Source organism: Polypterus senegalus, chromosome 4, assembly GCF_016835505.1.
Source record: "Polypterus senegalus isolate Bchr_013 chromosome 4, ASM1683550v1, whole genome shotgun sequence".
Taxonomy (NCBI): Eukaryota; Metazoa; Chordata; class Cladistia; order Polypteriformes; family Polypteridae; genus Polypterus; species Polypterus senegalus.
In genome coordinates this window covers 80,652,711-80,778,475 of record NC_053157.1, presented here as the reverse complement: position 1 = coordinate 80,778,475, position 125,765 = coordinate 80,652,711, and the positions used below count along the sequence as shown (strand labels likewise).

Here is a 125,765-nt window from a genome sequence, read left to right as displayed (position 1 = left end):
AATCCAAAATTATCTAAGAAATAAGATAAGTGAATATTTATATTCACTTATATTTAGAGTGGTACAGTCCCAAACAATGTGACCAAGCAAGGCCAGGCTTTGTTGACAATGCTCAAAATAAGGCTCCTGTCCCAGGTAGATTTTAGATCATTTTAATCTTAAAAGATTAAGATCTACAATGTACAATTTCAAGCTGAATTAACACCATGCTGCGCACATATAGAAGAAGTGGAAATGTTATGAATAATTACATTCCTTTTCTTCTCCTACCCTCATACCCATGTTAAATTCCAATCATCTGAGCATAAATTTGCATCCTATCCATGCCTACTTTCTTTATTAACTGTTCTTCACCAAATCCTTCATCCTGTTCCTGATTGATCAATGTTTTGAGGACAGTGAAAATGATGTACTTTGATAATTCAGTTTAAAAAATGAAAAGGTCAAAGTAAGTCTATAAAGTCTGTATGAAACTTCAAAACTTCTAAACTTTATTTAATGTTAAACCTTTTTAATAACTGTTGAGACAAGACATAACGCTGGTTTTCTGCCCTTTATGGAATGACAATTGCAAGAAAATAAAAGTGGATGCAAAGAAAGATGGCTGAATTAAACAAAATCGACATGGGGAGAATGGGGAAAAATAACACTTGTCAGTACTGAGGTAAACTACTTCTTCCCATTCATTGTGGCCCACAGAGGCTACATGTTTTATTTGTGACAAATCACTTAACCAACAGTTTAGTTTGGAGTCTTGGATACTATTATTATTCTGAAAACTTGTGTATCTGTGAATTTATTATTAGCAAATGGTGATTAGCTACAAAACTGTTGTCTCACGTCAAAATGTTTTCCTGCATGTGGGTGCATTTTCTCTTTAGTTAGAGTTTTGGAACAATTTTGAAGAGCACAGGTCATTCAACCCAACAATCACATCAGTTTTATAAATCTGTATTCTTAAAAATGACATGAAGTTGAATGTTGCAGGTCCCCCAAAACTACTACTATCCACTACAATATTTGTTAACTTATTCCACGTGGCTGTGATTCTCTGCATTTAGAAACACTGTCCGATGTTCTAGTGTAAAATCTGCCCTTAAAAATTTGCATCAATATCCATTTGATTTTACTGAAGAATTTATTTGAAAGTAACAGATGGGATTCACCATACTAATTGGCTTCATAATTTTAAACACTTTGATCTTATCTCTTCTGTTTGCTTTAACTTGAAAGGTTCAACTCCTTTAATCTTTGGGCATAGCTCGTACCACTAAGCCTGAGAATCGGCTTTAGTTGCTCTTCTCTGGCTCTACAATGTTATTCTTGTGAGATATGGAGATCAAATACCTGCTTGCAGTATAACCTCACTTGATTCATGCAAAGTGAAAAAGTCCACTTAATTCTGAGGTCCTCCTCCTACAGGGAACTTTCAAGTTTCAGATGTCTCATTGCGTATTCAAATCTGACATCTTTACTTCCTACATGTAATTTACATTTATTTGCACTGAATTTTATCTGTCCAAGTGAGAATCTGTAATTTGACGAGTTTTTGTTATTCTGCCAGTCCACTTGAAAATTTTAAGCTTGTTATTTATATTCTTATTAAGATCATTTATTGTAAAGAGCAGAAGACCAAGCACTGAGTCCTGGGAGACATCACTTTTAGAGGTCTTAAATCTTCCCAGCAACATTCCAGATTCTGTTGTAGATCTATGAAAATGTTCACTGCCTATAACGCTATTTTATGAATTCCCTAATATCCACATTGAAAGCCAACAATTTTCCCTTTTTGTTTTAGATTCATTTTAACCAATTGTGTAATATCAATGATATACAGTCGGGCTAAGAATATTAACCAGTCATTAGCAAACTGCTTTCTGTGGATTGCCCTGAATAAGAGGGGAGCATGAGTTAAAGTCACCATTCAAGATGGCCCAGGAAGGCACAAGTGCAGCAGAAAAAAGTGTTGACAATAAATGGGGATGGGCTTGGGGAAAATGGGAGTGAAAGATTAACACCTTGGCAATGGAAATGCATCGTTTGTTTCTGCAATGTGTGCTGTAAGAAGCTACAGTACAGCACCAACAAAATAAATGAACAATAAAGCTTCATCATGACTTGGATCAGATGCACAAGACAGCTGTTTGATTTCTGTAATTAACATTAATAGTGCCGCCAAAGCGATGTCAGAACATGTATGCAAGCAAAAATTATGCATCAGGCAAGACCCATCAATCACAATAACTCTTGCAGACTTTTGATTTATTTAAAAAAAAAAAAAAAAAGATATGCAATTCAAAATATGCTTTCGTCTGAGTAAATGGCAGCAGCCTCATCTACCCAGAAATGAGAAAAAGCCTTGAAAAAGAGAGACGTGTAGATCAGCTGCAGGATTTTACTATTGATTTGATTATTTTCAACTTGTCAGCAGTCTATTTCTGTTATCTATTTTTGCTGCTGCCCTTTTACTTCTTTCTTCTCAACTATGAATATAAACAAGCAGCACTTTGAACTTTGTTTGTAAATTTACTTAACCTTAAATTGTTGCTGCTTTTACTTCATTTCAGTTATTGCTTATTATTCATTTACTAATTAAGTATTCATTTGTCATTGGTTTACAGTATATTGGTACAGATGATTTGGACAACTTTTTTATGATGTTTTATTAGTGTTGTTTATCTAACCCATAGTGTAAAGTTTTAGGCTCGTGATTTTTTTTAGTTTTTTAGTCCCTGCTTTTAACATTTACGCACAATTCAAAACAAGTTTCCCTTATCATAATCATTTGCATCAGGTATTTAAAATACATTTTGTGGCCCCCTACACCTCATGCCTTGAAGTCTTAGTTCTTTTAATTTCACCACTAACATTTTGTGTAAGACTTTATCAAAAAGCAAAATCCAGATAGTAATATCATAGACACTCGTTTCCTCATCAAATTTCAGCATGTCAATGAAGCACAGTCTCCTCCCGCTGAAGCCAAGCTGCCTGCTCATGAATACTCCAGTTTTTGCCGTGAGATGCTTGATCTTTTCCTTAATTTCTTCTAGTAATTTACCTGTGATGCATGTTAAGCTTACTGGCCTGTGGTCATTACCTTTACTGTTAGCTGATTCCTACAAATGAAGCTGAAGGTATCCATGATCCAAGTGCAGTGGAGAAATTACAAGATACCATTTATTTATTTTTTGCATTGTAGTCATCAAGGTTGTCGTCTTAATTAACAAAGTGGGCATCCTACTTGCAAAACAATTGCAACCTACGTCTCACAGCACAACCAATGTCTAAATGTGTCAGGAAAGGAGTCCTGTGATTTTTTTTTTTCTTTTTTTTTTTTCTCAATTAGAGAACTTTATTTAAATAATGAGAGGTAGACAGATGTACAATTAACACAGGGAAACAATTCCAGATATGGCCTAAACAACTTTATTCAAGATTTTTATTGGCTGCTTGTTTTAGAATTTTTTTTTCTAATTTTGCTCATTATTAATACTCATTAACCTTCGTAAGCATTGAATGGTAAATGTTTTCTGGTCCCAGTGAGTTATTTCGTTTCCACCTTTTTAATCCCAGAAGAACTTTTCTTTCTACAATTTCCAAATCACTAGGAATCTCCCTGATAGTAACTGTAACTGCAGTTAAGTTAAATTCTTCACATACAAAAACTTATGAAAATGCAAATTTAGAGCATTCACTTCACTCTCTGTTACTTAGTTCTAATCCTCAGAACAATGATACAGTGGACCCTTGACTTACGAACTCAATTCGTTCGTGAGGGCTGGTTGTAACTCAAGTTGGTTGTAACTCAAGACTATTTTTCCCATAAGAAATAATGGAAATACCCATAATGCGCTCCAAACCTCCCACAGCAACACTTACTTAACCTTTTCATAATTGTATAATGTGCATAATTTACCAAAACACCAATAATTTTTCTAATGTACTAACCAAAAAGTCATAAAAAGTGCCTAGCCTACCAGAAACAACAATTTCATACTGTACTCACCATTTAATTTGACATCTTTGGGCTGCAGGAAGGGAGGAGGAGGAGAATGAAACGGAAGGTGGTTATTGTTTAGAAGGAGCCTCCTTATGCAAATCTTTTCTTTGTAAAATTGTCGAGATGGTGGATTTTGATATGCTGTACATATTAGCGAGATCGGTCACGAACGCCACTCTCATATTTTTGCACTATTTCCTTCTTCGTTTTGATTCTGATCGCTGTTTCTCAAGTTAATAATGACAGTAGTCGAGCACTCAGTTCAAAGCTGGCCGTGTTGTGAACTGCTGTAATAATACACTCCAAAGCAAGCCGGTGCTGACTCAGCCTGATGACATCATCATGTGCCACACCAGCCCGCTAGCTAACATCACTTAACAATTGCGTTCTTTACCTTCGTTACCTTCTCTTGCTTCGTTAGCAATTATGCTTCTTGCTTGCTTGCTTGCCATGGTCTTAGTGAATTATACATATATAGATAAATCACTGCACTGACCGAAATTACGTCCACAAACACATGTATCTGGGCTCTGACTGACGCTTATGAATGCTCTCGGCTGTTTGTTTACAATCGCACAAGCGGATACACGTGACCACATTCGGGTCGTAATGCAAGATGTTGGTTGTAAATCAAGTTGTTCGCATGTCAGGCCGGTCGTATGTCAAGGGTCTACTGTATCTAGTTAAAACTAGACATTAAGCCCGTTACAATAACGGGCGCTAGAACAGTAGTGCATAAACATTAGTAGGAACAGTCTACTGTATATTAAATGGCAAGGGACCTTGTGTGTGGCTGTAATATGTGTCACTGTATTGTGTGCCTTTAATTTTCTCTCTCAGTAATACTGGTTTGTATTTCCGTAAAATGCCTCTAATTTTCTCTGACAGTAATACAGTGGAACCCCGGTTCACGACCATAATTCGTTCCAAAACTCTGGTTGTAACCTGATTTGGTCGTGAACCAAAGTAATTTCCCCCATAGGATTGTATGTAAATACAATTAATCCGTTCCAGACCGTATGAACTGTATGTAAATATATATTTTAAGTTTAAAGCACAAATATAGTTAATTATACCATAGAATGCACAGCGTAATAGTAATTGTGTGTGTGTGTGTCTGTCGCGCGCCTCTGTGTCTGTCTGTCTCTCACGCGCCTGTGTGTGTGTGTGTCTCTCTCTCTCTCTCTCTGCACACACAGGGAATGCACAGGAAGAGACTGAACACGTGCCGTGTGGTCCTGCGCATGCGCACTTCACCAGATGACACACACACACACGGACACCTGGACGCACACAGGGGTTTTATTAAAGACGATAATAAAACACTATAGACAGATAGTGTAATAAGTAGATTGAACTAATATGATGATGATGACGTTCTTTATTAATCCCAGAGACGAAATCATCTTTTCCCATGACCGTTGTGGGTTGGAGCGCATTAGAGCAATTTTGAGGTTAAGGGCTTTCCTCAAGAGCCCAACAGAACAGGATCTGTTTTGGCAGTAATGGGATTTCATCCAGCAACCCCTTTATGAAGTCCTTCCCACTTTTTGCTGTTCATCTCGTTCAGCATTGCAGGATAGATCAAAGTCCCCTGTAGTTGCTAGTCAGCAGTCTAACATTTCACTGGATGAGATCGTCCCGGGACCTTTGATTTACTGATGCCTTTTCATTTAAATGTGTATTTTTGGTGGGTACTGACAGGTTTAAACTGCCTACTGAGCTGCACTTGTCTGTCTTGCTATATTTATCTTCCAACAATGGTATGCACACCAGCCCAACTTCAGGCCGAAGCAGCTTTTCACTTCTGCAGAAAAACCCATTTTAATCCCCCTTGAGCACTGTGTAGCACACATGCAAGACCCCAGACTTGCAGCCGAAGTCCCCATCCTGTATCCCATCTGAACCAGTGGCAAGTAGGGAGACAAAGATGGTTGCTCAGTGTCCAAACTACAAACTTTTTATTAACATGCAAATAAGTAATTTTAAAATAATAAATAATCCTCTTTAGATAAAAGCATAAGAACAGTTGCAGGGAGAGTCACTACCAGGAGGTTTAAGTTTAGAAGTCAGTACAACAAAAAGAGTTCTCTTCTTTCTTCCATCTTATGCTGTTTCAGCACTTCCATCATTCGGGCCCCCTTGGGGAAAATGGGCAAAGACCCCAGCAACATTCACAGACCTACTTCTGTCACAGCTTTGCCTCTAAAGCTCATCTCTTCCCAGTCTTACCCTCTTGCTCCAGCCATGTCCTTGATCTTTATCTGCTCTACCAGAATCAATCAACAGGCCTGGATCCCCTGTGACCACAGCTCCTTCGCTCCAAGACACCAACTCCATCCCTTGCACTCTACAGTTCGTCCTCCCTATGCTTACTGCCCCACCTGATCCTCCCATCATCTGGCCCAAGACATGAGGCATCAAAGTATGCTGCGACCTTGTAACAAAAACAGGACAAAAGGGGTATTAAGTTACTAGTTCTGAGCGAATCTTTCTGTTCTTATGCTCTGTCCATCTATCCATCCATTTTCTCTGACTGCTTTATTTCGTGGAAGAGGGCGAACCATCTTTTAACTCTTTCAAGGCGGATGTCGACATATGTAGGAGTGCATTCACACTGCTCCCGGGCCGCTACACGAACGCATTCAGCACTACGAAACCGATCAGCTGATGCTGGTACATCACTTGCATCAAAGTCATAGTCCGATTCAAGAATAATAAGCAAAATGTTGTCCACAGAGTATTTTGCTTTGCCCATTTGCTTCACTCTCTTCACGAATATTCAGCCCTCAAAGAGTTCGTATGGGCTCACTCACACAGACCCAGCTGAATCAGGGCCCATCTTTGTGAAGTGGGAGCAAAGCAGTGGGGCGTATGGACAACACCCAAACTCCACATCAAGCGACACAGATCCCTGGAGCCATGGGGTGGCCGCTCTAAAACTCCTGCTTTAATTCTAATAATGTATGACTTGACTGTGTAGCATTTGAATTAATTAATAGCAAAAGTTTTGTTTTCTCCCCAAGAAGCCATATCAAGTTTAACAGCAAGCACATTGCTTGAATGGTTTGCTCTTTTACATCTTCATATTTGCCCTTTAAATAGAAGTGTGTGAGGTGACATTTGTCTATTGTGAGCCTTTGTTATCACATGGGAGTAAACTGCTTTTAAATTTAGAAGTGCTGGCTGATGTTTGCATCTCTCAAGTAGCAGTCATTACCTGCTATTTTTATGTTTCTATGATGCCTTCCATTTATCTACTACCAGTCATGACAATTAGAAGATCCATTATACAGTACAATTTAGTAATTGTCATTTTTTTTCTGATAAAGTAAGAAAATGTTATCTCCCTTGACATGTTATGCTAATTTGGATTATTTTCTTAATGTTCAGTTGTCTTTGGTGTAGTAGGAGCTTTGGGGGATTTCATGTTCAAACCCCCTCTAAATTAAACAGCATCAAGTGATACATCACGGGCGGATTTTAATTCATGGACGTTCCTACTTCCTGCTCTGAAATTAATTCCTGGCTACACCCCTGGCAGTTGCTAACTTTGGAGATACAGTAGACCTGCGGAGAATGTAACGGACGCACAGGACTCCAAATTGTCAGTAGTTGTTGTAGATTATCATTAAATGGATAAATTTGCCATTTTTTCCCTGCTCCAAATCTGTGATATAGGTGAAATAGGCGGTCACCTAAAGCTGCAAAGTTTTTGATTGGTTGGCATTTTGTTAGCTATATTAAACACAGATGGTGGCATCAGGAGGTGGTGGCTTTAGGTGATCTTCTCCCCCATCCTTCCCTGCCTTTGATAGACTGGCATGAATCTTCAAGGGGAATCCCGTTCTTCGATTCAATATCTGTTTGCTAGTTGAGTGACACTCCAAAGAGGTCCAACCATCGGCTCATGGATCTGTAATAATACAGTATGTACTGAAATAGCTTTCAAGACTCCATGGTTTGGGCGCAAGTTTTACTTTTGCCTAGAGCAGCAAGCGAAGCTACAGCAGGCTCTGTGTTTGTTACCAAACAGAATTTAAAGATCTCTGACAGCATAAGGAAAAATATTCTCTGGTCTGATAAGAGAAAAGTTGAACTCTTTGGGAAGAACTCCAAGCACTATATCTGGTGAAGCCAGGTAACTGTCCATCACCTGTCAAATACCATCCATATGGTAAAGCATGATGGTGATAGTGACAGGGAAACTGGTTAGAATTGAGGGAAGGTTGAATGCAGCCAAATACAGAGAGGTCCTTAAAGAACACCTTCAGAGTGCAGGAAACCACAGACTAAGGTGCTGGTTCAGCTTTTAGCATGACGATGATCTAAAGCATACAGTCAAGACAATGCTGGAGTTGCTTCAGGATGAGTCTCTGACTCGCCTTCAGTGCCCCAGCCAAAGTCCAGACATAACCTCCATAGAATATCTGTGGAGAGATATGAAGATGGCGGTTTACAGACAGTTCCCATCCAATCTAACAGAGCTTGAGGCGACCTCCCAGGAAGATTGGGATAAGCTGCTCAAATTGAGGTGTAAAATCATTGTAATCAAGAATACTCAAGGCTGTAACTGCTACCAAAGGGGCTTCTACGAAGTACTGAATTAAGAATCTGAGTACTTATAAGAACAAGAGATTTCAGTTTTTGATTTTAACAAATTTACAAACCTTTCTGAAAATATGTCTTTGCTCTGTCATTATGGGTTAGTGTGCATAGATTGAAGGGAAAAAATGCCAACTTTATCCATTTACACTGTTAAATTAAATCTACAACACAATAAATTGTGGGGAAAGTGAAGAGGCCTGAATACTTTGAAGATGTAGATCATCAAAAATCCTCTGGGTGTCATATCAAAAGGACGAGGAGCAAAACCACATGGCAGCAGTAGTGCCCAGAATGGGAGAGAAGTTTTGTGGTTTATTCGCATGGATGCAAAGAACTTCTGTTTCAATGGTTCCCATTTTGCTTGTTGTCTGTTTCAGGTAAGCTTGTAAGCCTCATTCTCAACTGTGGAATTTTCCATTTTAACTGTACATTTATGCAGCTTTTCCATAAAAGAAGCCCACAAGGGTAGCAGCAACACAGCAATTGAGTTTTGAGAGTTTCGGGGAGAGTAGTGATCTTCACCTTCAAGTCATAGTCTGGCAAAGAAAGTTGCAGGTAATTACGAAACAAGCAGATGGAGGGTTGAGTGCGGTCAGGTTGTGATTCACAATTTTTTTCAGGATATTTTCTTTTACTTTCACCATACTTCAGTACTGTGTCCATTTTAAAAAAATCAGCCTTTGGTTTTAAATGGGAAAAAAAATAATCTTGATATCACTATAGCACGTTTTGAGCATTTCAAGAACGATGTGTGCCTATGGACAATATTTTGTGGGCACATTGTATGTCAAAAACAAACCAACTCTTATGAAATTCTGCAAACAACTCATCAGTTGGATTTGTTTCAATTCTAAATATTCAGCTTTGAGCTTTAACAGTTTTTAAAGGTCGGCAAACAGTCAACGGGAAATTCTAAAAGTGTGGTATTTTAAAGAATGACTTTGGTAAATTTTGAGTTAAAAATTTATATTTCAAAATTTCCAAATGCAGTAGTCGCAGCCACAGAATAAACCGTTGATTGGATTGTATGCCTTAAATTACCAGATTGTCTGGTTAGGTATGGCTCGTCTTTATTTGTGGTTTAAATAAAATTCCCTCGTTTAAGTTTTGACCTCAGTATCTAGACTTTATAAGCTGGGGTGCTAACCCATAGACCAGAGTTGTGGGTGCTACCCAAGTGTGCTGTGGAAATAATAGGGTAGTGCACTTGGGTCTGAACCTGAGAGAGACAAAGCTCCACTGATAGTCGAGATCTGTCTGAAGAGGACAAGCCTACCTAGAGAAACTGGCATAAAAGCAGCTCCGTGATCACTAATTCATCAACCTGGGCGTTTGGTCACCAGCAAGACTCACAGAGCTGGTGGACAATTAGCATGCTAGTTGCAAATGAGACAGAGAAGGGTTTACAAAGGGGTGATGCAGCTGAGAGAAACCACCACAGTGCTCTCTAAGTGTCGTGTCTACGAATGTTGATCTCAGAGCTGCTTTATTACCAGCTTCTCTGCTAAAAAAGAGCATGTGTATGAAATCTAATGTGTTTTAGGTTAGTAAAATAGTGGTGTGCCTTAGGATGTTTCTGGATACAAAAAGTGTGCCACTGGGAGACACTGCCATAAACCACCACTGCATCACAGAAAATTTAGGCTTCTACCCTTTGCCTAATTTTAACATCTTAAATGTAACAAACCACGAGTGAAACAATTCATATAAAATTAACATAGTTAAAGGTCAATTGATTGACTGCTTGATTATTCAAATTTAGGCCAAAACAATATTGCAGATTATTAGTTATGTAAAAATAAAAATTATTATTACTAGCTACATTAGCAATTGAATAAATTAAAAAATATTTGATATCTCTTGCTTTGCGTACCCTCAGCATTCTTCCTTCATTCGGTACCTCGTGTGTCTCAGCATTTCTCTCTCAATCGCGTTCTCAAAGCCAGCTTCTCAGACTCTGTCATCCAAGGCATGTTTGCTTGCCTCCTGTCCGCTTTTTTTGATTATCACAAATGGGACAATTAAAAGAATTTAACGAGCATTTGCACGTTTTTCTGCTTTTGCTTTTCAATTCTTTTTTTTTTTTTCTTTCAGCCTTGGTTATGTAAAAGTGATTGCTTGCTAATAATATGTTGTAGTGTGGTGCTGGAGATCAAGAGCCTGATGCTTGAGATGTCTTGTCCAAACCTCAGAATATACCAGAACCGTATATCTAAGGTTGCTCTGAAGTGTACAGCCAGCCTAAAACAACCTGGAGGAGAAACTGTGAATAATGTGCTGAAGGAGATGGACTGAACACAGAGCTCAAGACAGCACCAGATGGAGGCAAATCGTCAGAGCCCTATGCACTTTTCTGCACAAAGAGGATTAATAAGAATCCTTTCTTCTTCTTCTTTTGGCTTTTACCATTAGGGGTCGTCACAGCGGATCATCTTCTTCCATATCTTTCTGTCCACTGCATCTTGTTCTGTTACACCCATCACCTGCATGTCCTCTCTCACCACAATCCATAAACTTTTGCTTAGGCCTTCCTCTTTTCCTCTTCCCTGGCAGCTCTATCCTTAGCATCCTTCTCCCAATATACTCAGCATCTCTCCTCTGCACATGTCCAAACCAATGTAATCTCGCCTCTCTGACTTTGTCTCCCAACCGTCCAACTTGAGCTGACCCTCTACTGTACTCATTTCTAATCCTATCCATCCTTGTCACGCCCAGTGCAAATTTTAGCACCTTCAACTCAGCCACCTCCAGCTCTGTCTCCTGCTTTCTGGTCAGTGCCACCGTCTCCAACCCATATAACATAGCTGGTCTCACTACCGTACTGTAGACCTTCCCTTTCACTCTTGCTGATACCCATTTGTCACAAATTACTCCTGACACTCTTCTCAATCCATTCCACCCGCCTGCACTCTCTTTCTCACCTCTTTTCCACAATCTCCATTACTCTGTACTGTTGTTCCCAAGTATTTAATTTCATCCACCTTCACCAACTCTACTCCCTGCATCCTCACCATTCCACTGACCTTCCTCTCATTTACACACATGTATTCTGTCTTGTTCCTACTGACCTTCATTCCACTCCTCTCTAGAGCAGATCTCCACCTCTCCAGGGTCTCCTCAACCTGCTCCCTACTATCGCTACAGATCACAATGTCATCAGCAAACATCATAGTCCACTGGGACTCCTGTCTAATCTCGTCTGTCAACCTGTCCATCACCATTGCAATTAAGAAAGAGCTCAGAGCTGATCCCTGATGTAATTCCACCTCCAACTTGAATGCATCCATCACTCCTACCGCAGACCTCGCCACTCTCACACTTCCCTCGTGCATATCCTGTACAACTCTTACATACTTCTCTGCCACTCTCGACTTCCTCATACAATACCACAGCTCCTCTCGAGGCACTCTGTCATATGCTTTATCCATGTCCACAAAGACGCAATGCAACTCCTTCTGGCCTTCTCTAAACTTCTCCATCAACATCCTCAGAGCAAACACTGCATCTGTGGTGCTCTTTCTTGGCATGAAACAATACTGCTGTTCACTAATCATCACCTTACTTCTTAACCTAGCTTCCACTACTCTTTCCCATAATTCATGCTGTGGCTCATCAATTGTATCCTCCTGTAGTTACTGCAGTCCTGTACATCCCCATTATTCTTAAATGTCGGCACCAGTACGCCGCTTCTCCACTCCTCAGGCATCCTCTCACTTTCCAAGATTCCATTCAGCAATCTTGTTAAAAACTCCACTGCCATCTCTCCTAAACACCTCCATGCTTCCACAGGTATGTCATCTGGACCAGCGGCCTTTCCATGTTTCATCCACTTCAAAGCTGTCCTTACTTCCTCCTTGGTAATCTGTTGCACTTCCCGATTTACTATCTCCACATCATCCAACCTCTTCTCTCTCTCTTGTTCTCTTCATTCATCAGCCTCTCAAAGTGCTCGACACAACTGCTAATGATAACATACACATGCGATTGCTTTGCTAATTGATTCTATTTGAACACGACAATTAAGAATCACTACTTCTAAGAATAAGCCTAAAACTCCATCCTGGGTATGACGTTAATCTGCACCTAGCCCTGCATGTAGGCCTTCTGGGGGTTGGTGGCAGAACTGGCACTCCAGCCACCATAAAAAACCTCACGCTGTTTCATTCCATCTTAGCTAGTGTTGTGCTGAGGTATCACCCATTGCATGGCTGCACTCAGGTCCTAATCTGGGATCCTGAGTTGGGTTGTCATGTGGTGGAGGCGGCAATGCGCTGTATCAGCGGGTGTTCTTAAACTCTCTCTGTCTCTCGCTCTCTCTTCACTCAAGAAAAAAATGCCATGTTTACTCAATATATTTTCTTTATTTTAACGTAATGAAATTAACTAAACCACTATGAGTTTAATGACTTTATGTCAAGTTTTTCTACCTGAATAATTTAAGTAAATACCATTTAAAATGTGTTTATGTATATTTGCATTATTTTAACATACTATATTAATTAAAACAAAGGTAGATGATTTAGTTAACATTAAAAGAAATGCTCAAAAAATGAACTATGGGAGATGTTCACTTTATGCATTTAATTTAAGTTTTTTTCCAGTTTCATTATGACTTAAATTTGCTAGTTAACACTGACACAATTTTTTGTTGAAACAAAACAATCAAATTATTTTCTTTCAAAAAGGACATAATTAGACTCTGGGACTTTTTAGTTTATGTTAATCTTGCTCAAAAAAAGCACTTTCTTTAATCCTCAAAACATGCTATTCTTATTTTTTCTACACAATTATCTTAATATAAGTTTATGTACATGACTAGCTCATATTTGCATACAGTTTGAAATTTTGCATAACAATTTTGCATAATTTTGCTCCTTTTGTTGACAGCACATTCCAAGGGGCCCTCACACCTTTGTAGAGTTGAAAAGAAAGTTTAAACACTTTTAGTAAACTGTTTTTTTGGAATTGTTTTAAGTTTGATGTGGTAGTGGAAGACAATTTATGATATATATACATTTTTGCAACATGTCGACTGCCCAGCATGAGAAAAACAGCTTACTCTTTGCAATACAACATTGTAATTCATGCTAAGATGGCAGGACAAGTGCAATCAACCACATTAGAACTTGAGATGTGTGAGCGACTGCACACCTAATGAATGAAACAGCATTGATATAATTTGAGAATAAATTACACGCCACGTATGTAGATAGCTTCAGTTTAATGTTAATTAACTCATCTATGTATGGTTTAATTAATTTCCTTGTTTTAATAACGTAAATCCATTTAATAAACATGACAAGTACATGATATATTTAAGTAGGATTTATTTAATTTAGGTGGAAAAACCTAACATAAAAAATTAATGAAGTCCAAGGATTTATTTTTGGAGATATAATTACAAGAGATGAATATGTTAGATCTACATATTTGTTTTAAATTAGGACAATTTAATTTAATTGAATAGAAATTGATCTCATAACTCTATTAAGTACATCCAATAAGTTATTTTTTTCTGTGTATATACATCACATATCTTCTTCTTCTTTCAGCTGCTCCTGTTAGGGGTTGCCACAGCGGACCATCTCTCCACATATTGATTTGGCAAAATTTTACACAAGATGGATGCTCTTCCTGACGTAACTGTACCCATGTATCCGGGCTTGGGGCTGACACAAAGAAAAACATTGGTTTGTCCATCCTCTGTGGCTGGATTGTATATACATGACATATAATTAATATTTAAATTATATTGATACTGTTTCATTTATCAACCACATAAGGTAAACAAATTCTATTTTGTTTGATATTTCTGTGCTATCATAACATTAATTGCATTGTTGTATTAGAAACAAAGAAAAAGATGCTATTCTGATATATGGTGGGCGACAAAACCCACGACATTTGGGAAAAAAGTACATTTGCTAAAAGTCATTAACTTTCTTTACAGCTCTACAAAGGTGTGTGGATCCTTTGGAACGTGTCGTCAACAAAAGGGGCCGATCTTTATGCAAAATATCAAACTTTGCACAAATATCATTCAGGTAAAACTTGATTACTTTAAGTTAAATGAATTTAATTCAATAGTTTATAAGGAAAATCTATTCTCTGTATATAAAATCCTAAGCCCAAAAGTGCAATGATTTTATGTGATGTTTTTATGTCATGTTTTTTGTCACAAATCTGGCTTATTTTAAAACCTACATATATATGTTTGGTATCATTCTTTTCAGAATTTATCATACTTTAATGTGATGTTATTAGATTTTCAGATTCTTTTTCTGTTTTTAAATTATAAACTAAAAAATATCTTGAGATTTAACCACGCCTGACCTGACAAAGAGTGGGACAGCTGCTGTACAGGCTTTTAAATGTTTGAACCGCCGCACAAGATGCAGATCACGATCACGAGGAGGAAGAGATCGAGCAAAGAGGAGGTAAAAAAAAAAAACCCTGTTTTTTTTCCCCCATTGTATCACTGTTTAAGAGGGGGTTTCAGAGGAGCAACCGCATCTCCTTGGGGTGCGTTCAGCCCCCCTCTTCACAACACGAGCAGCAGAGACACAAAGTGGCTGGCGTGTAGCACAGGCCAGGGAGGTTGGCGAGCAAAGCGAGAAGGGGGGAACCCCCTAATAAGAATATCATGTCTTGAGGATTTATAAAGTGTTATTTATGAGTAATATTAAGTTAAAGTGAGTTATAAGAACAGTCGGTGAGACGGATTATGCTTATGTTGAAAGAAAATACTATTATTGCTTGATTTCAACACAAATTAATTGTGTTAATGTGACATTGAACAAATTTAAGTCATTGCAACTAGAAACTTTTAAGTAATGCAAACATCGTTTTATGTTAAAGTAAATGCATAAAAGTGAAAATCCCTGTTAGTTCATTTTTTAGTCAGAGAGACATTTCAAGATGTCTTTTCATACAGTAGATTCTGGTAGACAGGAGTCCCTTCACATTTCCTTCTTTTTTGTACACATTACCGCTTACCAATAAGAGGAATAAGATTGTTAGTGGAAAACTGCATAGATTGCTGAAGTATTTTAACACACTCTCTCCATCTGAAAAATTAAATCATACTTTTTACAATTCCTACAAAAGGCAAATAGGCTGTGTTAATCATTTCTGTAATGACGCAGCAAATCCCTCTATGCTAAATTACAAAAAGCGTGTGAATTGAAATTAAGGTGTGTTTAGAGCAGAGACCTGCACAGGACTGGTTTTTCTCTTGTGCCTGGGATTTTGATTTGAACCCTTCACAAACCTGTCCTGGGTTGGGCATCCAGATAAAATGGGTTCAGAAACTGAAAAGGCAATTGTTTGATTGCTTTTCTTTTTCTTGGATATTGCAAAGATGACCCAAGTTCTGGACGGCTTCAACACTGACAACAGAAGAAGATGCTGGCACTCTGGAGCAAATCGCAACGCAGTAAGGCTAAGACGCTGGCGGACACGGTCAGCACCCTCTAGCTCTCATCACAGCCACGTATGTCGGTGTCCACTGGGACACTCGGAGTCTGACTCCCTCTTCCTACCACCATTCTTCTGTGTCTGCAGGATGACCCTGAGAGTACTCAGCTGGTCCTGATCCCTATGATCAACACAAGTGCCTTCTCACTTCCTTGCGGGGCATCCCAACCACCTCACCTTCTCGTCTCCACATTGGCTCAATCCAGTTTCTTCTCATCATTCTTGATCATCCTTTCCCAACCTAACTCAGATCTTTATGTTCTCTGTGAATGTAAATACTTTCCTTAGTGATCCATGGAGCATTTCTGAGGGATGGCTTTGCTGATCTTTTTTACATGTGAACAAACAGAATAATCAAAGCCCCCATTAAATACTCCTTGGCTGTATCTACACGCACACTCTTTTCAAAACCTTGCACTGCGACAGAAAGTAAGAGAGGTGAGTCACATTTTTTCCTCTCTATTTGTCACTATTTGTTGGGAATCGGAAATGGTGTGGTGCTGAGGTGTCACCTGCTACCTGACAGCAGTTTAAGGCGTCCTATTCCGGGTAGGCAGGTGGAACGTCTTGTCTCTTTGGCATGATGATCATCTTCCTCTGCTGCCGGAAGAGCTTTGTAAGCTCTGTATTTCAGTGGCAGCACTCTCTGAGATGCGCCGACCAGGGACCAGCCAGATCTATGTAGGTGGGTATACCTTTTATTGGTCTGATGGCTGTTATGCTCAGTGAGTAGTTGTGCTGTGGCAGATCAGCTCCTCCAAATGGTCTCCAATGTCACTTCATTCAACAAGTGTATTGTGATGCCTTGTCTGTTGTCTCAGTGTAGACTCTGAACGTGATGATGTCTCAGTGAGGGAGACATTTTATTCACAACTTCACTCTGTGGTTGATGGGTTCGCTCACTGGTACTGACAGGGCTGGCTATGAGGATAGTATCTGTCCCCATGGGTCTGGTGACGGAGGTGAAAGTGGCTCCACGTTCCTTGACTTTGCAAAAGGTCAGGGGCTATGGATCACTGGATCCTGGTTCCAGTGCCCTGAGCCACATCATTAGTCTTGGTACTTAAATACTGGTGGTGGAATGAAGGTGATCAATCACATCTTTGTGGGCAGACGCTTAAGGCTCTTACAAAACTGCACGTTCTACTGAAGGGCCCAATTCGTGAATTCTGACCAGAGACTTGTTCTTGCTACTCTGAAGATCCAGCTTAGGTCCAGTAGGCTACCACCTACTAGGAAAATGAGGCTAAACCTAGACTCCAAGATCAGGCAGTTTATAATGTGTCTGCATGCAGTTTGTGTGAGGAATTTACAGACTTGGGTGCAACTACTAATCCTAGGAGACCTACCGTGACAAGACCCTGATGATTGCTGAGGGTTGTGTTGGTGTTACCGGTGTTCCCAGAAGGAGGTGTTTCATTTCATAGGGCACCCTGGATATCATCGAGAAGAGTCGCAGCACACGGCTTGATGGCAACTCTGGTCTGTACCATGAACTGCAAGGGCTCTGTGGGCATATAAGGAGGTGTTTGTTAGGGAATTTAGTGAGCAAGTGATACACCATCTGTGGTCTAGTGACCCACATTCTGCTAACAGAGGAACTGAAGAATTATGCACATCCAGATCTGTTCAGACGACACTGCAGTTGTGACACTCTGGGCTGGCTACTTTGAGCAGCTGTTTAAAGCTGATCTTCCAGTTAGGAAAATTGGATAAATCTCTGGGTCCTCAGTTCTTGAGGTTGATTCTCCAATTAGCTGTGAACCACCCAGTCTCACTGAGATTACACAGGCGGTGAGCCAGCTGAGGGTAGGACTGCTGTGGTATCTAGTGTGAAGTTCTTCAGGCTGGTAGTAAGGCTGTCTGCCTGCATTTGCAAGCAATCTTTGCCTCCATTTGGGTGATGGGTGTCATCCCAACTGGCTGGAAAAAGGAACTTGTCATCCCAATCTGAAAAGGGAAGGGTGATCACCTGGATTGTGGCAATGAACAGGCAATGAAAGTGTAGGTGGACAACCAAACAACAAGCAATAAGAAAAGGAAGGCGAATGTTACTACTTTCATGTGAGATCAAGGATAAGAAAGATGGAAATGACACGTTTCCTTTGGTGCCCTCAGAACGAAGTAATGAGTGTGAAAGGAAGAGTACAAACTAAGTGGGTGCTGAGTAAGGTCCTTGCTAGGGTCATCCTCAATAGGATCCATGATAACTTGCTCATCTACCAGCAAACGAAGCAGTCAGGTTTTATGCCTAAGAGGTCTACCATCGGCTGCATCCTGGCACTGAGGGTTCTCATGGAGCACAAATGTGAATATCGGCCAAGTTTCTTTGCAGCCTTTGTCAATTTTCATAAAGCTTTCAACTCGGTTGATCAAGCTGCTCTGTGGGACATCCTGAGACATCCTGGTCTGTATTCTGGTACTGTGAGTGTTGTGCAGAGTGAAGGCAGAATGTTCCGGAACTAACTTTTTAAACTTTTTTTTAACTCTAAAAATGTTCCACAGCTCCTGTGAATGTTTGTTGCATGTTGAGGGTAATGCCATGCACTGGCTAGATGATTCTTCAAGTAAATGACTTTCTTTTACACTTCACATGTTTTAACTGTTCCATGTCTCCAGTCAGTCTCCAAATATTTCATGGAGGGTGATTTCACTTTGTCTGTAATGTAAAGGTCAAATATCTCCTGTCAGCTCCTAAGCAAGCAGCTCCAGCCCGAGGTGGTTTTCTGATAATCCTGCCCAACTTCAAGCAGGTGATAACTTGATGTTAGTAAGAAAACATCCACAAAGGCTTTATTGAATAAGCAGATTTAATATAATGAATACACAGTCCAGTCTGTCATATTTAAAAGATAGAAAACATAATTTTTTGGAAGGTAAAAACAGAAGAAATGTTAACACCATGGCAGACCTTTAAATGTGCACATTCCTAAGAAGATATCCTTCACAAAATAAACAGCAGCAATAGGACGGGGAGGACTGCACACTATAGTCTGTAAGCAAACCGATATACGCCAGTGGCTATCATGAAGACTTGCTTCTTTTTAGCCTGCTGAGGTCTTTAAAGCTTACAGGAAGAGAACAAATAAGAGATCCCACATACAGATGTGTGGCGGCAGTGCAGAGCACCAGTCCATGTTTTGGAACCCCTCTTCATAGCTGTAATGCACATATTGAAGACTTCAGTATGCTTCAGCTTATATATGATTTGTTTTGTTACCACATTGATTAAGTGAAAATATTAAATGGGAAAAAATGTAAAAAAAAAAAAAAAAATTCTAAAGCATTCAAATTTAAATCCAAAGGTTCCCAAACATGTTTACAACATAGCACCATGTATTCTTTCTAAGTGGAATATTTTGCCGTAACGCTTCACTCATGAGCGTAAATTCATACCTTCTTTTTCTCTGTTTTGCCCCAACTGGTCAAATACTACTAATAAAAAACAGTTAAGTATGGAAAAAAAACTTATATAGAGTACATCTACTTTTTCTCAAAATCAAAATGTTCCTGGAAGACCTTTAATTAAACGATTGTGTCTCTTTGTATCAGAAATCCGCAGATGAAGAGTTTTAGAAAGCTGTTCAAATGAGTAGTGATCAAGCCTACAGTATGTCATCAAAATTATTAGAATACGTACATCATTTAGTACAATGTAATCACTTAAAATGAATCTGATCAAATTTAAAATGTTTCAATTTTCTACTATATGCTCAAAAAAATAATGAAATTAGATGATGATCTCTGGCCACAAAATCAACTCATCGTCAGATTTTGTGGCACTCAAAATCCGGTCGTAGCCTTTATAGCTGATCCCTGTATTGTGTCGCAACAAATTTAATCTATTCACACTCTCTTGGACAGGAGTTTGACATTTTTTCCAAATAACTGTGCATAATTAGCATTTTAGGAGCATTTAGTCAATGAGATTTTTACATTTCCATTATTCCACGATTAACATGCCGTTGACCAAAGACAGACAGACATTAAAATGTAAGACGGTATCCATGTTAAAGTACATTTCTTTTACATAACTTCAAGAAGCTCTGCTTCAGAGTTTTGCAAAATTGAGACTTACATTTACTGAATTTACATGAGGCCGTTATTTTTCGCGTTTAATAATACGAGTCAATGTGAACGGCCACCGACGTCTCTCCTCTTTGGTTTTTGGCTGTGCAGATGTAGTTCCCAAAGTCAATAGTTTCAGCATCTTCAAGGAAGATCACACTTTCAGAAATTCGAGTTGTGTGTCCAATTCCCCGATTAATCAGTCTCCAGCCTTCATTAATAGTTACTGGTCTTTGACCCTGTGTTAGACCATAAAAACAAAAAGACAAACGAAATTATAAAATGTATTTTAAAAATAATTATAATAAATGAGCTTTCTCAGTACCTTGTTAATTACACTAGTCAGATAATGATAAATATGTGACTGAGCCAGGGTGTCAATACAATGCAGAGGTTAGGATTGTTGGTGTTGCACGGTTGGGCCCTTAGATCCCTTCTTTATTTCACTTTTTCACCTTGCTCAAAGGTCTGCTCTATCATTGGTAAAATGTCCTCGATTGTGGAAGTTTTGTTTATATCCTTTTTGAAAAGTTGTCAAATATCTTGGGTGATGTAGTTCACTCTGTAGCTTGGTCCATATTCCCATAACCATTTTGTATGAAGAAGTGCTTATGTTAATGTGGAAAAAAATTGAGACCACTCCACTCTTCTTGATGAATTTCTATATTTTTTTTTGCTGCCCAAACTCAGCTACTCTAAATGCACTATACAGATGATACTCTCTTTCAATTTACCTACAGGATAGGAGATTGCTCGCCCCAGGCTGGAGTGAATTGTCATCAACTTTCCTCAGGCAATTTAACATTCATTTCCTTGTGTTCTTTTCTACCTGATCAGGATCACAGGTAGATGTCAACAATCACACCAGCAAAGCAGGAACAAATCCCGGGGCAAACACAGTAGGGTATAATTACAAATCTCAAAGGCAGAACCAAAAATGACATAGTTCAACCGTTGTTTTCTGGTTTCCATGTCATTATGGATAAACAGAACTGCTAATATGCAAATACAAATCTTAATACAGAACAGGGTATAATCTATATCTGTTATACAGTTTGTAGTAGAGTGATGTTATCAATCCCACACTAAGAAACCATAGAATATTCCCAGACTATAGGAACATTAATTTAACTCAATATGTTTAATAAATATTGACATCAGCCCATCCATTCTTCCATCCATCCATCCTGCTATATCCTAACACAGGGTCACAGGGGTCTTCTGGATCCAATCCCAGCCAGCACAGAGAACAAGGCGGGAACAAACCCCAGACAGGGCGCCAGCCCACCACAGATTCTGCAACCTGTTTAATCCAATTAAGTTTTGTGCGACACAAAATCCACATGGACAGCGGCCAGTGATGTTTTCTTTTCAGTACTCTGATTTTCCTCCCACCATCCCAAAAATGTATACATTAAGGCCAATTGTTCTCCTTAAAGCGGTCCTGTGCGAGTGTGTAACAGTTGTTATGGATATATTGCACCTTTCCCTAGACCAGTTAATGAAGGAATGGCTGAATGTGCAAGGCCAGCCAATGGTTCATGGGGAAGGGCGCACCTGACTCAGAAGGCCAAACAAACTGTAAGGGGAGGAGCCGACCATACTGTATGTAAATCTGTGGCGAGAAAAAGGTGATGGAGTAGAAGAGAGCGCCAGAGCTAAAGAAGAAGCAGACGATTCTAAAACGAAAAAAGGGAAAGCTTCTCAAATCCCCCAACCCGGATTATTTATTTCTTTTTCCCTCTTTCTTTGCTGACACTCTGAGATGGCAGCACATGTTACAATCGTGCCGGCTTGGGGAGCGGTACAAGTGTGTTACACGACATCCTCTCCTCCCTGGACTAAAGAGACACATATGTGAGAATGCTGTTCACAGATTACAGATCAGCATTTAATACTACAGTATAATTCCCTCTAAGCTTAACAGCAAGCTCAGAGCTATGTGGCTGAACAACGTTCTGTGCAGCCAGATCCTGAACTTCCTGTTGGAGATAAGACTGGGTGGCAGTGGTCTTCTCCTATACTCATCCTCAATATGGAAGCCCCCCATGGATGTGTACTAAGTCTTCTCTTAAACTCCCTCTATACCCATCAACATCTAACATCATTTTGAAATTTGTTGATGAGACAACAGGGTTGGCTTTCATTTCCAGTTGCGATGAGACTAAATACAGAGAAGAATTCAGATCCCTGATGCACTGGTGCTGGGAAAACTGCCTCATCACTCATTGTGACCAAGACCAAAGTGATCCCTCTACCACCATCAATGCCATTACTGTGGAGAGGGAGACATTTTAAATTTCTTGGTGTACATATCATTAAAGATCTCACATGGACTGTTCACCTCAAAAAAGTGATGAAGAAGGTGCAACAATACCCTTTTTTATGGCAGGCATCAGTCCACACACCCTCAGATCATGTTACACCTGCACTATTGAAAGCATCCCAGCTGGTTCTGTCATTGCCTGGTATGGAAACTGCACTGCCCTTCAATTGTAAAGCCTTGCAGAGAGTAGTGTGTTGATCATTGATGACATCCCTAACCTACAAGACATACAGTGTATTTTATGAGTAGGTGGTATCTAACAAAAGCCATGAAACTGAGCAGTGACCCTAATCATCCAAATCATAAACCGTTCACGTTATTACCTTCGGATGGATAATACTGTACTATCAGGTCCTAGACTAGCAGGCTCCAAAATAACTTCTTCCATCAACCTGTTAAGATGCTGAACTGTGCATTGTGTCAGGCACTAACCCTTACCAGCACCCCCCGCCTCTCCCACATTCATGTTGCTGTTCCTTCATCCCTACATTCATTTGCACCACCATTATTTTGTGTTGTTCGTATGCATTGTATAGTGTACACATTGTCGTTTTGTTTAATAGTTTTCTTCTGTAATGAGTTTATTTTGTACAATGTATGAGTGTTGTGAAGTTCAAATAAAGGGAAAGAAAAGCTGGGGGGGCCTTCTGGGACTCCCCATTTACTGCAAGTGTCCAAAAAAACAGAACAAAAATTAACATGCGGTGGTGCAACAGAAATCGGGCATAACAATTCCCTTCTTAGCCACTATGGCATCTCAGCCACTCTGCCTGGAGTGGGTCTGGGTTTAGAGCTACATCATACGGGACTGTGTTCCTCAGACTGAGACGCCATCTCTATATATATCATCCTGACCGGCGGAGGCAGTGTTTAGCTGACGATGAGCATGAAATGGATGCCCTCAGCTACTCAGGCCTACAGAGGACAAAAGAGACAGTATTGTTAGGGATGGCACACCCTCTTGCTATTATGAGGCATTGCATACCTTGTCAGCGCCTGGAAGTTGATCCTTCACCACCCACACATGACACTTTTGAATTGGTATTTGAATGTTTTTTATTATGGGTGTACTCTAATGCTGCTCTACTTCTGTGGAACTAGCATGCAAGTGTTTCACTCACCTATTCATTTGTGTTAAGTGATGTGACAATACATTGACTTGTCTTCACCTGATGATAGACTTCAGCCATCAGCAGACCACAACTGGATTAACTTGGTTTAAGGATGTGTTATAAAAATATACTTAAAGTAGTTTGAAAATTTTTTGATTTCCATAAAGGAGGCTGGAGAAAAACAAGCGTGTCAGTCCTGTTTGCTGGGAGGTGGTGTGGTTGTGACATATGCCAGCTCACAGAAAGAAACTGGTTACTCTAGTTCTGTGAAAAGGATTGGACTTTGCAATGTGCAGCAATTTCAGAGGGAAAAATGAAACGGCGTGAAAAATGTCTTTTATAAGAGGTGTAATCATGTCACGGTCCCTTCAGTCGAAAACAATAGAGGCTTCTGGGACTAGAGGTATGTTCCTCTAGCTCTCTCTCATTTTACAGGGTTTATAGAAAGGGTTTAGCAAATTGGCAAGAAGTCTAAGGACCACCATTTAGGTGGTTGATTGTTAGTACTTCTGCTTATTATGTGTGTTAACCTTTGAAAGCCTGCGTGTGTGTAGCAGTTCTCTGTTCCCTGCCATATACCAGAACATAATATACTTTCGGTATTGCCTTTACCAGGTCACGTCTGTTTTCATATTGTATGTGAATATGTGTGTTGTTCTAAAAACCAAACACGTTACTCAAATAAGGCATTCCAGTATCATCTTGTTCTTTAAGGTTCAATGCTTCTGCTTCTTTTCTTTTTTATGCACTGCATATATGGAAGAGCCACTTTATCAGGTACATCAGCCTTTGCCAGATGAGGTCACTGACCGCTCTGTGATGATGTTGTATTCAATCAATTCATTTCACTGTTGTTTGTTACTGTATAGCGCCCTTTACTGGGTACAGGATGAGAGCACTTGCACAATTCCCCAGCTATAAAGCAAGAACAATTCAACAATACATAATTTCCATGCATGGAAACACAAATTTGAATGAAGGCACAGTGAAATGGAGCAAATTCTGAATTGATTAACTTAAACTCTTGATAATACAAGTCCATTAACATCATAACTGAGATATGTTGCATGCTGATTAGTGAATGCAAGTAAGAATTTCACTCTACTCTGTACACATAACAGTTGTGACCCTATAAACATACTGTACACACCCAGTCGACAATGGAAAAGAGGAAATCAAAAACTCCCATCAGTCAAACACTAGGGATTTGAACAGATAATGTCCCAATTCTGGTGGCCTAGACCAACTGAATTAAAAGTGAGAGGACGTTGTAGTCGACTATCATTCCCACCCAGTAATAACATTTCTGTTTGTTCTGTATTCAAATATATTTAGTTACTGTCAACCCTTTCCTTTAAAATGTCGACATATTTAATTAAGGATACACTAACTAGGAGAAATGTCATTTGTTCTGAGGGAAGGGTAATGCTGAGTATTATCTATTTACATGTGAAAGAAGATACTGTACTTTTTATGTAGATCAGGTAGAAACAGCATATAAAGCGAAAATCGCCATGATCAAGCCCTGAGGGAGCACCATCAGCCATGTTTCATTTTGCATAGATTTGTGTGAAATTGCTCCTAAAGTTAATTTTACATGTGATTATACAATTGTAAAACACACTCGCTCAAATACGTTTTCTTGTTTGCTTGGAAAGGAAAGTGAGAAACACTACTCTCCATGGGAAACTGGTGGTGCTGCCCCAGTCAGGCCGGGCTTCTTTTACGGGGTTTCAAGCACTCCCATCTCATTCTTGCCACTGGTTCCATTTCGCACCATTCATTTGGGATCAGTGGTAGCACCTCTCACTTTCCAGAACTACATTAGCTGATCCAAGTCAGATTCAAGCCAGGATAATTCCAGGGACTCACTGGTTGGTTGCACACCCAGGCTGATGGATCTTGGCAGAGAAGAAGCACTCTCAAAATCCTTGCAGGTACAGTATGGGCTCTCTATCTGCACCCTCCTTTCCACGTTTTGCACCTAAACAAACTTGCCATGCTTTTGGCATCTGGAAAGTATTCACAGTGCATCACTTTTTCCACATTTTGTTATGTGACAGCCTTACTTCAGATTTTTGCAAATTTATTAAAAATAAAAAAACGGAGAAAGCACGTGTACATAAGTATTCTCAGCCTTTGCCATGAAGCTTAAAATTGAGCTCAGGTGCATTCTGTTTCCCCTGATCATCCTTAAGATGTTTCTGCAGCTTAATTGGAGTCCACCTGTGGTAAATTCAGTTGATTGGACAGGATTTGGAAAGGCACACACCTGTCTATATAAGGTCCCACAGTTGACAGTTCATGTCAGAGCACAAACCAAGCATGAAGTCAAAGGAATTGTCTGTAGACCTCCGAGACAGGATTGTCTCGAGGCACAAATCTGGGGAAGGTAACAGAAAAATTTCTGCTGCTTTGAAGGTCCCAATGAGCACAGTGGCCTCCATCATCCGTAAGTGTATTAGAAGTTCGAATCCACCAGGACTCTTCCTAGAGCTAGCCGGCCATCTAAACTGAGTGATTGGAGGAGAAAGGCCTTAGTCAGGGAGATGACCAAGAACCCAATGGTCACTCTGTCAGAGCTCCAGAGGTCCTCTGTGGAGAGAGGAGAACCTTCCAGAAGGACAACCATCTCTGTGGCAATCCACCAATCAGGCCTGTATGGTAGAGTGGCCAGACGGAAGCCACTCCTTAGTAAAAGGCACATGGCAGCCCGCCTGGAGATTGCCAAAAGGCACCTGAAGGACTCTCAGACCATGAGAAACAAAATTCTCTGGTCTGATGAGACAAAGATTGAACTCTTTGGTGTGAATGCCAGGCGTCACGTTTGGAGGAAACCAGGCACCGCTCATCACCAGGCCAATACCATCCCTACAGTGAAGCATGGTGGTGGCAGCATGATGCTGTGGGGATGTTTTTCAGCGGCAGGAACTGGGAGACTAGTCAGGATAAAGGGAAAGATGACTGCAGCAATGTATAGAGACATCCTGGATGAACACCTGCTCCAGAGCGCTCTGGACCTCAGACCGGGTGACGGTTCATCTTTCAGCAGGACAACGACCCTAAGCACACAGCCAAGATATCAAAGGAGTGGCTTTAGGACAACTCTGTGAATGTCCTTGAGTGGCCCAGCCAGAGTCCAGACTTGAATCCGATTGAACATCTCTGGAGAGATCTTAAAATGGCTGTGCACCAACGCTTCCCATCCAACCTGATGGAGCTTGAGAGGTGCTGCAAAGAGGAATGGGCGAAACTGGCCAAGGATAGGTGTGCCAAGCTTGTGGCATCATATTCAAAAAGACTTGAGGCTGTAATTGCTGCCAAAGGTGCATCGACAAAGTATTGAACAAAGGCTGTGAATACTTATGTACATGTGACTTCTCAGTTTTTTTATTTTTAATAAATTTGCAAAAACCTCAAGTAAACTTTTTCCACATTGTCATTATGGGGTGTTGTGTGTAGAATTATGAGGAAAAACTTTAAATTAATCCATTTTGGAATAAGGCTGTAATATAACAAAATGTGCAAAAAGTGATGCACTGTGAATACTTTCCGGATGCACTTGTATGTTGAACTTACTAGTTGTCAGTCAATCATCGTCCAACCCGCTATATCCTAGCACAGGGTCATGGGGGTCTGCTGTAGCCAATCCCAGCCAACACAGGGCACAAGGCAGGAACAAATCCCGGGCAGGGTGCCAGCCCACCGCAGTTCATTAGTTGTGACAAACCATTTATTTCAGTAGTGTTTTTTGCAAATCGAGGCTCTAACTTTCACTCCCATTTCAGTTCCTTCATTACTAAATACCATGTTTAACTTCAGAATGGAAAGACGGAGTGCAGTCCTCATATTTCTTTAGATAGTGAAATCAGTTTGAGAAATATGAACTAAACCATACAAGAACAGTGCCTGAGAAGCTGCTGTAATTTTCATGCCTGTTATCTGTAGTTAGGGCAACTTATAACACAACAGCAGGCTCCTATCTATCACATACTTTATGCACAATCTCTTGAAAGTGTGGTTAGAGAGGTTTGTAGGGTTGTGCGTTTTTTTTTTTTATTTCAATAAATAATTCCGAGTGTGCAGGCCCCAGATGGGTACGAGTGCCACTCTGAGGTTCATTGAGGTGTTTGGCTGTTCACACACTCACATGTAGATGTGAGCAGGTCAGTCAAGTGCTTCATTTATGCCTCAGAGTTGGTGACTGTGGCACCTGCACACAGCCACAGTATAAAAGGGAGCCTGGGCAAGAGACAGGGAGAGATCAGCTTTGGGGTTGTTCAAGCCAGCGTGATGGAGTTGGGGCAGAGCAGCTGGTAGCCCCACAGATAAGAGAGCAATGCCACTCCTGGGGTGGATCATCCCCTGCTGAATAATGATGGAGGATATGGGTATGATGGAAGTGTCTCTTTCTGGGATTCTGTAGACACAAGGATTGCATAGTAGAAAATGGAAGGCCAGCTCTGTGTGCTCCAGCAGACGCCAATGGAGGCAGTTGGCATTTCTGGCTGGCTGCAAGACCTGAAAGGGTGAGCTGTGGAGACTAAATGAGAAAGACACACTTGAGATACAGTATAAACATAAAGAAAAGACCTGATGACTAAATGGTTTTATTCTAGTTTTGTCTCTGTTTTCAAAGTTTATTTATTTATTTATTGAGGGAGTACTGCATTGTTTGAACACTATACTTGTTGAAAATAAAAAGTACTGCACTCTATATCTACCTTTTGCCTGTGTGTGTGTTATCATTTGCCCGGCTTACCCTCGGTTACGTTATCGACTGATCCTGGTCCAAGCTACCAAGAAGTGAAGGGCCAACCCAGACTGTCACAGACAGAATGAGTACAACTAAAGATTTAAGTGGTGTAACCATGGAATAGTACAGTGTGTCAGATGCTAGCATAATTATTTAAGAAGTTGAGCAACAGCACTTGATGATTTTCAAAACCATAGGAGTATTGATAATGAACCCTTAACATTACACAAAATACAATCAACATTGATTTGATAAAAGGGGAAATGGAGGCTTAGATGAACCTTTAAAACTAATGGTAACAAGCCAACTAACTTCTGTATACAGCAGTGTTGCTGAGTACACAAGATGCTGTAACTCATCATAGATGGAATATTGTAGCCAATGATGCAACCAAGTTACTACTCAACGTTCAAAAATTACAAAGATACTAGATAGTAAACAGTTGGAAAAACATGACACCTGGTATCCTGCTGATTCACACAGGTTAGAGAGCCATAAAATGGAGCAAATTCTAGAAGTTCATGGATCGACCCCACTAGGTGTCCACAATTCAATGCTTTGGCAAGGGTAAGCAGAGCAAATTTGAATGGCTCCAGAAACCCAATGCTGTCACTGATCAGGTACCTCATTTCTTGAAAGAAATATATTTCTCAGCAAAACTACTTCAACGTCAGGATAATGTTTGGCTCCACAGGTCCAAAAAATTCTTGGAATAATTTCTGAAGCATAGCAGTGACCACTTCTGAGGTCTCATTCCAGTTCAGTGTTTGCCTGCAGAATAGCATGGATTTGCTAATGAATGGACCGAACAATATTTTGCCTGGGAATGCATGAAGACTCCAATGTGTTTTCCGATGTTAATGCATATTTTATGGCTATCTACTCCAAATTATTTAATTCTACTGAAGGTAGGTGTTCTTTGTAAACTAATCATAAAATGTATAAATGATGTCAAATTACATGATGCTATTGTAACTGAGCTTCCACACTGAGCTTAGATGTTGGTCGTTAAGAGAATTCTGAGTTTATTACCAGTTAGTTCACCCATACAGACTCAGTCACATGCACCCCTGGGGACAAGGGGACAAAATACTGTCAGTTTATTGCCTCATACAGATCCACATTGTTTTGAAAAACTCATCAGAAACTTCAACAGATGTTGTTGGACAGTTATCTTATCAAAAGATCTTGACCATACATTGTTCTCCTCTCTTGCTAAATGAATCTCAGCCTGAAGGGATCTATTTTTTTACATCCAATATCCATTCATCCATCCATTATTCAACCCACTATATCCTAACTACAGGGTTACGTGGGTCTGCTGGAGCCAATCCCAGCCAACACAGGGCGCAAGGCAGGGTGCCAGCCCACTGCAGTACATCTAAGATGTCACACTGAAAGGTTTTCTAATGTTGTATCTGTCCTGGTGTCTATATAAGCAAAGAGAACTCCAGTTTCTGTATTACATCTTACCTGAAGAAGGGGCTTGAGTTGCCTCAAAACCTTGCATATCGTAAACCTTCTAGTTAGCCAAAATAAGGTGTCATTTTCCTTAACTTCTCACTAAACACATTGAAGAAAAGTACATTGCAGGTAGCCTTGTCACGCTATAATGAGTTTTTCCAGGACAATTTTGAAGGGAACACCAAAAACTAACTTTCTACCCTTTTCCTCCACAGCTATGATGACTGCACTATGAAAGAATTCCGGTTCGCCCACTTCTCTCACCCCGAGAGCAGTCAGCCCAAAAGAAACCTCACATCCATGTCAAATATGTTCTGGTATGAACTCATGTTTCTTTTTTTTCTTTATGCCTAATGGCATTAAACAAACTTTTTTCACCTTGAATCCTGAAATATTCTCACATTTCTTTGCAATTTTGTTAAAACTGTATTTGAGATTAATTAAAAATAATAGTGACTTTGTGCAGTTAATGGTATGTAAACCTGCAGAAGGAAGATTATTTCAGTGGTACAAACAAATACAACCTCTCAGGAAAAGCCCAAAATGACATTCTGTCCCAGTGCATGCTTTGTATATGTATATTTTTTGTGATGCTGCATGCAAATCATGAAATGAGTTCATTCCATCTGTTTTCATATGAATGGATGGATGAGCATAAATATGAATAATGCCATTTGTTCTTGAAAGGAAATGCCAATCATTTTTCGTTTATTTCTCATTAATGCTGTGGTAGGAGGTATTTGATTGGAGTAGTTTTCAACAATTCATTAAACACGAAACACCGCATGGCAAATTGATAACAGAGCAAAGCCTCTCTATTTGCATTCTCTGCTGAATTTGCATGTAGCAGTCAGACTCCCATCCACCGTGCTTCTATATGCCCAAAGAAAAAAAAAAACTAACAAAAAACAGCCATGCTATTCTCCCAAAGGCTATTAATTCGAATATCTGTAAATGACTGTTTTGTAACTGATCCTCTGTTTAAAGTTAAACAGATACGGCACCACATGGTACAGTAATCATCAGCACAAGCCTGGGGGAGTTTGCTTTCCATTTACAGAATGAGCAAAAAAGTTAGAAGACCTGCAAGAAGCCCTCTGGTCAGTAATTGTTTAATACAAAAGGCAAAAATGGACAGCAATCAAATTATGATGGATTCCAGACCATCTCTGCAAATAAACCACAGTTAAAGCACTCATGTGATTCATTACTTAATGCCATTTGCGAATTTACTCCCTCTGATGGGTACCATTAGGATAATGACATAATTACCTTACCGTGCATTCATCAGTTACTGTTTCTACACTGTCTGCTGAAGTTTTGACCTTATTTTAAACAACATATAATGTAAAAGTAGTGTCTGCCAAGATGACCACATAAAGAAGATAATGCATGTCAACATGAAATATGCAAAGGGAAAATAACTCATCTCTAAATACAACAATTGGAAGCTAATGGAGCCTTTCGCCTAGTCTGTAAAAGATTCACCATCCACCTCCATGTATATGGAATGAATAGAATAGAATGCCTTTTTATTGGCACTATACACATGTACATGTCCAGTGCAGACATATATGTAGAACACAACAAATACATAAACAAATGGTCCAAAAAGTTGCAGAAAATATACATATGGAAAGAATAAATAACTATTGGATTATTGCACATTATTTAAATACTGCTCAATAATGATGATCATGGGCAGTGAGTAGTGGATATTGGACCCTAAGAGTAATGATATTGTACAGTACACAGATATTGCACAGTTATTATCAATACCATTTAGATATTGGATATTGCACAGATGATGGACAGAAGGAAGTCCAGGTGTTGGGGGGTTAGACTGTGTAGTCCGTGCATGTGTGAGTTTAGAATGGTAATGGCTTTTGGGGAAAAAAAAAAAAACTGTTCTTGAGTCTGTTTGTCCTTGTTGTGATGCAACTGTAGTGCCTCCCTGAGGGCAACAGGTCAGACAGATCAGAGCCAGGGTGGGAGCTGTCCTTGAAGATGTTTTTTGCTCTGCTGAGGCAGCGGGTCCATCAGGGAGGGGAGAGGGCAGCCGATGATCTTCTGTGCTGCTTTTACTGCTCTCTGAAGCCTCTCCCTGTCTGCCATGGTGCAGCTGCCGTACCATATTGTGATACAGTACATCAGCAGGCTCTCGATGGACAAGCGGTAGAAGGTCAGTAGCAAGTTGGAATCCAGGTTGTGCTTTCTGAGGACCCTCAGGAAGTGTAACCGCTGCTGAGCCTTCTTGATGACTGCTGTAATGTTGTCTGTCCAGGAGATGTCAGCGGAGATAAGGACACCAAGAAACCAGAAGGTATGGACCTTCTTCACACACTCGCCGTAGATGTAAAGGGGGGCTAAGTCAGTGCTGTGCCTCCTGAAATTGACAATGATCTCTTTGGTTTTCTTGGTGTTCAGAACCAGATGTAACCAGTTTGGAAATCTGTCTCAACTCTTAATAAACCAGTTTGGGTATCTGTCTCAACTCTTAATGCAAATGAACATCATAATAACATAACAGCCTGAAACCCGCCATTTAATTCAGAGTCAGGGCAGCTTGCAATCCCAGCAGCAGTGGTGTAAGACAGGAAACAATCCTGAGGTCTCATTTATAAACTTTGTGTGTATTCTGAAAAAAAAACCTGGAAAATGTGTATGGCAAAAAGAAATCAGATGTATAAAACCATGTATCTATGCAACTTACCATTTATGAATCACCTTGTAAATATGGATACGGGTACATGCGTTGAACACCGCCTTGAAACATCCGTATATGGAGCATGCTAATCAACCTCATACATATGCAATCACAATGCTGTAGAACTTCATTGGCCGCTAGAGCAGTCTCTCTCCTGATGCACTGTGACCCCGCCCCCTACATTGAAGAGAGAGTTGTTATGCTCCACAACTAAGGGTGCAAGATCACGTGCAGGATTACAGCGCCTTTCCTCCACATTTTATGGCTTCCACATAGGCGTTTAGTGCCAGTCTGAGCACTTAACCGCTATTACCTGACATATGTGATGACATGATAGTACATCAGCCAGTTACCAACGAACAAGCCAACCACTGCACAGAGTACTATCACATCTGTGAAAGTTACTTTGCCTCAAAATAAATAAATCACGGGCTGACCCAGGCCACAGAGGCACAATATTTCCCAGCCTCATATTGGCTTCACAGATGACTTGTGCATTAATGAAATGTAACTGCTTACGTTTAACAAAAGTAGCGTCATTTTTGCAAGGTTTGCTTATTGCAATATGAGTGCTGTGGATTGCTCCGATTACATTAGGAGAACCAGACGTTCTGCAAGTTGCTTTTTTATGTTAGCAAAAAAAAAAAAATGTTGTTTTATGTATGTGCACCAACATCATACAAAAACTGGATGTAGTGGCCCACCAGTTGGCTAATGACTTCCAACACAGTAAGCATGACAGAGCAAAGCATAGCTGAGATATTCTTGACCTGTCAATCAATTCACTGGGAAATAAACAAAAACGTTCTTCAATGTGTGGCGAACGGCCGGGGGTCAATGCTGATCCGGGACACCCCTTTGTTATATGTTCAGGTTGAGCAGCCATGGACTGTGCAATACCTCCCCCTGGATGCTAGATGGCCGTCCCCCTGGGTTGGAGCAGTTCCTCGGTTTCCCACAAGGCTCCATGGAAATTGGAGTTGGGTGCAGCCCTGTTGGGTCCCACAGGCGCCATCAAGGGGTGCTGCAGCTGGGACTCCTGAGCCCATATGGGCAGCGTATTTGCCACACCTGGAAATGCAGCCAGAACTCGGCAGTCAACCACCTGGCGCACTTCCAGGTGGACTATAAAAGGGGCCAGCAACCACCACTCAATGGCCAGAGTCGGGAGGAGGAGGACAAAGCTTGGAGGCGGAGTGGTGGTGCCAGAAAAGAGCGCTTGTACTTATGGGACTGTGTTGTGCCTGTGGGTATCTCGGGGAAGACGTGCCCCACAGGTGAAGAAAAATAAAACTTCTTTGTTTTTGTATGTGCCTCCGGTGTAAGTCTGTGTCGGGTCAGGTGCTTATATAGCGCCTTTTACAAGTGCAAATGCACAGCACTGCCTCTGGAACGAAAATAAAATATATACGTCATATTCATGACTTTTGAGCTGTTTGTCATGTCAGCACACATGATAATAAAGGCCTGGTGAAATGAATTAATGCGCTTGCAAGTCATCATTTTGGCTGCATTTTCCTACTCGATCAAGGGTGTCGTTACTTCCCAGTTGTCCCAGAATGTTTTGCGTAAGCATTGGTCGGAGTTGCAGTAAATATTTGCACGTTCTCCCTTCAAGTGTTATTTTGTATAAAGCCCAACATTTGCATGAGAAGTTTTGAATGCACATTTCAAGTCTCTTTCTGTGCATACGCAAGCTTTATAAATGAGGCCACTGGACAGGGTGCCAGTCTGTCACGGAGCATTCACTCGCTCACAGCCGCACTTGAGCAAATTCAACCTGACCTAAGGATTCCTGAGGAAAACCCATACAAAGACAAACTCCACATAAAACACAACAGCATGGGAATCAAACCTAAGATGCTGGGTCTGTGAGGCTGGCAGCACTACCCACTATGCCACCCTATTAACACCACAAGGCTAAAAAGTAAAAAATGCTGCAAAAAAAGAATGCACAGAAAGCACTTGCACAGATTAAGAAAATACTTTAAAAGTGTTTAGCAATTAAAGGTAAAAAAAAATACATTAGGAGCTGTCGAGTCATAAGTTCCACATGAATGCACTGCTAACTCATTTCTACAAGTCAGTCAATTCAGAGAAAACAGAACTAACAAAATTGTCCGAGTTGTGGCACGATGCTGATTTTTCATCCTATTCAATTTTTAAAAAATAAAGCAAATAACCCGGTCAGGCAGAAATGGTATTTTTTTTTTGCTTGAATTACAATTAGAGCAAAGTGATAATACTGTAGCCACATCTCTGTTACAGGTTCGGAAGGAAGACACAGCTGGAAAAAGAAGTGACTGGAGAACAGTTTACTCTTAACAGTGTAACATGAAAACACGAATGTAAAACAACAACGAATGAAACTGAACAGGAACGATTTACAATCACTGATAAACCTCTTATTGTTATGACCCTGAGAGACAAATTAAAATCAAAGTTCAGCTTCCTACACAGAACCCTCCACATCCTCAGCACTCGTAACTCATCCTTTTCCGCCACACCTACCACACCTTCCCATCATCCCCCAAACCGTCCAGAAACCCCGCCTCCTTTTCCAGCTCCTCTGTTCATGGTACCACCCCTTTTCTTCCTTCTAGTATCAATCATTTCTCTGTGCCGCTCTCCACGCTTCCCACTAGACTGAAGGGTCATTCAGCTGCCAGGATGCTACAATATGTTCATTTTGCACTTTATTTCCATGAAAACTTTGGTTTATCTTTATTATTTTTTTCTTTTGCAGACCAGGTAACAAATGAACGGTTAATAAGCTATGACACCACTAGGGGGCGTGCCAGCCAGCCAACCCGACACAGACAGACACAAGAGGCACACTTGGAAAAACCCACGCTCTTTATTTTGCCCTTGCACAGCACACAGTGCACCAATCAGCAATACAGGCTCAGTCCTTTTCTTTTCCTTTCTTTATTTCTTCTCTCTTCTGCCGCCTCCACTCCTCCTTTTGAAAGGTCTGTTCTCGACCTCCCGACTCTGGATACCAGAAATGACTGAGGTGACCCTTTCATAGTTCACCCAGATGTGTTCCATGATGATCTTTCTGCAGTACTTCCTGGTGCGGCAGAAGTGCTGCAGTCCAGGGCTCTGGGATCGTCCAGGCGCCCTGGCGGAGGCCATGGTCCCCACCAGGGTTGAGCTTCCAAGCTCCAGTCCTGAGGCCCGATGCAAACCAGGGGCTGCCCTCTCCTGTCCCGGGGAGGTATTGCCTCTCTCCCGGTCGGTTGATCTTCCCAGCGTATCTCTGAATAATCTGACCAGAAACCCACGTGAACACTCTGAAGTGGAAAGGCGAAACATCACAAGCAAGAGTTCTGAATAGTCCGATAGCGTGTGAATGCAGCATTAGTATTGCCATGATGGCTGCGAAACTATGTGATCAGGCAAGCGTCATAAAACTATCAAAGAATGATCATTTTGCAGACAAATTCTGTAATTGTGGAATGCAAAACTGACTAAATATTTTAACTTTTTGGGGGTAGAAAACAAGGAACACCACTCCTTAAAGTCTCGCTTACATTTCTGTTATACCTGTGTTCTTTTCTGCAGCTGTGTAAGGCATGTAAAATGTCACACATTACTAATGTCAATACTTTTATGCCTCTCGTTCACTTTACCGTGTGTAATGAGCTTTTAAGAATATAACATGCTGAATATTTTCTACACAAAGACACGCTAAAACGTATCATTATGTACAGGGTAGCCCACATTTATGTATATGATCGAAACGGTGTTATTGTCAGGAAACCGCCAATGTTATTATCAAGTAACATAATGAAACATGAACATTAAGAACCTTACATTTTTTCATGCTCTGTTCTCCATGGCGTGGTCCACCAATGCTTCATCGATACACGCCTGAAGAAGAAGAGCAAGTTGTCACAGGCAGCTTGGCACCTCTGTACTGGTATCCTCTGAAATTCTTTAGTGATAGCTGCACACATTGTGGATGCGATGTTGATATAGCTTGTCTTTTAGGTATTCCCACAGGAAAAAGCCTGGCGGGGTCAAATCGGCCATTCCACAGGCCCACGTCGGTCAATCCAGTGTTGTGGGAATGTTTTGCTCAACCACTGTCGCACTGGTATGGCATAGTGTGGCGGTGCCAAATTTTGCTGCCACCACAGATCATCAATGTCCGATCATCGTTACTCCCATTCTCAGGCTAGATAGTGATGCCATTTTTAATACATTTTGCACAGGAGTTAAACTACATTATTCTACAACCTGTGAAACATCATATACATAAATATGGGCCACCCTATACATTACTGTGCTTTCTTGAACGGAAAATCTCACTAGATGGGGAGCCACCGCATACTTTTCTGCTCACGCTTGTATCTCTTCAAAACAGTCTTCTGCAAGGACCAGGAGAGAATAAGACCTCACAACACGCCGTTCTAGGGCAAAATGTAAAACCAAGGCAATTTTGAGCACCTACCTCACCAACTCCCACTAAAATCACCAGCTTTTCCACTTAAGACCCGAACCCTTCTTACATGCCTCCATTGTTTCGCTTTATATCTGTTAATGTAGCTACACACATCTGTCAGGCTCATCTAGAAGAAACAACATAGGCTTAACACCAACAAAATGATTGATATGGGTCAGTGCAATGCTTGTCAGATGAGAGACAAAGTAAGGTGTGTGGGACAGATCTAGACAGACTGGAGCTTGGGTCTTGAGATGTTCTGGGATACTTCACCAGCAGAGAAGCTAGAGCTGGTACAAGAGGTGGTTGAAAAATACATTTATGAAGCTCATCTCACTTCTGTGCTGTACAATGGTCCTGGAATGAGACTTCTCAGCTGGATGGGTGGCCTCTGTCACATGAGGGCCCCGTGAGAATTGTGTACTGTGCATTTGGAGTTTACACCGTTAAACAAAAGTGTCATCTTGATACAATTTTGTGACAGAGAGGGAAATGCTGACTTCTGTTTACATTTATGGCCTGTTCCAGCTATTCCGCCTTTTTAGAGAAGATAGGCGAGGTGTATGAAAACATATCAGCTACTGTGGCATACTGACTGATAGTCCTAGAAGAGTGCGTTTGGAAAGAAGGGGTTTAAATATGTGTGAGAGATTATTACTGCATTTTTTGATGTTAGGTATCCATATCCATTGTCTTCAACAGACACTATTCTTTTCCTAAATATACCTGCTACTCAATAACCTTGAACCCCAGGTCTAAAACCACTGAATTATCCTTTCTGGTGTAAAGGGAAGTGCTAAGCTGTCGACTGATCATCAAATTTTGGTGAGCAACTAAGAAATCAGATGAGAAAGATTTAAGTAAGGGCATCCTGGGAAAATGCGAGCAAGCTTGGCACTGCCTCCAGAAGAGCATCACTTCCATCTAGTCGAGTTTAATGATGTGAGATGTTCCTTCCGGCATTAGTTCCCATCTGTTTCCTGGGGCCTTTCACTAGGCACTGTTGACTGTAGTCCTCTTCATGGCTAAATCTCAAGAAGCTATAAGATGTTGATCGCCCAGCCATTTTTTAAATATAATGCAAACATCTCAATGAGTAAGACATGTCACAGCATTACACTTTTGGGAATGTGATCAAAGTCTACCTGTGTTATGGACCAAAACAAAAACTTCCTGTTCCTTGCAATAAAAGCAAATCACACTGGTAACAGACATTATAATTGTAGGCAATTACAAGAGGTGTGCAAGATGGAGCAACCACAGGCCTGCAGACAGACAGCTGCAACACTTTCATGTTGGCTTAATGTCTAAAGTTCAGGCCTGAATGTTAGTCACTTGGGCATCAATTAGGAGTCTGTCTTTGAATTTAACAGTTATATTTAAAAGTTAATAATATCTGTGCTGCTAGCAAACGAGTGTGAAATTCAGACCATCGAAGAAAATCCTATTTTGCGATTCAAAAATAGTTCAAGAAGGTCTATTGAAACGTAAAAGAAAAAAGAAACGCAGAAGCAGTTTTAGCAGCATTAGGCAGTGCTTCTAATAAATCCTTCTCTAATCTGACCTGTAATCTTTCCAAGTATGTTTTATGAAAGCAGGTCGACCCTCGTGATGAAGCAATGAGATCTGAGGTAATGCATTCCAGACGGCACCTGAGTTTAAAATGAACATTGGCTCTAGACGGCATATTTTTATAAAAAGGTGTTCTCTCCCTACACTGTCAGTAATTGTTATTTAATTGCTTACAAGCCCACATCACACTTTAAATTCATCGTTCTCATCTATGTGTGGCTTTTCAGTTCTTATGTATTTGTCTCAGACTGTAGTGACCACCGTCTTCTGGCGATTTCAGTTCCACCTCATTGTACTTCGGAGCAAGTGTTTCATCTGCTCTGTTTTTTCATGTTAAGGCAACACACACCCTCGCAGATTAAGTGAAAGCCCAGCTGTTCATTTTTAGTTAGTTTAGTTCTTATGAAGCACTCTTTAGGGAAGACAGACTCCAAGCACTTACACAGATTTAGAAATATGAACAGCAAGAAAATGTTTTATTAGACCGTGCTGTTTAAACGCCATGAGTCCTTTAGGTTTATTTATAAAGCTTGGCTGAAATGTATTGTATATATACTCGCATTTAAGTTCTCCCGCAGATAAGTCGAGGGCTTGATTTCACTGTATAATTTCCCGTGTTTTATAATGTCGGTCATATAAGTCGAATGCAGAACATTCACGCTATTGGTGCAATAGATTATGATATGCTAACGCCCACCTGAGAGAGTAACCACGGAGCACACTGCCTTTATTTTCTATGTATTGTGCCAACGTGACCACATGGTAATACCCAAACTATTCCGAAGCGATGTGTGCACTGTTTTGTGTTTTTTTGTATGACACACCCTCATCCCTTATCTACGATGGAGCGTTCGATCAGAAAAAAATATGAAGCTGGTTATAAATTAAAAGTCATTGAAGTGGCGAAAAAAAGAAATTGGTAACTGTGCTGCTGCAACAAAAATCGGTGTGTCTGAGAAACTGGTGTGTGATTGTAGTAAGCAAGAAGATAAAAAAAGTAAATAAATAAATAACGCCCTGCGGTGGGTTGGTGCCCTGCCCAGGGTTTGTTTCCTGCTTTGTGCCCTGTGTTGGCAGGGATTGGCTCCAGCAGACCCCTGTGACCCTGTAGTTCGGATATACAGTAGCAGGTTGGATGGATGGATGGATAAATAAATAAGTGTCGTATTTTTGGACGGGCGTATATACGGTAATCAAAATCATGTTAACAAACGGTATGCTTTGAGATATTCAATCCAGTGGACAACAGATAGGAGGAAAATGAAAGCTGCAGGAACAGTGTGTCTGCATTGTTTTATTCCTGAATCCCAAAGATATGTATGTTTATGGACTGTCACGTTACTTGACTTTTCCACTGATTTCCGGTTTCAGACTTCATTTTGTGGACGCTAGCGGTCGCTGTTGCCCCGTTGAACCCACCAGACAGATGTCCCAGACACACGTCTAAAAGCACAAGAAGAATCGTATTCTTATTTCTTCAGTAATAGTGCACAAAGCACCGCACTCTCCACCATTCCCAATTAATCAATAAGCAATACAATAACAATAATTATACACAATCATCCACTCCAGCTCGATCTGCTGTGGTTTCCCACAGTCCTTTTAAAGTCTCTGACCCGGAAATATTTCTTCTCTGGGTTCACACCACATCTTCCTTCATCAAGTGTCCTGGAAGTACTGTGGGCTTCTGTCCTCGTGACGCCAAAGTACTTCCGGGTTGGCGTAACTGTAATAGTCCCCGTGTTCTTGGTGAGCTCCCCCTGGCGGCGCCCACGGCACCCAACAGGTCTAAAGAGACGGACTCCATGTTCCATGCTGCCCTGCGGGAATCCGAGGAACCATTTCCATCCAGGGGAGTTGCCGTCTAGCATTCCGGGGCATGTAGTGCCCTGAAAAGGCTGCTTTCTTCTGCAGAGGGACGTCCTGACTGGACTGAAACGCCGGCTGTCCATCACAATTTACATAATCTTATTGAGTTGGAGGCAGTCACGGCATGCTGCCATGACCAACCTTCATGTAGTCTGACATCGACATCAAGTCAAGCAGTCTGTGATTCGCCGTACAAAATTAAACAGGGTAGATTTGGTTTTAAGTTGCAGGGGACAGCTCTGTGTATGCAAGAAGGAAGAACCAATGAGTGCTCAGTCAGAAGTACAATGTGTACAGTGCAGCCACGAAGAATAAGGACTGTGGGTGTCTTGGACCTCGAATACGGATGTCCATCTGAAATGTCGTGTTTTATGTACCATGTAAAATGAGAAAATACCTTATTGTATCTGAAAGGCCTTTCTATGGCACTGTCTCTGTCAGGCAGAACATTATTAGCTATCAGAAAAAAAGATAAGCCCACGATACTTTGGAAGGGTGAAACTGCACTGGAAAGTTGTCACATTATTTGTCATGTACTGCTCTTTCTAGAACTGTAATCTGACGTGCTTAGGTAATAAGATCAACAACTGCAGTTGTAAAGTTTGACATCCCCTCTGGCTGGAAGTCACGTAATGAGCCACTGACATTACATTAATTAGCAATAACCAATCCAATATTGGTCCTGGAACTCTTAAGTTATGAGGCCACAGCACTAACTCCGGGACTACCTTGACAGGATGTTAAGAAGTGACAGGATGACATAAAGGTGCAGCTTGGTTATTATTTAAACAAACAAGCAGGGTGAATTTAATGGCCTCCTTTTACTAATTTACAAAACATTATGCTCTCGTTTTTGGCAGATTAATTTTATAATCACCATCACTAAAAAAGCTACCACCAAAATAATTTCCCCAGTTACTGAAATGAACTGAAATAAGAGACAGAAAGGTCTGCTCACTTGTCCAGGGTAAGTCCAAGTGAAGTTCACGTCTACTTCTGGTTCACCGAGGATGGTACAGGTGACGTTGATGTTATCACCACCCCTCACCAAGGTGGATGAAGCTTCAATTGTTACAGATGGAGGACCACTTGGAACTGAAGAAAAAAAAAAAGAAAAAATCTTCAGTTAAATTCATTTCTCAAGGACAATTTGCCACTGATGATGATGGCTGCAACAACATGAATGCATTGTTTGATGTCCAGCAGGCACAGTGTGAACAATATTTATGTAGACGGAATTGTTTAAAGGTTTTACAAAGTACATTTACAGATGTTCAAGTTATGGTAAGCAGTTGTGTGTTTTTCTCTGAGAAAACTAAATATTTCATTGATGTCTTGTGCAATAATGAGTATTGTGTGCTCTTTTTCCTCAGCAATTCTTACCTGTACGGTGGGGAACAACACATTTTGAATGGATGCTGTATTTTATGATGATTGGGGTAGCATTTACAAATCAGAAGGAGCACAGATAGGGATGAAGATTCAAAGAACAAAACAAAAATTGTGGAAATATGTTCTGTAATAAAGTTAAGTGTCACAAGACAGACCATCATGCTTTGCCTCCTGTTATGATCTGGGAATTTTGGCACATGCAGAGTCTATGTTTGCACATATTTTGTGATTTTTATTAATTTTTTGTGCCACAATTTTGAGTTTTGCTTTTGTTTTACGGATGTCACCTTATTGGTCACAGTTGTCTGGGCTGCTTGCTACCATGTGACGAGTATTTGTCATCGCTATGATGCCACAAGCCATTTTCTGTTTAAGATGGTGGTAGCCATCAGTAGTGTCCAAATTTCTGGATTGATCTTAAAAAAACCTTTGTATATTAGTGATTATAAAATCTATTTAGGTAGTTAGGACATTTCATATGTTTTTTTTTTTTTTGTCACTGTTTTTCTCACATCTCTAGCTTTTTGAACCCTGCTTTGCTTTCTGGTTTATGATCATTCTCATCTCGCACTCCTATAACATTTTAGGCTGCCATTTATTACTGGGCAGAACATCAGCATGATGCTGGTCTACACTGTTGAGTTCCAATACAATTTCTAATTTCAAGAAAGCTTCCACCTTGTCTTCTCAACATTATATGCTTACAGAAATGTCATTCCCTTAATGGTCTCTCTTAATTGTCACTTGTGCCATTAGGAAAGCTTTTTGAAACATACAGACTGCTGGATGGCCAGCCGGGCTCCATTACATGAAACCTAACAACCACCATCTACAGCACTGATGTGGAATGAAGCCTAACAAGACACTATAATTGTCATCGGCTTAATGCCATGTCATGGTCAGGAATGTCATATGGCTAGTGGTGCACAGGGATCAGTGAAATGAAATACTTCACAATTAAATCTGCAAAACAAACTGTATTTCATTAGGCCATTGACATAAAAAGAAATGTGCATCCTGTCTGCCTGGGAACATTAAATCTGCATGCCTCTACCTCTCAGTTAGTATTTAAAAAAAGTTCTCCCCTTAAAAAAATATATATATATATATATATATATATATATATATATATATATATATATATATATATATATATATATATACAGTATACAGTATATACACAGAGGAACCTCAGTTTGCGAGTAACTTGGTTTATGAGTGTTTTGCAAGACGAGCTAAATTTTTTAATACATTTTGACTTGATAAACAAGCGATGTCTTGCAATACGAGTAGTATGGATACACTTTGCTGAGCGTCATGTGATCACAACTGAGCTGATGGTTCTTCTCTCTAGCGCTCGTCTCTCTCTCTCTCTCTCTCTCTCCTCCCTCCGCCCCCCTATCTCTCTCGCGCGTATCTCTCTCTCTCGCCTTATCTCTCTCGCTCACGCGCGCGCGCGTCTCTCTCTCTCTCTCTCTCTCCCCTTATCTCTCTCGCTCACGCGCGTCTGCGTCTTTCTCTCTCTCTTTCTCTCTCTCTCTCTCTCTCTCTTTATCTCGCTCGCTCGCGCATGTCTCTCTCTTCTCTTGAGGGCAATCGTCTCCTATTCTCCGTCTGAGTCTGCGTGCCTCACTCATATAGTTAACAGCCATACGAGCGTATACTGTTTACTACAGCATTGTGACTGTGTGTGTGTGTGCGCGCGCAGGTGTGTGCTGTGAAGTGTGAGTCCCCGTCTTGCGCCCCAAAACATAAAGCAGAGTCTCAGTACTTTAACAACCCCAGCTTTATTCAGCTTAAAACAGCAACAGCGAGTTTATTTATTGTAGCTGGATCTTTATAATGTTCCTTGTATCACCCATCGACGGCAGGCGCTTATAGCATGTCTGCAATCTTTTTGGATACGCTTATACGGCAAACTGCTACAGTGCTGGGAGACTGCGATTGCTTTGGGACACTCTTCCACGTGTCATTCCGTTGGGTGGAATCCCACAAGAGTTTAGAAACTCACACCAGCCATGATTCTTTTTAAAGGTAAAGTGCAGGTTAATTTGTTTTATGTATTTTTACTTTATATTTTGTATTAATCATTTTTATATGAATAGTTTTGGGTTGTGAAACAAATCATCTGAGTTTCCATTATTTCTTATAGGGAAATTCACTTTAATATACGAGTGCTTTGGACTGCGAGCACGTTTCCGGAACGAATTATGCTCGCAAACCGAGGTTCCACTGTATATATCATTGGACTCATTTCCTGTCATATGCAGGCCTATTGTTGATGTGTTCTGATAGTACGATCCTCAACTTTGCCAAGTATGCAATCCTAAAGATGCATCAGAGACAGAAAAGAATGTTGAAATTGCACAGCACTTGAAGAGTGTGTATCCTCAACCTCTTGTGCAGGAATCAAGACTCCGGATGGGGTGGTTGCTAGGTAGGAACCCCTGCCTGGGGTTTGTTCCCTGCCTTGCTCTCTGTGTTGGCTGGGATTGGCTCCAGCAGACCCCCGTGACCCTGTAGTTAGGATATAGTGGGTTGGATAATGGATGGATGGGAATTAGTAATATCATGCACCCTATGCATGCTGGGATAGACTTCAGCCTCCACTTGGCCCTGCTCGTGCTACATGGTCTTAGGAAATTGTATGGTGTGTTGTAATTTACAATTTCAATGGTGTATTTTGAATTTAAATTGATTACATCCATCCAGCCTTGAATTTTCCTAACCTGCTTATCTAGGGCAGAGTTTTGAGGCATCTGGAGCCTAACCCAGCAGTCATCATGTGCAAGGAAGGAACAACACCTGGATAGGCAGCCAATCCATCACAGGGTGAACACACACACACACACACACACACACACACACACACACACACACACATACACTAAATTCATTACATTCAGCTCTCCATTAAGACAAACTTGTAATTTGGGAACATGGAACCATGAAAACACTGTGCTGCTGCCTTCTTAAGAGGACAGCTCATTATGTGGTGATGTCTGCCAAGCTATTTATACCTGTGGAGTCAGACCCCTGCCCAGACAACCATAGGCAGCCATCTTCAGTCCAACAGTCAAGCCAATCATGACATAATGAGAAACAAAGTGTTCTTCCAAACACTCTTCTAAATAGGTGGTTCAGTTAAGGAGTACACAAACCTAGATGCAGTATTTTGCCATTGTGTTCTCAGAAGAACTGAATAACTTCTTTATTAAATGTAAGTAAGTGATGAAAATCAAACCAAGGAACTTTTCAGGTCTTTCCACACCTAAGGCAAGTCAACAATTACTATCTGGTATTCCGTCGTTTGAAGTAAACAATTCACTCTGATGATAAACACATGTTGATTAGAATTCAAGACACCAAAAATAAGTATAGTTAAAGTTGAACAGCTCAGCTGTGACTCCTCCAGATGTGAACCGAGTTTTCGCAACTTGCTCTGGGAGGTAAATTCAGGCCGTCTCTTTGCCGTGTCAGATAAATAACGATTTGTCTTCCTAGTTGACTGAAGCTGTTTGCTGTTCCTTCCCATTGTAATGAAAGAGAATGTCAGTGATTGGCAGCATTCGCCCTGCTCGGTTATCTCGTTTCGTGATATGGTTTAAAAGAGGCATATTTTGAGGTGTTATCACAGCCTTATCTATGCTCCTTGTGACATCCACAGAGAGTAAGGTAGTCACTCCTCATTGATCAGCTTTCAAACATTATGTATGACAGATATTTTCATTATTATGGACTTTTTTTGCTGTGATTTTTATTATCATGTATAAACTATATTATACTCTGTGATTGACTGGCACCCTTTCTAGGTGTTGCTCCTGTCTGCCCTGTGACCCTGCCCTGAATAAGTGACTTATGAAAATGGATGGATAGGACATTGGTTTGTAGCATGAGCTGATAGCCACCACATGACAGACCACCACACCTCAGCACCACACTCGAACATTGTGAGGTTTTTTACAGTGGCCAGAGTGCCAATCCTGCCACCATCCCCCAAGTTTTCCCTTCAGGTCTGGACGCACGTTGACATCATCCATCCATCCATTATCCGACCCGCTATATTCTAACTACAGTGTCACTGGGGTCTGCTGGAGCCAGTCTGAGCCAACACAGGGCGCAAGGCAGGAATCAATCCCAGGCAGGGCGCCAACCCACCGCAGGACACACACATGGGACAATTTAGAATTGGCAATGCACCTAAACTGCATGTCTTTGGACTGTTTGTGGAAACCCACGCAGACACGGGGAGAACATGCAAACTCCACACAGGGAATACCTGGGAAGTGAACGCAGGTCTCCTAACTGCGAGGCAGCAGCGTTACCACTGTGCCGCCCCATGTTGACATCATACCCAGGACAAAGCAATTGCAAGTTAAGGGCTTTGCTCAGGGCCCCAACAGAGTAGAGTCATGTCTGGAGTTTACAGGATTCAAAAGGTTGGCGGTGCAGATCCCAGTGGCGTAGCGTAGTGGGGGTGGCAGGGGCGGCCCGCCCTGGACGGCACTTTTAGGGGGCAGCAAAAAATTACTGTACACAGTAATCCCTCGTTTATCGCGGAGATAGGTTCCAAGGCCGGCCGCAATAACTGAATTTCCGCGAAGTAGGGACACCATATTTATTTAATAATTTAACGTGTATTTGGACGTTTTTAAACCCTCCCTGTACTGTTTACAACCCACCCTTTACTCTTAATAACAGGGACAACTGTTAAGCAATATGAAATCGGTAGATAAGTTTACAGTTACTGTATAGCGAAGTACACGTACCTATATATGACGTGATGATGGTGATAAATATGCTGTGCAGTAAAAATGATGACGATGAAGGTGATGATGACTTTTACTGCGCAGCCGATGACTGTATTTTACGTCTCTTCAGATGGCGGTGCTATTTCCTGGGGCACCTCTTCCACGGTTTCCGAAGGTGTATCCGTAGTAGTAGTAGGAACTGGCTTTTTTTTGTGAGGCTGCAAAAACATTGTGATCGGCAGCTGCTGCCGCTGCTTCTTTTTCCGGTCGAAGAGCAGCTTGTAGGCGGTCATGACGTCGTCGACCTTGTTGCAAAATTGGACCGATCGAACCATATCATCATCCCATTCCTGTGTAGATCCTTAGCCAGTGTGCAGCCACAGCCGCGAACGTTCTCCCTTCCTTCAACATATCCAGAAGTTTCACCTTCTCAGCGATCATCATCATTCTTCGTTGGCGTTTAGGCTCAGCACCAGCCTTGGAAGAAAGGAGGACGTTTGGGAGCCATTGCAGGGGGTGAAAATTGAAGCGAAGTTCAACACAAAGAAACCACAAAAAATCACACACAGTACAGTGTAAAGTAAACCGCTCGGCGAGAAAACTTGAAGTGAAATGGCCACGACAGAGAGACAAGGGGAGGTGCTGTGGCATCAGTCAAAGCACCAATCACGGGCCCGATTAGAAAGCGGGAAGCTGTGATTTGTCGTCTCCCTCCCATGTACCAATCACAGCCCGTGTTACAATGCACTTAGTCACCGAACTTGTTTTGTTGTTCTTAGACTAGGAAATACTACTACTATATTTAAAAACCCGCGAAGTCGTGAATCCGCGAAAAGTGAACCGCGAAGTAGCGAGGGATTGCTGTATTTTAGTCTTTTAAATTGAAATGCCAAAAATAAGGGGGCGGCAAAATTTTCCTCCACCCCGGGCGGCTGACACCCACGCTACGCCACTGGCAAATCCCTAAGCTCAAGGCCACCACTAGCACATTACACTGGGTTACTTGATTGGCTGGTAAGAAGGACAATGGAAGGAGATTATTTTTAAAGAAAATTTGTAAATAATCACATGCATGCTCGTCTTTACATTTTTTTAAATACGGTTTGTATTTCTGAGGCTGTTGTATTTTGAGTGTGAGATTGTTGCAGATTTTTATTGCTGTTCATTTTTTGTTTTATAAAATAACTAAATGGCCCCCACAGCTCCACCTGCGAAGCAGTGAAAAAGGACACACTTTAAAAATCAATGAACAAACAGGTATCGCTAGCTAGTAGGAGGGAGGTACACTTCAACACATGCTGAGAGGTACAGCGACTCGAACGGAGGCTGGCACATGAATGAGGACGGCCCCGTCCGGCTCCCCACTCCTTACGTCATGTTTGCCCCTCTCCTCGGCCCGCAGCCTCTGTCTCGGATTAGCGCAAATAAATCGCTCTTGCAAGCAAACTGCGATGAGAGAAGTCACAAAATCAACATTCAGCAAATTATAGAAAAAAACCCAATCTAAATCCGTTAAGTAGTTCTCTCATGAAAAGAGGACAGACAGACAGACAGACAGATGTTGGATTTTATATATAGAGAGATAACTTTTCAAGGGGGGATAAAAGTCTAAAATAAGGGGACCTTAAGAAAGTGTGTCTTGATAGTGGCTCGTTTTGGACATAAGCTCAAACCTACAGTCAGACAATGTAATTAAACAAACCTATGTGAGCAGACTTGGCCATAACAGTCTCTGCATGAATGGATCTGAGAGACGTGTAAGGAGATGTGAGCTATAAAGGCAGCATGGGGCATGGGGAGTTAAATTAAGCAAAGAATGTATATTTCCACATGACATAGTCTCATTAGTATATTCACTGACAGTTGCCTGACATCTGCAATTACATTGGAGCGGCTATTGGCTTTCTACTTTAAAATTCTTTGCCTCAAATTTACAGTTACCTGTCTTCCTGTTTTACTATATGGACTCTAATCAATGACCTGAGACAAAGACTGGACTTTTTTGGTACTGTGTCTCTTTGGAGAATCCTTGGGTACCGCTGGTTTGACTTTGTGTTGAATGTGCGGTTTCTCACGGAGTCCCAAATGAGGTACATGGACATGTGGCGTGTTTCCTCGAGGGTGTTCCGGCTTGCAGTATCCTCATTTTTGAGGACCCGAGTGGCTGAACCAGGCCAAAGGGATGCCCACGTAACACCTGACTGCAGCAGATAGAGGATTATTTCCAGAGGGTGGGATTGGACCGCGTGTCTGTCTAGGGGGTTGCCAATCAGGATCCTGAGCTGTTTCGTCATGTGGTGGGTGTGGCAACGTGTTGTACCAGTGCATGCTCCCAAACCTAACCTGACCTGACCTGATAAATGGAAATGCATTGCAATCAAGAAAGGCTTTTATACCCTAAATGGTTTTGATATATACATTTGCATTTATTTGCTTGGCAGACACTTTTATGCAAAGCAACTTGCAAAAAAGTGGCCAACATAATCAAGTAAACATCAGTCTGGGGGTGTTATAGGGCAATGCTACAAAATTGATCATCATTAATGAAGAGAGCTACTTACAATTTGTCGATTACAAAAACCTTACAGCTAGCATCAGTTAGACAGAAATTCACATAACAAGAGTGACTTCAGCCACCTTTTAAACACATTGAGGGAGTCAGGAGTTCAAATGGAGGCGTACAGCTTGTTCCTCCTGCCAGGAGCCACACATGAACAATCTGGAAAAAGATTTAATGGCATGCAGAGGGGACATCACCAGATTCCTTTCATCAGCAGATCTATTGTCTACTCCACAGAGGTCAAACTCCAGGACTGGAGGGCCTCAGTGGCTGCAGATTTTAATTCTAATCCTTTTCCTAATCAGTGACCAGGCTTCACTGCTAATTAACTTCTTTTCCCTTCAGTTTAATAGCCCTGTTTTTAATGATTCTGTCCTCTGAATTGATTCTTTCCCTCATTAAAGGTAGCCAAACAGAAATGAGACATGAAAGGAGCCGACAGATAACCAGGTAGATAGAAAGATAGATAGATAGATAGATAGATACTTTATTAATCCCAAGGGGAAATTCACATACTCCAGCAGCATACTGATAAAAAATTATATTAATTAAAGAGTGATAAAAACGCAATGCAAGTTAAAAAATGCAAGATGGATAGAGCGAGGCAGGTATAACAGTCAATAACATTGTATAATGTTAACGTTTATGGGTGGAATTGAAGAGTCGTGTGGGGGAGGTAAGATCTCCTCAGTCTGTCAGCGGAGCAGGACAGTGACAGCAGTCTGTCGCTGAAGCTGCTCTTCTGCCTGGAGATGATCCTGTTCAGTGGATGCAGTGGATTCTCCATGATTGACAGGAGCCTGCCCAGCATCCATCGCTCTGCCACCGATGTCAAACTGTCCAGCTCTGTGCCTACAATAGAGCCTGCCTTCCTCACCAGTTTGTCCAGGCGTGAGGCGTCCTTCTTCTTTATGCTGCCTCCCCAGCACACCACTGCGTAGAAGAGGGCGTGTGCCACAACCATCTGATAGAACATCTGCAGCATCTTATTGCAGATGTTGAAGGACGCCAGCCTTCTAAGGAAGTATAGTTGGCTCTGACCTTTCTTACACAGAGCATCAGTATTGGCAGTCCAGTCCAATTTATCATCCAGCTGCACTCCCAGGTATTTAAAGGTCTGTACCCTCTGCACACAGTCACCTCTGATGATCACGGGGTCTATGAGGGGCCTGGGTCTCCTAAAATCCACCACCAGTTCCTTGGTTTTGCTGGTGTTCAGGTGTACAAAGTCCTTGATTAGCTTCCTATACTCCTCCTCCAGCCCACTCCTGATGCAGCCCATGATAGCAGTGTCGTCTGCAAACGTTTGCACGTGGCAGGACTCCGAGTCGTATTGGAAGTCCGATATATAATAGCTGAACAGGACCGGAGAAAGTACAGTCTCCTGCGGCGCTCCTGTGTTGCTGACCACAATGTCAGGTAAATTGGGGCTTCAAACTCCAACCAGTTTCACTCCAATCAAGTTTCTAAGGAGCAGCCTATTCTTGCTGAAACCCGTTATTTAATTTCACAGCTTGTAGCTGCTCTCATTCTGCTACAGCAGACATTTCCAAAACTCTTGATTTTCTGTTTTTCTCTAAGAACACTGACAAAATTTTTGGGTCAACCTTACTGAGACCTCCACCTTTCTTTATTGCCACATATTGTGTGATGGGCGCAGGTGATCTGGCCATATGGCAGCTCGTTTTGTGTCTCGTTATTGTTTGACTGCTAATTAAGGAAAAAAGAAACAACTAAGGGGCCTGAGTCATGTTAATTAAAAATAAAGCAAAAGAAGTTAATTAGCAGCAAAAACTGGTAACTAGTAAAGAAGATGGTTAGAATGAAAACCTGCAGCTACTGCGGCCCTCCAGGACCGGAGTTGGGGACCCCTGGTTACTCTGTAGACAAACATGAAGAATTTGAACTTAACACATGATGCTGGCGGGAGCCAGAGAAGCGACCTGAGAAGAGGACTGACATGTGCCCACCTTGGCTGGTTGAGCACCAGATGTGCTGCTGAATTCGGAATCATCTGCAGTGGCTTAGTGACACATGGTGATATTCCTGCCAGCAGGGAAGAACCCATCTTGCCTGAAGAAAGGTCCTCAAAAGCTTGCATTTTGTAATCTTTTTAGTTAGCCAATAAATGGTGTCATTTTGCTTGACTTCTCAGGAATAAACTCTAAACGTTTAAAAGGAGTCGTGGCACTCAGTTGTTCAATGTTCATGAGCAGAAATTACCCTGATTGAGTTTTAGACTTTTTGCTTCTCTTTCAATGTCTCTACTTGCTCGTTGCTTCCTTTGTTTTCTCCTGATCAGTTACTGACCGTTGTATTTCTCCATTATGCAGGCACATCTGCAGACTCCCAGTTTGACCTCATCAAGTGACTAAGTCCCCAGTGTCCATGAATGATTCAGCACCCTTTCCCGAGAGGATTTAACCACAGGCACTGAAATGTGTGCTGCGTGTGCTGTGGGGGTTGGTGAAGATCTATCAAGGATGATTAGGTCTTACATGCTGACAAGCGAATATGAGGTAAAGGTCTTGCTCTTTCTTGGAAGGACTGGATACTGTCCAATCATTATTATTTTTTTCAATTTAAAACTCCAAAAATATTAGTTCTTCAGCTAATGTTGGCTGCACTTCTCCAGAGAAAGTCTGTCTTTTGTTGAAAGAAATATGAAAGATGCCCCTCATCAGGAATGCGTACTCTGACTCTCACATCCTGAGAGAGGCGGAGGGTCCGTTCTAAACAGATGAGATCCAATGAATCATAGGACCACTTTGTAGGCCTCTGTAGGCATCTGGAACTTTTCAAGCAGAAAGTCAGCACATGAGTGGCAGGAGCGAAGGCAGAGAGACGCGGCGCACAGAGTGTCTGATCACCTGTCTCTGATAAATATTCACGCTGACTCCAGAGAATCCGGAGAATAACAAGTTAACTTGTGGGGTATTTATTTAGACACACAGCTGGAAAAGTATAATAAACCAATGATCCTCAGAGTGAAACTCCTGTAGAAAAGTATGACGCATAGCCAGGAAGAGGAGGGTCACCGGGACTTCCTTTAGAGACCCAGTAGGCAATAGAAACCCGGATGTTTGTGTGAGAGGAGGTCACCGTTGTTAGGGTTACTAAATCACTGGTGGACATTGGTCAATTTTTAGACCTTCTTTTGTTCAGCGTGTTTTTCAGAAAAGGAAAAAAACATGTTTTATAAAATTTTGTTCTTACCTATTAAGTGCTTTAGTCTTGTTTTTTTTTTAACTTTTCTTTAGTGAATACAATGTCCTTAAGATGAACGGATTATAAGAAAAACTTTCTGATTTGATCTCCCGAATTGGGGCTTTTGCCTACATTGCCTATAAATGCAGGGAAAGACAATATTTCACAATCATTAGGAGGTAGCAATGCTACCCATTAGCCTATTATGTCACTCACTGGTCATGTGATTATTGCTAAATCTATTTAGAAAAGAAAAAACAAGCAACTTTTTACTGTAAGTCTACAAAAGCACATGACTTCATGCAGTCATCAGAAAGAATCTGAGAATACATTGTTGGGAAACACCCAAGCCACTTCATTCAGTTGATCGATCTCAAGTAGGGACTCCGAAGAAGGTGCCAGTCCTTCCCGGGACACACTCACACATACAGGGGCTGATTTATAGTCATCCAGTTAACCCAAAATTGGGTTGTTTAAGAAAATCCATAGTAAAATCCCACACAGACGGGAGACGGGAGAATGTGAAAACCTCACTCAGGCTGAGACCAACCTGGGATCCCACAGCACTGCCCATAAGAAGAACATCTTAAATAAGATGGCACATCACCCAGGAATGGAATGAGAATTCAAATGCTTTGAAGTAGCAATACACCTTTGTCAGCATTAAAGGAAGATGCTGAATTGTAGTCAGATAGGCAGGCAGAGGTCGAAATCAGAAAGACAGAAGAATCGAGATATCAAAACCAGAAGGCAAACAAAACTCAACGTCGAGAACAAAGGAAGTTCAAAAAAGTGACAGTAGGGGCTACGTGCATTAAAAGTGAACAAATGCTTAATTCTTTAGAAATTCAATACATATATCCACCGCGGGACAGTGAGAGAAGTGAGTGCTGCCTTACTTATTTGGTCGTATCCTGTGACATCACAAGCACATGACAGTATGCCTCACGTAAATACTGGAAACAACAAGTTAAAAAATATAACTGTATCCAGTCAAGCTGAAAGAAAAAGTATAAATCATAAAAGTAGAATCATTGATCTAAACAAGTGCTTAACCTAAAATGAGGCATACAAAATGCCCATAATATGTTATAGCAGTTGTGGCGAGTGGCTGGGGGTGGTACCCAGCCAGGACACCCAGGAGGACCAGAGGAGGGCTTACGCTGCCCTGGTGGCTTTGGGGACCACGGGAACGGAGCTTAGAAGCTCAACCCTATAGGGGCCCGTGGTCACCGCCAGGCTGCACCCCAATGCCTGTGGAGCCCTGGCCCTTAGCACTTCCGCCACAACCATAAGTCCTGGGGCGAAGAAGACCAGGGACACCCGGAGTGCTTCCGGGTGCGTAGTCAGTACTTCTGCCACACCAGGAAGGGGCAGTGGAGGCTCATCGGGAGGCACCTGGAGCACATCTGGATGTGTATAAAAGTGGCTGGACCTCCATTCGATGGCTGGAGTGGGTGGAAGAAGGACAGAGCTCGGAGGAGAGGAGTGGAGGCGAACCTGAAGAGAGAGGCATTGCATAGAGGCCTGGACTTTAAGGGTGTTTGGTACGGGGTACTGGGTTGTGTGCCGTGTGTTTCACTGTAAATATGATTAAATGTGTGTTGGTGCTTGAACCATCAGTGTCCGCCTGTCTGTGTCCGGGCTGCTTCCCACACAGTTCATTTAAGGTAGAAACTGAAAGACGTTAAATGAAGTCATAATGCATTTTATTGCTTCTGATTTTTTTTTTATTTGATATACTTTGTTAAGTCCAAAGGGAAAACTGATGGTTCATTTAAACAAGCCATTTTGTCAACACATTCTTGTGTTTTCAACATTAAACGGCACAGTTTGCCCATCAACCCCGTCACTAATGTAACTTTGCTAAGTAGTGGTCTTCAAAGAAAGAGTTAGGTTAGGATGTAAAAGCAATGCTTGATATGGTCAAAGATATGACTATGTGACAATCTTCTCAGTTGTCTCTGTGCATTTCTGCCCGTGGAGTGTTCTTCCATTCTGTATCCTGGATTTTATGTTGCATGTCTATGAGCCACCATGTTAGTCTGCTGCTGAGTTGCTCTGTAATCAGGATTACTTCTTGCTTGTCAATGTAGTTTAGTGTTTTGTCTGTTTATTGTTTCTCGTTCTTCATCACTTATTGTCTTCTGTGATGTGCTTGATGCGAAACAGGTATTGCTACTCTTCTTTTTCTTTCTGCCATTATGGTGGTTGTCACCTGGTTTCTCGGTCACTTTGCTGTAAACACATGACCACAGGTCACGTTGCTGTCCTTTATGACCACCAGGTTGCTGTTACCTAAATTTGTATGTTCAGGATTACTTCTTCCTTGTGTATTTGGCTCAGCGTCTAGTCTTCTTATTCCTTCTTGTAATTTGTAGCTTAATCAAATTCTGCAATGTGCTTGATGCTCAGCAGATGTCTTAGCTATTCTTTTTCTTTTTGTCATTACAGTGGTTATTGCTTGCTTTCTCAATCAGTTTGCTGTAAACACATGACCATGGGTCACTTTGACATCCTTTTTGACCACCAGGTTGCTGTTACTTAAAATTTTATATTCAGGATTACTTCTTGCTTGTGTATATGTTTTCGGCATCTTGTCTTATTATTCTTTCTTATAATTTGTAACTTTCTGCAATCTGCTTGAGGCTTAGAAGATGTCCCTTCTATGCTTTTTCTTTCTTCCATTATATTGTGCTTCCCCTAAAATAAGATAGGGTCTTATATTAAGTTTTGCTCCAAAAGATGCACTGGGGCTTATTTTCAGGGGATATCTTATATTTATTCATGTACAACAATATACATTTATCCAAATACAGTCATGTCATCGTCTTCTGGAATATCGTCATAACTCTCCACATTCAAACTCTGAATTTCTTGCTACACTTTTAGGATCCTCCAGGATCGATGTGCGTGCTTCGATGTTTGATGAATGGTTCGATGTGGTGAAGCAAAATGCTGACATACAAATGTATTCATGTTGCTTTGATATTCAAGCGTCGCATATTCCCCAATGTAATGACACGATATATTTTAAAAGTCTCACATACCATCTTCTGTGTTTTTTAGCACCTTTACAATACCATCAGAATGTATTTGAGTATTTGAGCCACAGAGAAAAAGCAAATAAGGACATAATGAAAATGTTTATTTTGTGATTAAAGTGGATATTTCAGCTTTAAACATGAAATGTCCTCTTTAATCCCGTAGTTTACTTTGTCATTAAAGTAGACCATCGTAAGCGTCATCTTAAAACCGACCCAGTTGTTAATTCGCTACGCGCTTCTGGGGCTTCCTCCTGACCTGACAGCAGCGGCAAGCAGCATCGCCACACAGAACACATGACATTTATAATATTCCAGCTCTCTGCACATTTAGAATTCTTTGATTTATACTTGATATCACTTTCATGATGAAATGCATTAAAATATGTATGTTACATTTTACAGATAAATCGTTAACTTTGTTTAAATAATGAATACTGCTAATAGTTACACATATGGGGTGACACAGTGGCAGAGTGGTAGCGCTGCTGTCTCGCAGGGAGTCACGTCCCTTGTGCCTGGTGGGTTTCCACAGTGGGCTCAGTTTTCCATTCAAAGACATGAAGGTTTGGGGATTTGGTGAAGCTACAATGACGCCAGTGTATGTGTGTGTTTGTGTTCACCTTGTTATGAGCTGATGCCCCATCCAGAGATTTTGTTTCTGTCTTGCGCCCGATACTTGCTGGAATGAGCACATCCCTGAATTGATGGATGTAATCATTAAACATCCTTTCAGAGATATTGTGGCAAGGTGTCCTCGGAATTTAATAGATGATTTAGGCACACGCGTCGCATCGCGTAAAGTATAAACCTGGTCTTAGGCGCCTTACTTTTCAGCTGACAATCTTGACTAGGGCTTATTTTTGGGGTAGGGCTTATATTGCAGAGCAGCCTGAAAATCATGCTAGGACTTATTTTCGGAGAAACATGGTAGTAGTTTTCACTTTGCCTTAAACTGTGCTGTAACCACCAGTCATGGCCACCTGGTTGCCACTACCTACATTATTTTAAAATTTCCATTTTTGGATCATAAGCATTTGACTAAGACCAAGATCAATGTTTTAACCATTGTAGCCATTAACGCATCGAGAGGAGTCAGATGAGGTGGTTCGGGCATCTGATCAGAATGCCTCCTGGACGCCACCCTGGTGAGGCCTTGGGGAAGACCCAGGACACGCTGGAGGGACTATGTCTCCCGGCTGGCCTGGGAACACCTTGGAATTCTGGAAGAGCTGGAAGAAGTGGCTGGGGAGAGGGAAGTCTGGGCTTCTCTGCTTAAGCTGCTGCCGCCGCAACCCGACGTCAGATAAGGGGAAGAGGATGGATGGATGGATGGATGGATAGTTCACATGACAGATGGACTCACCTTAGCATTTTATATATATATATATATAGATAATTCCATGTATATATAGATAATTCCATGTAAACTTTTCTGACAGGCCTGCATTGTGTAAATAAAGTTCAGAAAATGAAAGGATCGCTGGATGGACTATGGCTAGCATGCCTTCTGGTGTGATCATCCTTTCTTTGTGTGAAGGTCTGCCTCTGCCTGACACTTATTGTTCCCCTCACACACCAAGAACATGATATCCAACTATCTGTCAAACATAAAACTGAGCCCATTTCAGAGTAGACCTGTTAACCTACCCTGGATATCCCTCCGTTGTTTGTCATTTCTATGTGCCATTGCTACCCACATCACCAGCACGTATCTGACATCAATTCCCCAAAGTTTTAAAGACAGTTGTATGCAACTCTTGATGTACAATTTTTTGTTTTCAAAGAAAAATAAGTGGCAGCTTCCAAAATTAGAGGTAGGTTAGGGAAAGACTTTGTTAGTTGCAATCAGAAACTTTGACTTTTGTCTCCCATTTTCTTTGATCCTCGTAACATTGGATCCTCGTAACATTGACTACATCACAGTACTGACTACCCTTTAACCCAGCGGTTCTCAAACTGTGGGGTGTGTCCCCGAAGCTGTACAAGGGGGGCGTCGAATAAATGAACATCAAAATTAATTTTTCACATTTTTATTTCAAATTTAAATTTGCAAGCATATAATCATAACAAATGCACTATAACTAAAATTAAATTAAAACATTTCTAAGGCATTGATCTAATGACTAATATGTGCCTGCTTTAAAGTACACAGCCTATCCAGGTTTGGTTTGACATTCAAGATAGACACTCGGAGCTCCTTTTCTATCTGAAGTTTGTTTCTAAGACGAGCGGCGCCGCCGCTGCTGCTGCTTTTATAGTCGCGCATTTTCAATCGAGAAAGTTCGAGACGTATCGGTAGCTGTTGCGAACATCCGGGTAACAGCAGATCAAGTGATAATGCGGCGCGACTGAACCACACTGGCAGCGTAGCCAGTATTGCCAGATTGAGTTGAATAATTTACTGCGTATTGGGTTATTTTCATGATATAACTAACAGCGGTATAATTGTCGGATGAAAATACGTTCGACTCGCACAGATTGACGTCATCGGTGTCCTCGTTTACAAGATTTTTAAAAATGAAAACATATTTAATTGTTTCTTTACGTAAAAAAAAGAATGAAATAAGAATAAATCGTTTACTCTTTGTTTTTGGGATTAGAATTACTACCAAAAACCACACAAGGCATTTTAACAGTTATTATAAAGTGCAAATATTTCCTTCGAAGTTAGCGAACACATGCAAATCTTATGGAAGTAAAAATAATAGGATACCGCACGACTGTCGTACCTTTGTGAGTTGTATCAGGGGCTATTCTCATCTATCTTATATTATGCAGGGGGCGCAGAATTAATCCAGGTAGAAAAGGGGATACAGAAATTTGAGAACCGCGGCTTTAACCTATGCCCACTAAAAACTTCTTTTCGTTGAGGGTCCTTTTATCCTTTCTAAATTTGCCCACCGAGGAAATGCCTCACCCCATCTGGCCACAATACATCCCATCCATGGCGGATTTTTACTTTCCTTTCTGCCTGTTGGGACAGTAGGCTCTGACTCCACACTTCTCTAAACTGGATTATGTGGATATGAAAATGGAGGTCAAGCAGCCCATAATGAATGCTAATTTTATAAAAATAAAAAAATAATAATAATAAAAGGTCATTCTTCTGTACAGAATTAGCCACAACCATGGTGTGTGTGGATTTCAAAATGTTTTGTCTGCAAACATGACCTTTAGCAAGAAGACAAAATAGAAGCCAAATGCAATATGACAGCCTTACAGTTGAAATACTAAACACTGCTGCTGTCTGGATTATCTGACACAGCCCAGCAGCAGCAGCGGGTTATCTAAGAGCTCTGCTTTACCGGAAGATAACCTTGGGGCATTCCTGAAATTCTAAAATAGCCTGAGAAAAATCAATGAAATGGTCGATTGTACATCACATTGACCACACTCATCGATTTTTGAACGCATGTTTAATTTGTAATGATATTTTTTTTGTAATGTCAAGTACAGACACCGGGCTCAGGAATGAGGTTTCCGACCCCCACATATAATGTGCCGGTATTCCCTCTTCTCTTTTACCACATTTCCTCTGGTATTCTTGAGCAAATGCCAGGGCAGCATGGCTTCTTTTACTGAGCCAAAAGTCAAAGTACAGAGAAGCTTGGAAGAACAGCACAGGATTTGTTTACTCAGTGAGGGTGCCAAGAAATAAGTAAAACACTCTGGTCTCGCAGTGTATGGAAAAGTTTGCATCTTTTGAATGCATCACGTACAGTTGAAGAATTCCTGAACTATAACTTAAAACGAAGGAGTGGCAGTGAAGTCAGGCCTCAGTGTGAGTCAGCTCATAAATGACCTTATTTGTCCCAATGAGTAACCCAATGAAACAATGGATATGACAGCAGTCAAGCGCCGTGGACGAGGGGAAGGCTGGGACTGCACTTAATGCAGCTTGTCAGGCACGCCAGTGACATGAAATTAAATTAAGTGTGAGGCCTAAAGTCACAGAATCAATTCAGAAGTTCGCTTTTTAAAGGGGGTATGGTCGCACATTCAAGAAGCTGCCACATGTAGCACAGACTGTGCTCCTTTAAGGTAAAGAGTGAATGTTTATCAGGGTGACATTGCTTTCCATTCAAGGACAAGTGGCATAATGCCAGGAACCATACACAGCCCTGTTTATGTACCCGACTGTGCAGGCAGACTGCGTCACAGTGTTTGAGCTTCCATTGTTAATGTGACCCAGACGTTAGTAAAAATCACAAACAGTCAAAAGTGAGAAACAGAAATGTCCTCTAAAATCTCACTTTTTAAGTTAAAGGAAACTTTTTTTTTTAATCATTTCCATGTGAGAGCCTTAAACGTGTGTGCACACATTAGCATCTGTCTTATTTAGTGTGATGTTTGTCTTGCTTCGTTCTTTGAACTCTATAGCTGACCTCTTTGCTTCATAGGGTTATACTCTTCCTTTTTAATTACTCTGTTTACTTGCTTTTTTTTTCTGTTTTGCATCTACAGATACTTCATCGCCACCTTCTGGACATTCAAAGAACTGTACCTCAGTCAGCTTTGCTGAAAAGTTTTGCTGTGTATTTTTCAAGTAAAAGGTCATTTTTTTAATTTCATTTTTGCAAGCAGCCACAGAGCAGCTTTAATTTTCAATTAAATAATAATAATAACAATAATAATAATATTTTCTGAGTTGAGTGCAATGAAATATATAAACTGCTCAAAAAAATTAAAGGAACACTTTGAAAACACATCAGATCTCAATGGGAAAAAGAAATTTTCCTGGATATCTATACTGATATAGACTGGGTAATGTGTTAGGAACGAAAGGATGCCACATCGTTTGATGGAAATGAAAATGATCAACCTACAGAGCCCTGAATTCAAAGACGCCCCAAAAATCAGAGTGAAAAAATTATGTGGCAGGCTAATCCATTTTGCCAAAATTTAATTGCAGCAACTCAAAATTGTACGCAGCACTTTGTATGGCCCCTGTGTTCTTGTATACATGCCTGACAACATCGGTGCATGCTTCTAATGAGATGACAGATGGTGTTGTGGGGGATCTCCTCCCAGATCTGGACCAGGGCATCACTGAGCTTCTGGACAGTCTGAGGTGCAACCTGGTGGCATTGGATGGACCAAAACATAATGTCCCAGAGGTGTTCTATTGGATTTAGGTCAGGAAAGTGTGTTGGCCAGTCAATGGTATCAATTCCTTCATCCTCCAGGAACTGCCTGCATACTCTCACCACATGAGGCCAGGAATTGTCGTGCACCAGGAGCCACTGTACCAGCATAGGGTCTGACAATGGGTTCAAGGATTTCATCCTGATACCTAATGGCAGCCAAGGTGCCTTTGTCAAGCCTGTTGCGGTCTGTGTGACCCTCCATGGATATGCCTCCCCAGACAATCATTAACCCACCACCAAACTGCTCATGCTGAATGATGTTACAGGCAGCATAATGTTCTCCATGGCTTCTCCAGACCCTTTCACTTCTGTCACGTGCTCAGGGTGAACCTGCTCTCATCTGTAAAAGCACAGGGCACCAGTGGTGCATCTACCAATTCTGGTATTCTATGGCGAATGCCAATCGAGCTGCATGCTGCTGGGCAGTGAGCTCAGGGCCCATTAGAGGACATGGGGCCCTTGGGTCACCCTCATGAAGTCTTTCTGGTTGTTTGGTCAGAGACATTCACACCAGTGGCCTGCTGGAGGTCATTTTGTAGGGCTCTGGCAGTGCTCATCCTGTTCCTCCTTGCCCAAAGGAGCAGATACTGGTCCTGCTGATGGGTTATGGACCTTCTATGGCCCTCTCCAGCTCTCCTAGAGTAACTGCTTGTCTCCTAGATTCTCCTCCATGCCCTTGAGACTGTGCAGGGAGACACAGCAAACCTTCTGGCAATGACACGTATTGATGTGCCATCCTGGAGAAGTTGGACTACCTGTGCAACCTCTGTAGGGTCCAGGTATCGCCTCATGCTACCAGTAGTGACACTGACTGTAGCCAAATGCAAAACTAGTGAAGAAACAGTCTGAAAAGATGAGGAGGGAAAAATGTCAGTGGCCTCCACCTGTTAAACTATTCCTGTTTTGGGGTCATCTCATTGTTGCCCCTCTAGTGCATCTGTTGTTAATTTAATTAACACCACAGCAGCTGAAACTGATTAACAACCCCCTCTGCTACTTAACTGACCAGATTAATATCCCATAAGTTTCATTGACTTTATGCTATACTCTGATTAAAAAGTGTTCCTTTAATTCTTTTGCGCAGTATATATATATGGTGCCTCTGAGGTTAAGGATCTGCGCTGGTATCCCGAAGGTTGCTGGTTCGAATCCCCGTCACTGCCAAAAGAGATGCTACTCTGCTGGGCCCTTGAGCACGGCCCTTAACCTTCAATCGCTCCATGGGCAATTTATAATGGCTGACCCTGCGTTCTGACCCCAAGGGGTATGAGAAAAACCAAGTAAATTTCCTTCGGGATTAATAAAGTATAATAAAAAAAATAATAATAAATAAATGACATGAAATAAATAACTGATAAGGAATCTCTCTACTCTGCTTGAATGCTTTTCTCTGGGTAATGTAACTTCTAGATCTCCCCCTCAAGTTTAGTGCCAGCCTGTTCATGTTCCTTGAGCACTTGATTTAAAAAAAAGAAAGCCAGAGACTGTTCATTTTCTTTTAAAGAAATAAATCTCTACAACTGTATGCAGTTTTGAAAGATATTAATATTGAATTTAAGAGCACAGATCTTCTCTCACTCTGTTGATCCATCACATTTCTAAACCTCCTTTCACCATTAAATGATGGCAGGGGGGCCAGTTGTCTTTTCCAGTAACCTAAGGCACAAGTGAAGGAACAAACTGTCATTGAGGAATTCCTGCAGATGGTGAGAGTCAGCCATGTCCCTAAAGTATGAGTTGGTCACAATGAAACCTGCGGGCATGTCATACTGCACAACTGACACACCATTCTGTAACCGTGTAAACATTCGGTTGTTTTTGGACACTTTGTTCAAAGGTCTTTTTTTAAATGGATTCTCAATCACACCCTAGACACTTTGGAACTGTAATGTGGTGGATATTTGAGACTCTTCAGCTTTGAAGACACCATACCTCTTGCAGATCTACCATCACTTCTTTGGATTAATTTTACAGAGACTTGGCTTATGTTGATTAGTACATGCATGTATGAATTTCACTGTACTCTGACCCTATAAACCTGTACACTCTTATTAGAGATACCAGTCCATCACTGGGTACACACTGATACACACACCAAACAGAGAGACTCCGATAGACATAACATGTACATCTTTGGGGGTCGGGATGGGTGGACTGGGAGAAATTCAAAAGGACTAATGGAGAATAAGCCAATCTCACACAGACGAGTCAGAAGTTGAACCCTGCGTCCTTTTTTGTTCTAGGTGCTTATCCTTCAGGTATTGAACATGTGTGTGATATATTACAGAATGTTTAGCAACCCAGAAATGGTGCCCTGGAAATCCATGACCTTAACCTAAAGTACACTGAGTCTGAGGAAACACATGGTTACTATATCACTGCTGCCTCATTCCAGCCCATGATGGGGTTTTAACTCCCCAGTGATAGTCATTACTAACCTCCCTTTCAGCAGATGGTCATTCATAAGCACAGAGTTCTCGGCTAAGGTTGGAAGGGCTAAAGCCGCCAGTAAATTAGTAAATGATGGATTCATAAATAGGCAATCTGCCAAGCAAAGAAGGATTTTAACATAGTTAATAAGTAGAAATAAAAAACAATATTAGGTAGGGAAAAAATTACAAACAACCAGCAAAATCTACAAGAAAACAAACTTGTGGAAGTCTCGATCAAGAGGAGATGCATACTTCGATTTTCCAGATGCCTTAAACATCTGTAATGGTATTGGGTTGTATACTGGGTCAGGTCACTGTGGGTTGCCTAGGCGTGTGGCATTGCTGCATGATATACAGTAGGCCCCCACAAAGTCGCAATTCAGAGTTCACGGCCTCAGTCATTCGCGGATTTTTCCTTAGAACCTACTGTATCTAATAATTGTTAGTGGAAACCGCAAGTATTCTCTGCAGTTTTTATGGCTTTTATCGTGGCAATACTGTACTGTAGAGAAAACAGGAAGCAACTGTAGTGGAAAACGCAACTTGGGACGGTGAAAGTAGCCAACAGAATTTGAAACTGCAACTCCCAGCAGTCCCTGCAGTGGCTCTGATTGGTCTTCTGCTGAGGGTACTGGGGTTGTTAGGGTCAAAGGATGTCAGCACAGCTTTTGAAAAGTGGGCCGGTGACCAAAAGCAAAAAAAAAAAGTTTCTGTAATTTGTGTTACAAGTTCCTGTCTGTCTGCCTTCTGTTGGGTTACCTGTATTTATTCGTTTTGTCCTGGATCATTTCGTGGTTGGCTACTGGATTGTCTGACGTCTGCCTGTGTACATGAGAACTGTAAGTGGATTCATGGCCATCCTGCAAAGAAAGGAGCGCTCCTGAACCCGTCCACCCATCTTCACCATTTCAGGAACTAGCGGTAGGACTATCTTTACACTCCCATTCAACGTGCGGATCTCTGGACTATCTATTTTCATCATTACATTCCATCCGTTGCTGTTTTTCATGACAGTTTTTCATGATTTACTGTGTGTGTTTTGTTTGTGTTTTGTTGTATTTAATGAGTAATCGCTATAAAGGGAACAGGGGTGGTGCATTTATTTCATTTGTTTTCATTACAATCTTTATTTGCTGTTTGATTACCGGTTTGCTTTCTTTTTGTCTCTGTTTGTGATTGCGTGCGGGTCGGGCCAAGGCTGGGTGCATCCTTGGAATCTCTCCTTGCTGTTGATTGACTGTGATACATCCCCAGCTGAGTGTTCTTGGGTTTTCCGTTTTGTTCCTCTTAACCCTTAAACCACCACACCCGGCTATACAGTAGTCGTTTCCCAGTGCCATTTGCGAGCACGGCGGTTCAGTCAGTGCTGTACATTCGTTGAGCAGCCAGCTCATGACCACTGCCAGCCCCTTGTGAGTAGGGGGGCTGAATTCACCCCTAGAAGACACAGATGCTCCTCAAAAAATGGTGATGGACTACCTTCACATCGCTCCCTTACTTGCTGGGCTTACTCTGCGGCTGCTCTGTCGTGTGATATGCTTCTTGTGTGACGCTACACATACACATACTTAAAAGCCTGAATAGCACCTGTCCTTTTTGGCTGATTGCTTTGTTTTTTTCTCCTCTCCCAGACATCCTCTGCTCCTGTTGGGGGTCCCACTCCCATTGTGCTCCCCTATGATGTTTGTCTATTCTTTAATTGAGAACTAACTGCATACTGAGCTCGTTTTACTTATGAAAGAGACATGTTTGTTTGAAGTGTTTGAATAAAGTTCCTGTCTCTACAATTTCCTGTGTTTCGGTGTAATTCTGTGACCCAGGCGTGACAGCCTGCATATTCACTGTCCCTGGGATTGAGTCGCTGGACTAAGACTAGCCTGCCAGCATCAGCGCTTACCTCTGTGTGCTTGTGTGCAGCCAGTTCAAGCGCAGTTGGCTCGGTGATTTACGTCCATGGCGTCAGTTGCACTTTGTACATATTGTTCCAGTAGCTTTTTAAATAGTTTTTACAGTTCATTAGCAGTGTGTAAAATGATCAGTGTTGCAGTAATTGTGATGCTCTTAGCATGAAAAAAAGTGTTCCATTAAAAATTCACTTTTTCTTTGTGAATTGTGACGTTTACTTAAAGTGCAGCAAAAAAGTATTTGGCGTCCAGGGATGCATTAACCCCAAGTATGAAATGCCGAAACGCCCTGCACCTTCTTAGGCTTCTGGCAATAAAAACACGCTTGCATGAATTACAGTACACATAGGGGTAACATCGGTATTTTACATTCTAGCACTGCGAGTGACATTTCACTACTGTACTGTACAGTATGCAGGTTTACCTTTACATTCTTTTTTTTTAAGGTAAAGTATTAAGCTGAGTTTGAAATTAAATGAAAGTGTTTTTGGAGTATATTTAGGGTTTAAACTATAAAAATAGGCATTTTTAACCACATCCATGGAGGTGTACTGTATTTGTGCTCAAGGCTCTGATGCACTCTTACACTCCACCCTCATCCCTGCTCATCTTTGATTGTTCATGGAGGACATGCTCAGAAGATTATGGTGGATCGTGAAGACACTTACATGTTGTGGTCAACAGGAGTGCCACAGAGCCCCAAACAATAATGCACAGACACATTCCAAGTTTAAAACAAAGTATTATTTTATTCAAATACCTCCATATGGAAATTATACTCGCACTTCTTCACTCCTTTCCATACTCCTTTCAGGTGAGTGTCGCCCGTGTTATTTCTTCTATTGAAGACCCGGGAGTATTTCTGGTGCTAGAACTTTTTCCATTGCAAGTAATTCCATTGTCATGTGGAAGTCCCAAACAGTAGGGAGTGCAACTCCCTGCAGTACCTCCTAGCGGCACCCACAGACCCCAGCAGGGCTGCGCTACCAAACTACAATACCCAGCACTCCCTGCGGGTGTCCAAATGGGTACCGAAGCCCAGGGATGCTGCCATCAAGCAGGTAAGGGAAGTATGCAGCCTTGTAAAAGAGCCTGACCTGATCTCTCCATTAAATTGACCTCCTGGTCAGTTAAGGAATTGGGGCCAATCCCGATTGGGATGTGAGCCCATACATGTCACCCATTACAATGTAAAAAAGTGGGCTGCAACATCAAAAATGTTGAGAAACATTGAACTAGCAGATATGTAGAACTCTTGAAAGTGAAGCAGGAATATCTCCAAATCTTTTGTTACGACTTCGGACAAGACCATTTACAAGGCGTATTTAATATTAAAACAATTTACAGTAAAGCATCCAATTTTACAAAACGTTTTGAACTAAAACTGTGTAGTCTCTATGGAATGTATATGTGAACTATTTATCAGGCAGAGCTTGAAGTAGAAACAAATAATTGCTGGTACTCAATGTTTTTCTGTGATACTTTCTCCTCCTCATGATGTGGTATTAATTTCACACGAGAAAAACTCTTTATTGGTGAAGGTGGTCCATTGTTATGTGTATGTCACATCCAAGAATGGCGGTTGGCTCCCTTAGTGTATTAAGCGTGTTGATAGATTAAAACTACATTGAAGAGCAGGGTGGGGATGGTTAGAGAGCATTCCTTAATTTTATATAACAGCAGAGTGGAGTGGAATCTATCTTTTATATTATATGGTAGAACAGTTGGGAGGGAGCTTCATGAAGATTTGACTGGGGAGGAGTCACAGTGTAACACATTGGTACACAGCCATCTACTGCATGCACTGAAGTCACTGAAATGGAACAAAGCAGGTATGTCGGGCCAACGTCAAGCACTGCTGTGAGAATTATTTTCAAGTGGAATAATCTGCACATTGCTTTGGGGTCTGATTGTCAGTATTTACTCTTGGATGGTTTGGGAATTGATTTAATATCATGGGACAAGACATGGTTAAAAAAGCAATGTGTGCAGTAAGGCACACGCAATTCAGTGCTCAGGCAATTTGAGTCAGCAGCCTCCTTTAGTATACTGACAGTGGGACAAAAAGGGCCCAACATAACTGCCATCCAGCTGAAACTGGAAGGTGTCGGCAGTGACCGGCATCTTCAGGCAGTTGGGTGGTCATATCTGGGGGTTGGGACTTGACAGTATGGCTGAATGGCCTTCTTTCAACTTGCTTTCCTCCGTACAGGGACTTCTTTAGGCTCATTCATGCTGGAGGTGGAAGAATTGAGAAAGGGTTTCTGTCACTAAAGTATGAAAGGACTGGTAGGCAGAATTTGTTTGAACTAAAATGAAATTATCCTGTAAACATATTAATATTAACTAGCTAGTAAAAATTTCCTCCGTGTTCTCTCAGCCTATTTAATCCAGGTCAGGGTCATGGGAAAATTAACCCACCCTGGAAGTATTGGGAGAAATTAATTCTGGATGGGGCAAAAGTTTGGACACACACACACACACACACTCTCTCTCTCACAATAGGCCAGTTTAACTTCACAGGAATACACTAAGAAAGCCCCTCATAGACACAGGCACAGGATTCAAACCCAGGACTGCAGAGCTGTGAAGTTCCATCACTTAATACTGGGCCACCCTACTGGTCAACATGCAAAATTCTATTTTTCTGGAATATTAATGTATTCTGAATAGTGTACTGTACTTAATTTAAAACAAATAGACATTCCCTATGTATCTAAAACCAGGAAGGAGCCTTTGATGCGCAGATATGTGTATGCATTTTATTGAGCAGTGGTTCTCAAACTGTGGGGCATAACAAAAAGGGGGGCGCGAAGATGTGAAAAAAAGAAAACAAGAATCAAAAATATGAAAAATACATCTATTGAAACCAAAACAAATTAACTTAAACTACATTCTGATACTAGAAAAATAAACGTAGAGTTAGATAAATGTTGATAAAAGTCAAGTAGGTATAATAAAGTATGCATCTATGATATATCAATAATTAAAAAAGAACAAATTGGTATTAGTGGGCTCCTTTCAAAAAAACATTAATGGGGGCGCGATTAAAACTGTTATGAAAACCCGGGTCGCAAATACTTAAAAGCGCTGTTATTGAGGGAGATTTTCTGAATCTCTCATTCCATTATAAGCAGCTCTTGGAATACAAAATAATTATTCAGCCCACTAGAGTCCACACTTCAATACTTAACCCCAATTAATTTAATTATCCATTGCTGCTATCATACCTGGAAAGAGCGACACAACCTTTTTGTTCTATTAAATGATATAATGATATTTATTCTCAAGTATTAAACCCAACAGCAGCAATCCCAGCCCTGGGGAGGTAACATTTTATTGCTTGTTTCCCAGTCTGATTCATTAATCAGAGTTTCACTTCTGCATTTAATTAAGTTAAATCCTTTACTTTTGTTAGCATGCCAGCTAACACATGCCTGAAATGCTTGCTTCGTTCTTAAGTGATTTAGCAGACATGCAAGCAATACACAAGAGGATATATTCCTTTGGGCCTGCTGTAACTGAAGATTTGGCTCCCCTTTGCCTTTATATTTTTGAAAACGATTCTTCGGAGATGAGGCAGCGCAGTGACACACTGGGCAGCATTACACAAGGACTGGATCATCGTTTGTTTCCCAGCAGGGATGACATTTCTATGAACTTTCCATGCTCTAATTCACTTTTATTTGCTTTTTCAGTTACTCAGTCAAAGGGAGTTCAGAGCATATCCTGGCCTTACTGAGGGTCCAAAGAAGGAACCACTTCAATTGCAAGGTATATTCACAAAAAAACTGCATTGACACATAAATGAAGACTGTAATCGCATATTTGAAATAAACTACTGTAGGAAAGAAGTACAAATCCACTGAGTCACCTCATAGTTTATTATACAGTAAATCTTTAACTTCAAACACTGTTTCGACAGTGCTAAATTAACTCATATAGCATTTCAGTGGTCCTTTAAAGTGTATATATGGAAATGTTTTAATTAAAAGAAGTGGGAATTCAGGACACCTTATGTAGTAAGGTAGAAAATTGGCTTAAATGCAAAGAATAAAAGGTAGCAGAGAGAGAGGAACCTTCTCAGAATTAGATGATGTTAAAAGTGGTGTCCCTCAGGAAATAAGAAGAAATGGTAGATAACCTGAATTGTTACAGAAAGACGGGGACAGAACATTGAGGGTAACAGATGTATGGCAGATGAAATTTAATGTAAATAAATGTAAGGTATTGCACGTAGGAATTAAAAATGTTAGATCTGAATACACAATGAGAGGTTTGAAACTTGAAAGTACCCCTCAACGAGAAGGATCTGTGAGTCATAGTGGACTCATCATTATCTAATTCTAGTCAGCGTACAGAAGCAATCAAGAAAACTAACAAGATGTCAGGTTAAATAACAGGATGTGTGGAGTACAAGTCAAGTGAGGTTATGCTTAAGCTTTATAACACACTGGTGAGGCCTCAACTGAAGTACTGCGTGCAGTTTTAGTCTAGGTGTTCCAAAAAAAGATACAGCAGCTCTAGAGAAAGTTTAGGGGAAAGCAATTTGGCTGATTACAGGAATGAGAGGCATGAGCTATCCAAAATGACAGAAGAAGATGAAGCTTTTCCGCAAACAAGCATATTTTAAGACGTCACAAGGTTAAAGTGTTTAGAAATTTGCGGGAATTAGTCCAGTGGGGTTCTCCCTGCGTGGAGTTTGCATGTTCTCCCCGTGTCTGCGTGGGTTTCCTCCCACGGTCCAAAGACATGCAGGTTAGCTGCACTGGCGATCGTAAATTGTCCCTGGTGTGTGCTTGGTGTGTGTGTGTGTGTGTGTGCCCTGCGGCGGGGTTTGTTTCCTGCCTTGTGCCCTGTGTTGGTTGGGATTGGCTCCAGCAGACCTTTGATGGATAATGGATGGATTGATTAGTACAGTGAATTGCAACTGTTGCTTTAAAGGATATTCTTTAAGAAGAACGTTGGTACATAGCTGTTAACTTGTCTTTTGTTTTGTTTTTATTTTAAAAATGAATTGTTATTGGACATTAATCTGCATTTTGAGGTTGCACAAATATTGTAAAACAGTGTATCCATGTTGCTTTAGAAAGGAATTAAAAAATTAAAGAAAATATAAGGGGATTCGGCCATTTTAAACCAGGCGTACACCTCATCTTGGCGAATTTCTCTCTCTCTGTGATGACCTTTCACCACCTTCAGGGACGTAGTTACCTTGTGTTGTGAATCTGAGCACACACCATTTTCATTTTGAGAATCTACCACTTTTGGGGCTGTTTTCTTTTAGGATTTAGACAAATAAGTTTTTGTTTAAATTGGGCAAATATCCAACTATGAAGATGAGAGTACCTTTAGCATTACCGCTTAACTACTGTATTGGTAGGCGCCAGAAGTGGCTCAAAAACACTACATAGGAGAGCAGAGATGGAGAGACGAAAAGAGCAAAATACGAATATGAGAGGGAAGAGAATTCCAGAGTTGAGGAGCACTATGAGAGACGCTTGAGCTCCCATAGCACAGAGTTTGATGTGTGGTACAGAAACGCGAGCTGCAGATGACGATGTGAGTGAGCGAGAGGAGTGCAAGTCTGTAGGAGATCAGTGAGGTAGTGGAGAGCTTTAAATGTTAAGAGCGGTATTTTGTATTGTATTCTGTATTTAACTGGGAACCAGTGAAGTTGAGAGACAATAGGTGGGATATGTTCAGTGGATTTAGAACAGCAGGTTATTAGCCTGGCAGCAGAATTTTGAAGAAGTTGTAAGCGATGGATACGTTTTTGTGAGATGCCAGATAGAATAGCATTACAGTAATCTATACGTGAGGTGACTCGGGCATTAGCCAATACTTCAGTACTGGACGACTAGAAATGTTTCATAGATTGAAGAAGGCAGTCTGAGAAATGTTACTTATATGGGAGGAATTATTTAATAATTGCCATTATTAGTGTATAAATGGATATAAATAATTGCATTTAAACGATTCGCCAAAATCTGTTGTATGTAAACGATCCTGTTTTAAACGTTATTGCTTTTTCATCAGAAAACCCGGTTTCCACATCTACCTGTATTAGTTTAAATGGCACTTTTGCCTCTCGCAATAGGGCAAACGCTGACGCATCGTGTCGACTAGGCAACACAATGAATGCGGTGTCTATCTATATATGTCTATGCTTAAAAAGACAGCATTCTTCCCCCACTGTGGGTCGCTCTTTACCCCTAATTCTTTAAATTGTCAAGAGATGGCGGAAATGTCCAAGTATCAGAAGGCCGACTGCTTTGATCGCGTGATGGGGAACTGGCGTATGGATGTAAAACGTGAACGACCCAGTGCACGTATCCAGCTGATACACCCGCATTTCCACGGGTCACACTCCCACGTGCACTGATAGTGCTGTATTTCATTCGCCAGCATCCATTATATGGCAGCACGTTTGAACATAGACTCGCCTTATATGGACAGCATCCTTCCCCCACCATTTCCCCACACACAGCAGCGGTTATATGTCACTTCTCTTTGTGATTAACATCGCCAACATCCATTAAATGGCACCACGGTTCAACACAGACGCTCCTTACAAACAGAGCACCCCTCCCCACCATTTCTCCCAATACAGTTTCAGTGCTACTGTTTCTCACTGGCTTTCCGTATTTGTGGTGCTATTTGCTCGCTTTCCGAATCACAGTACGATTTCAGTTTTGCTCTTTTTGACTGACTGGTGCTATTTGTTCGCTTTCCGATGTATTGTAAATAAGATAAATTCATTTCACTGTGGTGCTTATTCCATACGTTATACCATGTAACACATTATAATTGTCCAGCCATTCTGTATTCTTACCTCGAGGAAAACAGTTCCATGAATAAGTGATAAAATAATTATTTCTAATTTCCTTTCAATACCACAAGAAGGCCTCATAAACACAAGAGGTATGTTTTACTAAATTAAAACATTGCTGCTTTAAAGTGGACATTTTTGGTAAGTTTAAATCCTTTTTTCATGTTTGGACTCCCATCATAAGATGCAAGAACAGGCATGGTTTCGAACACAATTTTATGTGCCAAATTAACATATACAGTACCATGATTCTGAAGAAATAACTTTGACTTGAAAAATACCAAACTTATCCTTTTAGGGCAAATTTCACACAAATATCAGAAAGTTTTTCTTTGCATATGCAGTACAACCACAGATACATGAAATACATCACCAAGTAGTGTGTGTACAGCGTAGAAATTTAGGGACCTTCAGGTCTCGACATGATGTTATTTTGAAGACTAGTTGAATAGGATTGGCAAGCTTGTTAGGCCTAATGGCCTGTTCTCGGCTAAATCCTTACTCAAATCTAACATTAACAGTTTTACTGTGTAGAGATCCACTCACCTTCCACATAAAGCAGCTGATATTTGATTGACATTTGAGGCGTCCCCCGCATGATGGCTTTGCAATAAAACACTCCCTTGTATTCAGGATCAGGCTGGTGGATTATAAAACCTTTCCTCGGGTCATAGCTGATCAGCGTACCGTTGACATCGACTTCCACAGGGGGCACTTCCCTGTGCAGAGTCACCTTTGTTGTAGGACTAGTCACCCGACAGGGAATGATTGAAGGTTGGTCAGGCCGGAGGTAAACTATTTCAAAGTAAGTCGCTGATGGAACAAACAGGTCTTCTTTATCTATGGTGATACAAATGAAAATTTGTCAGTTTATTCAAAAGGAAGATAGAGAAAAAATATTTCAGCATTCAAAATGTGAGGGGTATCAAAAATATTAGTTTTCCATAGCCAATGGGATTTTGACCCTTTTTCAGAAAATGTTTCATTTGTCCATTTTGAAATACAAAATTACTTTGATTAATGTCAATGAGAAGTATAATCTGATTTTCCTTATACTTAGCAACTCTTACATTTTTACCTGAGGAGTGAAATCTAATTGAATGAAGCAGAATCACAGTCACAATACCCTGATTGACTAGTCGACATGTTACGCATTGCTTTACATTTTATTCATTCATTTTCTGAACGCACTTCATTTACTACAGACTAGCAATGTAACCTATCAAAGACAAGTAATAACATACATTTTAAAACTTTTGCTATCTCTTGTCCTACGTGTATCTTTTTCTCTGTATCTGTATGTGTCTGACTCTCTCTTGACTGATGCTCTATGCGTTGAACGCGTTCCCATAAACCCTGCTTCTCAGACTCTTTCATTTGGAGCTGCCTTGCTCACCTCCTGTTCACTTTTATGGTTTCCGTCTTCTCAGTGCGTCTCTTATGCTTTACTCTTTTTCATTCGTTTTTCAATTGCTACAACACAGCCTAATTGACCGATCAGGTTATTCAGAGGGCCCGGACACACAGGCCTTAGATTTTCAAGGAATCCAAGCCTATTCTGCTACTACTGTGTGTAAAAGTGGAATCAGTTCTACAGCAGAAGCCAGTGAGTTAGAAGAACCAACTAATGTGCTAACCACCTGCCCTTAACCAATGCTGTGTTCCATTTACCTCAGATGTCAAAGCTGACCTGAATAGACCACGTTCCAATAAAACAATCGGAAAACCAATATCGATGCCTCTAGGAAAACCATTGTTGTGCTTGCTTTTTTGGAGTAAATACTAGTTGATAACAGTGCATTACATAATATTTTGCATATCCAAAAATTACAGCAGCATCTCCACAGAAAAAATGTTGGTCAGTACTATGTGTGTGACTCGTTAAGTGAGACACAAATTGCCAGAAGTACTAATAAGACTGGGATATATTGCTTGGGTCACATAGTGAGAACATTGAAGAGGCTGTTGAAAGCATAACTGATTACATCAACTTCTGTATGGACATTGTAGTTCCAGTAAGAACAGTATGCTGCTATGCTAACAACAAGCCATGGGTTACAAGTGACATCAAGGGCCTTTTGAACCAGAAGAAAAGGGCTTTTAAAGGTGGTGATCAGCATGAGCTCAAGTGTGTGCAGAAGGAACTCCGAGTCCAGCTCAGGGCGGTGAAAGAGCAGTACAGGAGAAAGCTGGAGCAGAAGTTGCAGAACAACAGCATGAAGGAAGTGTGGGATGGGATGAAGATTATCACTGGCTGCAGCTCGAAGCGGGGTGCCGCCATTGAGACAGACGTGGAGAGAGCAAACCAAATGAACAACTTCTTTAATAGGTTTGATCACAGTAACCCACGCTCACCTCGGAGTACTGCATCCTCCAACCATCCTTCTGCTGATACCAGCATAGGTGAGACATTCCCACCCACAATTACAGCAGCCCATGTGAGCAGAGAGCTGAAAAGACTTCGTGCCAGCAAAGCAGCGGGTCCAGATGGTGTATCGCCACGACTGCTGAGGGCCTGTGCGTTGGAACTATGGAGTCCTCTACAGAGCATCTTCAACCTGAGCCTGGAACAGGGGAGAGTCCCAAGGCTTTAGAAAACATCTTGTATCACCCCTGTCCCAAAGGTATCACATCCTAGTGAGCTGAATGACTTCCGACCTGTTGCTCTGGCGTCACATCTGATGAAGACCATGGAGCGGCTGCTGCTTCACCACCTGAGGCCACAGGTCCGTCATGCCCTTGACCCTCTGCAGTTCGCATACCAGGAGAAGCTGGGAGCGGAGGATGCCATCATCTATATGCTTCATCGATCCCTCTCCCACCTGGACAGAGGCAGTGGTGCTGTAAGAATTATGTTTCTGGACTTCTCTAGCACCTTCAACACCATCCAACCTCTGCTCCTTAGAGACAAGCTGACTGAGATGGGAGTAGACTCACACCTGGTGGCATGGATCGTGGACTAGGCCCCTCATGGACCCTGCGATCATCAGAGGTGACTGTGTGCAGAGGGTACAGACCTATAAATATCTGGGAGTGCAGCTGGATGACAAATTGGACTGGACTGCCAATACTGATGCTCTGTGTAAGAAAGGTCAGAGCAGACTATACTTTCTGAGAAGGTTGGCATCCTTCAACATCTGCAGTAAGATGCTGCAGATGTTCTACCAGACGGTTGTGGCGAGTGCCCTCTTCTACGCGGTGGTGTGCTGGGGTGGCAGCATAAAGATGAAAGACGCCTCACGCCTGGACAAACTTGTTAAGAAGGCAGGCTCCATTGTAGGATTAAAGTTGGACAGTTTAACATCTGTGGCAGAGCGACGGGCACTAAGCAAACTCCTGTCAATCATGAAGAATCCACTGCATCCACTGAACAGGATCATCTCCAGACAGAGGAGTAGCTTCAGTGACAGACTTTTGTCACTGTCCTGCTCCACTGACAGATTGAGGAGATCGTTCCTCCCCGCACTATGTGACTCTTCAATTCCACCGGGAGTAAATTGCGAACATTAATTTTATTTTAATTCTTTTTCATTTGTATTACTATTTCATTTAATATTGTTTCTTTGTATCAGTATACTGCTGCTGGATTATGTGAATTTCCCCTTGGGATTAATAAAGTATCTATCTATCTATCTATCTATCTATCTATCTATCTATCTATCTATCTATCTATCTATCTATCTATCTATCTATCTATCTAAACAGTATAATACTACAGCATTCTCTAAAGTTTACGATGTATGCTGGCATTTTGGATTGATGTCATAATCTAAAATTGGACAAACTCAGACTTGACAGTCCAGCACCGAGTTTCTGAGTAGGAAATCTGACTTATGAGAATTTTCCAGTTGAAAATTCCATCTAGGAACTTCCCAGTTCAAACTGAGCACAGAATAATTGCATAACGTTTAACAGCAAGAAGGTGTGATGAAGTCTGTTTGACATGTCACGGCAAGGAGGGTGAACAGTTTGGAGATTAGCTTAAAATTATATGTCATTATGAAGAATAGGAACAATTTGTTTTCAGTTTGAGAAAATTAATTTTCCTTGTGGGGATGAAATGCAAAATATAAAAAAGCATTGTAAGTGAAAACATTTGATGACTGCTGTAGCTTTTAAACTGTCAGGTTAAATTGTCACACAGATGGCCACTAGATTTGGAATTTAACCCTATGTCCTTAGACTTACGAAGTAGGAATACTAATCTTTATCACACTTTATTACCTCAATTGTGTTGTGACATAACAATGACGATAACCAGTTAAAAACAGACCTCACAGAAAATTATTTCCAAGGATATCTATGGGGAGGAAGGACCGACATGTAATAAATATAATAATCTTTACAGTAAACCTCTGTTGAATATCGGCCTTATTAATTCATGACACACATTGAGGTTAGCATATTTCCTATATGGTAGCATAGTGATGTGGTGTTAGGCCAGGTTTATACTTCACACGACACAACGTATACTCCAGCGGACACTCCTGCTACGCAAGCGTTTTACTGTTTATCCTTGTGTGCATACTTTATGTAAATCTGGAAGAATCCACCAGGTGGCAGTGCGAGATATTATCACAGTGAGAACAGTTTCGGCTTCGCTGTGTTGTGAATTGCCTGGAACACCCGTTAAATTCCAATGACACCTTACCGCAATATTTCTGAAAAGGATGTTTAATGATTAAATCCATCAATCCAGGGATGTGTCCATTCCAGCAAGTATTGGGCATGAGGCAGAAACTGTACCTAGTCAGGGCTTCAGCTCATCGCAAGGTGACTACAAGCACTCACATACACTAGCATCATTTTAGTGTCACCAAATCTGCATATCTTTGGAAGGAAACCAATGCACACTGTGGAAACCCAGCAAGAAAACATGTAAACTCCGTCAGGGAACACCAGCGACATGACTCACTGCAAGACACTAGTGCTACCGCTCTGCCACTGTGTCACCCCCATGTGTGTAATTATTTACAGTATTCATTATTTAAATGCAATTAACGATTTATCTGTAAAATGTAACATACATACTTTAATGCATTTCATCATCAAGTATAAATCTAAGGATTTTAAATGCGCAGAGTGTTGGAATATCATACATTTAATGTGTTCTGTGTGGTGATCTATTGCTGTTTGCCGCTGCTGTTTATCTGAGGAAGCCACAGAAAAAAAAGACGGCACAAAAGATGGTATGTGAGACTTTTAAAATATATCGTGTCATTACGATCGGGAATATGCGACGCTTGAATATAAAAGCACCATGAATGCATCTGTAAGTCGGCATTTTGATTTACCACATCGAACCATTCATCAAACATTGAAGCCCGCACATTAATCCCGTAGGATCCGCATAGCGGCTTTCTGTCAAATGTACATAGTAAACAGAGACTCTGACGTCACATTCCAACTTTTATCACACTGTGCCCTCTGACTTTTTGGTGGTACTGCAACTTGTGCACACGTCACCTTAATTTCTGATGACCTGCTCAGAGGATGCATCAAAAAAATGCTGGGAACGCGTGGCAGCCATGATTTTTGAGCGAACGTGTTCTGAGCGTGAAGTATAAACGAGCCCTTAGAGCCACCATCCTGTTTGGAATTCCATTTATGCCCATATGTATGGGAAGTCTGCATGTTAGAACAGAGTTTCTCTTGGTACTCAGGATTCCAATCACATCCCAAAAATGCATAAAGAATCTTGATTGGTCACTATAAATTATACTCACTCTGGCTTTGCATGAGTGTGCTCAGTGATATGTTGGCATCTCTTCCAGACATGGATAGACTGTTATTAAAAACTGTCCCTGAACATAGAGTGCATCCAGAAAGTATTCACAGCATCACTTTTTCCACATTTTGCTATGTAACATCTTATTCCAAAATTGATTAAATTCATTTTTTTCCTCAGAATTCTACACACAACATCCCATAATGACAATGTGAAAAAAGTTTACTTGAGGTTTTTACAAATTTATTAAAAATAAAAAAATTGAGAAAGCACATGTACATAAGTATTCACAGCCTTTGCCATGAAGCTCCAAATTGAGCTCAGGTACATCTCGTTTCCTCTGATCATCCTTGAGATGTTTCTGCAGCTTAATTGGAGTCCACCTGTGGTAAATTCAGTTGATTGGACAGGATTTGGAAAGACACACACCTGTCTATATAAGGTCCCACAGTTGACAGTTCATGTCAGAGCAGAAACCAAGCATGAAGTCAAAGGAATTGTCTGTAGACCTCTGAGACAGGATTGTCTTGAAGGCACAAATCTGGGGAAGGTTACAGAAAAATTTCTGCTGCTTTGAAGGTCCCAATGAGCACAGTGGCCTCCATCAACCGTGAGGAAGAAGTTTGAAACCACCAGGACTCTACCTAGAGCTGGCCGGCCATCTAAACTGAGCGATCGGAGGAGAAGGGCCTTAGTCAGGGAGGTGACCAAGAACCCGATGGTCACTCTGTCAGAGCTCCAGAGGTTCTCTGTGGAGAGAGGAGAACCGTCCAGAAGGATAACCATCTCTGCAGCAATCCACCAATCAGGCCTGTATGGTAGAATGGCCAGACGGAAGCCACTCCTTAGTAAAAGGCACATGGCTGCCCATCTGGAGTTTGCCAAAAGGCACCTGAAGGACTCTCAGACCATGAGAAACAAAATTCTCTGGTCTGATGAGACAAAGATTGAACTGTTTGGTGTGAATGGCAGGCGTCACGTTTGGAGGAAACCAGGCACCGCTCATCACCAGGCCAATACCATCCCTACAGTGAAGCATGGTGGTGGCAGCATCATGCTATGGGGATGTTTTTCAGCGGCAGGAACTTGGAGACTAGTCAGGATAAAGGGAAAGATGACTGCAGCAATGTACAGAGACATCCTGGATGAAAATCTGCTCCAGAGCACTGTTGACCTCAGACTGGGGCGACGGTTCATCTTTCAGCAGGACAACGACCCTAAGCACACAGCCAGGATATCAAAGGAGTGGCTTCAGGACAACTCTGTGAATGTCCTTGAGTGGCCCAGCCAGAGCCCAGACTTGAATCCGATTGAACATCTCTGGAGAGATCTTAAAATGGCTGTGCACCGACGCTTCCCATCCAACCTGATGGAGCTTGAGAGGTGCTGCAAAGAGGAATGGGCAAAACTGGCCAAGGATCAGTGTGCCAAGCTTGTGGCATCATATTCAAAAAGACTTGAGGCTGTAATTGCTGCCAAAGGTGCATCGACAAAGTATTGAGCAAAGGCTGTGAATACTTATGTACATCGGATTTCTCAGTTTTTTTATTTTTAATAAATTAGCAAAAACCTCAAGTAAACTTTTTTCACGTTGTCATTATGGGGTGTTGTGCGTAGAATTCTGTGGAAAAAAATGAATTTAATCCATTTTTGAATAAGGCTGTAACATAATAAAATGTGGGGAAAGTGATGCACTGTGAATAATTTCTGGATGCACTGTATGTCTAGGCTGTGCCCACCATAATCCTCTGGGTGCCATCCATCCTTGTACCCCTTCAGTCTACATACACATAACCAGGGGTGGCCAACTCTGATCCTGAAGAACTGCAGTTTTTTGTTCCAACCCAGTTGCTTAATCAGAAGCAAATCCTCACCAATAACAGATCTTATTAAATTTCATGGCTTGTTAGTGTTTTAACTCAATCATGTCAGATCATTCTTTTTTATTTATCATCCAAATGATTTGAAGCCTAAAACTGATAAGTAGTTTTGATTTCTTCACTTTCTCTTCAGTTTCCTTCTGTGTACTTAATTAAACCAAATAGTGAATGATAAATACACACGGGTGGGAATGGAGACAAGCTAGATGTAAAACTGCTGGTTCCTTATTGCTAATAAGGAGCAACTGAAACAATGAATACAGCTGTTTAAGACTAAAATAATCGACCGAGAGTTCAAAATCTTAACAAGTGAGACAACAAAAATGAAGCACAAAAATGTCACTTAAGCAATAAGTGCTTCATCAGCAATGAATGATTTCTCATAAAAAATTTGGGTTGGAACAAAAACCTGAAGCCACCGTGGCCCTCCAGGACTGATGTTGCTCATCCCTGATTTAAAGGGTTTGAGCCTTAAATAGCGAATAAATTACATAACGTGGTAAAAAGTAGTTACTAATTAAGAAAATAGTTAGAATGAAAACCTGTAGCCACTGTGTCTCTCCAGGACTGGAGATGGCCACCTCTGCACATGACATTTCCTAATGATTTGTGCATACGATAGTGCAGTATAATGTCAGGTTAGGTGGATTGGTAATTCTAAATTGCCCCTAGTGTATGGTGGGTGTGGGTTGGCGCCCTGCCTGGGTTCCTGCCTTGTGCCCTGTGTTGGCTGGGATTGGCTCCAGCAGACCCCCATGACCCTGTGTTTGGGTTCAACGAGTTGGAAAATGGATGGATGGATGTAATAGCCTAATATAAAGCATGCAAAGTTGAAAAAAGTAAACTCATGGGTCACTTATTCTCACTCCTTAAAAAATAAAAAATGAACTGAACATGAACTAGTTCAAAATTGAAATGGTGAACTATGAATGTGAATTTATTCATTTCAATCTGTGTTAATTGAACTTTGAGCGAGTTCTTGTGAGATGTGAGTCTGCTATTCAGTGCTTGCTAGTTAATGTTAACAAAACTTAGTATGCGTTTGTAAGTTGGGGGTCCTTGTAAAATAAACCAGATAACAATTTATTATCAATGGCAACACTAAAACAGAATCAAACAGAAGTCCTCTAATGACGATGGCATGTTTAACATCAAATCCCTGATCTATCCAATGACCCTTCACCACTGGCTGCGCTGCTTAATAAATCATTTAAAATTTCAATTAATTTTAGCGTCCTACTGTATCTTGGCTTGTGCAAAATCTTAGTTAGTCCTACTTAACTGGATTCTGAGTTGACTGCTTCTACCCTCAGACTCTACTGCAGCTCCTATCTTATAAATCCTTGCACATTGCTGCCCCCTGTTGGAGAGACTTAAACGTTTTCATCCACAGTTTTCAGCCCCGCCCTTTTCTTCTTTTTGAAGAAATCCATTTCACACTTCTCAGATGGTTAGGTTAAGGTGTTGGGAGGCAGCCGTGGGTTTAGTAGCATTACAGTATGTGACTGGAGGACTGGAGAGAACACTGAGGATACAATGATTGTGTTTTATTGTGCTTTAAAAAAATCCTCTGCTTTTTAAAATCCCTTATTCCTGTTAGAGAAAGCAGTTTATTGATCTCTGAGAAATCAGTTTAATATGCATGGATTTTCTCTGCTAGTAACCCGGTTATTTGGCCATGTAAACCCTTAACCTGGGTACACTTAAGGATTTTGTTATGCTTTCTAGACGCTTTCAGGAGGCAATGGTAGAAGCATCCACAAGGTAAATTTCCAGGGCTCAGATGATCCCATTATTACTTCCCCAAGTTGAAATAATCAGTCTCAGTATTTCAGAAATCAATACATTTATGTTGATGCACTGAATTTACAGTGCTAAACTCAGCAGCACAATCTCGGGGGCAATGTTGGGGTAACGCATTAAAAGTTACGTAGTCCCATTACGATGAGTAACCTAATGTAATACTTATTTTATTGAAGTAAAACTACCTGCATTATTATTATCCCAGCAGCACTTGGGTGTAAAGGAAAGAGCACGCAGGGACATTCCTAGGCATCCGCGTAGGGCCCCGACTGTGAGGGGGTCCCGACTTATAATTTTTTTTTTTTGTTGTCGGGCTGTGGGCCTGGGGCCCCTGTCATGCCCCTGGCACTGCAGGCGTCTGTGCCAGTTCCTCACGTCATGTATCGTTCTGAGTCAAATTCGGAGGGGAAGGGTAGGAGCAGGGGGCAGCAGGCAGGGCATCGGGGACGTGGCCACGGGACTGGGAATGTATAAATAGCGATCGCTCAGTCTGGAATATGCATCTCTTAGTCTTATTAAAAATGGTAATTTATTATCCGAATTGAAATCTTCACCTAAATCCCTAATAATATTGTCACGCCATCGTAACTTTGCCAAATGCACTATAGCAAACGTTAATTTTAGAGATTTGTTTCGGATTCATTCAGAGAGATCCCCATAAAATCATGAAATATCCCTATATTACCGGCCTTTACCAGATCCAAAATAAAATCAATATTTTACCACTCTGCACACACACAAGCGTACATGTAGGTGTACTGGTCATCTGTTTTATTAGAACACCTTCCCCGCCCCATCCGGGGTCTGCACATTTCTGAATCGCGTCGGGCCCCCAAACTGCTAAGAGCGGCCCAGGAGCACAGTGCTGGTATGTCGGTCTTTTTCAGGGCTCAATCGCACAGCCAAGCAGAAAAAAGTGTGCTGTGTCTAATCCTTTACCATAAACCATTCATTTGAATCCAGCTGTTTGCTGTAGATATGTTGAAACAGTGTGACTGGGTGATGCCGCGGCAAGTGTTCATAGCACGAATCATCTGTGCTCACAACAAGGATGTGAAAAAGGGATACAGTATATGTTATTTACTTAAGAGCACATAAAGGACTAAACATTTATAAAATGCAAGATATTTATCACAGGCTTTGTGCTTGTTTTCTGAGTCACAGCGGCTAATGATAATGTCTAATTTTTGTTGTTGCCCAGTTTAATGGCATTGGAGCGTTTTGCTAGAGGAGAACTTCAGAAGCATACTTGCACATGTAAACGACTTTTTGAAGAAATTGGGCTTCTTGTTATCCCTGGTTTTGTGTGTACATGTAAGCTAACTCAATGTGGACCACTCACTTCACGTCACTTTTGCTTGCTTGCTTGTTCTGTCCCACAGAAACAATGACAATTTGTAAGTCGTCCCAATAGCCCCAAACGCTTGTCGTTTCTGACTTGTGCTAAATGTTGTCAGGATAGTTTTTTCTCACCTAAAATCATACAATTGGGTAAGTGGACCCAGAAAATAGATGGTGTTATGATATAGTCAGGATTTCACCCCAGGCTTAAGTGAGGTCTCTTTTCATTTAACATTTTTTTCCTGTTTTTTGTAAATGCTATAAATTTAATTTTTGTATTCTTGTATGTTTATAAGTATATATATATATATACTTATATATATATATAAATAAACTGCTCAAAGAAATTAAAGAAACACTTTGAAAACACATCAGATCTCTATGGGGTAAAAATCCTGCTGGATATCTCTACTGATATGGACTGATATGGTAATGTGTTAGGAACAAGAAGGATACCACATCCTTCGAAGGAAATGAAAATTATCAACCTACAGAGGGCTGAATTCACAGCCCTAAAATCAAGGTGAAAAAATGACGCGTCAGGCTAGTCCACTTTACCAAAATCGTACTCAGTAGTTTGTATGAATGCCTGACAACTTCAGGGCATGCTCCTAATGAGATGATGGATGGTGTCCTGGGGGATCTCCTCCCAGATCTGGACCAGGGCAACACTGAGCTCCTGGACAGTCTGAGGTGCAACCTGGTGGCATCAGATGGACAGAAACATAATGGCCCAGAGGTGTTCTATTGGATTTAGGTCAGGCGAGTGTGGGTGCCAGTCAATGGTATCAATTCTTTCATCCTCCAGGAACTGCCTGCTGCATATTCTCACCACAAGAGGCCAGGCATTGCCGTGCACCAGGAGGAACCCAGGACCAACTGCACCAGCACAGGGTCTGACAGTGGGTCCAGGGATTTCATCCCAATACCTAATGGCAGTCAAGGTGCCATTGTCTAGCCTGTAGAGGTTTGTGTGTCCCTCCCCAGACCATCACTGACCCACCACTAAACTGGTCATGCTGAACGATGTTACAGGCAACATAACATTCTCCTTGGGTTCTCCAGACCCTTTCATGTCTGTCACATGTGCTCATCTGCTCTAATCTATGAAAAGTACATGGTGCCAGTTGTGGACCTGCCAATTCTGGTATTCTATGGCAAATGCCAATCGAGCTCTACGGTGCCGGGCAGTGAGCTCAGGGCCCACTAGATGACGTCGGGCCCTCAGGCCACCCTCATGAAGTCTGTTTCTGATTGTTTGGTCAGAAACATTCACACCAGTGGCCTGCTGCTCATTTTGTAGGGCTCTGGCAGTGCTCATCCTGTTCCTCTTTGGCCAGAGGAGCAGATACCAGTCCTGCTGATGGGTTAAGGAACTTCTACCAGCTCTCCTACAGTAACTGCCTGTCTCCTGGAATCTCCTCCATACCCTTGAGACTGTGCTGGGAGACACCGCAAACCTTCTGGCAATGGCACATAGTGATTAACAACCACCTCAGCTACTTAACTGACCAGCTCAATATCCCAGAAGTTTCACTGATTTGATGCTATGCTTTGATCAAAAAGTGTTCCTTTAATTTTTGTTGAGCAGTTTATAGATATACTTTTTTTTGTGGTATTTGGTACTGTGCACTGTATTAATCCCCAAGGGATTTTGTGTGATCTTTGGGGTCAGAGTGCAGGGCCAGCCATTGCACAACACTCCTGGAGCTATTACACGGTATATTTTATTTTGATTAATATTTGGTTAGAATTGTTTTGTTAATATTGGTGTTCTAATTTTGTTTTTGCCTTGCAGTTAGGGGACCCGGGTTCGCTTTTCGGGTCCTCCCTGCGTGGAGTTTGCATGTTCTCCCTGTGTCTGTGTGGGTTTCCGGTTTCCTTCCACAGTCCAAAGACATGCAGGTTAGGTGCATTAGTGATCCTAAATTGTCCCTAGTGTGTGCTGTGTGTGTGTGCGCATCCTGTGGTGAGCTCGCACCCTGCCCAGGGTTTGTTTCCTGCCTTGCGCCCTGTGTTGGCTGGGATTGGCTCCAGCAGACCCCCGTGACCCTGTAGTTTGGATATAGTGGGCTGGATAACGGATGGATGGATTTTGTTTTGTTCTAAATTTTTCATAGCCTTTCCTTAGAAATGTTCTCCTCTTTATTCGTCTCTTATGAGGGTTTGGACTCTGAGCATTTCAAGTATTTGTTTACTTTTTATATAAAAAAATAATTTGATGTTGTTGAAAATATTTTGCGTCATTTTGACACCATACAGTTGCTACCATGTTACGAGCCTGCCATCGAGTTTCTCAGTCGTTGGTTTGTGGTCTCAGAGGTCGCAACCTATAATCAGTTACTGACAAGTTAAAAGGCTGACACTGTTTGTCATTTTCTATCTTAATTTGAGGTAACTTCCTAAAATAACTAGTGTGAATCTTTTATTTTCTTTCTCTCAGGCATATGATTTTTGGCATTGCTTTTTAACCACCATTTTTGATTAATGCTTCTTGGCTGTGGTTGGATCTTTGGTTCTGATCTCTGTGTGTATCTTTGACAACATCTCATTTTCTGGTTATCTTCTTTTAAAAAAACTTTCTATGTCTCCATTTGAGTCATCATCCTTTGTTTATTGCAGTGTGTATGAACCCCGTGGGGGCAAGGCCCCCAAAACTACAAATGGGCTGTTATGATATTGCTTATAATTTTAATTTTACCAACTCAAGATGATTTTCAGGGTTTCTGAGGCCAAAGAATCTCACAGTTATGTATATATATTTTTTTATTTTTTTACTTGTTATTTTCAAATTGTTGAAAATGGTTCAAGTTCTCACAGGGTGTTGTCATATTTTCCTTACGGACTTCTCCATGCGGGTGGCACGGTGGCGCAGTGGTAGTGCTGCTGCCTCGCAGTTGGGAGACCCGGGTTCGCTTCCCGGGTCCTCCCTGCGTGGAGTTTGCATGTTCTCCCCGTGTCTGCGTGGGTTTCCTCCCACAATCCAAAGTCATGCAGGTTAGGTGGATTGGCAATTCCAAATTGGCCCTAGTGTGTGCTTGGTGTGTTTGTGTGTGTCCTGTGGTGGGTTGGCACCCTGCCCAGGATTGGTTCCTGTCTTGTTGGCTGGGATTGGCTCCAGCGGACCCCCGTGACCCTATTCGGATTCAGTGGGTTAGAAAATGAATGGATGGATGGACTTCTCCATGCTGGACACTGGTTGCTAGGATACAATGAGATGGGGGGTCCCAGAGGTTGAACATCACAGCATTGTAACATCACTAGTGTAATATTTTGAAGGTTAGCACCCCTGTTTCTGGTTGGACAAGACTGGAGTCATAAAAGAAAAAAAGAACTTCTACACTCTAATGACAATTCATGTCTTGTAGTTCTTGGGATTGGCTACGTGAATCCCTTTTTGGTTTACAACTTACCACTAAGTTCTTTGACTACGATTCTGGCTACGTGCCCTGAGATTTGTTTATGTACAGTAATTATAGTCTTTCTGGTTATGACCCCTGTTAGCATTCTAACGTCTCTGTACCATTTTCTGATTCCACTCCTTCTCAAAACATTTATCACCTTGCTTACACAGTACAAGAGAAGAGCAGAAGTAGGATGACTACTGTGGCTTTAGCTTCAAACTCTCTATTATGGCTAATCGTTTTGAATTTTTGATTTTGTATGTGCTTTCTTTATTGATGTTTTTGTTATGTTTTTTCGTCTATGGGAGAGAAGCGAAAGCTTTAGATTTGTCAAAAATTTCAACGAGTCTCAACATTTTAGAGTCCCCTGATACTGAAAACATTGACATCTTGATGATGGGTGTCTGTCTGTCTGTCTGTGTGTGTCTTTGCATCACAGTTTCTTGAGGATGGTCTAGAGCTAAAATGGCAGGAGTAAAAAATACCAAACTCAACATTTAAGCCTGTTATGAGATGAAGATGTGCTGATTAGTTTTTGGGTCAAATCATGAAAGAAAAAGAGGCACTCTAGAGGAAACCTCAAATGAAATTTTGATAATATCTTTTATCTGCCATAATTCTGCAATTAATTACAAATTCTTCTCGTAAATTGCTATTGTAATGACCTATTTTATGATCAGGGAGATCAGCATCAGAGTGGTAAATAATTACTGAAATGTTATGGAATATTTCGGGTAACTTGCCTACTGATGCTCACGTACAAATTTTTTGGTCTTATCTGATAATATGGGACTTGTAGGATTGTGGATGAGTTTTGCTCTGATTTGGTTTGTCTTTTAGCCATTCCTTTTTAAATTCAACTTTGCTTTTGTCTTTGTTTTATCTCTTGAGCATCCTTTGTTTAAAAAGTTTTGTATAAAGAACTATTGGCTTTAGCATTTTGGGGACCAAGAGCTTTCTTTGGTTACAATCTTCCCTCCTGAGTTTTAGGAACATGAACTCTTTCAGGGCTGATGTCAACTTTTGTCAAAATTCAGGAGTACAGGACAGTAATCGGCTGTAAAGGGCAACAAAACTCACCCTTACATTTTAGTTTGACTCTCTTTGCTAGAAGGAAAGTTACATAGCTTTGTTGATTTAAGCTCGATTCCCTAAGCGTGCATGAGTAACGAAGAGCAAACAACTTCTAAAATGGCACTAACATCTGGCGAGAGACCAAAGTGAATTAGCAAAGCAAAATACTCTGTGGACGTTTTACGTTATTTTTTGTTGAATAGGACTCTGATTTGTCAGACTCCGAGTTTGATGCAAGTGATCTGGAGATGGAGATCAAAAATGAAGGTGAGGTACCAGCATCATCTGATCGGTCCCCAGGTGATCATGGTGCTGAACACTTTAATGTGGCTGATGTGCCTACAGCAGTGTTTGCCTGAGAGGACCACCACTTATGATGACAAGAGGTACAAACCAGACTGCATCAGACTGTGACCGCCACCGTCACCCACCTGCTGTGTGAAAACAGGCTGGCAGCTGCCCACCATGCATTCCTGCTGACCATTGAGGTGCCCCCAACGCAGCCACTGCCACCAGAGGTGCCCAACATGTGCCAACAGCAGCCACAGCACGTAGCAACTGAAGTTTTATGTTGACCTATGTGTGAAACCATTGCTTTGTGTGCTTTTCAGAAAACTGAGTTCTTTGGAAAAAATATTCAGCCCTCAAAGAGTTAAGGCCTTTACCCTTTTTGGATGGTCTTATGCAGACTGAGAAGCCTCCTTATGGATTTTTATTTTGAGTTATTAGGCCTCATTGGAGCCCAGGGGCCTACTACTGAAGATGTCCTGCACCTTCTGATTAGGGAAAGCCAGGAAGTGTAGAAAAAGTGAATGAAAATGTCCTGCACCTAAATATAGTATCTGAATATATTTTATGTAAAATCCATCTGTCTAATTTCTACACTTGCTTTCTTTCTTGGTCAGAGTTTTGGGGAACTAATTGGTCTTTCACAAGGCCCACCTAGTCAGTTTACATGTCCTCAGTCAACATGTTTGGAAAATGTGGGGTGAAAACAAAGAAGCTGGGGGCAACCTATATACTGACGAGGAGATTATGAGAACATCACAAAGTCCAATGATATAATCAGCCTTGATCAGTACTGAGAGTACACAATTTGCGGTGGGCTGGCGCCCTGCCCGGGGTTTGTTGGCTGGGATTGGCTCCAGCAGACCCCAGTGACCCTGTAGTTAGGATATAGCGGGTTGGATAATAGATGGATGGATGGAGTACACAATGCTCCTTTCTGCCCCGCTTATCTTTCTCTTCATTTGTGGGAATCTTGTATGGCCACCAATCAAACTTATCCACTTGTCTATAGACTACATTCTAGAGGAGAACCCACTTGCCTGCTGAGAATTCTAAGCAGATTATAACTAGACATAGAAAGGATCTTTGGATTTGTTGACCTTATGTGGCCCTACTGGGCTGAGTCTATACCCTGGATAAGCACCACCACAGACCAATGTTCATGAAATGAAGGTCTATTAACAAAATACGTCAACTAACCTCTGGAGTCTCTGTATGACAGGAACAGCATAAAGTACTAAAATCAAACAGAGGAGGTTCATGACCTCCCTCTGGCTCAAACGAACATAATTCTACCTTGGCCTGTGTCTTAATTATCTTAAATTAAAGAGCCTGCTACTCACCTTCTAAAACCACAGGCTTACTTCATTGCCAGAATCCTGCCTCATGCACACACACTCCCATATCCTCCTTGGTATCCTTCTGCTGTTAAGTAACTTTAGCTCCAACTGTGAATCACAAAAGAGGCTCTCACTCCTATACTTTCCATCACTCAGACTTACTGATTAAGGACAGGAACCTGCTTTTAAAACAGACCCAGGCACACCCTCAGTTTGGGTCAGCCAGCCCATAAACAAACCAGTAGTCCCTGACAACTGGTACCCTTGGCTTATCCCATAAGAACTACAGTACATTTTATATGCACCCCTGGCAGGTGCTTTTTGCTGCTTTCATCCATCTTGGGAAATCAGAATCGAATATTCAACCGCCCTTCAAGGACTTTCCAATAGTCCTGTCTGGAAAACTGTAGAATCCATTATAAGCCGGTCTTTGAGCTTGCATGACCAGCTCATCCAATTCCAATGTCTTATACAGGGTGGTCCAGATCTAATTATGCAGATCCATATCGTCTGGATGACTTTGATTTATGCGGGGACGATTCCAATTCAGCGCGAAGACGATTCTTCATGTCGTCAGTTCGCACACTTCTGGATGGTCCGGGATTTTTCGGGTGATCTTCTATGTAATAAACGTAATAAGTTATAGCGTAATGAAAATTGCATAATTACATCTGGACCACCCTATACATTTTAGACGGTTCACTATATAACATATGTTGTAACATTCTCAAACTTTCTAAATCCAATTCAAGGTTGCAGAAGACTAGACATGATTCCAGAAGCACTGGATACAATGTAGGAAACAGTCCATGGCAGCGTCCTAGTCCTTTGCAGGGACGCCTTCTTCTGCACAAATGTACAGTGAGACAATTTGGAATTACCAACCAGCCTAACAAACCTCTTTGGGGATGTGGAAAGAAAACTGGAATACCTCGAGGAAAACCCACCGAGACAAGAAGAACGTGCCGACTCTACACAATCGGTGACTACAGAGTAAGATTCAAACCCAGGATGCTATATCCATGAGCCGGTGTGCATAAAGTGTATTTCAGGAATGTTTACTATTAATATGCTTTTTGTAGGTAATGCATGTTGTATTTTTACAGGAAGCAATATTTCATAATGTGCTGTCATTGATTCATTTTGCTTTATATTTGATCGATTAATTGAGGTGCTGAAACATGTGAAGTGAAACACTTTTATTTCTCAGTTCTATATCTACAGTATACTGTCATAAGGTATAAATTCCCGTGGCAGTTGTGGAATCACCCTGGGATATTGCAGACATCCCTGAAAATGAAAGTGATAACTATAGTATAAAGTGTGCGTGAAGTTTGAAACTGTGAACACTGAACCTTGGATGAGTACCTAAAGCTATGAGAACACATGCAAGAACTTTAAGCTTGCAACATCTCTATGACTTGCATCAGTAAATACAGAATAAAATAAAGATAGGCTGAGTATTTAAATGTGTTCCAGGTAATTGTATGTGGTCTGTAGGACAATGTGAGCTCTGCAAGCTGCCGTCAGTACATAATCTTCTTTTCTAGTATTCCACCCAGGGCAACAACTGGGTGTCAATTAGTCTTGACATTAAACAAAGGCTTATCTCGCTTTCGTTTCACTCCCCTCCCATTAACAGATTTCCCCTCTGAGCATACAAGCTTCACATACTCTTTACATTTCTCACACTGTTCAAACAAGTACAGGCAGAAGATGATGGAATGTTCCAGGAATTAACTCTCTCTTGGTCTCTAGCTCGGACATGCACACTCTCAAGTAATATTTTTTTGGTATGGAGAAGCTAATCAAGAGACAGATTCCTCACATTGTTAATTAAGTTATGTATGAAATATTTACAGGTTTACCCGTGAAGTAGATGTAAACTTTGCTTGATTTCTCCTCATCTTTGGTGCATTCTGAACCATCGCAGAGCAAATTCCAGCAGCTGAATTCTCCTGTGTCCGCCGTCAAGGTTTCTGTCAGAATTAGCTGACTGTATTTGTCATGCTGCTTAATGCTGATTAAAAAATAAAAATAAGAAGATTCAGTTTAGCAAAATGACATTGCAATGGGTAATACCGAATGCCTTCCCTTTCAACTTTGACATACAGGGCAGGACCTTAGGGATACATTTAAAGAGTGCTTGAATGTACTCATATTCAGAATTATAGCACATGCTTCTGTTCTTTAGGAAATGTCAGCTCAAAATTACATGCAGATGTTGCTGTGTAAAAGTCTTGCAGAACTGTGAAAACGTGTGAGGCTGGCGACATCACTGAATTTCTCCTATGGCTAAAAAAAAAATAATTAAATCTGCTAAACCATTGAAAAGCACAGCATCAGCAATACTCGGACTGCTGGGCTGACCCAAGATCTTCATCCATTATCCAACGCGCTATATCCTAACTACAGGGTCATGAGGCTCTGCCGGAGCCAATCCCAGCCAACACACAGTGCAAGGCAGGAAACAAACCCCTGCCAGGGCACCAGCCCACCACAGGGCACACACACCCCCACACATCAGGGACAATTTAGGATCGCCAATGCACCTAACCTGCATGTCTCTGGACTGTGGGAGGAAACCCACACAAACACGGGGAGAACATGCAAACTCCACGCAGGGAGGACCCAGGAAGTGAACCCGGGTCTCCTAATTGCGAGGCAGCAGCACTACCCACTGCGCCACCGTGCCGCCCCGCCCAAGATATCCTTGACAGTAAAAATTTGAATCGTTTTTACTTATAATAAGGAGGAGCAAACACTCTACAACCCTAAACATGGGTCTATTGCAGTGGTCGCAAACTCCAATCCTGGAGGGCCACAGTGGCTGCAGGTTTTCATTCTAACCCTTTTCTGAATTAGTGACTTGTTTTTGCAGCTAATTAACTTCTTTTGAATTAATTTTAATTGACTTGCCCTTGAAGACCCAATAATTGTTTCTTTGTCCTTAATTAGCAGTCAAACAATAATGAGATACAAAATGAACCAAAACATGACCAACAAACTGTGACCATCACAGAATATCTGAAAATAAAGAAAGATGAAGGTCTCAGGAATGCTAATCTGCTCAGGTCCACAAAACATTTTATTAGAATTCTTAGAAAAGAGATAATCAGTAATTTTGGAATTGTCTGCTATTGCACAATGAGAGCAGCAAGCCATGGAATTAATGAACAAGTCTGATTACCAACAAGACTCTGCGCCTAATGAAGCCACTGGTTGGAGTTTGAAGCCCTGACTTAGTTGGCCGACTTACTTCACATTTCATTTCTGTTTGGGTGCCACTTAAGGAAAGAGACTAAGCAATTCAGAGGAACAATCAGAGGAATGATCAGGGGAACAAATCTTAAAAAAAACAAGTCAATTAAAATGAAAGGAAAAGGAATTCATTAGCAGCAAAAAACACGTCACCAATTAAGAAAAGGGTTAGAATGAAAACCTGTAGCCACTGTGGCCCTCCAGGACTGGACTTTGAGACCACTGGCCTATAGTATATAAGGAGGATTCAGAGAGTATACTGGCCGTCTCACTTTCTGCACTGTATTGTGTTGTAGATTTATTTTTAAATGTATTATTTTTGTCCATCTACACTCAATAACTCATTATGACAAAGTGAAAATGTGGTTTCAGAAAGGTATGCAAATGTATTTAAAAATCATGAACTGAAATCTCTCTTCTTATAAGTATTCAGACCATTTGCTGTGGTACTCCAAATTGGGGTCAGGTGCGTAGTTTTCTTTAATTATCCTTGAGATGTGTCTTGAATTTGAATGGAGTCCACCTCAATTGAATTGACTGGACACTATTTAGAAAGTTACACACCATTTCATATAAGGTCCCACAATTCTCACTGTATGACACGACAAAAGCCAAGACATAAAGTCCAAGGAACTCTCTGTAGACCTATATGATCAAATTATGGTGAGGCATAGATCGGGCCATGGGTATAAAAAACATCTCTAAAGCTTTGAGTGTTCCCAGGAGCACAGTAGCAACTGTGGAAAAACTCAAGTTTTGTAACCACCAGGACTCTTCCTATAGTTGGCCATCCAGCCAAACAGAGTAACTGAACAAGAAGGACATTGGTCAGGGAGTTGACCAAGAACCCAGTGGTCACTCTAGCATAAATACAGAAGTCTACTGCTGAAATGGAAGGACAAGCATTTCAGCAACATTCCATCCATCAGACATCTAGTTGGAAGTCACTATTCCGTAAAAGACATATGACAGCCCGCTTGGACTCGGGGACCTTGAAGACAAAGATTTGCTGATCTTTGGGCAGCACTATGCTTTTTGAAGACTAGGTCACATGCTTAATGCCATCCCTACGGTGAAGTATGGTCGTGGCAGCATTATAGAATGTGGTGCATCTCAGAAACAGGGACAGGGACACTGGGGAGAATTGAAAGAAAGACGAATGAATGCAGCCAGAAAGCCTGCCCCAGAGTGCATGTGACCTCAGACCTTTCAGCATGACAACAACCCAAAGCATGCAGCCAGGATAACACTGGAGTTATTTTGGGACAAGTCTCTGACTATCTTTGAATGGCCCAGACTTAAACATCATAGAACGTCTGCAGAGATACCTGAAGATGGACATTTAACAACGCTTCCCATCTTATCTAATGCAGCCTGAGAGGATGTGCCAAGCATAACAAGATAAACTGCCCACATCCAGGTGTGAAGGGCTTATAGAAACTTAACTAAGAAGACTCAAAGCTGCAATTGCTTGCAAAGGGGCTTCTACAGAGACCCAAAATAAGAGTTTGAAAACTTAAATGACAATGAGTTGAGAATGAGATTTCAATTTTTGATTTTTAATACATTTCTGATAACATGATGTCACTTTGTTATTATGGGTTTTTGAGTGTAGATTGATGGGCAAAAATGGAAAATGTACCCATTTTAAAATGCCATATTCAACACAAAGTGTGTGGAGAGTGAAGGGGGCCAAAAACTTTCTGAATCCACTGTATATTTATATCAAATGATATTTCCTTGGTGAGTGCTGTTTTGGGAAGTGAACTGCGGACAACCCGTCTGCCTTAGTTAGGTGGTCGAAAAAAGAACATTGGTGGGTTAGGGAAAAATACCCCTGGGTAAGGGCAATTCTGTAAAATGAGGAAATTTTGTTTAATGACCAAAGGGAGAGTCAAGTAGGATGTAGAGCTTGTTCTTCATGGTGGCTCGAAAATCTGTACTGACTCCTACTCTCTCTTCTGTTTCTTTTTTCCGGTTTCTTTGTGGTGGTAGCGCGCTCAAAGCTTCATGATGCTCCAACAATGATGGATGGATTAAAATGCAGAAGTCTACGTGACCATCATCATCAAGTCCTTCCGTGAGAACCCTAAATCCAAAGAGGACTGTTTCATTTATGTTAGGTAGAATGCCCAGAGGGGACTGGGCGGTCTCATGGTCTGGAATCCCTACAGATTCCGTCTGGAGTTTTTTTTTTGTTTTTTCTGTCCACCCTGGCCATTGGACCTTACTCTTATTCTATGTTAATTAATGATGACGTATTTTATTTTCTTATTGTGTCTTTTATTTTTCTATTCTTTATTATGTAAAGCACTTTGAGCTACTGTTTGTATGAAAATGTGCTATATAAATAAATGTTGTTGTTGTTGTTCTTTGTGCAAAAGTTGTGCATTTGGTCTTCTGGCTTTGTAGCTGGATAACATCAGAAGATCATCTTCAGTTGATGAAAAGTCTCATTCCGGATTGAAGTCAGCTATGAAAAAGACCACAATATGAGCCTAAACCATTTTCACTTGGAAGCTGACAGAGAAAGTGAATAATGGTGGAGTAGTGTTAGATGCGTGAGGGCACTAACTTCTGATAAACGTTTCGGCTACTGTGTAAATAATGATAATTCAATTTGGCCGTGTTCGTCAGCCTACCATTGACAACACTTACTGCCTGAGTTCAAAGACTGATCATTGCTATAGGAAGATTCAGCACCAGTAAAGGCCCATAATAATACTACTATTTAAACAACATATTTGAGAAGGCCCTGAATCATCTTCGATTCTTGCTTGCTATTTTTGGTCTCTAGGAAATATTCGTGCTGTTTAGAATAGCAACAAGATCGATGTAAAATCTCTATTTGAACTCGTTTTTCTAGTGTTTCATCATTCATAAACCAAAAGCTTTAATAATAATCCTCCAGGAGGAGCAGTGTTGAAGCCACAGACATGCAAAATTAAAATAAACGATCAACGCAAAGTCGTGACTGCAACACTACGCTTTGAATGCACTAAGTTGATTCTAAGTCAAAATGTACAGGAAATGTCTCCCAATAGACTTACATTAAAACATACACTGAAATGTGGCGAATACCCATACTTTCTCACTACCATGAAGTGACTGATGACACTCTTCTCGGTAGGGTAGTTGGCTTCTCGTTTGGTAAACTGGTATTATGTGCTGAGCGGATGGTGATGTTGTGTTCTCTGCATATGCCGATGTGGACAGAGCAAACAGGAATCATGGGTCAGTGTTTAAAGACAATTATTTCAACTACATCAAATTATGTGAATATATGAGGCTAGTCAGTTTATTTTAGGGACCTTAATTACATTTATGTGATTGTGCTTTGTGGGGACTGCTTTGTTAAGATTATAATTTTGCTGTCACGATCAAAGTTGGCTTCCTGTTAGGCTGACAGGTCAAGTACAGATCTGCCTTTTTAAGCAGCCTATAGTAATGTGTAGACTGACATGTCCTGTCTGATAGAAGGAGGAACACTCCTTGGTTTTGTTTATCATGTGTTTCTTCGTTTTTTAGTGTCTATGCTTCTTTGCTATGGAGTAATCTATGACAGTACTGGGGTGAAGTCTACTATGAAACTAATGAACCTTAAGCTTGAGGAGTCCTAGAAGCGACTGTTGTTGAAATGTGCTGTTTACAAAATAATACTAGTGATAATATAATGTACTAGTAGTGTGTTGTACCGTGATAGCCATTATCGATGCAATGAAAAGTCAAGCAAAATGACAGCTTTCATCAGCTAACTGAACAAATTACAATATGCAAGCTTTTCAGGCAGGGAGGAAGGGGTCCAGAGCTGCTTCTGTGCTGCCTCAAAAGCGTGCATATTGTAATTTGTTCAGTTAGCCAATAAAAGCTGTCATTTTGCTTGACTTCTAATAATATAATGTAATTCAATACAAAATAATAGTTAACTTCAAAGCAAAGGGGTTATTAAAGCATCATGTAGGCTAACCGTAAACGAAAAAACATTCAAAGTAACAATATGCTTCATTCTAAATATAGGGTGGTCCAGATTATGCAACTTTTAATGCAATTCAGGAAAACAATACAAGACAAAAGAATTGTTCGAAATATCTTGTAATAAACGAAAATGGAGTTACATTGAATGAATTCACTGATTTTTTTTCCATGTAATGTTTTTGTGAATTCTCTATGTAATAAATTTAATAAGTTCTAGCGTAATGAAAATTGCATAATTAGATCTAGACCACCCTGTATATCTGTCTATTATATTAAAAAGTTTTTCCATTGTGTCCACATTATTCAGCCTTGACCACTCCCCTCCACAACACTTGCCCAATCATTACTCCTACTGCGCACATCCTCTCTCTGTACACCCCCATGACACTCTCAGTGGTAACTTGCCCTTCAGCGCAGTTGGTTATAACGTCAAGGCAGAAAAGCAAATGATCTGTTCATCCATCCATCCATCCATCGTCCAACCTGCTATATCCTAGCTACAGGGTCACGGGGGTCTGCTGGAGCCAATCGCAGCCAACACAAGGCGCAAGGCAGGAAACAAACCCCGGGCAGGGCGCCAGCCCACCGCAGATGATCTATTCAAGAATGTCGAATTTTATATGGAGGTAAAAAAAGAGCGGCAAGAGCTTATAATAAACATCGAAACATTATCACAAAAGAGCTGCATATAATAAAAATCAAGAACAAAGAGAATCATCCAATAAACAAAAAAGAGAGAAATATCCCAAACAATATGGGAACAGAAATGCAAAAAAGCAAAAGAATATAAGTTAGATGATAAATTCATTCATAATATTGTTTTTGCTGAGGTATTAATGTACTTACTTTTTTACTTTTACTTTTGAATGCGTATTATTAATCGTCGGTATTTAAAAATAGACAATTGTAGGGAAATACTAAAGTAAGTGATGTCCTATTTATAATACCTAAGGAGCAAACCATCGTCCTTCCGCGCCCCACATACTCTTCTATATAACATTTCTTTAAATACAATCGCTTTCTGTAACAGAGCCTCAGCCACAAGATAGCAGGTGCCCAACATCTGCCCCCAGGGGTTGGCAAGCAAAGCAAGCAGGGACTGGAGCCCCCCAGTTTAATATAAACTAATTAAAAATAATGCGAAACATTTATGACAGAAATTCAATTTTTTGTTCAAATTCTTTCTCTTTAGGCTAGCCATAATTCAAAAAATGTGAAAGCAGATTTCATTGCACGTGGTTATTGTAAAGAGAAGCATTTGGGTATCTTTTTATTTACATGAGTAATCTCATAAAACCTAAAAATATAATACCATTACAATAGATAATAACAATTTTACTTATGTACAGTTAAAATATAGTAAAAATGTAAATCTAATCTTAGATGTTGTGTTGTAACCAGAAAGGGGAGCCAGTGATGTGAATTACGTTAGCATTGTGACTGCCTTTCCAAAATGATAGCACTGATAATAGCGACCCAGACCAGAATTATATTAAATTAAGTGTTCACAAGGACCCGCCGCTTGCTGGGAGGTTTGTATCTCACAGATGGCCTGGGAATGTCTTGAGATCCAAAAGGATAAGTTGGCAAGTGTGGCTGGGGAAAGGGATATATGGGCCTCACTGCTAAGACCGATAAGCGGTGGGAAAACAAAATGAATGAATGAATTTTCATAAGGATAGAGTATTTTAATTACTCCTATTCAAAAATAAACATTATATTTAGAAAAGTAAGGCAAGTAATAAAGGAGAAATAGGGCAAGATTAGCCTAAGCCTATTGTTTTTATGAACAGTGGCTATGCAGACATAGGGTGGCGCAGTGGTAGCACTGCTGCCTCGCAGTTAGGAGACCCGGGTTCGCTTCCCGGGTCCTCCCTGCGTGGAGTTTGCATGTTCTCCTGTGTCTGCGTGGGTTTCCTCCGGGCGCTCCGGTTTCCTCCCACAATCCAAAGACATGCAGGTTAGGTGGTTTGGCGATTCTAAATTGGCCCTAGTGTGTGCTTGGTGTGTTTGTGTGTGTCCTGCGGTGGGTTGGCACCCTGCCCGGGATTGGTTCCTGCCTTGTGCCCTGTGTTGGCTGGGATTGGCTCCAGCAGACCCCCGTGACCCTGTATTCGGATTCAGCGGGTTAGAAAATGGATGGATGGATGGCTATGCAGACCTCGTTGCTGGGTGCAAAGAGGCCCCCCATAGCCTTTCACCCTTTAGGGCCCCAAAATTGTAGGTCTGCCACTGGACTGTACACAGATTTATTTAGAAACAGCAGTACATAAAAGTAAAAAAAGCAATCGAGTAACTTTGTAGTACCTGAGTCGGGAGTCTTTGAAGGTGTCCAGGTAAACAGGGTAGGCCCACCCGATCTTGTTCCCTTTACAACGCAGCTCAAGATTCTGTCCTGCATTAAGACTTAAAGTTTCAAGCAGTCTTAAGAAGCGACCTTTGTCCAAAACTTGTGTCATGATGGACTGGTTCTTCCCTGCAGAGGTCGACGAATCCTTCTCTTTAACTTTAGGTCCTCGAGGCTTCACCTTCTTATTTGTAGGTCTGATTCTATTTTCTCCTGCTTCTTTGGCCCGTTTATTTTGTTGACAATCAACTGCATAATAAAAAAATCGAATATTTAATTAAAGCAGGGCTTTTACTTTGGTACTGTATTTTGGGTATCCCACGTGTTGTTTAAAAATCTCACATGTTTTAACTTAAAAATGGGAAAATCTTGTTGTAGTTTCAATGCAAAACCTTTCATTATTATCATCTTTGTATATTGTAGAATTTGCTGAGGATAAAAGTTCATGACTTGTACATGTTTTGAGAATATGATCAACTATTAGATAGACATTGTTTGTTTTTTAATACAGTGCCGTATATAGGGATGATAAAAGAATGAAGGCATCCTCTCATGAACATGGCAACATTTACCCATCCAACCATTCATTTTCTCACCAGTACATTCAGTTCATGGTCATTGCTAGGTGACGCCTATCTCAGCCACACTGGACAGGATGCATCCACCATCATCACACACGTCTACACCTCCATCGACACATCACTCTAAAATAAATTCATACAGTTAGTATTACAAAACTTCTGCATTGATTGGGAGATTTTATGAGGGCTACTGAAACGGTATACTGTAATCCTTCGCTATATCGCGCTTCGACTTTTGCGGCTTCACTCTATCGCAGATTTTATATGTAAGCATATCTAAATATTTACTGCTTATTTTTCGGTGCTTCGCAGATTTCTGCGGACAATGGGTCTTTTTATTTCTGGTACATGTTTCCTCAGTTGGTTGCCCAGTTGATTTCATACAAGGGACACTATTGGCGGATGGCTGAGAAGCTACCCAATCAGAGCACGCGGTTAAGTTTCTGGGTGCTGATTGGCTCAGCGACGGAGAGCAGCATTCGATTCCGCTTTGCGTTAGCCAGCATCTCGTCTCGCTCATTCAGCATCAACGTGTTTTGCTGTGTAAAGAGTTAACTTTTGTGTTTATCTTTGTGCATAGTCAAGCCCTTCGTTACGTCTCCGAAATAATCTGCTCCTGCTATTGCTTCCGGGGGCCATGTCCAAGAGCCAACGGAGGATGCTAACGATTTTCGAAAAGTTTTGGATATGTTGAAGGAAGGGAACAGCTACGCCGCGGTGCTACACAGTCGCCTGAAGAGGCTCCTTTAGAAGAGCTGTAATGTTCTCCTTTGTTGTGCAGTAACATTTCTGTCATTATTATTGTACAAGTCATCGTGTCATTGTTGGTGAGTACCCATAACTAATTTTCTACGTACTTAGTGTATGCATGTACGTTTAGTGTAGCTGTACACACATTTAATACAAATTTTCTTGCATTGTATTTATTTCTGGTGGCCTGTCTATCGTAATGGATGTAACATACTGTATGTGATATCGGAGACTCCTGATATCTTTAAAATAACATTTAGGTTTTATTTATATTTACATGTTGTAGATTTTTCATTTATTTTTACATTACCTAATCAATTACAATGTGTTTAAAACTGTATTACATATTAAATAAAACTCCTCAATGATATACGATATGTATGTTTGTGAGTAGTTTATAAACAGTGTGTTTACATACATAATTTCAACGAATCTTACCTAATATCTAAGAGAATATAAAGAATGTATGCTGTATAACTGTGTGGGAAATGTTTATAAGAGGGTGGGAGAGTTTATAAGGGCTTAAAATATATAAAAATAACCACATAAACATAAGGTTTCTACTTTGCGGATTTTCACCTTTCGCGGGGGGGTCTGGAATGCAACTCCTGCGATCGAGGAGGGATCACTGTATTTAATTGCAGAAAACTAATTAGCAGACACTAAATTCCTATTATCACTTGAGTTGTTGTTTATATCAAAGTAATGTTTATTAATATGATAACAAAAATATGACTAAAGCATACAACACAGATTTGAATGGGCGCCGTCTCCAGATAACAATGCTCAGAGTTGTCAGATTCAATGACTAATTCTGTTAATACACAATAGAAAAGTCTGATCACTTACAGTATGTGAGGTAGCTTAAAAACAAGGGCTATTTTACTGCAGTTCTGAAATTGCAAATCTTACAGTGAACTGAATAGTTGGAATTCAGAAAAGTAGCCAATAAAGGAAGGAATAGGATAGGAAAATTAAAATATCAAGTGTGTGACATTTGAAAATTGAATTTATTAGATTTCTCCAATATACAGTATATTACTCTTCATAGCTGTTATTAAACACCTCATGTATTCTTCATATACTGTTGTAAACTTACATCTCACCCCAGCAAATTCAAAAACGGGTAAAGTGATTTTCTGGCAAACCTCATATGAAAAGTGTGTTGTTACAAAAGAGTTTTTGTTAATCGAAAGGTCCTGAATTATCCTGGTATCCAGTAATCTGTGTGGCAACATTATAATAACGTTTAAAGTTTTACTTTTCGCATTTATTACAAGCAGTATATTTTTCAGTTACTGGAGGGAAAATACAATGAAATAATTATATAAATAAATGCACATCTTAATATATAATACGTTACCATGGCTGTTAGCTTGCCTGTCCAGGATTTTAAATCACCTGTAGCTCGCAAACCGTTTGACCTACTGACCTGAAGTTTGGTACACGTATACTACGTGACGTCTACTATCTGCTTTCAGGGTGATGATTGACCTCCAAGGTTATTCCTCTTTTTATTTTTATTTTATTTTATTGTAGAATTAATTTTTGGCAGCGGGCAACAGAACGCCCACGTGGCACATGCATACGGGCGCCATTCTCATCTCTACCACCTTAGCCGTCACTTCCCTGCCTCTTCATACCTTAAATCATTCTTGAGGCAGATTGAAGACTTAAGTGCCAGCGTAAGTGAAAAATTAACGAAAACATACTAAGTAATTGCAACACAAACACAGACTTAATCAGTTTTAATGCAAAAAGCTGCCGACGACAGAAGAAGCGGGCCACTAGGATGGAGAAAAGAAGAGCTGCTCAGGAAGCAGCAAGCGCATCAACTTCTGAGCAAACGAATGCTAAACGTACAGAGAAAGAGCATGAAAACTAGGAATGGTCAAGTCAAGTGTATTCACTACATGTTATCATGCAGTGCGCCATTACTGGTACTAAGATAAAGTAAGTAGTCCATGATTATCGGATCATTCTTTATACATTTTATACTGTTATATGCCACATCGGTTATTATACTGGGAAGAAATTGAAGCCCTGCATATACTGTATATCCGACGTTAGAGCCTCTCTGTGACACCAGCACAGCTCATTAGCGGTAGCGAGATGCTGCAGGAGCGCTCGCGTCAACAACATTTGCTAATGTTTTAATATGTTTCATGAAACAAAAGAGCAAAACCAGTTTAGGAATTACTGTTAGAATTTTCATGTATTTTCTGTCTCTCCACTAAGGTTTAGTGCTGCCCCTATTGGTCAGGAACAACTAGCAGGCCATCTGCATTTTGGTGGTCTTCAGGGTCTCCTGGTCGATCCCACTGCTGCCACCAAAATGTGACAGTAATGGCACAATTCAAGATTTAGTATGGGCTGAGTTTGGGGCTAGGGAATCCATTCCCAGACGGGTTTATCAATTCCCGGGAATTTGGGAATCCCGCATTTCATTCCCGGGAATCCCGGGCTGCCGGGGATGACAAAGTGCACGGGCATTTCACATGTGAATGTTTTTAAAAAAGACTGACACTTATTTTTAATAAAACTACTGCAATATGTTGACACAAATAAAAGACTAACCTTATCTACGAGCAGTTCATGCTGTTATATAAGTACATGTATCTTTATTTGTGGTAATAAGAGCGTAGAAAGCACAACGTCCTCACTGGTGGCGCAGTGGTAGTGCTGCTGCTTTGCAATAAGGAGATTGTGGGTTCGATTTCCGGTTCCTCCCTGTGTGGATAGCGCTTTGAGTACTGAGAAAAGCACTATATAAATGTAATGAGTTATTATTATTATTAATGTGTCCAGCGTGCGGTCATTCAGGCAAGAGCGCTCCTTCATGCAGAAGTAAGCCAGCCGCTGAGAAAGCATGCTCTGCCTCCACTGAAGTAGGCGGCACAATCATCAGATACTGATACACTTGTTCTAATGGCCCGCACTTGCCATTGCTCGGAAACACCGCCATTTCAGCATTTACTCATGCATCCAGTTTCTTGTCATCATTCTGTGATGGCAAGTTTCTTAAGAAACAGATAGTGCGGATGCAACAGACTGACGCATTGCAATTTAAAGTTGCTGTTTAAAACTGTTGTCTGATGAAGTGCAAGCTGCAGCAATGGCCCCACCTTAATTATTTTCAACTATAACTTGATCGATTTTTACACTTTTACACGCTCTATGTGTGAGCTTGGCCGTTCCCGTTTTCCCAGGAATTACAGCAGTTTCATTCCCGGGAATGCCAGATTATCTTTTTGGGGCTTGCCATGCATAAAATATGGCATATTTTGCTATGATGCCCCCAGCAAGAAGATTGTGCTATTCTTTGTGAAAGGATCCGACAAACACAGGTAAAGGTTTGAGGGAAGTCACCCGTATACTTGAAATAGGCTGCCAACAATTGAATGTTTGGTTCAATGAAACAGGTCTCAACAGACTTCAGTTCAACAACAGAACAAACAAACAGGCAAACATGGCGGTTTTAAACTCGGCCAGGGGAAGTCATAATATCGGGCCCAAGACTAGAAGTGACTAAATCAGGGCAGGAACCAGAAGTGGCGTCATTGAATCCAGGCGAAATTTCCCGTGAATGGTCTGACGATGAAAAAGAGGAGGGATCAGTGTACTCTGCTACCCCCTGGTCTGCCATGGAATGATCTCTTTTTGAGCACTTCAGCTGACTCCCATGAGCACGTGTGTGACATCACCCACTTTAAGAATGTCTTCAGAGGACACTTTGGGTATAAACTGGAGGATTCAGAAAGACACTGCTTGAAATGATACAAACACTCCAGCCTTTATAACTAAGAAGAATGATGCAGTAACACAATTTCTTGGACATATTCTTTGTTATGATTCTGAGGCGCACTATGTATTTTTGCACATATTTTGTCCTTTCATTTTTACTTCGATTATAAAGTTATTTTTATCTCTATTTTGTTTATGCTTTAGGGCTGCAATTTCCTGTCTTGTTTCTTCTCATGGTTGCCATCAATTTATGTATTTTCCAGCAGCCAATGTTGTTACGAGCAACAAACCCGTTTCTATCATGTGACAGCCAGATGTCACAGCACATGACATCATCGACCTGATGGTATTTAAAATGGTGGCATACTATCAGTAGTGTCCAACCACTTTGATTTATGATTTTATAAACCCTGAGGAAAAATGAATGTCAGGGAATTCAAAAAGGTCCTTTGACTGTGAGATAAGATCCATCCATCCATTATTCAACCTGTTATATCCTAACTACTTGGTCACGAGGGTCTGCTGGAGCCAATCCCAGCCAACACAGGGTGCCAGCCCACCGCAGGTCACACACACACACACACACACACACCAGGGACAATTTAGAATCGCCAATGCACCTAACCTGCATGTCTTTGGACTGTGGGAGGGAACCCACGCAGACATGGCAAGAACATGCAAACTCCACGCAGGGAGGCCCCTCGAAGCGAACCCAGGTCTCCTAACTGTGAGGCAGCAGTGCTATCACTGCTCCACCATGCCGCCCGAGACAAGATCCTCTTCTTTAAAACCAACCTATGCTGAATACTGTATTCAAATAAATAACCTTAAAGTTAATTTCTGACTATGGTGTACTATGGACTGGGATATCCTGTAGGGATCTTATAATGAGAACATTGAGGAGGCTGTTGACTGCACTACTGATAACATCAACTTCTGTATGGACATTGTAGATCTAGTAAGAACAGTACGCTGCTATGCTAACAACAAGCCATGGGTTACAAGTGACATCAAGGGCCTTTTGAACCAGAAGAAAAGGGCTTTTAAAGGTGGTGATCAGCATGAGCTCAAGCGCATACAGAAGGAACTCCGAGTCCAGCTCAGGGCGGCGAAAGAGCAGTACAGGAGAAAGCTGGAGCAGAAGTTGCAGAACAACAGCATGAAGGAAGTATGGGATGGGATGAAGATCATCACTGGCTGCAGCTTGAAGCGATGTGCCACCATCGAGACAGACGTGGAGAGAGCAAACCAAATGAACAAATTCTTTAACAGGTTTGACCACCCTAACCCACTCTCACCTCGGAGTACTGCACTCTCCACCCATCCTTCTGCTGATGCCAGCATAGGAGAGACATCCTTAACCACAATTACAGCAGCCCAGGTGAGCAGAGAGCTGAAAAGACTTCGTGCCAGAAAAGCAGCGGGTCCAGATGGTGTATCGCCACGACTGCTGAAGGCCTGTGCGCTGGAACTGGGGAGTCCTCTACAGCGTATCTTCAACCTGAGCCGGGAACAGGGGAGAGTCCCAAGGCTTTGGAAAACATCTTATATCACCCCAGTCCCAAAGGTATCACGTCCTAGTGAGTCGAATGACTTCCGGCCTGTTGCTCTGACGTCACATGTGATGAAGACCATAAAGCAGCTGCTGCTTCACCACCTGAGGCCACAGGTCCGCCATGCCCTTGACCCTCTGCAGTTCGCATACCAAGAAAAGGTGGGAGCGGAGGATGCCATCGTCTACATGCTAAACTGATCCCTGTCCCACTTGGACAGAGGCAGTGGTGCTGTAAGAATTATGTTTTTGGACTTCTCTAGCACCTTCAACACCATCCCACCTCTGCTCCTTAGGGACAAGCTGACTGAGATGGGAGTAGATTCACACCTTGTGGCATGGATCATGGACTACCTTACAGACAGACCCCAGTATGTGCATCTCGGGAACTGCAGGTCTGACATTCTGGTCAGCAGCACAGGAGCACCGCAGGGGACTGTACTTTCTCTGGTCCTGTTCAGCCTGTATACATCAGACTTCCAATACAACTCGGAGTCCTGCCACGTGCAAAAGTTCGCTGACAACACTGCTATTGTGGGCTGCATCAGGAGTGGGCAGGAGGAGGAGAACAGGAACCTAATCAAGAACTTTGTTATATGGTGTGACTCAAAACTACCTACAACTGAACACCAGCAAAACCAAGGAGCTGGTGGTGGATTTTAGGAGGCCCAGGCCCCTCATGGACCCCGTGATCATTAGAGGAGACTGTGTGCAGAGGGTACAGACCTATAAATACCTGGGAGTGCAGCTGGATGACAAATTGGACTGGACTGCCAATACTGATGCTTTGTGTAAGAAAGGACAGAGCCGACTATACTTACTTAGAAGGCTGGCGTCCTTCAACATCTGCAATAAGATGCTGCAGATGTTCTATCAGATGATTGTAGCAAGCACCCTCGTCTACGCGGTGGTGTGCTGGGGATGCAGCATAAAGAAGAGGGATGCCTCACGCCTAGACAAACTGGTGAGGAAGGCAGGCTCTATTGTAGGCACAGAGCTGGACAGTTTGACATCCGTGGCACACCGACGGGCACTGGGCAGGCTCCTGTCAATCATGGAGAATCCACTGCATCCACTGAACAGGATCATCTCCAGACAGAGGAGCAGCTTCAACACAGACTGCTGTCACTGTCCTGCTCCACTGACAGACTGAGGAGATCGTTCCTCCCCCACACTATGCGACTCTTCAATTCCACCCGGGGGGGTAAACGTTAACATTATACAAAATTATTGTCTGTTATACCTGTATTTGTATCACTCTTTAATTTAAGATTGTTCTTTATGTATGCTGCTGCTGGAGTATATGAATTTCCCCTTGGGAATAATAAAGTATCTATCTATCTATCTACTTTGTGTTTTGTGTTATGGTTTATTGATCTATAATTACTAACATCCATTTAGTCACCCTTCGTGAACACTGCAACCATATGTGCATTCTTTCCACTCATAAGCTACTTTAACCTTTGAAGACAGTGATTTACTATGCTTACTTGATGTATGATTTGGAAATAATGTTGTTTTATTTCTTCTAGCACTAGAAGTAAAGTCTCATATGGCTCTAAAGTTTAAGTATTGCAAATGGTTATACAAAATTAATGAAAAACTAAGTCAGTGCTCTGGCAATTCTTTGACATTATTAGTAGTTCATTACTGACTGACACAATTCCTAATACACTAAAAATGTTGCTTATCATGCTGCCATTAAAAAAAAAATCAGTGCTAGGCCCAAATATACTTCATAATTATAGACTTATTTCAAATGTACCTTTTCTTTTTAAAGTACTTGAAAAAGCAGTAACCATGTAGCTTCAGTCTCATCTTACACATCACAAGTTATTGAAGAAAATCCAGTGTGGCTTCATCACAGTACTGTAATGTCACTAACCGATGTTTTAAATGGCATTTTAATGTCTTCTGCTGACAGTAATTGTGATGTTAAATTTAAACACAGCATACAGAATATTACTGTATATCGGGCTATCAGGTGCCATCCTTGTGCCATGTACTTCATGTTTATGAGATCATTTTGGGTGACAGGACTCCATCAGCATATTCAGAAGTTGAATATGGTGTCCTACAGGGCTCAGTTCTCACACCTTAATGGTCTTCACTTTACATGATTCCGTTGAGTAATATCAATAAAACATATAACATTCATTTTCACTTGTATGGAGGCAACAGTAGCTATAACTTTCTTTAAGACAGAATGACTTTTCTCAAAGAGCGCCCTTAATTAATTGTGTCAGCAAAATTAAGTGTGGATGGATGATAAGTACTTGTCTTTGAATACAGAAAAATCAGGAATGTGATTTAATGGAGAGAGTAATGTCGACCACAACAACATCCTGTCACTTTTTAACTCTACTTTACTGAATCAAAACACAGCTTAGGTGCTATCTTTTGACACTGCAATGTATTTTAGAACAAACATTGCAATATTATCTAAAACCTGCTTTTTCTACTTAAAAGTATTGCAAAATTAAGGCTGTTTTTTTAAATAAAAGATACTGAGAAATGTATTTGTACATTTACTTCTAGTAGATTGACTACTGCAATGTTTTATTCACTTACTGTTTGAATTATTTCTTATGCACCTTTCAGTAAATTCAAAATGCTACAAGAATCGTTGCAAGAACTAGAAAATATGATCACGTAACTCCAGTTCTCAAGTCACTATACTGGCTCCCAGTTAAGCGTAGGGCTGATTTCAAAACTTTCCTTATTACAATAAAGACATTTTTATTAGTTTATTAGTATAACAAATGAACTAATTATTATTATTGCCTGTATGTATGTTTTAGACACTTGGGTGAAAGCTCTGTATAAATGTAAAGATTATTATTATTATTTTTATTATTAATAAAGGATCAAAGTTGTCAAGTGATCACCACTTATTAATGAGTTGGATTTGAAGTGAGGGGTGTAGACCCGATAGACCAGCAAACTCTAGAGGAGTAGTTACATTTTTCTGGAAACATCAGGCTCATGATGAGTTCAATGTGTACCTCCAAAAGAACTTTTCTCATGTGTAGAGTGAGGTTGGAGACACAAAGTCCTGGTGGTCCATGTATTTTTAATGCAGTTGGGGTATCGCTTTGCAGCAACCCTAGAACCACGGGTGGACACCAGAGGTGAAGGAAGCTGTCAGACTCCTCTGGGATCTTCTGAGAGCTACCGGACAGGTTAAGATGACTGCTGCAAAAGTGGTTGTGAAAGCAAAAGATTGAGCATGGGAGGAGTTTGTAAAAACCTGAAAGAAGACTACTGGATTACCTTGAGGCTGTTCTAGAAAACTATTTGACACCTCTGGAGAAGAAAGTGCGACCTTGCCTAGACTGTTAAGCAGGGGTGGATCGGTGCAGACCTGTTCTGTGAAAATTGTTGAGCATGGAAGGAATGCTTTAAGGAACTCCTCAATCCACCATAGATCCTGTCCTACCAGGAGGCAATGTTAGACAAATCCATCAATGTTTCTGAAGTCCCTACGGTGGCCCAAGGACACCATAGTGGTAAGGATGTGGGGGGGATGAAATCCGACCAGAGATGTTGAAAACGCCTGGTCATTGTTGGGAGAACAAGGTTAATGCGTCTGTTCACTGTTGCATGGAAGTTGCGTAAAGCACCCTTGGAATGGCAGACTGGTGTGGTGGTCCCCATATTTAACAAAGGTGACCAGAGAATCTGTTCCAGTTACAGAGGGATCACACTCCTCAGCCTTTCAGGTAAGGCATATACAAGGGTGCTAGAGGGAAGAAATCATCAGATGGCTGAGCGAAAAATACAGGAGCATCAATATGGAACACTAGATCAGTTTCTTCCTGGCACAGTTGCAGGAGGACATATGGGAGTATGATAACCCAGGCTAAATGTGTTATAGGAATTTTTGCAGGAATAAAGGGGTAACAGAGCAGTTCTTGCATTCTACTCATTCCCTATATGAATGAAGTGAGATATGTGTCCAAATACTTGACGTTAAGATGAATTAATTTACTGTGGGTGTCAGACTCCATCAAAGCTGTGACTTGGCACCACTCTTGTTTGTAGTTTTCATGGACAGGATATGAAGGTGCAGCCAAGGATGTGTGGGTGTCCTGTTGGGGAGGCTAGGTATAGTATTGCAGCTTCATGTGAAAGATGTCCTCTTTGCCTCTCTGACTGTGACCTTCAGCAAGCACTCAAGCGATATACTGCTGAGTGTGAAGTAGCTGGGATGAAGATCAGCACCTTCAAGTCTGATATCATGTTTATATCTCGGATAAGAGTGGATTCCTGTATTCATGTGGGGATGAGGAAGGTATGGAAGAATTCAAGTATCTTGTGATCTTGTACATGAGTGACAGGAAAGGGAGTGTGAGGTCAACAAGCGGACACTGTAATGGTCCATTGTGGTGAAGCGGGAGCTAAGTCTAAAGACAAAACCGTTAATTTACTGGTTGATCTACATCCCTGTTCTCACCTATGGTCATTAGCTGAAGGTAATGACCAAAAGAATGAAATCACGAATATAAGCAGCAGAAATGTGGTTTCCTCTCAGGGTATCTGGGCTTATACTTCGTAACAGGGTGAGAAGCTCAGTGATTTGGGAAACCTCCATATGCTCCTCCATATCGAGAGGAATCAGTTAAGGAGGCTTGGGTCTGTTGAAAGGATGCTACCTGTTGTGGCTCCCACTAGAACTGCTCTGGGCACTTCCAACTAGGTGGAGACCCTGCAGCAGATTCAGGACACATGGGAAGGATTATGTTTTTCAGCTGGCTTGGGTACGCCTGGAAATTCCTCAGCAAGAGCTGGAATCTGTAACTGGAGACAAGGAAGCCTAGCTGACCTACTAGGCCTACTGCCACAGTGACTCTCACCAGGAAAAGAAGTTGAAAAGATGAGATCTTTGTCGAATCGACTTTTTAATTAATTACCTTCTTGTGTTCCAAATAAACATTGCTATGCTGGTGTTTAGTTTTCAGAAGTTGGTTTTATAAAGAAATACACTTGTAAGGATTTTAATTTTCTCAGTAATAATTCTCCCTTCTAAAGAAAGGTGGAGACATCTTGCTTAACACTTTCCATCAGGTTGCTATAACCAAGCGTGGAAAGGTCTTAATGTTTTTTTGCAAATTTGATTCCAGCTAAAAAATTATCAAGTTGAAGTGCAAGAATAATTGAGTGGAAAACTTTGTTCTTATTCAAGTACATCTTAAACCCAGAAATTTTTGCTGAATTTCCCTCATACAACTAACAGAAATGGCAGAGATGAATATGAGTGTTAATATAAAGTACAGTATAACGTTCTTTGCTTAAAGTAGTAGCTTCTGTTGATCTCCTACAATCCTCCAAAGTCTGCTTGTTTATGGATACGGAAATCAAGAAGCTGAATAGCATTGGTAACAACGGGCAGTTCTGCCTAAAGAGAAATAATTTGATGTGTCTGAGTTAATCCTTGCACATACCATATATTGGGTCCAAAGCCCACATTTGAATAGTATACTACAGTAATCCCTCGCTATATCGTGCTTCGACTTTCGCGGCTTCACTCCATCGCGGATTTTAAATGTAAGCATATCTAAATATATATCACAGATTTTTGCTGACAATGGGTCTTTTAATTTATGGTACATGCTTCCTCAGTTGGTTTGCCCAGTTGATTTCATACAAGGGACGCTATTGGCGGATGGATGAGAAGCTACCCAATCAGAGCACGTATTACATATTAAACAAAACTCCTCAATGATATACGCATACTTGAAAGCCCGAACAGCACCTATTGATTTTTGATTGTTTGCTTTTTCTCTCTCTCACTCTCTCTGACATTCTCTGCTCCTGACGAAGGGGATGTTCGCATTGCTCCCTTCTTTGCAGCTGCTTGGCGGTGCTTCACATTCTTAAAAGCCCGAACAGCACCTATTGATTTTTGATTGTTTGCTTTTCTCGCTCTCTCTGACATTCTCTGCTCCTGACGTGCACTGCTTTGAAGAGGAAGATATATTTGCATTCTTTTAATTGTGGGACGGAACTTTCATCTCTGTCTTGTCATGGAGCACAGTTTAAACTTTTGACTAAAGGGTGTTATTTCATGTCTAGAGGGCTCTAATAATGTTAAAAAACATATTTAGAAGGTTGTAAACAGGTTTTCTATGCTCTAACTGTGAAAATATTTGATTCATAAATAAAGAATTGTACTTTGCGGAAATGTATTTATCGCGGTAGAGTCTGGAACGGATTAACTGCGATAAACAAGGGTTTACTGTAATTATAATCCGACCAGTAATGGTGTACTGCACAATAACGTGACGTGAATACACTTGAGCATTCCTAGTTTTCAAACTCTTTCTCTGTACGTTTAGCATTCATTTGCTCAGAGGTTGATGCACTTGCTGCTTCCTGAGCAGCTCTTCTTTTCTCCACCATAGCTGCCCGCTTATTCTCTTTTCTCATCGGCATCTTTTCGTGTTAAAACTGATTAAGTCAGTGTTTGTGTTGCAATTACTTAGTATGCGTTCTTTAATTTTTCACTTAAGCTTGCACTTAAGTCTTCAATCTGTCTCAAGAATGATTAAGATAAGAAGAGGTAGGGAAAGGGACGACGAAGGAGGTAGAGATGAGAACAGCGCCCATATGCATGCGCTGCATGGCCACCCTAATGGCCACTGCCGAGAGTTGATTCTACAATAAAATAAAATAAAAATAAAGACAGGAATAACCTTGGAGATCAATCATCATTCCAAAAGCGGATAGTAGACGTCACGTAGTATGTGGGTGCCAAATTTCAGGTCAATAGTTCAAATGGTTTTCGAGCTACAGGTGAATTAAAATCCTGGACAGACAAACAGACAGCCAGAATAGTGTATTATATAGAAGATTTGACTCTTTCTTCCTGTATCCAGAGAAAGCAAGACACAAGATAGCTGCAGAAGCCTACACTGATCAGCCACAACATTAAAACACTGGCAAGTGATGTGAATAGCATTGTTTCTCTCATTACAATGGCACCTGTCTACTTCACAGATATATTAGGCAGCAAATGAACAGTCAGTGTTGGAAGCAAGAAGAATGGTCAAGCATAAGGATCTGAACAACTTTGACAAGGGCCAAACTGTGATGGCTAGAAGACTTAGTCAGAGTAAGTTTGTATAAAGTGGTTAGTACCTACCAAAAGTGGTCCCATGATGGTCAACCAATAAACCAGCCTTGGTCATGGATGCCCAAGGCTCATTGGTACAGGTGGGGAGTGAAGTCTAGCCTGTCTGACCCGATCCCACAGAAGAGCTACAGTAGCACAAATTGTTGATACAGTGCATTGCTGCTTGCTGCATATGGGATCTGTGTAGCTGCAGATTAGTCAGAGTGCCCATGCTGACACCTGTCCACCTCCAAAACTGCCTACAATGTGCACATGAGCATCATAACTGGACCACGGAGAAATGAAAGAAGGTGGGCTGGTCTGATGAACCATGGTGGTCATGTTTTCTTTTAGATCAAGTGGACGGACATGTGTGTGTGTGTTATTTAGCTGGGGAAGAGATGGCAGCATGATGCACTGTGGGAAGAAGGCAAGGCATTATTCTACTGGGAAACTTTGTGTCCTGGCATTCATGTGATTGTTACTTTCACACAATACCACCTATCTAATGATGATTGAAGACTATGTACACACCTTCATGGCAATGGTATTACTTTATGTCCATTTCAGCAGGATAATGCACCCTGTCACACTGCAAAAATTGTTCAGGAATGGTTTGAGGAACATGGCAAAGAGTTCACGTTGTTGAGTTTGCTTCCAAATTCCCCATATCTCGTGCTGATTGAGCATCTGTGCGATGTGCTGGAAAAAGAATGTCTGGTCCATGGAGGCCCACCTCGCAGGGCTCAAAGGATCTGCTGCTAAAGTCTTGAGGCCACATACTACAGGACACCTTCAGAGGTCTTGTGTAGTCCATGCCTTGACGGGTCAGAGCTGTTTTGGTGTCACTAGGGGAACCTCTACAATTTTAGGCAGGTGGTTGTAATGTGGTGGCTGACTGGTGTATACTGAGCATTCGTAGAGGGTTTAATAGTATTTGTCTTCCCTTGACAAATCAGGTTTGATCTTTCAAAATTTTAGCTAAACCCTTCACCAACACTGGCAAGCAGAATTCAATTTTGGGGCATTCAAACCTTTTCAAGTTCTTGGGACCCCTCACATCAACTAATGATTTCATGTAATCACTACAATGTTTGAGAAATCAACCTTCTGAGAGAAAAGTGGCTTTTCTTTTAAATCTTTTTTGTCAGGGAGTGAGTGCCCTTCAGGAATGAAACAACCTAAATGAGGTGCTAGCAGTGGTCTACCTGATTCTCAAGAAGAAGATTCTCATTTGTCCTGGAGTCACACCTAAGTATCGTTTTTATATCATCTGGATATCTGACTTGCAGAATCTGGTAAGGAGGCAATTCTTTGAACTTTGAAATTTGGGAGCAAAGTGGTTAACACCTTGACTTGGTCTTTCAGAATATATGGTCAAGATAATTAGCACAGACCACTTTGTACAGTTTCTTATCTTTGAATGTTGTTACTCTATACAACCAAATGAGTGTATTACAGGAAAGGAGGTTTTAAACTTTGTTGATTGATACGGTGGGGCAGCAGCTGATTTATCCCACCTATTTTCACAGATATTTACCCTAAAGAACACGCAAAGTCTGTTAAGAATACCAGTTAGGCTAACTTGTGAGAAGAAAACGCACTGCATTGTACCTTTCTGTGTGTTTAGATATACTGTGCATACTGTATGTACCCCCACCTGAACACATTAAACAGGACGTTGATGCATTGTGGTGAGGCCATTTGATAGTGGGGTGGTGAAGGAGAAGCAGTGAGTAAAGATAAGGTCGAAGATAATGCCAGCATTGTCTGTTGACTAGTGGGGATCTGTGCGTGAAACTGAAGTTTCAGCAGAACTTGGAGTTTTGTTTGGCAAAAAAATAATGAAATTAACTGTATTTCTGGCTACACTCGGGTCCCAATCCAGGTGGTTCGTCATGTTGTGGCTGCGGCAAGAAGCTGTAATCAGTGCATGCTCACAACCTCCTCCTCCTCCTCCTCTTTCTCAAGTCAAATTCACATTGTTAACACTGTCTTGAGGCCACATACTACAGAACACTTTCAGAGGTCTTATGGAGTCCATGCCTTGATGGATGACTCTGGATCGGGGTTGCCAGTCCATCGCTGTCTTTCTATTATGGCCTCCCTACTACTACTTGGTCGCTTATTCCAAGTATCTATTGTTCTTTGTGTAAAGAAAAACTTTCCAACTGTGTCCCTGTGTTCTTGATGAGCTCATTTTAAAATACCAGTCTCGATCCACTGTACCAATTCCCTTCATAATTTTAAACACTTCAATCATGTCACCTCTTAATCTTCTTTTGCTTAAACTGTCTGGCTCAGCTCTTTTAATCTTTCCTCATAATTCAACCCCTGTAGCCCTGGAATCAGCCTAGTCACTCTTCTCTGGACCTTTTCTAGCGCTGCTATGTCCTTTTTGTAGCCTGGAGACCAAAACTGCACACAGTACTCAAGATGAGGTTGAGCATAACCTCCTTGGACTTGTACTCCACACATCGTGCTATATAACCTAACATTCTGTTAGCCTTCTTAATGGCTTCTGAACACTGTCGGGAAGTCGATAACTTAGAGTCCACTAGGACTCCTAAATCCTTCTCATAGGTGTACTCTCGATTTTCCGACCGCCCATTGTGTATTCAAACCTAATATTTTTACTTCCTATGTGTAATACTTTACAATTACTGAAATTAAATATCATCTGCCACAGATCTGCCCAAGTCTTTATGCTATCCAAGTCCTTGTGTAATGATATAACGGATTCCAAATTATCTGCTAATCCACCTATCTTGGTATCATCTGCAAACTTAACCAGCTTGTTACTTATATTCCTATCTAAATCATTTATATATATTAAAAATAGCAGCGGCCCTAGCACTGACCCCTGTGGAACACCACTCTTAACATCGGCCAGTTCTGATGAGGTTCCTCGCACCATAACCCTCTGCTTCCTGTGTCTGAGCCAATTCTGCACCCATCTAAAAACATCACCCTGAACTCCCACTTCTTTAAGTTTGATGCCCAACCTCTCATGTGGCACCTTATCGAATGCTTTCTGAAAGTCCAGATAAATAATATCATAAGCTCCACTTTGATCATATCCTTTTGTTGCCTCCTCATAGAATTCCAACATGTTAGTAAAACACGACCTCCCTCCTCTGAACCCATGCTGACTGTTCAGAATAACTGCTTTACTTGCCAGGTGTTGCTCAAACCTATCCTTAATAATTCCTTCCATTAATTTTCCTGTGATATGTCACCAGGACATTCATCACTTCTCTGCCTACCAAAATACCACCAGATGCTCTCCTCCTTTCATCTCCCCCTCTGGCTTCTCTTCCTCCCTTAACTTCTTGATGTCCGAGGTTTATTTGTGGGGCACATCCTGGGAATTGCATGCATTCTCATATAAGGACAATTTGGAAACGCCACACTTCTTTGTGTTTGGAATGTAGATGGGGATGACTAAAGTGCTGAGGCTCAGAATGACAATCGCTTTTACTGCTTTAGGTGATTCATCAAGACAACTCCTTAAGGTTTCAGTGGCTTGGTAACCAGATTTCAGTGGACTGCCATACAGAACTTTTTCAAGATGAGACATGTTACGCTAAGAAATCACTTTAATCTGCAGTATTCTCTTTCTTGATGAAAATAAGTGGCACAAGAAGGAAGCAATGAGGGCCACTAATTTTTACTTCAGATTATGAAACCTGTGGAAGACCCTGACATACCTTAGACATCAGTGCGAGTGCACTGTGTGATTTGACACCACAGGGTCAGCAGATCAAATATGCCGAGCTGCCTCACTGTGTTACCCTCAGGTTGTGCTTATACCGTGTAAATTGTACTACTGAACACAGCATGGCCACTGGGGACCAACATGTGAGCATTCATTTGGGAACCTGGGATCTGAAGAAGGCTGGAGTGGATCAGACTGACAGGCATAATCATCATTTGATCGAATATACTCATAACGTCAAAGGCTAACAGCCCCCGAGTGAGTGCCGTATTAGTAGCGACATTGAACATTTCACTGGGACTAACATGTGAATGGCTGCCTAATGTGATGATTGCTTTTAAAACAGCCTGCTTGCTTTCAACCATGCACCTTGTTCTGCAAGACCACAGACCCCAATGCGGCCGTCTGCCACACGTAATCTCAAACATGTGCTCCCTGCAGAGCGAGAGGCAGCTGAGCGGATTTTCTTTAATGCCATTCTTACTTTTTTTTGGTGCTCAAGAAACTTTTCCTAGGGGCTTCACTGCGGCTTTTTTATTTTTCACTGAAAGCACTAGAAACGGCTTCCATCAAATGTAATCTGGCAAATAAACACTTTTGTCAAGCCTTGCAAGACAGAATTCAGAGAGACAGGTCAGGCTAATTTAGTTCTTTAGAGATGAATATTGAGCTTTTATACAGACACACAGAAAAAAAAACAAAAAAAAAAAACACAAAATTTGGGTGGATGCTCACCATTCTGCAGCACGTCACTGAACACAACCAGTGCAACAATGATCCACAACTTCATTGTCGAGTGGCTACAGCAGCCTCACCATCAAAGTAATCATCCAGTCCAAGCAAAGGTCAACAAAGTTTCTGGTTTTTGGGGGCTATCAGACTATCAGTCTACTGGAGAAGCTTTTGCAGCTGGAAGGTGGAGAGTGAGAGTGAGCGAGCGAGCGAGAGAGAGAGAGAGAGAGAGAGAGAGAGAAGGCACTGGAGGAGGCTGGGAAAACAGCCTCCTGGGCCTGCAATCTGGACTGTGTTTGCAAAGGAATGAGCATTTGCAGATGAAGCAGCAAAAAATGAACCACACTGGGGATCTCCACCGAATTCCTGAATTCCACTTTATTTGGCTTTTCTGGGAATCCTGCGCCCTCTGCTGCCACCTTGACAAAATTAGAATCTACTCAGAACAAGCGCTGTATTTGCCTTTCTGTCTGGAGACTTCAACTTGAATCTTTGCCTTTGTTTGGTCAGCTGTTCGAAATTTCTGAGCTCATGTTGAATGTTTTTTTTTTAAACCTACTGGCAAAGAATCTCAGAACACCTAAAAATAGGAAAGAAAATGTACACTGCCACAGCACGGACAAAAATTCATTTTCCTTGTCCTGAGAATGTGTGAGAAACACTAAACAAGTATCTTCAAAAGAGAAAAATAATGCGCCTGTGAAGTGGCATGCTTTTGATCACACTAGTCACAGCCCTTCACTTTTCACACGCAGATTTAATTTTAAATGGATAAATCTGCCATTTTTCTCATCTACATTCAATCACCCATAATGAAAAATAGAAACATTTTTCATAAAAGTTTATTAAAAGTTAAACATTTGAATCTCTTATTAGGTACTCAGACCCTTTGCTGTGGCACTCCAGGTGCATTCTGTTTGCTTTAATCATCCTTGAGATATGCCTGGAACTTGATTGGAGCCCACTTGTGGCAAACTGAACTGATTGGACATCGTTTATAAAGTCAAACGACTGTGTATATAAGGTGTCACGCACGGGCGCATAGGGGACAGCATAAAGGCTCTGATGGTTGTTACTTCCTGCCACTCCAGAGGTTGGCACTGTGTCCTAATGCCATTTCTCTTCCTCCCACTGCAAAGCAGAAGATTGATGGCTATAACACCACTGATGTCACTTCCAGCGTCCGTCCACCTGGACCTGTCTCTTCCTGCTGGTAGGATGTAACCAGAAGATCTACAAATTGAGAGCTCACCTCTGGAAGCACCTCTTTGTTTTCTTTGTTTTTCAATTTCCAATTACATGGGGTTACTAGAGTGGTTTCCCACCTCTTTATTGTAGCCTGTCTATTCTATTACAGAGGTATCATAATTCACACTACATGTCAGCACAAAAACCAAGCCATTACGTCCAAGGAACTCTTTGTAGTCTTCTGAGGCACAGATCAGGGCAATGTTTTAAAACCATTTCTAAACATTTGATTCCAGGAGCACTGTGACCTCAATAACTTCGGAAAGGAAGAGGATTGGAACCACTAGGACTCTTACTAGAGTTGTCTGTCCAACTAAACTAAGTAACTGGGCAGGAAGAGCATTGGACAGACAGGTCACTGTGCTTCAGAAATTGTCTGCTGAGTGAGAGAATTTGTCGGAAGGATGACCATCTCAGCAGCACTCCATCAATCAGGCATATATAGTACAGTGGCCTGACAAAAGCAACCTTTGGGTAAAAGACAGTTTAAAATACTCTGAGGGCATAAAGGAAAAGATTCTCTGGTCTGATAAGAAAAAAATTGATCTTTTTGGGCAGAACTCTAAACACCAGACACTGCTGATCACTTGCCTAATACCACCCCTATGGTGAAGATGGCAGCATCATATTCTAGGGGTCAGCGGCAAAAACAGGGAGACTGGTCAGCACTGAGGGGAGGATGAACACAGCCAAATACAGAGAAATCCTTGTAAAAAGTCTGTTCCAGATTGCATGTGACCTCAGACTGGGGCATTGGTTCTCCTTTCAGCATGATAATGACCTGAAGCACACCACCAAGACAATACTGGAGTGGCTTCATGGCAACTCTGGCTGTCATGGAGTGGCCAAGACTTCTTCTTTCGGCTGCTCCCATTAGAGGTCACCACAGCGGATCATCTTCTTCCATATCTTTCTGTCCTCTGCATCTTGTTCTGTTACACCTATCACCTGCATGTCCTCACTCACCACATCCATAAAGCTTCTCTTAGGCCTTCCTCTTTTTCTCGTGCCTGGCAGTTCTATCCTTAGCATCCTTCTCCCAATATACTCTTTATCTCTCCTCTGCTCATGTCCAAACCAACGCAATCTCGCCTCTCTGACTTTGTCTCCCAACCGTCCAACTTGAGCTGACCCTCTAATGTCGTCATTTCTAATTCTATCTATCCTTGTCACACCCAGTGCAAATCTTAGCATCTTTAACTCTGCTACCTCCAGCTCTGTCTCCTGCTTTCTGGTCAGTGCCACCGTCTCCACCCCATATAACATAGCTGGTCTCATTACTGTCCTGTAGACCTTCCCTTTCACTCTTACCCGTCTGTCACAAATTACTCCTGACACTCTTCTCCACCCATTCCACTCTGCCTGCACTATCTTCTTCACCTCTCTTCCACAATCCCCATTACTCTGTACTGTTGATCCCAAGTATTTAAACTCATCCACCTTCGCCAACTCTACTCCTTGCATCCTCATCATTCCACTGACCTCCCTTTCATTTACACACATGTATTCTGTCTTGTTCCTACTGACCTTCATTCTTCTCCTCTCTAGAGCATATCTGCATCTCTTCAGGGTCTCCTCCACCTGCTCCCTACTATCGCTACAGATCACAATGTCATCAGCAAACATCATAGTCCACAGTGACTCCTGTCTAATCTCATCTGTTAACCTGTCCATCACCATTGCAAATAAGAAAGGGCTCAGAGCCGATCCCTAATGTAATCCCACCTCCACCTTGAATAATTCTGTCACTCCTACCGCAGACCTCACCACGGTCACGCTTCCACATATCCTGTACAACTCTTATGTATTTCTCTGCCACTCCCAACTTCTTCATGCAATACCACAACTCCTCTTGAGGCACCCTGTCATATGCTTTCTCGGGGTCCACAAAGACACAATACAGCTGCTTCTGGCTTCTCTATATTTCTCCATCAACACCCTCAGAGCAAACATTGCATCTGTGGTGCTCTTTCTTGGCATGAAACCATACTGCTTTCCCATAACTTCGTGCTGTGGCTCATCAATTTTATTCTCCTGTAGTTACTACAGTCCTGTACATCCCCCTTATTCTTAAATATCAGCACCAGTACACTTCTTCTCCACTCCTCTGGCATCCTCTCACTTTCCAAGATTCCATTAAACAATCTGGTTAAAAACTTTACTGCCATCTCTCCTAAACACCTCAATGCTTCCACAGGTATGTCATCTGGACCAATGGCTTTTCCATTCTTCAATATCTTCATAGCTGTCCTTACTTCCTCCTTGCTAATCCATTGCACTTCCTGATTCACTATCTCCACATCATCCAACCTCTTCTCTCTCTTGTTCTCTTCATTCATCAACCCTTTAAAGTACTCTTTCCATCTGCTCAATGCATTCTCTTCGCTTGTGAGTATGTTTCCATCTTTATCCTTTATCACCCTATCCTGCTGCACATCTTTCCCAGCTCGGTCCCTCTGTCTAGCCAATCGGTACAGACAGTGGCGTAGCGTAGTGGGGGTGGCCCGCCCCAGGCGGCACTTTTAGGGGGCGGCAAAGAATTACTGTATATTTTAGTCTTTTAAATTGAAATACCTAAATAAGGGGGTGGCTGACACCCACGCTACGCCACTGGGTACAGATCGTTTTCTCCCTCCTTAGTGTCCAACCTCTCATACAACTCATCATATGCCTTTTCTTTAGCCTTCACTACCTCTTCACCTTGCACCTTATCTCTTTATACTCTTGTCTACTTTCTGCATCTCTCTGACTATCCCACTTCTTCTTTGCCATCTCCCTCTGTATACTCTCCTTCTTGCTGTCAACCTTACTACATCTGCTGTAGTAGGCCTAGACTTAAACCCCATAAAATATCTGTGAGGAGACCCAAAGATACAAATTTACAGATGTGTCCCATCCAATCTAATGGAGCTTGAGAGGATCTGAATTGGTTGAGTGTAAACTGATGGGCAAAAGTGTGAAATGTATCCCTTTAAAATTAAACGTATCACACAATAAAATGTGCAGTAAGTAAAGGTGTCTGAATACTTTCTGAATCCACTGTATTTCATCTAATAAACAGAAGCTACAAAGCATACATTAATAATTTCTGCTTATCAGACTTTACTATGAATGGATCTGATGGCTTTGCATTTTTCTGCCTCAGTTTTTGCTCCAGGAAAGACAATGGTAGCCTATAATATATTAATGGAGAGACAGCATGGTCATTTTTTAAAAATGATTTTATACCCTATGACCCCAAACAGATAAAAGTACAACAGAGTTCCTTTTTTGTCCAAGCTTGAAAGATTTTCCATGTTTGGATGAAGGAGAAAGCTGATTTTTGCCTGCTTTTTCATGCACCTCCTGGTTTATAATGTCACAGGCTCAGTTTAAAGCGGAATGTGCTTGTGACTTTCATAGGATTATAACTTTAATGGCCGTCGCTCCGGGAACAACAGGGACCTAATATTAGCCTAACCCTTTGCTACCATGCTATTCAGGCTAGCCTGTTCAATCAGTGTCTTCTAGAGTCTTTTTAATAATAAGAATCCCTTATTAAGAGATGGTGTTACGATTTGGTTTGCTTTGCAATTTTTCTAGATTTCTCATTGCATTTTTGTGTTTGGGTGTTTTTTAGGTTATTTGTGTTATCACGAAGTCAATTCTCACTCAAAGGGGTGTCAATTAGTTAATGCCTTTTTCCCAACAATGCCATTTTAGGGATTAGCTGTTTACTGTTGCTACTGTGTCGTCAGGTTTGGAACACCAGAACTGTGTGGTGTGTGTGATGTCGCCACTGCAACAGTATAAAGGTCACAACGTGCATTCCTCGGTTGTCCAAGATTGGGGATACAATTCATACTCATTGCACCTTTCTTATGTTGATTTTTGACGTATGAACTATACAGCTGAAATTTCTGCCAGTGAATTAGTTTAGGTTTTAATGCTTTTGTTCAGTGCTTTTCAGGTTTCAGTATTTTGTCCATTTGAACTGCATCTCATTTTCTGTTCCTTTATCCCGACTTGTCGCATTTTATAAGTAGCAAAATACATGGAAAGATTTAGCCTACTCACCACTGAACTTGGCACAGTACTGCTGAGGCTTCTAAGCGGATCACATACACCAAGTAAAGTTGTTTCTCATGTGCCTATGGTTCTTAATAATTCAATGGAAATAGTTCAATTCTATGCAAAAAAAAAATGTAATACAGAAAATTACACTCTCCAGAAAAATGTACTGATCCTCGTAAGACACATTCTACAAGTATCCACCCCTTTGTATGCAATATCTGACTGATATCATCTCTTGACTTTACTTTAGAAGTCCCAAGCAAATACAACCAACCTCTTAATCACACAGTTGGTTCATCTAGCTCCTGTCCAGAACTACATCATTCAAATCAAATAACTGATATTAGCCTAAAGCATAGGTTCTTAAACTATGGGTCATGACCAAGTTTGGGTCTCATATTGGATGACAGAGAATCGTGTTTCACAATAATGGGAAATGGTCGGGCTGGGGTGGGGAAGCATCTTGCAATGGGTCACTGTGGGCAGTTTAAGCAAACACCATTGATGTTCTATGATCCATGTCGGTGATTCTGCAAGGGCATCCCTCCAGCGATTCAGGATCTCAAAAGCACAAAATAGCAAAACTGGGTTGCAAAGAAATTTTTTTTTTAAGATTTTACTTACCTAAAGCACAAGTAGATGTTTGTTGTGAACGGTATTCTGAGAATTTTCAACTAAATAAGAAAGAATGTTTGAGGTAAAGCTGCATTGTGTGGTACTCGTGACAGTAATGACCCTATAAACCTACAAACATTAAGCATTTCATAATCCTCCCCTGATTGCTTCAAACAACTGGACTTCAGATGACTAAGGCAAAGTCATTACTTAAGAAAAAAAAAAAAAGCATCATATTTTGTACACGATTTATTTACAAGGTATGTAGGATACCAAGACCAAATATGAAACAGTTGTTAACTGTCGTAAACGTATTAGAGGGTCACGAGCTGGAGGTCTGATCATTGTGTTAATATTCTCAACAGTGTAGTGTAATGATGCGGGTTCAGCTCCATGCTCCCATCGGCTGTTCGGGAGCCCTTGAATCCAACACCATCGTTAGATATAACCGAGGGGAGCTAGACAGTGAGGCAACAACAAAGCAAGGGGATGAAGAAAAAGTGCTTTTATTAGAAATCCAACAAATCAAAAACAAAGTGTCCACAAAGTGCAGCGCTTTCAATACAGTCCAATAAATAAATAACCCAATAAAAGAAAATGTGGAGGTTAAAAACACAATAGAAAAACAATCCTTTAAAACCCAAGGTTAAAACATCGCTAGAAGCAGTCTTCAAAAAACTAATATCAAGCCTGTTGCCTCTTTTAAACTAGCGTCTCACCTGCGCTCTCAGCAGCTGTCTGTTCATGCACACACACACAGGTCTGGAGTCCTCCCAATCCTGGCTTCGGTCTGGCACTCATCCCAGGCCTAAGACTTGGGACCTTGGCATCCAGGACGCTCACACCAAGGACTTCACCTCCAAGCCTCCCGGCCTTATGCGGACAGTCTCTTCTTCGTTGGTCACTCCCGCTACATGATCGCTCAGCGGGTGCGACTTCTACTTTGACTTCCGGGTGTCAGCCTAACACCCCAGCTTCCATGCAGCCGCCTGCGAGCGCTTGTTCGCCCACTCACACCATCTCTCTCTTTCTCCTGCTTTCTCCAGCCTCCTCCGTCTTCCTCTCTCTTCCTTGTTTGTTCTCTCTGTTCTCCCTAACTGACTCGCGCTTCTCTTTATATGCAGAGAGGACATAGCAGCTGCAGCACATTAGCCACAGGAACAATCACGGATGTGGGCAGTCCCTCACCTGTGCACCATGTGAGAAACGCCCACACCGCAGATCACCCTGCGGCTTGCTATGGCCACCATGCCTCCTTGCTAAGCCGCGAGCGCGGTGATTATTTATTTAAAAAAAAAGGCCTTTGCTAAGAGAGCTGTGGACCCATTACACCACATGTAGAACATGCACTCTCATGAAAACCTTCAAAAGGAATTCCTGGAACGTCCTAGTCAAGGTACAAATGAACAGGGAGGTTAAAAATGAAAACTAACTCACAGGAGAGGGAAGGCAAGTAAGACTGAAAAGAAACCTGAGGGAAGAGCACTCTAGTGACCATAATGAAACTGAAGACCACTGTTCCCTATATCTTTTGCGGTCCCTGGGTGTATTCACAGAATTGCCCTCCACGCTAAGTTCTGTATCACACATGAGCACACCACCCTCAATTAAAGGGTTATGAAATTGTGTTACAGCATAATAAAAATGAATTATTGCTTGTTTTGAATTTAAGGCAAACCCGATTTTGTTTTTGTTATGGGGGCCATCATTTTGTGCGTGGACTCAACTATGGGTTTGTAGGAGACAGTCCCTACAAGTTACACCAAATTACATCATTTAGGCTTTCATTTATAAGCCAATGATGCAGTACTATGAATTCTTAATTATGCTTTAGTGTGTTTCACGTTACAGATTCTATGCAACAAACTTACGACTGTGTATGGAGTTTGAATTTGTTTGCATTTGGGGTCTTTAATATCTGGCAAGGCTGTTCTTGTTTTGACTCTGCTCCTTGTCGACTAAACTTTCATTTTCTGACCCTTTACTATTCTGCCCTTTTGGCCTGCTGATTTCCGACTCTTGGCAGAACATTAGCTTAGTATGCAGGAAAAAAAAATCATCTCGCTCTTTCCGGCCTTGTAAACCCATTGAGGCTGTTTGATTTATTTCTGCAAATTCTTTTCCTTTTCAGTCCATACTCAACTGTGAGTTTGATGCATGGCTGCTGGGAACACCTTTACTGCTTTAAGTGAAGTAACCTTATATTGAGTAACATATTATACCTGTTTGTGGGCAGCAGCATTTGCTTAACGTCATAAATTGACCTATAAATTTAATGTTTCCAACTGTTCTTTGGTCTCTAAAAATATTTGAGTTGGGCTTTTTGAACCCAAGGATTCTATTGATTATATTTATCTTTTGCTTTATTGTTAAAAATGATTCACGTTCTCTCGTGATCCCATCTTGTTTTCTAAATGAACGCTGTCATGTTGGCAAGGACATGGCACCACCCCATTGCTGGAGGTTATACGTCATGACATCACTAGTGCCACGTTCTAAAAAGCAAACGCCATGCATACTTTATAATCCAAGATTTGGATTTGTGAAAGAAAAACCTTTGCGTCATTTCATATTATTACTTTTTGAAGTTTACTGTCCTCTAAATGCAATGTACATCTTGTTTCCTGACTCTCATTATGTGTACCCATTTTAGCTTATGACTCGCCACTCTGCTCTTAGACCACCATTCTGGCTACATATCTTGTGCTTTGTTATTTAATTATTGTTTTCCCAGTTACGACCTTTGTGTGAATTCTCTGTGCCATTTCCTGGCACCATTTTCCCTCAAAACTGCTGCTGCACTGTATGAGCAGTACTCATAACTTGATTCGGGTGATGACACGAACATCTGGCTTTTTATAACCAGTAAGCACTTCTTATTCACAAAGATAATTGTGGAGAAAAAGGTGGAGGGGAAGTTGGGGGCACACAACAAAATAATGAAATGCTTACCAGGCCGATGGGTCTTACCTTTATGGGTGCCTGAAGCCCTTACCATCTGGATGCTCCTTTCCTCATCTCCCACATGACTCTTACCTTATTTTCAATTCTTTTTGCTCTCCTTCTTCACCCTCTACTTTCGGCTTATGTGCTTCTGGTAGAGATGTTATACCTTTTTCTGAGGATATTTCTAAAGCAAGATCAGAATAACACTATTGCATACTTCCACACTACCCTGGTCCTCAGGATATCTCATAAGGCCATTATATCATTAATTTCTAAGTAAAGGCTCTGACATCCTAAACCAATCCTAGCCTATCTGTTCTTGTCATTGTAAAGCAGCTTGCTCATTTAACCTAAAAGGAAAGAATGTCCTTTTTCTTGGTCTAAACTACCTGTGCCAGTAAACATAGTCCTTTCTCAGTATCTTTTAGGTAAATACCAGAGTCCCATGTTCCACTAGATATGACTTATTCTCATCAATGCTATTAAAAATGCTATAGAATGGAGGTCTGGGGTACTGGCTAACAACTACACTGAGGCCTATGACTTCTTACTGGCCCCTCCAATCTAATTAGACACCATGGAGCCTTCAGC

The 125,765-nt window shown here is 41.3% G+C and overlaps 1 protein-coding gene across 1 annotated transcript; it reads right to left on the bottom strand.

The window, feature by feature from the left end:
- Positions 1 to 18,876: 18,876 nt before the first annotated feature.
- Positions 18,877 to 116,591, bottom strand: pdgfrl (platelet-derived growth factor receptor-like). Its single transcript, XM_039750943.1, has 6 exons — positions 116,316 to 116,591; positions 98,082 to 98,370; positions 90,407 to 90,558; positions 72,227 to 72,520; positions 41,367 to 41,503; positions 18,877 to 20,391 (listed from the first exon to the last, which is right to left on the bottom strand). The coding sequence occupies exons 1-6, from the start codon at positions 116,368 to 116,370 to the stop codon at positions 20,200 to 20,202; spliced, it is 1,119 nt and encodes a 372-aa protein (XP_039606877.1). The 5' UTR covers positions 116,371 to 116,591; the 3' UTR covers positions 18,877 to 20,199.
- Between the last annotated feature and the right edge of the window lie 9,174 nt (positions 116,592 to 125,765).

Bases quoted from the DNA above. Each gene is read 5' to 3' on its own strand.
- pdgfrl (XM_039750943.1), bottom strand. From the start codon at position 116,370: ATGAAGTTGTGGATCATTGTTGCACTGGTTGTGTTCAGTGACGTGCTG. The intron at 98,371-116,315 runs GTGAGCATCCAC...TTTATTATGCAG, and splicing joins CAGTGACGTGCTGCAGAATG to TTGATTGTCAACAAAATAAA. The intron at 90,559-98,081 runs GTACTACAAAGT...TTTTTTAATCAG, and splicing joins TTCAAAGACTCCCGACTCAG to CATTAAGCAGCATGACAAAT.